Raw genomic sequence first — 121,896 nt, 5'->3', positions numbered from 1 at the left:
CACATGATGCTCCATCTACTATATAATTGTCTAAGGGTCACTTCCGTCTTTCTGTCCTTCTGTCTGTCACGGATATTCATTGGTCGCGGCCTCTGTCTGTCATGGAATCCAAGTCGCTGATTGGTCTCACCAGCTGCCTGTCATGGCTGCCGTGACCAATCAGCGACGGCCACAGTCCGATTAGTCCCTCCCTACTCCCCTGTAGTCAGTCCCCGCAGTCACCGCTCACAAAGGGTTAATGCCAGCAGTAACGGACCGCGTTATGCCGCGGGTAACTCACTCCGTTACCGCCGCTATTAACCCTGTGTGACCAAGTTGTTACTATTGATGCTGCCTATGCAGCGTCAATAGTAAAAAGATCTAATGTTAAAAATAATAAAAAAAATAAAAAATCATTATATACTCACCTTTCGCGACGCTCCGGTGACCGCTCCATGCAAGCGGCAGGTTCCGGTGCTAAGGATGGTATGTGACAAGGACCTGCCATGATGTCACGGTCATGTGACCGCGACGTCATCACACCCTGGGACCAGAAGCTGCTGCGTGCACCGCGCCCAGGCGACAGAAATACAAGGGGCCCTCGGATTGGAAGGTGAGTATATGTTTATTTTTTATTTTTTAACCTGTGACATACGTGGCTGGGCAATATACTACGTAGCTATGTGCTGTATACTACGTCGCTGTGCAATATACTACCTGGCTCTGTGTTGTATAATACGTCGCTGTGCAATATACTACGTCGCTGGGCAATATACTATGTGGCTGGGCTATATACTACGTGGCTGGGCAATATACTACATGTGCTGTGCTATATACTATGTGGCTGTGTTATATACTACGTGGGCTGTGTTATATACTACGTGGGCTGTACTATATACTACGTGGGCTGTGTTATATACTGCGTGGGCTGTGCTATATACTACGTGGCTGTGCAATATACTACGTGGCTGTGTAATATACTACGTGGCTCTGTGCTGTATACTACGTCGCTGTGCAATATACTACGTGGCTCTGTGCTGTATAATATGTCGCTGTGCAATATACTACGTGGCTGGGCAATATACTACGTGGCCGGGCAATATACTACGTGGCTGGGCAATATACTACGTGGGCTGTGCAATATACTACGTGGCTGGGCAATATACTACGTGGCTGGGCAATATACTACGTGGGCTGTGCAATATACTACGTGGACATGCATATTCTAGAATACCCGATGCGTTAAGAGTCTGGCCACCATCTAGTACTGTATAATGGCCACACAGTGCTCCATACTGTATAATGGCCACACATGATGCTCCATACTGTATAATGGCCACACATGATGCTCCATATTGTATAATGCCACGCATGATGCTCAATACTGTATAATGGCCCCACATGTTGCTCCATACTGTATAATGGCCACACATGATGCTCCATACTTTATAATGGCCACACAGTGCTCCATACTGTATAATGGACACACATGATGCTCCATACTGTATAACAGCCTCACATGATGCTTCATACTGTATAATGGCCACACATGTTGCTCCATACTGTATAATAGCCACACATGATGCTCCATACTGTATAATGGCCACACAGTGCTCCATTCTGTATAATGGCCACACATGATGATTCATACTGTATAATGGCCACACATGATGCTCCATACTGTATAATGTCCACACATGATGCTCCATACTGTATAATAGCCCCACATGATGCTCCATACTGTATAATGGCCCCACATGTTGCTCCATACTTTATAATGGCCACACAGTGCTCCATGCTGTATAATGGCCACACATGATGCTCCATACTGTATAATGGCCACACATTATGCTCCATACTTTATAATGGCCACACAGTGCTCCATACTGTATAATGGCCACACATGATGCTCCATACTGTATAATGGCCACACATGATGCTCCATACTTTATAATGGCCACACATGATGCTCCATACTTTATAATGGCCACACAGTGCTCCATACTGTATAATGGACACACATGATGCTCCATACTGTATAACAGCCTCACATGATGCTTCATACTGTATAATGGCCACACATGTTGCTCCATACTGTATAATGGCCACACATGATGCTCCATACTGTATAATGGCCACACAGTGCTCCATTCTGTATAATGGCCACACATGATGATTCATACTGTATAATGGCCACACATGATGCTCCATACTGTATAATGTCCACACATGATGCTCCATACTGTATAATAGCCCCACATGATGCTCCATACTGTATAATGGCCCCACATGTTGCTCCATACTTTATAATGGCCACACAGTGCTCCATGCTGTATAATGGCCACACATGATGCTCCATACTGTATAATGGCCACACATTATGCTCCATACTTTATAATGGCCACACAGTGCTCCATACTGTTTAATGGCCACACATGATGCTCCATACTGTATAATGGCCACACATGATGCTCCATACTTTATAATGGCCACACATGATGCCCCATACTGTATAATAGCTCCACATGATGCTCCATACTGTATAATGGCCACACATGATGCTCCATACTGTATAATGGCCACACATGATGCTTCATACTGTATAATGGCCACACAGTGCTCCATACTGTATAATGGCCACACATGATGCTCCATACTGTATAATGGCCACACAGTGCTCCATACTGTATAATAGCCACACATGATGCTCAATACTGTATAATGACTCCACATGATGCTCAATACTGTATAATGACCACATATGATGCTCCATACTGTATAATGTCCCACCACCCATGTATACATGGCTCATCCCCCCTCCCTGTATGCATGGCTCATCTCCACCCCCCTATATGCATGGCTCATCTCCCCCTCCCTGTATGTATGGCTCATCTCCCCACTCCCTGTATGCATGGCTCATCTCCCCCCTCCCTGTATGCAAGGCTCATCTCGCCCCCTCCCTGTATGCATGGCTCATCTCCACCCCCCTATATGCATGGCTCATCTCCCCCCTCTCTGTATGCATGGCTCATCTCCCCCCTCCCTGTATGCATGGCTCATCGGCTCCCCGCTCCGATGTTACATGGCTCATCTCCCCCCTCCCTGTATGCATGGCTCATCGGCTCCCTGCTCCCATCGTGCATGGCTCGACTCCCCGTCCTCCTTCATCCTCCCCCGTCCTCCCTGGCTGTCATACTCACCTCTTCACACCGCGCCAAACATTCCTCCAGCTCTGTCCCGGCGTGGGCGCAGCACCTTCTTCCTGTGTGAGCGGTCACGTGGTACCGCTCATTAAGGTCATGAATATGCATCCATATTCATCACCTTAATGAGCTGTACCACGTGACCGCTCACACAGGATGCGCTGCCGGCGCTGAGACCAGGCATCGCTGGAGTAGGTGAGTATGGCGTCTTCAAGGAGGCAGGCAGGGAGGCAGGCGGGCGGTCGGGGGGTGACCTTGGACTTTAATTTATAAAAAACAGAAAAAAACTTGCTCGGGTGCCTCCCCCCCGCATCGTCCTGCCCTAGGCACGTGCCCTCAAGTGCCTAGTGACAAATACGGCCCTGGGCATGGAGAGAAGTGAGTATTCATTTCACATAGCGGGTAGTGTTAGCCGCAGGCTGTGGCTAACACTGCCCGCATTTAAATCCGGAAAGGCTGCATTGGGGCCCCGGAGGTGGGCTTCTGCAGGGCAGCTAAGCCCTGCAGCTTGGCAGCGAAGCAGAGTGCAGGGATCCGATGACATCCCGCTTCCTGTCCGCTGTCCGGTGCTTCCTGTCTGACACAGCACGTCTGGATGACATCATCATCCTGCGCATGGCTGTTTCAGAGAGAAAGCTGCTGGCGCCAAAGATGCTGCTTCCTGGATGTGCTGCGGCTGTAGGGAATGTGCGGATAGGTGAGTGTTGCTGTGTCTCTGTTTGTCTGCCTGCGGGAGTGTGTGTGTATGTGTGTGGTGCTGTATGTGTATTGGAGATTGGCAATAATGTGGGTGATGGAGAGAGCAGTGATGGGAATGGTGGGGGAGAAGGCAATGTTGGTGGTGGTGGAAAGGATGATGGGGATGGTGGGGAGGAGGTAATGATGGAGGTGCTGGAATGGGCAGTGATGGGGTGGTGGGGAAGAAGGCAATGATGGTTTTGGTGGAAAGGACAATGATGGTGGTGGTGATGGGGAAGGCAATGATGGAGGTGTTGGAATGGGCAATGATGGGGTGGTGGGGGAGAAAGCAATGATGGGGTGGTGGAAAGGACAATGATGGTAGTGGTGGAAAGGACAATGGTGGTTGGATAGGAGGAGGCAATGATGGAGGTGGTGGAATGGGCAATGATGGGGGTGGTGGGGAAGAAAGCAATGATGGAGGTGGTGGAAAGGAAAATTATGGTAGTGGTGGAAAGGACAATGGTAGTGAGGGAGGAGGCAATTATGGAGGTGGTGGAATGGGCAATGATAGGGGTTGTGGACGAGAAGGCAATGATGGAGGTGATGATGAGGACAATGATGGAGGTGGAGGGGGGCTGCATTATACCCTATGAGGGGAGCTGTGTTATACTTTGAGGGGGCTACATTATATTCTGTGGAGGGGCTGCAATATATTCTGTGTGGGGGCTGTATTATTCTCTCAAGGGGCTACAGTATATTCTGGGGGCCACATAATACTATATGGGGGGTTGCATTATACTCTGAGGGGGCTACATTATCTTATGTGTGGAGGGGCTGCATTATACTGTATGCAGGGGGCTGCATTATACCATATGAGGGTGCTACATTATATTCTATGGGGGGCTGCATTATACCTTATGAGGGGGTTGCATTATATTTTGTGTGGTGCTGCATTATACCCTATGAGGGGGGCTGCACTATATTCTATGAGGGGCTGCATTATATTCCATGAGGGGGGCTGCATTATATTCTATGAGCGGGCTACATTATATTCCATGAGGTGGGCTGCATTATACTCTATGAGCAGGCTACATTATATTCTATGATGGGGCTGCATTATATTCTATGAGGGGGTTACCCCAACCCCTGCTACATAATTAAGACATGTACTACCTTATATTATACCCTGATATTAGCGTGTTTTAACACACAATTGGTGGTCTTGAATTTATTTCCATGTAGCTACATAGTGGGCCCCAAGAATGATTTTCTCTGGTGGGCCCAAGGTGCTCCAGTCCGATGATGCCCCCAGCGATCACCAAGGTATCCTCTAGCCAAAGAATAGGGCATAGCCTGATTTTTTAAAAATAAGTTTTTAATCGTGGTGTCAAATCAGCACTTCACTTTAAAGGGGTTGTCCAGTTAAAACTAGTTGTCACCTATTTACACTGGTGATAACTTTCTGATCTGTGGGGGTTCAATTATGGGGCCTGCACCGATTTGAAGAACGGATTTTTTTTAAGTCGGATACCTGACCGCAGTTCCATTCATTCTCTATGGATCCGATGGGAAAAGCTGAGTGTAGTGCGTGGAAGCCCCATAAGAGATGAACGGAGTTGGTCAAGAATGTGCACTGACGCTCAATTCTAAGGCCTTGTGCATACAACCAATTTTCTCAGACGAGTGCTATCCGTAGTTTTCTGGGATAGAAAGGATAAAACGTATATGACATTCTATAGGGCTGTGCACATGTCCGATTATCTTCTTTTTTTCCATTTCAGGAAATGTAGACTTTAATCCACAAGGGGGAGTCAGAACCTTGCTATTAAGTATATACGAGGACTAGTGTCCAGTTGCATCCAGCGCACTGGAACGTGTATGGGGGGTTGTAGTCTGGGCATGCTAGGAGTAGTATTTTCACAACAGCTGAAGAACTAAAGGTTCCAGATAACACATAGAAAAATGTCTGGGGCTGTGTTTTGTAAATCCATATATAATATATACATGTGTTGAGTACAGCTGAGCAAAAAGATTCATACTGCTCCGGCATGGCATTCAATCCGGTCCTCCTTGACAGCCGGATCAGCGCAGTCTTCACTTCTGCGACCATTATCCTTGGCTCTTCTAGCGCTAACAAGGCTCTGCTACACGATGCACGTAATGAAATAACACGAAGCCTAGAATCTAGGCATCCTGCAATGTCAGGACATCACGGCGCCCAGGAATGAAGGATACCCTGGTCCAGCTACTACAAAGGACTGGACTGGACGCCAGACAGGGACAGAGACAACTTTTTGCTCAACTCTAGCTGTGATTAATTGATAAATTTAAATAACCAATTACAAAATTTGCATAATAATATTGTTTTTTAAATTGCACCTTTGTTGTCCATGATATCATTTTTCTGTAACGCCGGGTATGTGCACATAGCATACACATTTTGCACAAGGGGTAGACTCCTGCTGGGAGACATATTGGTAATTTACCCATTTATCTTACGGATCAAAGCCTACAACTTTCACCCACCATGTTGCTCTACAAACTCTGAGATACTAGGGGCGGTTTAGTGGGTCGTAAATCTACTTTGGATAAGGCGGAAACGCTGCGGCCATCCTAATAATTGCCGTGCAGGGGTCAATGAGTGAAAAATAGATTTTTTTTTTTCCCACCTGCAGCAGATATTTTGGTTTTCCGGCAAAAAAAAATTAAATAGAGTTAAAAAAAAATGATGCTGCAAAAACGATCAAGTAGACACTAGCGATGAGAGAAAGTGCTCGAATAAGGTGTTATCCGCCATGCTCGCGTGCTAACCAAGTGTCTGCTGCGTGCTCTAAAACTATGTTCAAGACCCCACGGCTGCATGTCTCGCGGCTCCTGCGTGTATTGAGGCTGTCGAACAGCGAGACATGCAGCCGCGGGGACTCGGACATAGTTTTCGAGCACGCAAAAGACACTCGGTTAGGACCCGAGCATGGAGGAAAACACCTTTTTCCGAGCACGCTCTCTCATCACTAGTAGACACCAGAAAAGACGCTTGAGGAGAAACATTTTCCTTTGCCTAAGCTAAGCAGATACACCGCCATCTATAAGAATCCGCGTGCACATATCGTAAAGAAATTTTTTCAGGGCAAGGGTCCTACAACACTACCTCGTCTATCTCCAGGACATTCACCATTTAAGGTTTGAGAGGTGTGAAGGACCACCATACACATTAGACCAACATGGGCCAAACCCACCAATATCAATCGGTTCAGCCGACAGTCTTTGTATGGGACCTTGACAGATGATTGTCGAAGGAGATAAGGATCCGGTGCGTCCAATTTCAGACAGCCGATCCTTCTGTTTTTTAAAGACAAGTAGAGATGTCTGGCAGTGGGAGAAAAGATATCAAAATGTATTAAATCATGTCACTAATACACTCAAGGCCCCTGGTAGTGGACACAACTAATTAGTGATAAGAAGAAATAAAAACAAGACTTCTATTGCGGAGGGAATGATATAATAGTGAGGAATAGGGTAATAAATATTGGGTAAAAAAAAATCATGATGGGAAAAAAAAAAACAGAAAGACAAGGTTGTAACATGCGGTCCATAAAAAGGAAATGACAATAAGTTATATTTCTCAATATATATACACAAATATATATTTATAGATATATAAAATTTACAAATAGAATAACCAATTTATAATAGCTTACAATGTCACCCGCCGGGTAGCGGTGGACAAAAACAAAAATAAGTCAACACACATTCACCAGTTCTACAAAATTATTCATCAAATCCAAATACATTTTTTTTGCATCATCTGTGTAATGTCTACTTAGTGTAGGCATCAAGGGAACGCATAGGGTGTCCACTGGTCATCTCCAAAAATTCAGTTTAGTTGTTTACTGTGCAAATTCGGGACGAAAAGGCACTAAATTTAGAAAGCACTAAGAGGTGACGGCTTTTTGTCTCGCCCCACGTGGACTGAGATCCATATGGCGTCTCTTTGCATCCAGTTTTGGGCTCCTTCCCAACATGGTAAAGTTAAACCACTCCTAATGACAGCTGTTGGTTCACGACTCTTCCATCCCCCAAACGTAGAATGTTTGTGGCATGACTCCAGGAATGTGTGATGTCGGCCATTTATGCCATATTGTAAACAGCTTAAGGAAAACAACAGGAGCTCCATTCGCTTTCCCTAACCACAGTGAACCACAGAGAGGAGAACCCTCTGTCCTCTCCAATTTTACGTCCTCCCTCTTCTGCTCAACAGGGTGCAAACACATGCTGTATCAATCCGGATCCAGCGCCAACCCACAAGCTTTTCATCCATGGTCAACGCTCTTACATAAGACTGCTTTTGTTTGCATTCTGATAACCATTGTCTTTTATCCACTCCACGACACCCATTGGTGGTGCCTCCTTCAGCGTTACACTTGGTCTCAAAAAAGTATTGCTTTAGTGGTCCCGTGAGAGTCTGAATTTCCGATAGGATAGTGACCGTCTTGCCATGCATATCGATGGCCGAGAGCTTATTAGTCACCCATTCATGCTTGGAATCACACACAGAAAGTTCTCCTCTCCGAGAAGGACTGATTGCATCTGACCCCTGTGCCCGTTTCACCCGAGAAGTCCTGTTGGCCGGTTCTGAATGTGATACCAACTCTTCTGCCAAAAACAAAAGCGGAGGTCCGGAGGGTTCCTGTCTAGTGAGGGCCACTCTTGGGGAATAATGGTTCCACTCTTTGCCAGCCATGTCAGGATATGTAGTTGTCAAGTCCGGGTAGAAGTCATCGTGGAGTCCTTCAGTGAAATTAAAGAAGTTCTGCAGATGGTCCATGGAGTTGGAGGAATTCTTAGGACCATAATCCCAGTCAGTAGTCTGGTTTCGGAAGGGGGCAGCTTTGATGGCACAAAGGTATGAGATCACCATGACATAAAGGCGGAGGTGCATTACTTAATCCACCTCAAACAACTGTAAAGAGAACAGAGAATACTGTTACATAAATGTCTTCATATACATATAATTATATCAATTTAGAAATCTAAAACCTAGATCATTATTACTAGTACAGTATCACACAACTAACGAAACATCCAATGAATACTTTCCATAAGGCTGGTTTCATACAGTACATTCGACTTGGTTGGAGTATGTACCATGTTGTGTGTCTCAGACGCGAGTCTCCTGACCCGAGTTCAAAAGAAACCTCAACGTATATGAGGCTGTCGAGCTTGGGTCAAGAGACACGTGGCCAGTCTCCGTGAAAGCCTGATGTGCCTAACTTCTTCTTTCATTGGTGGTTAACTGGCCCTGAGATTGGATAGTTTAGCCACCTAAAACGTTTACTACCATAGTAAGTGATGTCAAATTGTTAGGATATGTCAGTGGTCCCCAACTCCAGGCCTCGAGGGCCGCCAACAGTGCAGGTTTTCAGGATTTCCTTAGTATTGCACAGGGGTTGGAATCATCACCTGTGCAGATGATCACATTACCACCGATGCAATACTAAAGAAATCCTGAAAACCTGCACTGTTGGCGGCCCTCGAGGCCTGGAGTTGGGGACCCCTGGGATATGTCATCACGTCCTTAGTGGTGGAAGTTTTACCTCCACTGATCATTGTAGGTATCATAAATGGTGGGAGGGTTCCTTAGTGTGAGACATGGGACCTCACTCTATACAGATGGAGAGCTTCTGAGTACAGGTGGACTCTCTCCTGGACCAGGTGCATCAATTCATTTGAATGGCTGATTGTAAGGTTACTATTCACTGTAACCAAAATCCAAGAATTTATTAAGGCCCTTAGGCAAGAAGAAAAAATTATGGTGGAACCCTATCTAACTCACTACTGCCAAAAGCCAACCTAAGTGGGTCCTCACATCTCTCTAGGTTTACCCTTTGTTGCCAGCTTTAATTTTTAGAATTTATTTTCGGTCTAACTACTCCTACATTTTGAGATGAAGCAAGTACCTGTATATCCACTTCAACCATAGCAATGCCACAAATGTTTTCGTAAAAATTAATTGAAGGTTTCTTTGCAAAAAACATCCGAAGAAAGCAACAAAGAAGTAACACAAGAAAAGTCAATGACTGTGTTTTATGGTATGAATTGGAGCCAAGGTATATCTCAAAGGACATGAAGAACCTCAATACCAGGAGGAAAATAATTATTTATATGATGACCAACTGTACAAGCGTCTCTCTAGACCTGATGTTTAAAGGGGTCCTCCAGTTACTACAAGTTATCACCTATCCACATGCGATAACAAATATATCAGTGAAATTCCTAATACTGAAATCCCACCAATCTCCATAAAGCTGGACTTGAATGGAGCGGCTGTATCACTTGTGTGCAGCCATTCCATTCAGTCTCCATAGGACTACCAGAGATTTACTTGGTGATCTCAAGCAGTTTTATAGAGATTGCAAAGGGTGGTAGTGCACATGCATGACCGCCGCTCTACTTCCAAGAGTGGGATTCAAGTCCTACATTCTGGCAATCGGTGGGGGCTGCAGCGGTCTACTAGCTTGATCTAAGCTGAGCGTTTGGGCATCAACATCTACCAACACAGTATCGCAAACTAATGCTTTCTTTTTCAAAGGTGGCTTTCTTGAACCATGTCTCCTGATATGTTGAGCCAAGAGGAAAAGTAAGAACGGCCATATTTGTAGGTATTCTGACCTAGAAGCCTTGTTTTCAGAGAAAAATATCTAAGCACACATCACCAAAGAAGTAGTGGTTACATGGTTTTCCGCATCCTCATCCAATTTCACAATAATTTAAAGTCTGCTAAAGTGTCGCATAAACTTTTTGATACAAAACAAGAAAAAGTTTGACTTTTCTTACTAAGAGGCACTGAGCTAGTATTTGGGGTCACGTCAAGTGATACAAGCTTAATGGGTCTCGGAAGAGGTAAAATACTTGGCCATCGCTTTTATACTTGGGGGTCACAGTCTCGTTAACAGCACAACAGTTGCATTTTATTCCAAGGTGACTCTTTCCAGAACCCATGTGCTTGGGTCTAAGCTAGATGACTCTGTACCACAACATATTCCATAGAAACAATGGGCAACCTCAGCCACTTTTTCAAGGATGCCCTGGCACCTTCTGGACAGTCATCAGCTATCAGCTGCTATGCCACATGCATTCAGAAAATGTACCTGACCACTAGCGTGCATAATTTTCACAGTTCCAAAATGTACAGAGAGTGGTCCCTTGTTAACGCAGTCCAAGTCCACAATTTGCAACCGGGGATACTGTTATGATCTGGTGGCCTTGGAGCAACATGAGACGTACTCTGGAGAAGGTGACACCTGTACTGACCGCAAATCCTGAACCTAGCAGCGCAACTAGAAGTAGCCGTGGGGGGTACCTAACACTCCCTAGACCCCTCGGCACAGCCTAAGAAACTAACTACCCCTAAAGACAGAAACAGGAAACCTATCTTGCCTCAGAGAAAATCCCCAAAGAATAGACAGCCCCCACAAATATTGACTGTGAGAGGAGAGGGAAAAAACACACGCAGACATGAAATCAGGATTTAGCATAGGAGGCCATACTAACTAAATAGAAAGAATAGAACAGAGTACTATGCGGTCAGTATTAAAACACTAGAAAATATCCACCACAGAAAATACAAAACATCACATCTGACTAAAGACATGGAGGTTATATCTGCATCTCCAGAGACACAGCAAGGCTGCAAAAAATACTTCACAGACAAAGCTGGACAAGACAAAACATGGAAATGCACAGAACTATAAGGTCCACAGCAGGTGGACAGCAAAAACAAAGCCAGGACTTATCTTTGAAGAAAAGCACAGCGAACAGGAGAGACCAGAAGGGATGTGAATCCTCCAAAAACAATGGACAACTGGCAGGGACTAAAGAGTCCTGCAAAGCTATATACCCCAGTCAGTTTTGCAATTAGTAGATACACCTGTCCAATCCTGCAGTCCAGGCACAACTGCATTACCCTCTACAACCACCGGAAGGAGCCCAAAAGCTGAATTCACAACAGGATACCACCCATTTCAGAGTAATAATTTAAGTGTAGCCCAGCGCACACCGCTTAATTTGTCATACATTGGCATTCATGTGCTCTGGGTACCGTTTGAACCCTTTTATTTTGCAGCATCCAACATACGATAACCCATTAACCCTTACTAGAATCTCCCAGATGTAGGGCTTCTTGCACTACAACGTTCTCCATCAGTCACAAGGCACCAACACTGGCTCCTCTGACAACTCTTCTTCCGTCAGGTAGGCATCCAGGTGTCATCAGGAATGGCAACACCATTGGCACAACGATTCAACAGATCCTACTCTACATACAGGAAGTGTCTGGACTTAGTAGTGGAAAACTTATCTTCTAGAATAGAATAGAGTGCAGGGCAGATCTCAGAGCCTCAACAAAGCAGTTAGAGAATGTATCTGTTTACAAACCATTGACTAGCTCCGACAACAGAACTGTCTCCCAAATTGGGAAGATAGGAGAAGAGGGACCCATGCTGAGATGTCCTACGTGAGTCACGGCAATTTTATTTTTCACACTAAGCCACTTCCCTAAACTCTTATAGTTCTTTATATGTGACCTTACAGAAAAATGACTCCGTGTAAAGCCCATGAGTGTTCACACTCAGTATGTTCCCCTTACACAGTATGATGCCCCCACAATATATTCCCCACACACATTATGATGCTCCTACAGTATATTGCCAATACAGTATGATGCCCCCAGTACATTGCCCAACACACAGAATGATGGCCTGACTCCTATCACATAGAGGTCTACAGATCCCCCCCAACATAGTATGATGCCTCCAGGGGTCCGATACACAGTTTTATGTTCACATATGCCCACACAAGGTATGATGCCCCCAAGGTCACTCCTAGTAGTATGATATCCCCGGCTCCCACACATTATAATTCACCCACAGTCCGTCACATATTATGATGCCTCTACACAGTCATTCCCCATAGAGTATAATGCACCCCACAGTTTCCCCAAAGTATCCCACACACAAGCATCCAACTTGCCTGTGTGCCCTGTCACATCCTTGCTCTTCTGCTACTTAGTTGGTTTCTGCTTTTCAGTCAAGTCACCTGAAGGTCCTTCTCCACCCAGATAGAGTGGTGGAGCAAGGATCTGAGAACTCCCTGCTCCACCATTAAATTCAACTGTATGGGAGTCCTGAAGACACAGATATAGTTTATGTTGGGATGTGACGGTGGGGAGGATGGCATTGGACCTCACTGACAACTCCCAATTGTTTTATGTGTCTAAAATGCATTGTATTTTGCTGTTATCCCTTGTAAGCTGCAGTTCCTGTTAGGTATGACAGGGTTAACTGTAAGGCTGGCCCATAGTGAGGAGGAGGATTGAGAATCTGTGGATTAGTTACAAGGTTAGAATAGTTAGTTAAGACAAAGGAAGAGAGAAGAAAAGGACACCCGGAGAAAATAGGTGATCATCATCTGGTGTGTTTGGTGTGGTAAAGATAGGAGAAATCAGTGAAAAGGCGCTTAAGTGAAACCCCATCGGTGACAGCGGAATTCTACCTAGCAGGCAAGTTGGAAAACTGTAGGCTGGAACTTTATTAGTGTCCCTAAGGGTCTCTAGGGACTGGATAAGTGTCGGCCGAACCTTGGAAGCTGCTTGTCTGAGAGAGGCATAGTCAGCAAGGTTTGGGCACACTGAGTAGGGTGACAGCAACATGTGCATCATTGCGTGTTTCCCGAAAAGAGGGCTGAAGGATACTGATCACCAGGGAAAAGCTCAGGTTAAAGTGACACTATTTATGAAAGGATGAATGTCTCCGATCTGTACTGACTGTGCCACTGAATATGTTTACTGAAAACAAAGCAAAGGAAAAGACAATTGCATCTCCTGCTGTCCCTTGTGTTCATGTCGAACTGTAAGTAAAAATGATTTTGTTTTTATGAACTGGTGTGGTTTCCCTTCTGTGAGGTCGATGGGAATTGGAACCGTACAATGAGTGGTGGACCAGAGCTGGGAGGTGTCCATCACGGTAACATATATACCCCAACGCAAGACCCCGTTTTTCTCTAGCATACTGGGGCATGGAAGACGAGAACCTCAACCACACCTACTGCACCGACCAACGTTACAGGGACCTACCCTCCTCCCAGGACTAATCTCCAAATTCGAAACTGTCCTGCTGGACCTTGAAGTGTTTACATAGTAACATAGTTATTAAGGTTGAAGGAAGACTTTAAGTCCATCTAGTTCAACCCATAGCCTAACCTAACATGCCCTAACATGTTGATCCAGAGGAAGGCAAAAAAAAACCCATGTGGCAAAGAGTAAGCTCCACATTGGGGAAAAAAAGTCCTTCCCGACTCCACATACGGCAATCAGACTAATTCTCTGGATCAACACCCTATCATGGAATCTAGTGTATATACCCTGTAACATTATACTTTTCAAGAAAGGTATCCAATCCCCTCTTAAATTTAAGTAATGAATCACTCATTACATCATACGGCAGAGAGTTCCATAGTCTCACTGCTCTTACAGTAAAGAATCCGCGTCTGTTATTATGCTTAAACCTTCTTTCCTCCAGACGTAGAGGATGCCCCCTTGTCCCTGTTTCAGGTCTATGATTAAAAAGATCATCAGAAAGGTCTTTGTACTGTCCCCTCATATATTTATACATTATAATAAGATCACCCCTTAGTCTTCGTTTTTCCAAACTAAATAGCCCCAAGTGTAATAACCTATCTTGGTATTGCAGACCCCCCAGTCCTCTAATAACCTTGGTCGCTCTTCTCTGCACCCACTCTAGTTCAGCTATGTCTTTCTTATACACCGGAGACCAGAACTGTGCACAGTATTCTAAGTGTGGTCGAACTAGTGACTTGTATAGAGGTAAAATTTTGTTCTCCTCATGAGCATCTATGCCTCTTTTAATGCATCCCATTATTTTATTTGCCTTTGTAGCCTGACACTGGTCACTAAATGTGAGTTTGTCATCCACTTATACTCCCAGATCTTTTTCATTGACGGTTTTGCCCAGAGTTTTAGAATTAAGCACATAATTATACATCTTATTACTTCTACCCAAGTGCATGACCTTACATTTATCCCCATTAAAGCTCATTTGCCATTTGTCAGCCCAAGCTTCTAGTTTACATAAATCATCCTGTAATATAAAATTGTCCTCCTCTGTATTGATTACCCTGCAGAGTTTAGTGTCATCTGCAAATATTGAAATTCTACTCTGTATGCCCCCTACAAGGTCATTAATAAATGTAAGAAAGAAGAGGGCCCAATACTGACCCCTGTGGTACCCCACTGCTAACCGTGACCCAGTCACAGTGTGCTCCTTTAATAACCACCCTTTGTTTCCTATCCCTGAGACAGCTCTTAACCCACTTACACATATTTTCTCCTATCCCCATTATTCTCATTTTATGTATCAACCTTTTGTGTGGCACCGTATCAAAAGCTTTTGAAAAGTCCATATACAGTACACTATGTCCACTGGGTCCACGTTCCTTAACTATTTAGGCTAGTTCCATTACAGGAACAGAAAAGTGGACCTTCTGTAAGTAATTTATATGTCTGGAATCTGACTATAATAGGGTCAGTTTGGTTCCTATTAAGGTGTCCACCAGGACGGAAGAATAAATGTTCTCTTCCATTGAATATGAGGGAACTTGCAACCGATGTGTGAACCTTGCCTTCTACATATATCATGAACATGTGGGCAGAAGTTCTTCTGGAATTTTTGGAATACAATTGAAACATTCTAGAATCAGTGATCAGTAGATTATGCTAAACTGGGCCGCAAACAAGACATACAGTCCCGTTTTTAAGATTATTTACTAAAATCTCCTCCCAAAAAATAACATTAGAAGATTATAGGAATTTCCAAACAGTCACATCCCTGCAATCTTCTGTGTTCTGTGGTCTAGTTGTCCACCTGCGTCTCTTCTCGTAAGCAGTAAATTGTAAAACTTTAATAGTTACAATTTTCTAGCATTTTGGATATGAAAGCCGACATTTAGCAAGTTCCGTTGTAAAAATTCACAGGAGTTGAACTTCAGAGACGGAGGAGAAATGCTCCTCAGATTTCTTCTTGACATAGTTGGTTAATTTACAAGACAATTAAGTCAAATCCATACTTGACTGGAATTGCTGGGTCTTGACCTGCTATGTGGCGCTATAGTATATATCAGTAAGCCGGTTAATCCTGAGACACAGATGGAGAAATGTAGAGAAGTGGGAAGAGAGGATTTCTGAAAAACTCCCTTAATGGCCATATGCCAAGTAGTGGTAGTAATATTTTGCCTCCACCATTTTTGATCTTATCCATGCACCTAGTCATGGAGTGACACATCCCGACCACCTTACGGCTGCAATGGTTGGAAACCTCAGAACTTCTCTTTAGTTGTAAACTAACAAGGCAGAGATGCAACTCAAAGCTCCCGAGTTCCAATGCAAAATGTTTGAACACCTTCTAACTCAACAACCATGTGCCATTTATATTATTCATGAAAGAAGGGCTTTTGGTCCCACTCAACCACTGGAGCTTCTGACCTGGCCCTATAGCATCACCCCTGTTTTTAAGTAAGCCATACACATGGGATCAGATTTTGCAATTACTGAAGAGTGAAAAAAGTGAACTGTCAAATTATTTTTCGTCTGTCATTGTCTGAAACCACCATAGCCTCCACAGGTCTCTTATCTGCCTGCTGACTTCTCCCGTAGCTCAACAATGTCCCTGCTGACTCCGTCCTTAGCTCATCTGTATTCCAGAAAATGTGTTCTTCAGCTCACCTATATTCCAGACTGCTTTTTCCCTAACTTGTCTCTATGTCAGGTCAAAACACTGCATCCCAGCATTGCACTGTGGCTACCCGCTCCTTCCTCACTTTCTCTTGTGCAGAATAAACTCTTTTACAAGCTCTCCATTCTTTGACTGCTCTTTCCTCAGTTAATTCCACCTCCAAGCTCATCTGTTTCCCTGCTCACTCCTCCCCTGTTCATCTATGTACTTGCCCACTCCTTCCCCTGTTCATATACTGTATGTGCCTTCCTACTCCTTCTTTTACTCATCTATGTGCCCACTCACTCCTTCCCCTGCTTATCTTTGCGCCTACTTACTCCTTCCCCTGCTCATCTATGTGCTCTCCCACTCCTTCCCCCAATCATCTATATTCCTGCCCGCTTGCTCCTTCCACTGCTCATCTATGTGCCTGCCCACTCGCTCTGTACCCTGCTCATCTCTGTGCTCCCCACTCCTTGTCCTGCTCACCTATGTGCTCACCCACTCCTTGCCCTGCTCATCTATGTGCTCCCGCCTCCTTGTCCTGCTCATCTATGTGCTCACCCACTCCTTGTCCTGCTCATCTATGTGCTCACCCACTCCTTGCCCTGCTCATCTATGTGCTCACCACTCCTTGTCCTGCTCATCTATGTGCTCACCCACTCCTTGTCCTGCTCATCTATGTGCTCACCCACTCCTTGCCCTGCTCATCTATGTGCTCACCACTCCTTGTCCTGCTCATCTATGTGCTCACCCACTCCTTGTCCTGCTTATCTATATGCCTGCTCACTCCTCCTTGTCCTGCTCATCTATGTGCTCACCCACTCCTTGTTCTGCTCATCTATGTGCTCACCCACTCCTTGTTCTGCTCATCTATGTGCTCAACCACTCCTTGTCCTGCTTATCTATGTGCTCACCCACTCCTTGTCCTGCTTATCTATATGCCTGCTCACTCCTTCCCCTGCTCATCTATGTGCTCGCTCACTCTTTCCCCTGCTAACCTATGTGCCTGCTTGCTCCTTCCACTGCTCATCTATGTGCCTGCCCGCTCACTCTGTACCCTGCTCATCTATGTGCTCACCACTCCTTGTTCTGCTTATCTATATGCCCGCTCGCTCTGTACCCTGCTCATCTATGTGCTCACCACTCCTTGTTCTGCTCATCTATGTGCTCACCCACTCCATGTCCTGCTTATCTATGTGCTCACTGTTGTGAATTCTGCTCTTAGGCTCCCTCCGGTGGTTGTTGTTGGTAATGCAGTTATTCCTGAGCTGCAGTCTTGGACAGGTGTTTCTGCTAATTGCAATTCGGACTGGGGTATTTAGCTTTGCAGGACTCATTAGTCCTTGCCAGTAGTCAATGTTCCTTTGGAAGTGTTGGTCCTCTGCCTGGCCCTCCTGCTTGTTGCCAATTCAGCAAAGATAAGTGTTTGGGGGTTTTTTAGACACACTGCTGTGTGTTTATTTTCTGTGCTGTTCTTGCTTCTATTTTGTTCCTGCTAGACTGTGCCTGATGTTTTTCTCAGTCTAGTTGGATTCGCTGGAGTCGCAGATATACTCTCCACATCTTTAGTTAGGTGGTGGAGTTTTTGTATTTTTCTGCTGTGGATATTTTGTAGTGTTTTATGCTGACCGCATAGTATCCTGTACTATCCTTTCCTATCTAGGTAGAAGTGGCCTCCTTTGCTTATCCCTGTTTTCTGTCTGTATGTGTCTTTTCCTCTCCTACTCACAGTCATTATTTGTGGGGGGCTACCTATCCTTTGGGGGTCTACTCTGAGGCAAGAGAGTTTTCCTATTTCCATCTTTAGGGATATTTAGTTCTCCAGCTGTGTCGAGGTGTCTAGGTCTGGTTAGGCACACCCCACGGCTACTTCTAGTTGCAGTGATAGGATCAGGGTTTGCGATCAGTAAAGTTACCACTGCTCCAGCGAAGGTCTTTTCATGCTGCTCCAAGGCCACCTGATCATAACAGCTCACCCACTCCTTGTCCTGCTTATCTATGTGCTCACCACTCCTTGTCCTGCTTATCTATATGCCTGCTCACTCCTTCCCCTGCTCATCTATGTGCTCGCTCACTCTTTCTCCTGCTAATCTATGTGCCTGCTTGCTCCTTCCTCTGCTCATCTATGTGTCCACCCTCTTGCTTCTTTCTCTACTCATCTATGTGCCCGACGCTCGCTCAGTGCCCTGCTCATCTTTGTGCTCACCCACTCCTTGTCCTGCTTATCCCTCACCAGTACTTCCCCTTTTATTTGTTACACCTTTCCTTTTCCTGTTCCTCTATGTATGTGCTCAGTCCTTACCTACATCACCTATACTCCTGCCCACACCATCCTCAGCTCATCTCTGTGCCCCACCACATCTACATTCTCCAGCTTTTCTATGTGCCAGATTATACTTCCTCTAACTTTCCTTTAATAAGAACCTGATGTGTGATAAACAATAGTAAATCGACAGATACAATTATTTAGGCTCAGAAAAGTGCCACCAGAACAGTAAAAGGTTGTTGTAGGGAAATACACAATTTAAAGGCATTTTCCTCTTTTCCATCAAATTTTTGTACCTAAAAACAATAAAATTAGCATAGCCAGTGAGCCGAGATATTGGCTGCACCACACTCACTTGTGCTCTAGTCGTGACGTCAATGCTGCAGACTGTCAACAAAAACCGGAAGCAGCGGTGGAGATAATATTAGATGGGGTTAATAGAAAAATACGCCTCTCTAAAATTACACATTTATGTCCTCAATAAAAATCATGACAAGTGTAAATGTAAAAAATGCTATGTAGGTTCATAATAGGTTTAACGAATTTCTGAGAAATTTAATACCACTGTCAAAGGAAATTATGGAAGGAAAAGCCAAGATAATATATTATTTGGGGGGTTTATTTTTGCCAAAGACAGATGTACAATATGATTATTACCGTAACCCACACATCAACTTATATTAATATTCCAAAACGAGATTGAGCATATAGGAAAAACTGAGGAGCAAAAAGCGCAATAGGGTCTTATTCGATGTTAAAGGGCAATAAGATGCAGGGAATTGCTCAGCCGGTAAGTTTGTGTATCATACAATAAGGATCAAGATTAAATTTGTCAGCTGTTGCAGTCCCATGGGATAAAAAATACTTTAAATTCCAGAAGAAAAACAATAGGTGGACCGTCTGTGCTGCTGATGGAGATCCGAAAGAATGTTCCAGGATACAAATTAGTAATGATGCGGTTCTACTGTCAACATGTTTCAAAGTCTTCAGACTTCTTCATCAGGTATGTGGTTATATCCTGTTGAAAAAGTCTGAAGACTTTGAAACGCGTTTATAATAAAACCGCATCAAGTCTCCTTTGCATCCTGGACCACTCTTTCGGATCTCCATCACCTATTTCTCTTCTGAGATTGAGCATATGCATCACAGCTCCATTCATTGTCTACGGGACTGCCATAGATAACCAAACAAAGCGTCCTACAGAACAGAATCTTAGATTCGAAGTTGGTCCCACCGAACCTCCGTGTTCTTCAGAGCCCTTTTTTCCGGTGGTCACTGTTCATTGGATAGGGGATAACTTAAAATCCTAAAACCCTTTAACTCTACAAAGACTGTGGATGGGTGGTCAGCTCACGCAGCTATCCTCTCTTCCTTGTACATCATAAAATAAAGAAGCACATTGTTCCTTTTGGTGTAACTCAAAAGGAGCAAGTTGAAGCTCCTTGGCCCAATGCAAATTTTGTAACAAGCCCACCAACCTTCTCATAATTTGTTGTACTGATTTGTTTTCATTTGACAGCATAAATTTTCTGAACCAAGTACAACCAGAACTTGGGCACCTCCTATAGGTACACCCTTAGGTCAACCCATCTTCTTTGGATTATAAATTCTTATTTCCAGGGTCCCTTTTTAGTGATTTAATCAACATCTGCCTTGTATTTGTGATATGTAAAATTGGCAGGAGTCATCTTCAAAGCCATGAAGTTGACCAGAACCTACTGGGCAAGGGTCTTCAACAAGCTGAAGGGTTTTGAGCCCGGCATGGTTCTGTCTATAGCCATAACATTTACCTGGTGGAGCACGATCCATGGAGCTTTGCGGGAAGGCAGTGAAATATTTATAGTACATAAAAAAGAAGCACGTGTGGAGATGTAGGAACGTTTCGAATATGCTTTTGATCTGGACATCTCTTGAGTCTAGAAGACTTGGTGAAAACAGTATGTATGTTTCAAATTATCTTCCCTCCAGCGATACGGAGAAACTGATATACACTTGCACATAGACAGAGACTCGGAAGGGATCACATTGCTTTCATCCACACCAGCTTGGTCCCTGGCCAAGAACCTGAGCACGCTCCTCCGGCACAGATCAAATAGACTTCTGTAATTCCACCCCAGGCTCAGGTTAATCCTCACATAGGGACTGAAGAACAGATCGAAACCCGCCCGTCTCTATTCTGGCGCTGATATAACTGATAAGCACCATGCCACCCAGCTGCTGCCTTGTTGGCGTGCTGACATGGAGTGGCTGCCCCTGGGGACAGGTTCTTCTTGTAGCTTGGCCTCCAGCTGTTTTTACTGGCATGGTTGACTTAGTGTAAGTGAGCGGTCGTACCCATCATAGCTCAATCCGTCTAACTATGGCACGTTGTCATTCGTATGGCTCTTCTTGTGAATGTTAACTATTTGCTTACTCCTTACATTTTAACCTACAGCAAGCAGGATCCTGTCGCCTGTGGATATATTGGGTGCCCCTGAAATGCTGAAAGAGTCATCATCACTGATGCTCAAAACATGGGTTAATATGATGCGAGAATTGGTGCAAAATTATTAAAAGCTACCAGACAGAACCTGTATTTTAGGGCATCTTTAGTGGGGAGGGTATTGCCTACACAGAATGATAATGCATACATGTGATGCTTCTCTGAGCTTCATACTGGTTGACAGGGGGCATGTGAGGGCTCCTTGAACTCATTTAGGCCTGAAAAGCTGGTTCCCTTCTTTAGGTGCTCTTCAAATGGAGAATATGGTGCCCACCATAAGTTCCTTTTCTGTAACCGTGGACAAATATTCTGCATCTCTATGTGATTTTAGAGATGATAGGATCAGGAAAATCCAGAAATATTATGATTTCGAGCAATTTGAAGGGGTCGGTAAAGGCACCTCTGCACTTCTGTAGGGGTCTAGTGTCCCTATAGGTTTCTGATTTCTTATGGTATGCTCAATTGCTCAATGCAGGATATCTCCGAAATATAGAGAAGTACAAATCACTATAAGTGTACGCAAGGTCTACAGATCAAAATCCTCAGCAAATTTTAATTTCACTGCAGAAATGTCAGATTTCCCTGTACGGACTTCATATTAAATGCCGGGTGTCCCTGTACAGACTTCAAGCTGCCCCTGTACAGATTTCGTATTTAGCACCGGGTGCCCCTGTACGGACTCCATATTCAGCCCTGGGTGCCCCTGTACAGACTCCATATTCAGCACCGGGTGCCCCTGTACAGACTCCATATTCAGCACCGGGTGCCCCTCTACAGACTTCATATTCAGCACCGGGTGCCCCTATATGGACTCCATATTCATTGCCGGGTGCCCCTGTACAGGCTCCATATTCAGTGCCGGGTGCCCCTGTACAGACTCCATATTCAGTGCCGGGTGCCCCTGTACAGACTCCATATTCAGTGCTGGGTGCCCCTGTATGGACTCCATATTCATTGCCAGGTGCCCTTGTACATACCCCATATTCATTGCTAGGTGCCCATGTACAGACTCCATATTCAGTGCCGGGTGCCCCTGTACAGACTCCATATTCAGCGCCGGGTGCCCCTGTGCAGACTCCATATTCAGTGCCGGGTGCCCCTGTAGAGACTCCATATTCATTGCCAGGTGCCCTTGTACAGACTCCATATTCAGTGCCGGGTGCCCCTGTACAGACTCCATATTCAGCGCTGGGTGCCCCTGTACAGACTCCATATTCAGCGCCGGGTGCCCCTGTACAGACTCCATATTCAGCACCGGGTGCCCCTGTACAGACTCCATATTCAGCGCCGGATGCCCCTGTACAGACTCCATATTCAGTGCCGGGTGCCCCTGTACAGATTTCATATTCAGCACCGGGTGCCTCTGTACAGACTTCATATTCAGCACCGAGTGCCCCTGTACAGATTTCATATTCAGTGCCGGGTGCCCCTGTACGGACTCCATATTCAGCACCGGGTGCCCCTGTTCAGACTCCATATTCAGCGCCGGGTGCCCCTGTACAGACTTCATATTCAGCAACGGGTGCCCCTGTATGGACCCCATATTCAGAACCAGGTGCCCCTGTACGGCTCCATATTCAGTGCCGGGTGCCCCTTTACAGACTCCATATTCAGTGCCGGGTGCCCCTGTATGGACTCCATATTCATTGCCAGGTGCCCTTGTACAGACTCCATATTCATTGCCAGGTGCCCCTGTACAGACTCCATATTCAGCGCCGGGTGCCCCTGTATGGACTCCATGTAAACCACTGTAACATGTACCTACGGCTTAAGTGTTAATAATCCCTCTCCATAGTTAGACCTAATGTCACGGCCCTGACTTTGCGGGCATCTCCATCACTGACCACGGTGACCCACGCTCGCCCGCACATTCATAGGTCCCTTTATAAAGCTGAATGATAACAGTAATGTGCTGTATCTAATAAACAAGGCCCGAGGATACGTGAGGATACGGCACCATAGCAACCCATATTTAGCCCTAGTGATAGCGTACGGCTCCACGCTTCTGGGAATACATCTAAACAAGGCCTGTAGTTTGCAGAGTTGCCATTGTGAGACCCCAACACTTGGCAATGGAGCAGAGATTACAGCGGCAGCGAGATTTTATGTGCGGCAGTAATCATCCGGAGGGACTCGGTAAAGAGAGAAAACACATCAAATTACTGCCTTGATCTCTTATAAACAGCCTAAGCCTTGTAAAGCTCGAGTTGGCAGAAAACAGGTTAACTCGTGGTGGGAAGACGGCAGAAAGCAGGAAGCTGGGGTCTTGATATAATTACGTTCTGTTATGGCTGCAGAGCTGGCGCGTTTCGCTCTTGTTTTTTAGTGTTTAATGTAAGACATCATTAACGTGAACCATGTGTTCTGCAGAAATCCGACAGGTTTATATTGTTTAAACAGTTTACCTTTGTCTGTGCTTGGAAACATCGGATCACCAACGAAAAGGAAGGAGGCATTATTAATCACCTCACCAAAGCCAACTGGATTTTCTCGAGGTTATAGGAAAAGACCATGGAGGGGGCAAAACTGCAAGATCAATGAGGAGCTGGACTCGCAGTTTACCTCCTTTTCATAATTCTATTGTGAGATCACCTCTTTAGGCGTCATTCACACAATTAGTATTTTGAATATAAATTACCTATTTTATTAATTTTTTTTACTATAGAAAAACCTTTTGTAAAATGTATAAAAAATGATGTTACAGGCCTGTCCCAGGTCCGGGCTCCGCTCCTTTCACCCTGGTCCGCTAAAGTCTCTTGTGTTCGACTTCGGGGTTTACAAGTAGCCCGGCGTGTCCCTACGTGATAATCACAATCTTGTGTCTTGGTATTAAGAATCTTAGTTTTTCTGTGCGCCATGACCTGTCTTGGTCTTCCAAGACCTCTGTTCCCTGTTACCGATCTTTCAGGGCCTTTGTTACCTGTTCCTGGTCTTTCAGGACCTCTGCTACCTGTTCCCAGTTTTTCGGGACCTCTGCTACTTGTTTCCAGTCTTTCAGGACCTCTGCTACCTATTCCTAGTGTTTCAGGACTTCTGCTACCTGTCCTGGGATTCCGGGACCTCTGCTACCTGTTCCTGGGATTCCAGGACCTCTGCTACCTGTCTGTGGTCTCCAAGACCTCTGTTCCCAGTCTTTCAGGACCTCTGTTACTTGTTCCTGATGTTTCAGAACCTCTTCTACCTAGTCCTAGTCTTTCAGGACCTCTGTTACCTGTTCCCAGTCTTTCAGGACCTCTGCCAACTGTTCCTGGTCTTTCAGGACCTCTTCTACCTATTCCCAGTCTTTCAAGACATCTGCTACCTGTTCCCAGTCTTTCAGGACCTCTGCCAACTGTTCCTGGTCTTTCAGGACCTCTTCTACCTATTCCCAGTCTTTCAAGACCTCTGCTACCTGTTCCCAGTCTTTCAGGACCGCTGTCACCTGTTCCCGGTCCTTGAGGACCTTTGCCAACTGTTCCTGGTCTTTCAGGACCTCTGCCACCTGTTCCCGATCCTTCAAGAGCTCTGCCAACTGTTCCCAGTCTTTCAAGACCTCTTCTACCTATTCCCAGTCTTCCAGGACCTCTGCCACCTGTTCCCGGTCCTTCAGGACCTCTGCCACCTGTTCCCGGTCCTTCAGGACCTCTGCCAACTGTTCTCGGTCTTTCAGGACCTCTTCTACCTGTTCCCAGTCTTTCAGGACCTCTGCCACCTGTTCCCGATCCTTCAGGACCTCTGCCAACTGTTCCCGGTCTTTCAGGACCTCTTCTGTTGTGAATTCTGTGGCTGAATTCACTCCTGTGGTCACAAGTGGTACTGCAGCTTCTGAGCTTCCTCCCTCAGGTGTTCTGGTGAGCTCGTTAACTGCTTCATTACTTAACTCCGCCTGATGCTGCTATCCTTGCTCCTTGTCAATGTTTCAGTGTTGGATCTGAGCTTCTCCTGATTGTTCCTGTGACCTGCTGCTCTGTATAGCTAAGTGCCTTTTGCTTTTTTGTTGCTTTTTTTCTGTCCAGCTTGTCTTTTGTTTTGCTGGAAGCTCTGAGACGCAAAGGGTGTACCCCCGTGCCGTTAGTTCGGCACGGTGGGTTTTTTTTTTGCCCCCTTTGCGTGGTTTTGCTTTAGGGTTTTTTGTAGACTGCAAAGTTCGCTTTACTGTCCTCGCTCTGTCCTAGAATATCGGGCCCCACTTTGCTGAATCTATTTCATCCCTACGTTTTGTCTTTTCATCTTACTCACAGTCATTATATGTGGGGGGCTGCCTTTTCCTTTGGGGAATTTCTCTGGGGCAAGTCAGGCCTATTTTTCTATCTTCAGGCTAGCTAGTTTCTTAGGCTGTGCCGAGTTGCCTAGGTAGTTGTTAGGCGCAATCCACAGCCGCTTTTAGTTGTGTTTAGGATAGGATCAGGTGTGCAGTCTACAGAGTTTCCACGTCTCAGAGCTCGTTCTTGTATTTTTGGGTATTTGTCAGATCACTGTGTGCGCTCTGATCGCTAAGCACACTGTGTTTCTGGATTGCCTTCATAACACCTGTCATTAGCAAACATAACAGTACAAGGAGCCATACTAATGATTCTCAATAGAGGGAAAGAAAAAGTTCTGACATCATTTTTTTTTTTTTTTTTTTCTGCTCTGTGTTCACTTTTTTTTTTCCCCTAGACATTTGGGTGATTCTGGACACAGGTGTGGACATGGATATTCAGGGTCTGTGCTCTTCAATGGATAATCTCGTTATAAATGTACAAAAAATTCAAGATACTATTGATCAGAAATCTATGTTAGAACCAAGAATTCCTATTCCTGATTTGTTTTTTGGAGATAGAACTAAGTTTCTAAGTTTCAAAAATAATTGTAAGCTATTTCTGGCCTTGAAACCTCATTCTTCTGGTAATCCTATTCAACAGGTTTTGATTATTATTTCTTTTTTGCGCGGCGACCCTCAAGACTGGGCATTTTCTCTTGCGCCAGGAGACCCTGCATTGAGTAGTGTCGATGCGTTTTTCCTGGCGCTCGGATTGCTGTACGATGAGCCTAATTCAGTGGATCAGGCTGAGAAAAATTTGCTGGCTTTGTGCCAGGGTCAGGATGATATAGAAGTATATTGTCAGAAATTTAGGAAATGGTCAGTACTCACTCAGTGGAATGAATCTGCGCTGGCAGCTTTGTTCAGAAAGGGTCTCTCTGAGGCTCTTAAGGATGTCATGGTGGGATTTCCTATGCCTGCTGGTTTGAATGAGTCTTTGTCTTTGGCCATTCAGATCGGTCGACGCTTGCGCGAGCGTAAATCTGTGCACCATTTGGCGGTACTGCCTGAGGTTAAACCTGAGCCTATGCAGTGCGATAGGACTATGACTAGAGTTGAACGGCAGGAATACAGACGTCTGAATGGTCTGTGTTTCTACTGTGGTGATTCCACTCATGCTATTTCTGATTGTCCTAAGCGCACTAAGCGGTCCGCTAGGTCTGCCGTCATTGGTACTGTACAGTCCAAATTCCTTCTGTCCATTACCTTGATATGCTCTTTGTCGTCGTTTTCTGTCATGGCGTTTGTGGATTCGGGCGCTGCCCTGAATCTGATGGATTTGGATTATGCTAAACGTTGTGGGTTTTTCTTGGAGCCTTTGCGGTGTCCTATTCCATTGAGAGGAATTGATGCTACACCTTTGGCCAAGAATAAACCTCAATACTGGGCCCAGCTGACCATGTGCATGGCTCCTGCACATCAGGAAGTTATTCGCTTTCTGGTGTTGCATAATCTGCATGATGTGGTCGTGTTGGGGTTGCCATGGCTACAAACCCATAATCCAGTATTGGATTGGAATTCCATGTCGGTATCCAGCTGGGGTTGTCAGGGGGTACATGGTGATGTTCCATTTTTGTCGATTTCGTCATCCACCCCTTCTGAGGTCCCAGAGTTCTTGTCTGATTATCAGGATGTATTTGAAGAGCCCAAGTCCGATGCTCTACCTCCGCATAGGGATTGTGATTGTGCTATCAATTTGATTCCTGGTAGTAAATTCCCTAAAGGTCGATTATTTAATTTATCCGTGCCCGAACACGCCGCTATGCGCAGTTATGTGAAGGAATCCCTGGAGAAGGGACATATTCGCCCATCGTCATCACCACTGGGAGCAGGGTTCTTCTTTGTAGCCAAGAAGGATGGTTCGCTGAGACCGTGTATTGATTACCGCCTTCTTAATAAGATCACTGTTAAATTTCAGTATCCCTTGCCATTGTTATCTGACTTGTTTGCTCGGATTAAGGGGGCTAGTTGGTTCACTAAGATAGATCTTCGTGGTGCGTATAATCTGGTGAGAATCAGGCAAGGAGATGAATGGAAAACTGCATTTAATACGCCCGAGGGTCATTTTGAGTATCTAGTGATGCCGTTCGGACTTGCCAATGCTCCATCTGTGTTTCAGTCTTTTATGCATGACATCTTCCGTGAGTATCTGGATAAATTCCTGATTGTTTACTTGGATGACATTTTGATCTTCTCAGATGATTGGGAGTCTCATGTGAAGCAGGTCAGAATGGTTTTTCAGGTCCTGCGTGCTAACTCTTTGTTTGTGAAGGGATCAAAGTGTCTCTTCGGTGTGCAGAAAGTTTCATTTTTAGGGTTCATCTTTACCCCTTCTACTATCGAGATGGATCCAGTTAAGGTCCAAGCCATCCAGGATTGGATTCAGCCGACATCTCTGAAAAGTCTGCAAAAGTTCCTGGGCTTTGCTAATTTTTATCGTCGCTTCATCTGTAATTTTTCTAGCATTGCCAAACCATTGACCGATTTGACCAAGAAGGGTGCTGATTTGGTTAATTGGTCTTCTGCTGCTGTGGAAGCTTTTCAGGAGTTGAAGCGTCGTTTTTGTTCTGCCCCTGTGTTGTGTCAGCCAGATGTTTCTCTTCCGTTCCAGGTCGAGGTTGATGCTTCTGAGATTGGAGCAGGGGCGGTTTTGTCACAGAGAGGTTCTAATTGCTCAGTGATGAAACCATGTGCTTTCTTTTCCAGGAAGTTTTCGCCCGCTGAGCGTAATTATGATGTGGGCAATCGAGAGTTGCTGGCCATGAAGTGGGCATTCGAGGAGTGGCGTCATTGGCTTGAAGGAGCTAAGCATCGCGTGGTGGTATTGACTGATCATAAGAACTTGACTTATCTCGAGTCTGCCAAGCGCTTGAATCCTAGACAGGCCCGTTGGTCGTTATTTTTTGCCCGCTTCGACTTTGTGATTTCGTACCTTCCGGGCTCTAAAAATGTGAAGGCGGATGCTCTGTCTAGGAGTTTTGTGCCCGACTCTCCGGGTTTATCTGAGCCAGCGGGTATCCTCAAGGAAGGAGTCATTGTGTCTGCCATCTCCCCTGATTTGCGGCGGGTGCTGCAAAAATTTCAGGCGAATAAACCTGATCGTTGTCCAGCAGAGAAACTGTTCGTCCCTGATAGGTGGACTAATAAACTTATCTCTGAACTTCATTGTTCGGTGTTGGCTGGTCATCCTGGAATCTTTGGTACCAGAGAGTTAGTGGCTAGATCCTTCTGGTGGCCATCTCTGTCACGGGATGTACGTACTTTTGTGCAGTCCTGTGGGATTTGTGCTAGGGCTAAGCCCTGCTGTTCTCGTGCCAGTGGGTTGCTTTTGCCCTTGCCGGTCCCAAAGAGGCCTTGGACACATATTTCGATGGATTTCATTTCTGACCTTCCCGTTTCTCAAAAGATGTCAGTCATTTGGGTGGTCTGTGATCGCTTTTCTAAAATGGTCCATCTGGTGCCCTTGGCTAAATTGCCTTCCTCCTCTGATTTGGTACCTTTGTTCTTTCAGCATGTGGTTCGGTTGCATGGCATTCCTGAGAATATTGTTTCTGACAGAGGCTCCCAGTTTGTTTCAAGGTTTTGGCGAGCCTTTTTTCGGTAGGATGGGCATTGACCTATCCTTTTCCTCGGCTTTCCATCCTCAGACTAATGGCCAGACCGAACGAACCAATCAGACCTTGGAAACATATCTGAGATGTTTTGTTTCTGCAGACCAGGATGATTGGGTGTCCTTTTTGCCGTTGGCTGAGTTCGCCCTTAATAATCGGGCCAGCTCGGCTACCTTGGTTTCTCCATTTTTTTGCAATTCTGGGTTCCATCCTCGTTTCTCTTCAGGACAGGTTGAGTCTTCGGACTGTCCTGGTGTGGATTCTGTGGTGGATAGGTTGCAGCAGATCTGGACTCAGGTAGTGGACAATTTGATCTTGTCCCAAGAGAAAGCTCAACTTTTCGCTAATCGCAGACGCCGTGTGGGTCCCCGACTTCGTGTTGGGGATCTGGTTTGGTTATCTTCTCGTCATATTCCTATGAAGGTTTCCTCTCCTAAATTTAAACCTCGTTTTATTGGTCCGTATAGGATTTCTGAGGTTCTCAATCCTGTGTCTTTTCGTTTGACCCTCCCAGACTCCTTTTCCATACATAATGTATTCCATAGGTCGTTGTTGCGGAGATACGTGGCACCTATGGTTCCATCTGTTGAGCCTCCTGCCCCGGTTTTGGTGGAGGGGGAATTGGAGTATATTCTGGAGATTTTGGATTCTCGTGTTTCTAGACGGAAACTCCAGTATCTGGTTAAATGGAAGGGTTATGCTCAGGAAGATAATTCCTGGGTTTTTGCCTCTGATGTTCATGCTTCCGATCTTGTTCGTGCCTTTCATGCGGCTCATCCTGGTCGGCCTGGGGGCTCTGGTGAGGGTTCGGTGACCCCTCCTCAAGGGGGGGGTACTGTTGTGAATTCTGTGGCTGAATTCACTCCTGTGGTCACAAGTGGTACTGCAGCTTCTGAGCTTCCTCCCTCAGGTGTTCTGGTGAGCTCGTTAACTGCTTCATTACTTAACTCCGCCTGATGCTGCTATCCTTGCTCCTTGTCAATGTTTCAGTGTTGGATCTGAGCTTCTCCTGATTGTTCCTGTGACCTGCTGCTCTGTATAGCTAAGTGCCTTTTGCTTTTTTGTTGCTTTTTTTCTGTCCAGCTTGTCTTTTGTTTTGCTGGAAGCTCTGAGACGCAAAGGGTGTACCGCCGTGCCGTTAGTTCGGCACGGTGGGTTTTTTTTTTGCCCCCTTTGCGTGGTTTTGCTTTAGGGTTTTTTGTAGACTGCAAAGTTCACTTTACTGTCCTCGCTCTGTCCTAGAATATCGGGCCCCACTTTGCTGAATCTATTTCATCCCTACGTTTTGTCTTTTCATCTTACTCACAGTCATTATATGTGGGGGGCTGCCTTTTCCTTTGGGGAATTTCTCTGGGGCAAGTCAGGCCTATTTTTCTATCTTCAGGCTAGCTAGTTTCTTAGGCTGTGCCGAGTTGCCTAGGTAGTTGTTAGGCGCAATCCACAGCCGCTTTTAGTTGTGTTTAGGATAGGATCAGGTGTGCAGTCTACAGAGTTTCCACGTCTCAGAGCTCGTTCTTGTATTTTTGGGTATTTGTCAGATCACTGTGTGCGCTCTGATCGCTAAGCACACTGTGTTTCTGGATTGCCTTCATAACACCTGTCATTAGCAAACATAACACTCTTCTACCTATTCCCAGTCTTTCAAGACCTCTGCTACCTGTTCCCAGTCTTTCAGGACCTCTGCCACCTGTTCCCGTTCCTTCAGGACCTCCGTCAACTATTCCCGGTCTTTCAAGACCTCTTCTACCTATTCCCAGTCTTTCAGGACCTCTGCCACCTGTTCCCGGTCCTTCAGGACCTCTGCCACCTGTTCCCGGTCTTTCAAGACCTCTTCTACCTATTCCCAGTCTTTCAGGACCTCTGCCACCTGTTCCCAGTCCTTCAGGACCTCTGTCAACTGTTCCCTGTCTTTCAGGACCTCTGTCAACTGTTCCCGGTCTTTCAGGACCTCTTCTACCTATTCCCAGTCTTTCAGGACCTCTGCCACCTGTTCTTGGTCCTTCAGGACCTCTGCCAACTGTTCCCAGTCTTTCAGGACCTCTTCTACCTATTCCCAGTCTTTCAGGACCTCTGCTACATGTTCCCAGTCTTTCAGGACCTCTGCCACCTGTTCCCGGTCTTTCAGGATCTCTTCTACCTATTCCCAGTCTTTCAGGACCTCTGCTACCCGTTCCCAGTCTTTCAGGACCTCTGCCACCTGTTCCCGGTCTTTCAGGATCTCTTCTACCTATTCCCAGTCTTTCAGGACCTCTTCTACCTATTCCCAGTCTTTCAGGACCTCTTCTACCTATTCCCAGTCTTTCAGGACCTCTTCTACCTATTCCCAGTCTTTCAGGACCTCTGCCACCTGTTCCCGGTCTTTCAGGACCTCTTCTACCTATTCCCAGTCTTTCAGGACCTCTTCTACCTATTCCCAGTCTTTCAGGACCTCTGCCACCTGTTCCTGGTCTTTCAGGACTTCTTCTACCTATTCCCAGTCTTTCAGGATCTCTTCTACCTATTCCCAGTCTTTCAGGACCTCTGTCACCTGTTCCCGGTCCTTCAGGACCTCTGCCACCTGTTCTCGGTCCTTCAGGACCTCTGCCACCTGTTCCCGATTTTTTTAGGACCTCTTCTACCTATTCCCAGTCTTTCAGGACCTCTGCCACCTGTTCCCAGTCCTTCAGGACCTCTGTCAACTGTTCCCTGTCTTTCAGGACCTCTGTCAACTGTTCCCGGTCTTTTAGGACCTCTTCTACCTATTCCCAGTCTTTCAGGACTTCTGTTATCTGTTCCCAGTCTTTCAGGACCTCTGCCACCTGTTCTCGGTCTTTCAGGACCTCTGCCAACTGTTTCCAGTCTTTCAGGACCTCTTCTACCTATTCCCAGTCTTTCAGGACCTCTGCTACCTGTTCCCAGTCTTTCAGGACCTCTGCCACCTGTTCCCGGTCTTTCAGGATCTCTTCTACCTATTCCCAGTCTTTCAGGACCTCTCCTACCTGTTCCAGTCTTTCAGGACCTCTGCCACCTGTTCTCGGTCCTTCAGGACCTCTGCCAACTGTTCCTGTTTTTTTCAGGATCTCTTCTACCTATTCCCAGTCTTTCAGGACCTCTGCCACCTGTTCCCGATTTTTTAGGACCTCTTCTACCTATTCCCAGTCTTTCAGGACCTCTGCCACCTGTACCCGGTCTTTCAGGACCTCTTCTACCTATTCCCAGTCTTTCAGGACCTCTTCTACCTATTCCCAGTCTTTCAGGACCTCTGTCACCTGTTCCCAGTCCTTCAGGACCTCTGCCAACTGTACCCGGTCTTTCAGGACCTCTTCTACCTATTCCCAGTCTTTCAGGACCTCTGTCACCTATTCCCAGTCTTTCAGGACCTCTGCCACCTGTACTCGGTCTTTCAGGACCTCTTCTACCTATTCCCAGTCTTTCAGGACCTCTTCTACCTATTCCCAGTCTTTCAGGATCTCTTCTACCTATTACCAGTCTTTCAGGACCTCTGCCACCTGTTACTGGTCTTTCAGGACCTCTTCTACCTATTCCCAGTCTTTCAGGACCTCTGCTAACTGTTTCCAGTCTTTCAGGACCTCTGCTACCTGTCTGCAGTCTCTAGGACCTCTGCTACCTGTCTGCGATCTCCAGGACCTCTGCTACCTGTCTGCGGTCTCCAGGACCTCTGCTACCTGTTTGCAGTCTCCAGGACCTCTGCTATCTGTCTGCGGTCTCCAGGACCTCTACTACTTGTTCTAGTTTTCCTGTCTGTCTGCAGTTTCCGTACCTCTGCTATCTGCTGCACCGACGCCCTCGGTTTATGTGCCCACCCAGACCTTGGGCTTTGAGGATTCACAAACGCCAAACTTAGAGCATGCTGCGTTTAAAAAAACAAAAACAAAAGAAAGCCATCAGAAACCCTAAAAAAAGCACCAAAATTATGAAAATACATAAAAAAGCAAAACTTAATTTTGTACGCCAGTTTTGAAGTGAATTTAGTGCAAGCGCCATATTCATCAACACATTCCTGCCTCTTATAGAATTTGATGCAACTTTCAACCGCCACACACCACCGCAAGAAATGTACTCCAGTCATGGACCGGAATAAAACTTTGTGGTAATCTACGCCAGTTCTTTTTGCCATAAATGTTGATGATTTTCTCACCTGTGCTTGGCCACATCCCTTACTAGTTAAGCTGTGCACATTTTAAAAAAAATTGGTATAGCTGACCAAAATTACCGTAAAACGCCAAAGGTTGCAAAATTTTTCACTTTTGAGTTGCGCAAAATGTTTCTGACTTTTCAAACAGTTTTACACCAGAATTATGGTAAAAACTGTTTGATCAATTGGTTCATGTAAAAAATCACCCTTAAAGGGAATCTGTCAGCAAGTCTTTTCTTTCTAATCTGATGTAGGGGCAGAGACCCTGATTCCAGCGATGTGTCACTTGCTGCTCTACTTGCTAATCACAGTTTTCTCTGCTGAAGATCTAGCAGTGCTCCAATACTGAGCTGTGTATAACCCCGCCCACACCACTGATTGGATGCTTTCTGCGTGCACTGTATCAGTGATGGGGGGGCGTGGTTAGACTAGGAAGCAGGAGACACCTAGTCCTGTAGTGATAATCTCCTGCTGATAAAACACTGATTTTATTAAATAGTAGAAATAGCTAGAAGAGCATAACCCAATAGAATAAAACATAACTTTTACTGATAATGTTAAAAAGTGGACAAAACAATACAGAAAGAAATAAACAAGTGCTCACGCCGAAAACTGTGCTCAGATAAAAAAATGGTTTGATCTCACCAATCATGGACAAAGGGTCCCATTGCCAATGCTGAAGGTCCCTATAAGGTTCCAGTAGTTGTGGGCTAGAGAGATGGGGGGGGACGGGGGGCCTGTTCCCTAAACCACTGTCGTGCCCCAGTAATAACTCCTGTCCTCACAAGGACAGGCCCAAATCAGTCCCACTACGGACACCCTCCAAAAAGTGTTAGTTGCAGTAATAAATAGCGTCTCCCAACGCGTTTCTTCTCCGATCACAGAGAGGACTGATTTTATTAAAACAGCAACACACAGCCTAGTTAGTGACACATCGCTGAAATCAGGGTCTCTGCCCATACATCAGATTACAGAACAAAAACCTGCTGATAGATTCTCATTACGACATATAATTGAACTTGGTATATTGGTATTATTTGGACACCCTATGGCGGGTTATGCAAGCTGGAATATTTGGGCACAATAATCAGTATGCTTCCACCCCGTTTGGTAATATTATACACACTCTCATGTAGATTTGACTTGGGTATATTATTTGGGCACAGTATTGGGATATGAATTGAGCACCGTATGGTGCAGTTATATGTGCAGTATATAGAAGTATTATTTAGGTACGGTACTTTTTAGGCATCAAAAAAAAAAATCCAAAACCTTCATTAGTCCACTTATGGAATTCTCAGTTTTCAGACCAGAAGAAAAAAAGAATCGTGCAAAATTAAAAACGGACCCATAACGGAATCCAAATGGACCCCGTAATAAAGAGTGGCGCCCCCTGCTTCCAATCGCATAAGTTATGCAATGTATCCGCTTTGGACATTCTAAAACGGAATGGATAAATGGAATGTCTACAGCCTGGTCTTTATATGTACATTTTATGTATTCATATCGGCTTTAAGTAATAGCCCAAAACCAGATTTTTCTTAATGTAAGAGCTTACTCGTACGTTAGTTTTTCTCGAACAATTTCTCTCCGTGTTTTTTAAATACATAAAATTGGAGTGAGTGCACGGACCGGCCGGCGGCTCTCCCCACCCTATTGGGCCAGCTTCATGTATATCTATGCAGCTGCCACGCTCGGGTGGGGGAGCCGCCGGCCAGTCCGTGCACTGACTTCCGATCTCTCTCCAATTTAGGCTATTTTCACACTGGCGTTTTTTGCCAGACGTCGCAATGCGTCGTTTATGGCAAAAAACGCATCCTGCAAAGTTGTTTGCAGGATGCGTTTTTGCCCCATAGATTAACATTAGCGACGCATTGCGACGCTTTGCCACACGTCGCAATCGTCGTGCGACGGTTGCGCCGTGTTGTGGCGGACCGCCGGGAGCAAAAAACGTTACATGTAACGTTTTTTGCTCCTGACGGACCGCTTTTTCCAACCGCGCATGCGCGGCCGGAACTCCGCCCCCACCTCCCCGCACCTCACAATGGGGCAGCAGATGCGCCGGAGAAATGCATCCGCTGCACCCGTTGTGCAGTGCGTCAAACGCTAGCGTCAGAATCTCTGCCCGACGCACTGCGACGGGGAGATTCCGACGCTAGTGTGAAAGTAGCCTTATATGGCCGTCTGACTGCTCCCAAACTGGTGCCCATTACAGTCGATAGGGCCATTCAAATGTCCATGTTTGGGTTTTTTTGAGGACCGAGAGAATGGTCCGCATCAAAATTAGATTTCGATTCGAGTCATGGATCAAATGTGCAAATGCAAATGTATGGAAAAAAAAAATCGACATCCGTGTGCTGAAAAAAATAAATGCAACTTGACAGTTCATACCGCCCTGTGGATGTAATATTCCCCTAAAAAACCCACAGGGAAAGGATTAAAATAAGAGTTATAATTAGATGTTCCCTTAAGGGCTCATTCACACGTCCAATTTTCACGTACAAGTTCTAGCCGTGTTTTTCACAAATGACACTCGTACCTGTAGCAGTCTATGGGGCCGTTCACACGTCTGCGGAAACGTGTCCGACTTAGCTCAAAATCCACCAAGCAAGTCAATGGGTCCATGAAAATATCGGACGTCATCCGAGGGCGGTCAGGATGGAGAAGATGGAGAAACTTTTTTTTTTTTTTTTACTTCTTCATGTATGAGAAAAATTGATGACGCTTGGACCCCACTCTGGTCAAAGTCTGATCAGACCGTTTGATCCATTTTTCTCCTACGTGGAAAATCGGACGTGTGTATGAGCCATCAGATAACTTAGACCTAATGGGCCACCATCTTTATGACCATATCATGTATATGTCAAGCTTTGTACTCCTCATCAGTGCTCGTTCCCGCGATGGTTGATAGTAGACTAAGACTTTTCCGAGGAGAGGTGTATAACTCTAGGACACAACACTCTTCTGCTTCGGATAAGCTGTAAGCGCAGGCAATTGCCAGTGTCCAATCGCTTCGTTCATTCTCCCCGCTCACTGAACAGTTACCTACTATACAAGGAAGACTCGACCTTTGTAAATCTTTCAAGGGCTAACGTTTTTTCAAATTCTCTCTCTTCGTGTCGGAGAACATTTTCCAAGTACAAATTATTTTGATCGTTTCATGGCAGATTTTTTTTGCATTCTTTCTGATCATGAGATCTTCATTGTGGGAAACTGTAATCCTACAATGTATTGATAGAACGTAATTATAAATCTATTTTTTCCAATTTTCAGATACCAAGTTGTGTCTTGTCAGTCCTAATTAAAGCATGAAAACCACCGCTCGAGGGTTTTCTCGTGTTCTTTATTCGGGACTCGGAGAACATCGCTCCCCAGCTTCTTACTTGTACGTTCTTAGGTTGGACCTTCGGCATGGTGGTCTGACCTCCGCACTTAACCAAAGAGGCAGAGCGTAGGGGGACTGAAACTGTCTAGCAACAGCGATCCTGCCAGCTTCAGAGCAGCACTTACAAGCTCTAAAGCAAGGAGCGTGCAAGTACAGTACATGCCCTTTACCTAGGAAACCGGTCACCACCGACACACCGTAGAGGTGGCCGGTATCGAAGGCAATGAGCAGTAAATTATAGAATTAAAAATTCCTCCATCATTGAGAACAGAGAACATTTTTATTAAATGGGTAAAATTCTAAAGTAAAAACAAGCAATTCACCTCTTGACAAGATGAGACAGCCCCTTTTAATCGTTGTTTTGGGGGGGTTTTACATTGATGGCCTATCCACACATGGATGACATGACATGAACATGAGTGATATGTTCATGGTAAAGTCACATGTGAATGGGTGTCACTATATCAGCAACGTCCATGAAAAGGTTGTAGAATTTACGCACCACTTAGTCTACTGATTGTGGGGACCACAGGGGTCAGACCTCCACTGATCACACACAGATGGTCTACATTAAGGATAAGGTCACACGCCCATAATTTCTCCCATCAGAGAATATTGGGGCAATCATGCTACTAACACTCTGATGCTTTTCCTTGGGCAAACTCGGACATGTGCATCGTCCCATAGAATAACATTGGTCCGAATGTGATCCGATGTTTTGTCGGATTGCACTAGGACCAAAAATACGGTGGTCTTCACAAGCCCTAAGAGATGTCAAGTTCTAATAATTCACCGGTATGATGTTAATATACAAACGGTTTCTTATAGAAATGGAAACGTAAGAATAAAAACCCTACCAAGATTGCCACCATTGGCCTAGCGGACCATCCATAGACCCCGAAAGGCTTCGTGCACATGGGTGTATTAAGACCCCGAAGAAGCTCATAGTTTTCCAAAGTGGCAACATATATTTGAGGATTATTTTCTAATAAGGATGTAACATCAGAAGCTTTCCTTCTAGAGTAGACTATCCATGGATTACAAGTCAAGGTCGCCATCTATTCTTACATTTTGGTCAATCCGTAAAAATATGGAGAAAAAAATATTGCTTCCATGATTTTTTTGGAGACGCTCAAATTGTGATTGTAAGTCATAACATTTTACAGAGTGCTCATATCACTATAATTAACTATTGACGTATTACTTAAAGGGCCATCATGATCCTGAGAACTTTGGGTTCTTCATGTGGTGGACGGTCATGCGCACCTCCATTCATTCATAACGGAAGAGCAGAAGATCAGTCGCACATAGCACTCAATTATCTCCGACGGTCCCATAAAGAATGAACGGGGCTGATCACCACTCCATTCACATAGGGTTCTCCATGATCAGTGGGGGTACCAGCGATCAGGACATTATCACCAAAACAATACACAAGGAATTACTTCCATAATTCATTATGGTTTTCTCAATGCGTCCGTAAAATTGTTGTCTGTCTGTGACTTTTGGATGAGTTGTGGCACAAACAAGAAAAATAACTATTATAGTGCCTTACTGAAGAGCCATATGGCGGTACACAGAATGTTTTCGCACCTAATAAAACATAGCAGGACCCAGTAAGAACCTTAGCAAACTGCTGCACCCTACAGATAACAATACAAAAGTGCAACGTCACCCCACTGTCTATAAAATTAGCCTTATGGTGACCACACACAAGTTTTCACACAATTCACTTATCAAATTACCACATTTATGACTTGCTGCTTCACGCCTGTATTTGGCCAGATGGCAATTAGCTTGTATTAAAAGCTAATGAATGGGGCACATAAGATCCTACAATATGCATCTGGTTTCCGATAATTCTTCGTCGAGTTTGACTTTACAAAACCTCCTGTTGAAACGCATTGACTTATGTCTATAGATGAAGAATATTTCCCAAGACTGAAGAAACGGAATAGTGATGCAATAGCTTATCAACAGCCAATCAAGTCGCTGCTTGCGTTCTTCAAAGGGCCTGATTGGTTGTTATAAGCAACTACTTTTGAAAACTTTCAATATCTTCTTTCTCACTTTTTATCTGGTAGTTTCTTTTTTTTTGCATGTATAACTCCTTATAAGTGGTTGTAACTCTAAGCATACAGTAAAATGTTGCCCAATATATCTAAAATGACAATTGCCGCTGACAGTTTATATTTTTACGCTTTAATTTTTTCCTTCTTTTTCCAACAGTCAACACTTTTTTTTTCTGGGCTGAGATATAGTTAATTTCATCATACAATGTAGTGAAAAATGGAGAAAAAAAATCCAACTGGGGTAAAATATTGGAACTATATTTTTAAAAACATTTTTCTTTATGTGGTACTTCCTATCTAGTCCCATTAGGGGACTTAAACCTATGATTATTTGATTGCTTGCTTTATTCACTGCGATTTGACGTTATGCTTTAAATAAAACAAGTGTTAATATTTTTTATCAATTATCAAAATGCAAAGAGAATGAACAAATGAGAAATCTAAATCACATCAATATATAGAGTGGCCGCCAGTTACCTTCAATACACCATCAATTCTTCTCGGTACACTTACACAGTTTTGGAAGGAACTTGGCAAAGTCGTTGTTCCAAACATCTTGGAGAACAGACCACAGATCTTCTGTGGATTGTTCCAAACATCTTGGAGAACAGACCACAGATCTTCTGTGGATTGTTCCAAACATCTTGGAGAACAGACCACAGATCTTCAGTGGATGTCGCTTGTGGAAATCCTTTTATCTCTTGATGTAATCCGAGACATACTCAATGTTGAGATTGGGGCTCTGTGGGGGCCGGATCATCACTTCCAGGACTCCTCGTTCTTGTTTACACTGAAGATAGTTCTTAATGACATTGGCTGGATGTTTGGGGTCATTGTCCGGCTGAAGAATACATTTGGAGCATTTATTTGCCTGTATTTCTCACCATTTATCCCGACCAAATCACCCATCTCCAATTGTTGAAATGCAGCCCCCAAACTTACAGGTCCCTCCACCATCTTCACTATTCCTGCAGACCCTCATTATTGTGCTGCCCTCCGGGAACAAACTGCCTTCTGTTAGAGCCAAATAGTTCCCATTTTGTTTTCATCAGCCCGAAACACCGGCTGCCATTTTTCTGCACCCCAGTTCCAATGTTTTCTTGCAAAGTTGAGTCAATTGTCCTTGTTTCTATGTAGATGTATGGTTTTTGGCTGCAATTTTTCCATAAAGACCTGTTCTGCCAAGACATCTTCAAAAAGTTGATGGGTGTAGTTAGGTCCCACTAGCTGCTGCTAGTTGTGAGTTGATGGCACTGCTGGACATCTTCTGATTTCAAAGCAAATTAACAATTATGTATCTTTCATCCGCTGCACTAATTTTCCTTGGATGACCATTGCATCTAAGGTCCTAAAGATTGGTGTCTTCAATGATGAGAAATACATGCAACTATTTATCCATCATGCAGTTCTATCAGTGAGGCTTCGAAGCGGCTCCAAATTTATTATATAGTGTGACAAAAACCCCAAACATACAGCCAATGTCATTAAGAACATGAAGAAGAACATGGAATCCTGGAAGTCATGATATGGCCTCTCAGAGCACTGATCTCGATTTCGAGACCGAAGGATTTGCGCAAGGGACATCCACGGAAGATCTGTGGTTAGTTCTTCAAGATGTTTGGAACAACTTCGCTGTCGCATTCCCTCAAAAACTGTGTGTAAGTGAACCGAGAAAAACTCGTGCTGTTTTGAAGACATACGGCGGTCACCAAATGTTGGTTTGATTTACATTTACCATTTTTTTTTCCATTCACTTAGTTTCTTGTTTATCAATTAACAAAGTAAAATTATTAACTATTCCATTTTTAGAGCATTTTTATTTTTTCTACCTGCCTAAAACTTTTGCATAGTATTGTATATGGGGGGTCTTTACAGTTCTGTGTGCAATATTGTAAAGGTAAAATACATTAGGTGTGCCACGGTGTACACACATGCCAGTCCGTTGCGTAAAAGCCATGTGTTGGAGAATGGGGGCAGTCTAGTCCATGAATGATCCTCCTTAACTCTGTTTACACACCTCTTGTTCACTTGTTATCGGGGGCAGCAAATCCCTCTAATAGTAAACTGAGCAAACAGGACTTCGCTTTCATCTCCGTTGCATTAAAAAGTCCCTTACAATCTCAGGACAAAATCTGTTGAAAGATCATAGCCAAGTGCAGACAATAGAAGATTTCTTTATTCTTTTCACTCATCCAGTGGCAGATGCTGTTTAACTAATTCACATAGACAAGAGTCTCCTCGCAGGTGCTTAGGTCTCATGAGTTTAGATTCGTACGGTTGGCCTCCTGGCACCACAAGGAGGAACATTTGGCTTTACTTCGCCTAAAAGCATCGTGAACCTTCATAAAGACCTGAAATGATTCAGCCACCCGGTCACTTTGAATAAAAGTCAGTTGCAAACAGTTGTCTGAATGAGGCTGTATTCACACAACTGTAGAGCCCTATATTTATTTTATCTATATTTTATGCATCTTTCTAATGCTCCACATGTAGGATATAGTGGGTAACTTGAGGGATCCTGAATCTTTTTAGTGATTGACGGATCTTATGTGAGTCCTCCTCCCAAGAAGTGAGCTCACGTGAGTGTTCTTCCCAGGGGGTAAGCTCACGTGAATGCTCCTCCCAGGAAGTGAGCTCATGCGAGTGCTCCGCCAAGGACGTAAGCTCACGAGTGCTGCCACAAGGAAAAGAGCTCACGCGAGTGCTTCTCCAAGGGAGTGAGCTCACGCGAGTGCTTCTCCAAGGGAGTGAGCTCACGCGAGTGCTTCTCCAAGGGAGTGAGCTCACGCGAGTGCTTCTCCAAGGCAGTGAGCTCACGCGAGTGCTTCTCCAAGGGAGTGAGCTCACGCGAGTGCTTCTCCAAGGGAGTGAGCTCACGCGAGTGCTTCTCCAAGGGAGTGAGCTCACGCGAGTGCTTCTCCAAGGGAGTGAGCTCACGCGAGTGCTTCTCCAAGGGAGTGAGCTCACGTGAGTGCACCTCCAAGGGAGTGAGCTCACGCGAGTGCACCTCCAAGGGAGTGAGCTCACGCGAGTGCACCTCCAAGGGAGTTAGCTCACGTGAGTGCTCCTTCAAGAGAGTGAGCTCATGCCAATGCTCCTCCAAGGGAGTGAGCTCACGCGAGTGCTCCTACTAGGGGGTGAGCTCACGTTAGTGCTCCTCCAGGAGAGTGAGCTCACGCAAATGCTCCTCCAAAGACATGAGCTCACGCGAGTGCTCCTCCAAGGATGTGCACTCATGTGAATGCTCCTCCAATGACGTGAGCTCACGTGAGTGTTCCTCCAAGGGAATGAACTCACATGTCTGTACCTCCAAGGGAGTGAGCTCACACAAGTGATCATCCAAGGGAGTGAGCTCATGTGTTTCTCCCAGGGAGTGACCTCATGTAAGTCCTCCTCTAAGGAAGTGAGCTCATGTGAGTGGTCCTCCAAAGAAATGAGCTCACGTGAGTGCTCCTTCAAGGGAGTTAGCTCACACAAGTGCTCATTCAAGCGAGTGAGCTCATGCGAGTGTTCCTCCCACGGGGTGAGCTCATGCGAGTCCTCCTCTAAGGAAGTGAGGTCATGTCAGTGCTCTTCCCAAAGGGTGAGCTCACGTGAATGCTCCTCCAAAGAAGTGAGCTCACGTTAATGCTCCTCCAAGGAAGTGAGCTCACGTGAGTGCCCCTCCAAGGAAATGATCTCACGCGAGTGCTCCTCCAAGCTAGTGAACTCACTTGAGTGCTCCTCCAAAGGAGTGAGCTCACACGAGTGTTCCTCCCAGGGGGAGAGCTCACACAAATGCTCCTCCCAGGAGGTGAGCTCACATATGGTCCCATGGACAGAGCACTTCCTTTCTCTGGTGGCGGTGTGGATATGTTATAAAAGTCAGAATTTTCCCAATTTTCATGTGAATAAAGAATAATTATGGTGTAATGTAAAGTCTGGCAAAATTCTCATCACTTTTTCTGTTGACATACTCATTGTTTTTTTGCAGGTCAAGCTGTATTTACTGATACCATATTGGGACACATACAATCTTTTTATTGCCTTTTGGGGTGGAAAGTGTCGTGACTGAAAAATGGTCATTGTACCTTTTTCCCAAAAATGTTTTTTATTTCACGGATTATTTTAATCACTTATATAGCGCTATCATATTCCACAGAATTTTATAGAAATCATCATTACTCTCCCATTGGGACTCACAATTCACTGACTTTGGGAGGAAACTGAAGGAAACCCACACAGACACGGGGAGAACATACAAATGGGATTTGATCCCATTTGATGAGATTTGAACCCATGACCCCAGCGCTACAAAGCAACAGTGCTAACCACTGAGCCACCGTGCTATTTATAAGATACAATTTATGTATTTTATTAATTTGGGGAATTATGCACCCGGCAATACCAAATACGTTAATTTAGGATTGTTTAAACGTATAATTTTTTTTTATTTCTTTATACCATTTTTTTAGTTTGTTTTTAAACATTTGTAATCATTTTAATTATTAATCTTGTGATTGCCTATATAATACACTGCAATACAGTAGTATTACAGTGTGCTGTGAAATTGATGATCTCTAGGCGGACCTTCATAGGAGGTCTAACATAGAAGATACATGGCAACCCATCAGAACCCCGGGATCACGTTGTGCCGTGGCTGTCAGAATGGTTGGCTGCTATATTAGAAGCCTTTTATATGCCTCTGTCACCAACTCACAGTGCCAGCTATGTAACCCACTTGGAACCCAAATCTTATGGAGCGGGCTCAGCTCCTGAGCCTGCGCTATACAAGCAGTGCGCAAGCTGGTGATACATAAAAAAAAATGGATGGTTGTTGTTATGGGGTTAATACATGCAAATTTGCTCCTGATGAAAACAATCCAAATCTGCATTTTGCTACCAAAGCTTAGCTCTGGTCATAAAACAATACTGTACAGGTACGGAGAGCCGCTCTTTGCCTTCAATCAGTCCAGAGTAACGGTTGGGTTTAGCGAGTAAAATGTGGGTGACAGATTTACGTTCACATCTCATTTCAGAATTCACAGCTGGGTGGAAACATAAACTATGGGTGGAACAGACAAGAAGTACACTGCTCCTGACAAGGAAACATGTTTATACTGCAGGTAAGAAAAACAAACCTATGACAGCTATGATTTAAAGACAATTAAGTGATTTCTATACCATGGAAGTAATTTAACCAGAGGCTTAAAGCTACAAACAGATTGAATGAAACATGATCTCGATAATACGAGGACAGACGACGATCCGGGGAATCTCGGGACAGAAGCTGGATGAAGACAATTACCACAGAGATTTGATGATGATACCTTAGGGGGTATCCCCTGCCAGTTTCTTCCAGTTTCAGCACTTTCTCGAACAGGTGTTTTAGCCTAAATCTTATAGAAGTTGGGTTGACCATGACCCAAGCACTTATTGTAAATGCAGAGCTAAAAATTGCAGGATTTTTGCAGTGGATTACAGTACCGACACTCAACACTATGTCAACACTCCTCAACACTGACATTGGAACACCAAGAAGGAAAAGTCGTGGAGTAGTGGAAATAACAGTGTGGACAGACATGTTGGTGATGACGAAATGGAAATGTCATGAAGAGACCTTTATGAGGCCTACACCTGGGATTATGGAGTTGGGTGGCATAATGTACAGTAGCCGGATCCCTCTAGTCTTCTTTCAAGCTGCACTAGTGATTTGGTGGAACTAGTCGTACACCCATTTCTCCAAAATGTCCCAGGAGCTGTTTTTCAACAAGACAACGCCAGACAGGATGTTGCTCCTACTACTGTGAGTATCCTGTGTGGTCTGAACCTGCTCCCATGTCTTCAACATCTCTTGACTTGTCTCCCATCAAGCAAATCTGGGATGTCATTGGTCAGTGATTACACAGGAGCTGCCAGCAGCAGATCTTGAAGATTTGCCCAAATGCATCCAGCGGCAGAACCTTCCTCAGACGACCATTAATATCCTCACTGATAGCAGCCAAAATGCGGGTGCCGGCATTTCTACTTATACTCCAGACTGAATAAATCAAGAGGTTTTTAGAATTTTGTTTCCATTGTTTCATCATTTGCTTAGCATGAACATGTCTCCATCCTGTGCGGTTCCTTCCACTTCTCAATAATATCACTCACAGGTGATGGAGAAAGGAGGGAATGTTTTTTCGAATGAGAAAAACTGATGAAACCCTCATGGTAGAAGCTGAAACATGGACCAAACTCTGAGGAAACTTGGACTGTTTTTTTCTTGGCATATGAGAAAAATCTAGGCCCTCTAAACGCAGGAAGGTGGCGATAACCAATGGACCACATTTTTATGGACAAAATCAATGGCCTTTTTATCAAATAATAATAATCAGATTTTTTTTCCCATAAAATTTAGGTTACGCCTCGACAAGCCTCATCACCTGCTCTTCATAATATAAAGGTCTGAACATCTTTAAAATATGTATGCCCAATAATCGAATTACATCGAAGTCCAGGGTGTCATTAGTCTGGAAACAAGACATTCTGATTATTTATCTTAGACTAAAGATCTTTGATCTTTAATACTTGACATTTACTTGGTCTTCACCGTACAGATGTATCGCAGACTTCTTGAAGAGTAGTTTCTGAAGTGATCTGCGACTGATCTGTCACCCCAGCTGCAAACATTTTCTACAGTTAATTGGATAATCTCGTTAGAACAACATCCCTTCTATATATAATCAAAGAGAGGTTACCGGCGAGGATCAATAATCTCTTTGCACGTGATCATAATTGAAACATGAAACGCAGATAACTTATGGAAGATGTTGGCTTTGGACTCTACAACGTTGCGGAGGCATGTGTTGCCGACCCGCTGCATCGGCTTACATGTTAATTCACATTGAGCCGCATTATACAGTGGCTTGGACAAATGGCCTATGTCAGAGATCCAAGATCTGGAACGGGATGACATCACCGTGTAGAAACTGTAATCATATTTGTCATAGTTCTTAACTCTGTTCTGGAATATTAGTACCAGCGGAAGGGCAGATGTTTGCCATGGATGCCCGATGACAGGAGAATGATTGATTAGCTATTTATGTTTTCAATCTGCTTAGCTAGATACAAAAACTACCAAAAGAAAAAAAATAAAAAGACATTATTCCTATTTCTATAACCTTTTGAAGCCGGTACTGAAGATTTACTGTAAGTCATCAATGGCTTCATGCCAAGTCCTCTTTTACAGCCAGGCTCCTTGTGGTGCCTTCAGTCATATACAACTTGTCCCTATGCAGCCGTTGACGTTTTGTTGAACTTGTAGTTCTCGTTGCATAATTTCTACATTTATTCAATATTTATTAAGAAAAGACAGAAGAAAAATCAAAATTTGGTGGTAGAGAAGGGTGTTCTCATTAGCATGGATGGCAAGGAGAACAAATAAATCAAGTTTGGAACAAATCAAGCCAGACATGTCACTCGAAGGAAGGCTCACCAAGCTACGAGTTGCCTACCTTGAGCTCATCATACGAAGCGAGCAATCACTTAAGAAGGACATCATGATTGGAAGAATAGAAGGCGAAGAGGAAGATCGGCAACTTCATGGCTTTATACAGTCAAGATAACCGTGGAGAAGACCCTGGTGGACCTATGTAGGCTTGCACAAGATCGATCTTCATCGTTCATTCCATTAAGTCGCCACATCTTGAGATCGAGCCGAAGGCCATTATATCAATAATGCTTATTTAACACCATTATATTCTGTTGTGCTTTACAGACATCATCATCACTGTCCCCATTGGGGCTCACAATCTGAATTCGGTATCAGTAAGTCTTTGCAGTGTGGAAGCTAACCTGAGAACCCAGAGGAAACCCACACAAACAGGGGAAGAACATACAAACTCCTTGCAGATGTTGTCCTTGGTGGGATTTGAACCCAGGACCCCAAGTTACAGTGTTAACCACTATATACACTACTATAAAGACTATTAGCAATCACCAAAGACTACTGTGACCGTATACCGGTACAGGCATGATGTCATGTACATTTTCTGTAGAGGTCTTGGAATGCACCAGATTATTTCTCTACTGCGCCAGCACCAGTGCTCTGGTGGTCCTGCTGGTCTTTGTGAAGGTTCACCACTCCCTATATGTTGATGAAAAAAATAGAATTTGATTGAGGCAAAATTCTTATGCCTTGGATACCTCTATTGAATTTATTGGCAGTTTGGTCAAGAGTCGCTCCAAGCCAACACGGAAGTATTGGAGTGTTGTAGGGAAGTCACATAATCAGCAGCCGCTAATGGGCCGCTTCATTTTCACTCTTTGAACGTAACTGACATCGAAAGGAGGTTGGAGAGCAGCAGCACTCACAGTTCTCACTTCTTCCCGATGTCAGTTTCGTCAGAATAAAGTGAGAGTGAAGCCATTGATTTGGCTGCAGGGCTCACGTGACATAACAATGTCATGAGAGCCCTAGGAAACTCGCTGGAATGGCGCCGGGACTTGAGTTGAGTGCATGTTCTTTTTTTCATGGTGGAATATTATAATTGAGAAGGGGTTGACCGAGTAATAGACAACCCCTTTGATCTTTTAATGTATGAGCAGTCGAGGTCCAACCTCAAAGAGTCCCATTTACTTGAATTGGCAGTGTATGTCATACTTCCAAGCTTTTTAGACTTTCGAGGAGGTACCTGAGTACAACCCCAAAAGCTCGCTACTAAAACAAACCATCCAAACCCTATTCCATGCTGATTATGAACACAAAACCTTCCAGAAGTGCTGCTTTCTGGTAAGTTCAGGGGCTTTGACCTTGGGAGGATTGCCAACTCTTAAAGGAATCTTGGAGGTCTCCAATTTTTCCAGGAGATGCTGGCAAATGTAGTGTATACTGTGTGACGAAATAGTATTCTGTGTAGTCGTTAAGTCACCGCTGCCGCCAGTCAACAAAGCCCGGAGCAACAGAGGAGGGGAGGTTTTGGAGCAGGGGAGGGTGTTATTTTCAATGAGTGCGAGTCAATCAACTTATTAAAAATCCATGGAAACCTCCTTTACAGACCTGTGATAGTCGAAGAGACCTTTTGAGAATACTGAGGCCAATGAGCTTCAAGTTCTGACCAAGGGTAGATTTTCTAAAAAAAAATGAAACTAATTTATATAAAAAAAAGAATTCAGCAAAAAAAGTGGTAAAACTAGCAGAACTCCTGGAGCCCAATAGAAGTCAGAAAAGTGCACAATATTCTGATTGCTCTAACTGATCCCTAAACATGGAATAAATGAATATGTGAATGGTGTAATGAATGGCTGCAATAAAGGAAACCATGTGGATCTTGCTACAAATCTATCTTCTGCTTTTCCTCAACGCGACATATCATTGTATCAAAGAGAGATGAGAGTCTGCAATGCCGAAAAGCTGCATACATTACACTGATATACAGCCATGTGCGCATCTAAAAACGTACAATACTCTGGACAGCTGCCAATATATTTTTCAAGATATTTATTGTCTTTCTTTTTAAAAAAAAATAATTTTCACTATTAAAAACGACTGTCTCACCAGATTTTCCAATGGAAGCTCTTTACACAGCTAAATAGATCTTAGGATGCTGTGATTACTTTAGAAAACAATTTCAGAACGGCTGCACAATCCTTACCGTAATCTCCTCTGATTGAAGGCTCCTCAGTGTCCCTCCTCTCTGCTGCTGAAGCTGAGGTCTCACGCTGCTCAGTACAAGCTGCAGCAGAGATTTCACGCTTCTCAGTACAAGCTGCAGCAGAGATCTCACACTGCCCAGTACAAGCTACAGCAGAGATTTCACGCTTCTCAGTACAAGCTGCAGCAGAGATCTCACACTGCCCAGTACAAGCTACAGCAGAGATTTCACGCTTCTCAGTACAAGCTACAGCAGAGATTTCACGCTTCTCAGTACAAGCTGCAGCAGAGATCTCACACTGCTCAGTACAAGCTACAGCAGAGATTTCACGCTTCTCAGTACAAGCTGCAGCAGAGATCTCACACTGCCCAGCACAAGCTACAGCAGAGATTTCACGCTTCTCAGTAAAAGCTGCAGCAGAGATCTCACACTGCCCAGTACAAGCTACAGCAGAGATTTCACGCTTCTCAGTAAAAGCTGCAGCAGAGATCTCACACTGCCCAGCACAAGCTACAGCAGAGATTTCACGCTTCTCAGTACAAGCTGCAGCAGAGATCTCACACTGCCCAGCACAAGCTACAGCAGAGATTTCACGCTTCTCAGTAAAAGCTGCAGCAGAGATCTCACACTGCTCAGTACAAGCTACAGCAGAGATTTCACGCTTCTCAGTACAAGCTGCAGCAGAGATCTCACACTGCTCAGTACAAGCTACAGCAGAGATTTCACGCTTCTCAGTACAAGCTGCAGCAGAGATCTCACACTGCTCAGTACAAGCTACAGCAGAGATTTCACGCTTCTCAGTACAAGCTGCAGCAGAGATCTCACACTGCTCAGTACAAGCTACAGCAGAGATTTCACGCTTCTCAGTACAAGCTGCAGCAGAGATCTCACACTGCCCAGCACAAGCTACAGCAGAGATTTCACGCTTCTCAGTACAAGCTGCAGCAGAGATCTCACACTGCTCAGTACAAGCTACAGCAGAGATTTCACGCTTCTCAGTACAAGCTGCAGCAGAGATCTCACACTGCCCAGTACAAGCTACAGCAGAGATTTCACGCTTCTCAGTACAAGCTGCAGCAGAGATCTCACACTGCCCAGTACAAGCTACAGCAGAGATTTCACGCTTCTCAGTACAAGCTACAGCAGAGATTTCACGCTTCTCAGTACAAGCTGCAGCAGAGATCTCACACTGCTCAGTACAAGCTACAGCAGAGATTTCACGCTTCTCAGTACAAGCTGCAGCAGAGATCTCACACTGCCCAGCACAAGCTACAGCAGAGATTTCACGCTTCTCAGTACAAGCTGCAGCAGAGATCTCACACTGCTCAGTACAAGCTACAGCAGAGATTTCACGCTACTCAGTACAACCTGCAGCTGAGATCTCACACTGCTTAGTACAAGATGCTGCAGAGATCTCACACTGCTCAGTACCAGCTGTAGCTGAGATCTCACACTGCTCAGTACCAGCTGCACCTGAGATCACTCACTGCTCAGTACAAGTTGCAGCCAAGATGTCACATTGCTCAATACAAGCTGTAACTGAGATCTCACACTGCTCAGTACAAGCTACAGCTGAGATCTCACACTGCTCAGTACAATCTGCAGCTTGCAGTCAGGCTGGGTGGACGGAGACTGAATACACTTGGACTCATGAGCTCTCACTCTAAAGCTGGACTCATAGTATTTTAATATCAAGATGATACAACCTTTCTAGTTTAAATTTTCAATGCAAGTACAGCAGCCTCATCAAGTTCACGAGAGCTATTTAAAGGGAATCTGTCACCATAGTTTTGCTACCTCTTCTGAGAGCAGCATAAAAAAGAGGCAAATACCCTTATACTAGCAATGTGTCACTTACTAGCCTGGGTGTTGTAATTTTGATCAAATCACAGTTTGATCAGCAGGAAATAATCACTAAAGGACTAGTTTGTATAACTCCACCCCTATGATTGGCAGCTTTCTACCGATGCACAGTGTTAACAGCCAATTAGTGATATGGGCGGAGATATACAGAGCTCAGCATTCAAAGAATTGGTAGATCAGAAGTAGTTTCTAATCAAAACTGCAGCAAGCAGCCCAGTAAGGGGTAATCACTGGAATCAGTGAAAAGTGGAATCAATCTCTTTAAGAATCATTTTAAATGAGGCGATAATTGTGCATTTATTGTTCACAATCATTGGCTCGTTAAAAAAAAAAAAAATGGCAGTAATTAGCCAAGATATCAATAGACTAATCCGAGGACTCAAAAGTAGAAGAGACCAAAATTTGATTTATAAACCAAAAATAAGTACAAATAATTACAAATCCATAAACATAGCTTTGTCCTTCACCTACATACAGGTAACCTTTCTCTTTCACCCTCACAGATGGATGTGACCCCATATATATAGGACACTGGTGCGATGACTAGTGATATTAGACCTCCGGAAACTTCACTGGTGGTCCTCAGGTCAAACAATATGTGTGAAGGAGCTGGCCTACTGCTCTGACTCTCGCAGATCAATGCTCCTTCCATGGATTTACCAGGAAGCGGTTAAGTAGATTAACATTTCTGTTTTTCTGTATTGCATCATTAATTCCTAAAAAAAGTGCTGAATTCTGATTTACAGATCTTACTGAGAAGCACTTACAGATCTTAATGAGCTACTGACTTTGTAAGACGCCAAGAAGAGAGTTGTTAAGTAATACAACGAAAGGAATTTAAATCTTCATAACGGAAATCCAACATGGAGTGTGACAAAAGATGTCGCTTATCCACCATCAGCTGTGCGCATTAGTATAAGTAAAATGAGAAGGTTCTAAAGAGAAAATATTTGGGTAGACCAAGGAAAATGCCATGCCATGGATAGAAAAACCTCAAAGCAATGTGTCATGAAAATAAAAAATAAACAAGAAAGCAAAAAAAGCAAAAGGTTGGAAACTTGATTTAAAACATACAGGTGGAAAGCAAGATGGATTCAATGAAGTATCAGGAAATCCTAGAAGATATTATCATGTGAGGATGATGGAGCTTGAGCATCATTGGACCTTCCAACAGGACAATAGCACAGTCTAAAAATCCTGCAAGACTTGGTTTCAAAAGTCCAGGAAGATTCTTAAGTGGCCGTCACCTGACTTGAAACCCATTGAAAAACTTTATAGGGATTTGAAAAAAGCGGTTGCTGCATGTAAATTAAAGAATATTAGTGAAATGAAGGCAATTGATCATGAGGAAGGGGCTAAGATTCCCTGAGAACACTACCAGAAGCTGGTGTCTGGCCTATGTATCAAGTTTACAGCAGGTCATAACAGTCAGAGGTGGTCTACTAAGTACTAAACATGTCTGTCATGAAGAAGTTGAATTCTGAGACTGTGGTAGTCAGTAAAAATGGCATTTGCATTGGATTTGGAGAAACCACTTTAACTATTTAAAGGGTGAGTTCTTGAACCTCTGTCTTTTTCCATCTCTATCTGCCCTTTTGTGCATCTTGCTTCACACAGCCGAAAGGTTTGTAGTATTCATATCTGCTACAACTTTCTCAACATCACTTTGCTTCTCCTCAGTGCTGCAGACCCCTCTCTCCTCTCCTGTGTTCTACTAACTAGTCCCATCTCTCTGTGTGATCATCAAGCTAATCTAAGTGTAGAATTCACCTTATGTTTTGTGCACTCTCTGATTCCGTACAAAACCCTGCCTGGCTGATTTTATCTTCTGCCTTCTACATTAGTATAGCTGAAATATAATTTTCCTTCAGTGCTTGCTGGTTCTAGCAGACCTGAACTCTTTTGCAATCCTCCACAACAGCAGTGCTGAGCTGTGTTTGCTGCATGTTGCTGACAGATCAGTGATGTGAAACTGTAAGTGCTGCTCTGTTGATGTATATGGCAAAAGATAATCCTTTGTCATATGCATCAGGTTTAGATTTTTTACATAATTAGAAAACCATGTATCATCTCCTTTACACTTCACAAATGCTTGCTACTTTGTGTTGGTATATCACTTTAATAATTAATGCGAAAACATTTGGAAGATTTAATGGGGTATGAATACTCCATGAACTCCATTTATTGTGGAGATGGGGGTAACAGAGGAAGTGTGGGAATTCCCAATCAGTGCAGGAAGATTTAACAGGGTTATCCACAGTTACAAAACAGTGGCATCGCTCTTCAGTGTCCACACGGTGTGTGTTACTGCAGACCAGCACCATTCATATCAATACAACCCAACTTATAGAAAGAAATGGAACTTTCCCTGGGAGAAAGCAGTTATGTTTTTTCTAATTTTGGACAACCCCTTGAAATCCCATTTGCTCTGGAAACTCATGGATTGGTCAATTTAAATACCAATTTTATCACATGATGATCCTTTACATGATCCATTGGCCTCTCCTACCCCAATCTAGAAAAATCCATCTTCCAGTCTTATGTCTTAAGAAATAAGTTTGCAGCTCAGTTTGTCTGTACAGCTATAAAGGTATCCAACCCCCCAAAACATTTCAACTTTTAACAAGTTTTTAAAAATTGCTCTTCGACTTGTCAAAAGAGCAACCTAAGCTTTTTTCTTAGCAGGTCCATGGTTGACTTTTAATCATATTACGAGATCCTTCTGAATAATCCTCTTTCACATAGGAGTGAAAATCTATTCCTGCAGGGACCAATACTCCGTGCCAAGAACCCTTGCCAGGCTACTTGACATGGGCCAATAGTCTGTTTGAGACCCAGACAGACAAACAAAGTTAATGGGAAAGTCTATTGTACCCCACGAGGAAATCAGACTATAATATCAAACTGTTTAACGTTTCCTTTTTCCCAAATGATAGTATACTTCAAAAAGGGATAATTACTATTAGAAAGAGTTGATGAAATGTCAGGGAACAATTATCCACAAAGCGCACTCTCTCCGATGGTATTTTGGTTTCGGGATATTTTGCAGGAGGAATCAGACACCCTGCAGTTGATGGGTAATACAATAACAGCTCTTGACAGGTTGTATAATCGTTGACAATACCTCCTGGTGTAAGGGGGCCATAAAGCATCTTGTCACTAACTGCACTGTTTTTAATACCCCGTGAAATTAGAGGGCACCCTTGAAGCAGGTTGGTAGCACAAAGTCCTCTTTCACGTCTAATGGTGACAGCTGGAATTTCGATCAAGTCCTCGAGGGAAAGAAAATGAGAAATATCATGAGCAATACTTAGAAAGGTCACTTTTCAGAATTTCAATTGACATAGTTTAGTGTGAGAACACATAGACAACAAGACACATTAACAGTTTGTACCTTTAAAAGGTTTTCCAGTGTCATATTTTTTCCGACGTGTCACTTAGATATGACAATTATGATACCAGTTTGGTGACTAAACGAGGGGGTGTCAGGTATTAGCACAAAACAGATTCCTTATTCTTTGTCCTAATTGGTTATTTCAAAGTTTAGATTCTTGTGCCTGGTAATTCCAACCGGGAACCATTGCCTAAAGAGTAACTAAACTGAGCTTTCATTTTTTTCATATAGTTTAGTCCAGCATAAAAAGTTATTCAACTTTGCCACTCACTGTATTAGTACAGATTATGGTAGCGAAAGGATGACCTGCCTGCTAATATAGAAGGCTCAGGAGAGTTGATCCCACTGACAGATTCCCTTTAATAAAGTATCTTCCAGCTCCTGGAACCAAAAAATAGTCTAGATAGCCATTTCCGTGTCTTAGAGGCGTTAGAGTGAATTAAGGGCTTTCAGGTAGGACCTCAAGGTTGTGTGTGATGATGATATTGACAAATTAACAACGGTGCTGTACAAAAAGCCACCCATTGGTCGTAAATAAAATTGCTCCCATCAGGGTTGTTCAAAAGATGTTCGATTAGTGATGATTTAGCATTGAAAGCCACTTAACGGGTAGTCACATTGCAACCACTGCAGCAATTAATTGATCGCTATCAATCCAGCTTCTAGCGATCATAGCAAACAGATGATTCTGCCAAGGAAAGTCTTCAGTAGCCAAATATTTCTTCTGTCCTGGCAGAAATGGGAAAAGTATGACATTGAGGACGTTCTATGTAATACCTGCACAGCTCAAATACGTGCTGGGAAGTTTCCAAATGAGGGGCCACCCTCTATGACAACCATATGTCCTTATGTGCCGCACGGTGGTTAGCACTGGTCACAGGTGGTTCAAATCCCACCCAGGACAACATCTGTAAGGAATTTGTTCTCCACATCTTTACGTGGGTTTCCTCCGGGTTCTCCGCTTTCCTCCCACACTCCAAAAACATACTGATAGGGAATTGAGATTGTGAGACCAAAGAGGACAATGATGATGAAGTCTGTAGATATTTGCAGCAGTAAAATAAATAGATATGGTCAAGGGTGGTCTTCATGAGGACCTTCCATCTTGAACCTTAGAAATCTTTTTTAGATAGTCTCTGTAAATAGGTGGTTATAAGATACTATATATTTTATTGTTGATAACATGACCTATATGAAACAGTTCCTAAAGTAATACATTATATTTTTTCCCTTAGAGTAGACCTTCAATATTAGAGCATTGAGGGTCTTATATTCGATACCCTCGAAAATCAGTGTTTGAAGGAGCTACATTCCTTTTCTTGTTTACCTATTACTTTGATGGGATGGAGCTGTAATGAATATATAATAGCACACACAGTTGCTACTAAATGTATGGACCTGTCTACCAAACAAAGAAGAGTACATGGACCTTCAAAGTAGTGATCTGTGGGGATGTATAGAGTCAGATTCTCACTGATCCTAAAAATCAAATAACCATATAATCTCTTTAATTCACATATGTTTATATGCTATGACATTACACTATTTTTGGACATACAAGTCATCAAAATTTAATGTTTCAAGCCTAAAAACTTTGTCTACCCCCCAGTCTCCTTACCTACCAGACCCATGGTAAGAAAAAAAAAAAGGTTTAAAGTCGAAAGGTTCACTTCCCACCCAGGAAAAAAAATTAGAAAAGGTTCTTCAGTAGAGTTTCTGTATTACAAATCCATTTTTTCACACCACCATTGTGCAATAAAGCTTACATAATAAAAGTTTCTGTATCTAATCCTACTTACATAAACAGGAAGACAGGAGTACAATGTGTCCGATTCCCATAGCGTAGCCATATGGTGCATTAGTCAAAAACAATGCTGTCAGCTACAGCAGAAGAGGTGAATAGTGAGCGCTAGGCTACTATACATACCTGTCACTCAGCCAACTTTAAGATAGATTAGTAGTTCAAATGAAACAGTATTCCTAGAAAACCCCGTTTTGGAGAAATGTGATGACATCCTTATTCTGCCATACTCTAGCCCTCATGGTCTCTAACTCTAAAACCTTATGAACTGCACCAATTAAAGGACTTCCCATTTTTAGTATATTTTTGGAAAGTGGTTCCCAAAACAAATGTAGTGATAATGAGATGTTTAGTTCTTCTTACCCAACATGATGATTTGGTGTCCAACCAACCGTCCATATCTGGTAAACACAAGGAACCTTCTGGCCAACTGGGCATCAAAGTATAAAGCTAAATTTACCACGAGCTACAGCTTTTCTTGAAAATCTCCCAATATGTTTCTTTATTTCATTACAGTTTAACCCCTTCATGACCCAGCCTATTTTGACCTTAAAGACCTTGCCGTTTTTTGCAATTCTGACCAGTGTCCCTTTATGAGGTAATAACTCAGGAACGCTTCAACGGATCCTAGCGGTTCTGAGATTGTTTTTTCGTGACATATTGGGCTTCATGTTAGTGGTAAATTTAGGTCAATAAATTCTGCGTTTATTTGTGATAAAAACGGAAATTTGGCGAAAATTTTGAAAATTTTGCAATTTTCACATTTTGAATTTTTATTCTGTTAAACCAGAGAGATATGTGACACAAAATAGTTAATAAATAACATTTCCCACATGTTTACTTTACATCAGCACAATTTTGGAAACAAAATTTTTTTTTGTTAGGAAGTTATAAGGGTTAAAATTTGACCAGCGATTTGTCATTTTTACAACGAAATTTACAAAACCATTTTTTTTAGGGACCACCTCACATTTGAAGTCAGTTTGAGGGGTCTATATGGCTGAAAATACCCAAAAGTGACACCATTCTAAAAACTGCACCCCTCAAGGTACTCAAAACCACATTCAAGAAGTTTATTAACCCTTCAGGTGCTTCACAGCAGCAGAAGCAACATGGAAGGAAAAAATGAACATTTAACTTTTTAGTCACAAAAATTATCTTTTAGCAACAATTTTTTTATTTTCCCAATGGTAAAAGGAGAAACTGAACCACGAAAGTTGTTGTCCAATTTGTCCTGAGTACGCTGATACCTCATATGTGGGGGTAAACCACTGTTTGGGCGCACGGCAGGGCTTGGAAGGGAAGGAGCGCCATTTGACTTTTTGAATCAAAAATTGGCTCCACTCTTTAGCGGACACCATGTCACGTTTGGAAAGCCCCCGTGTGCCTAAAAATTGGAGCTCCCCCACAAGTGACCCCATTTTGGAAACTAGACATCCCAGGGAACTTATCTAGATGCATAGTGAGCACTTTGAACCCCAGGTGCTTCACAAATTGATCCGTAAAAATGAAAAAGTACTTTTTTTTCACAAAAAAATTCTTTTAGCCTCAATTTTTTCATTTTCACATGGGCAACAGGATAAAATGGATCCTAAAATGTGTTGGGCAATTTCTCCTGAGTACACCAATACCTCACATGTGGGGGTAAACCACTGTTTGGGCACATGGTAAGGCTCGGAAGGGAAGGAGCGCCATTTGACTGAAAAATTATTTCCATCGTTAGCGGACACCATGTCGCGTTTGGATAGCTCCTGTGTGCCTAAACATTGGCGCTCCCCCACAAGTGACCCCATTTTGGAAACTAGACCCCCCAAGGAACTTATTTAGATGCCTAGTGAGCACTTTAAACCCTCAGGTGCTTCACAAATTGATCTGTAAAAATGAAAAAGTACTTTTTTTTCACAAAAAAATTATTTTCGCCTCAATTTTTTCATTTTCACATGGGCAGTAGGATAAAATGGATCATAAAATTTGTTGGGCAATTTCTCCCGAGTACGCCGATACCTCATATGTGGGGGTAAACCACTGTTTGGGCACTCGGCAGGGCTCGGAAGGGAAGGCGCGCCATTTGACTTTTTGAATGGAAAATTAGCTCCAATTGTTAGCGGACACCATGTCGCGTTTGGAGAGCCCCTGTGTGCCTAAACATTGGAGCTCCCCCACAAGTGACCCCATTTTGGAAACTAGACCCCCCAAGGAACTTATCTAGATGCATATTGAGCACTTTAAACCCCCAGGTGCGTCACAGAAGTTTATAACGCAGAGCCATGAAAATAAAAAATAATTTTTCTTTCCTCAAAAATGATTTTTTAGCCTGGAATTTCCTATTTTGCCAAGGATAATAGGAGAAATTGGACCCCAAATATTGTTGTCCAGTTTGTCCTGAGTATGCTGATACCCCATATGTGGGGGTAAACCACTGTTTGGGCGCACGGCAGGGCTCGGAAGGGATGGCACGCCATTTGGCTTTTTAAATGGAAAATTAGCTCCAATCATTAGCGGACACCATATCACGTTTGGAGAGCCCCTGTGTGCCTAAACATTGGAGATCCCCCAGAAATGACACCATTTTGGAAACTAGACCCCCAAAGGAACTAATCTAGATGTGTGGTGAGGACTTTGAACCCCCAAGTGCTTCACAGAAGTTTATAACGCAGAGCCATGAAAATAAAAAATAAAAATTCTTTTCTCAAAAATGATCTTTTAGCCTGCAATTTTTTATTTTCCCAAGGGTAACAGGAGAAATTTGACCCCAAAAGTTGTTGTCCAGTTTCTCCTGAGTATGCTGATACCCCATATGTGGGGGTAAATCACTGTTTGGGCACATGCCGGGGCTCGGAAGTGAAGTAGTGACGTTTTGAAATGCAGACTTTGATGGAATGCTCTGTGGGCGTCACGTTGCGTTTGCAGAGCCCCTGATGTGGCTTAACAGTAGAAACCCCCCACAAGTGACCCCATTTTGGAAACTAGACCCCCAAAGGAACTTATCTAGATGTGTGGTGAGCACTTTGAACCCCCAAGTGCTTCATAGAAGTTTATAATGCAGAGCCGTGAAAATAATAAATACGTTTTCTTTCCTCAAAAATAATTATTTAGCCCAGAATTTTTTATTTTCCCAAGGGTTACAGAAGAAATTGGACGCCAAAAGTTGTTGTCCAGTTTCTCCTGAGTACGCTGATACCCCATATGAGGGGGTAAACCACTGTTTGGGCACATGCCGAGGCTCAGAAGTGAAGTAGTGACGTTTTGAAATGCAGACTTTGATGGAATGCTCTGTGGGCGTCACGTTGCGTTTGCAGAGCCCCTGATGTGGCTTAACAGTAGAAACCCCCCACAAGTGACCCCATTTTGGAAACTAGACTCCGAAAGGAACTTATCTAGATATGTGGTGAGCACTTTGAACCCCCAAGTGCTTCACAGATGTTTACAACGCAGAGCCGTGAAAATAAAAAATCATTTTTCTTTCCTCAAAAATTATGTTTTAGCAAGCATTTTTTTAGATTCACAAGGGTAACAGGAGAAATTGGACCCCAGTAATTGTTGCGCAGTTTGTCCTGAGTATGCTGGTACCCCATATGTGGGGGTAAACTACTGTTTGGGCACACTTCAGGGCTCGGAAGTGAGGGAGCACCATTTGACTTTTTGAATACGAGATTGGCTGGAATCAATGGTGGCGCCATGTTGCGTTTGGAGACCCCTGATGTGCCTAAACAGTGGTAACCCCTCAATTCTACCTCCAACACTAACCCCAACACACCCCTAACTCTAATCCCAACTGTAGCCATAACCCTAATCACAACCCTAACCGCAACACACCCCTAACCACAACCCTAACCCCAACACACCCCTAACCCTAACCACAACCCTAATTCCAACCCTAACCCTAAGGCTATGTGCCCACGTTGCGGATTCGTGTGAGATATTTCCACACCATTTTTGAAAAATCCGCAGGTAAAAGGCACTGCGTTTTACCTGCGGATTTTCCGCGGATTTCCAGTGTTTTTTGTGCGGATTTCACCTGCGGATTCCTATTGAGGAACAGGTGTAAAACGCTGCGGAATCCGCACAAAGAATTGACATGCTGCGGAAAATACAACGCAGCGTTTCCGCGCGGTATTTTCCGCACCATGGGCACAGCGGATTTGGTTTTTCATATGTTTACATGGTACTGTAAACCTGATGGAACACTGCTGCGAATCCGCAGCCAAATCCGCACCGTGTGCACATAGCCTAATTCTAAAGGTATGTGCACACGCTGCGGAAAACGCTGCGGATCTGCAGCAGTTTCCCATGAGTTTACAGTTCAATGTAAACCTATGGGAAACAAAAATCACTGTACACATGCTGCGGAAAAACTGCACGGAAACGCAGCGGTTTACATTCCGCAGCATGTCACTTCTTTTGTGCAGATTCCGCAGCGGTTTTACAACTGCTCCAATAGAAAATCGCAGTTGTAAAACCGCAGTGAAATGCGCAGAAAAAAACGCGGTAAATCCGCCATAAATCCGCAGCGGTTTAGCACTGCGGATTTATCAAATCCGCAGCGGAAAAATCCGCAGAGGACCAGAATACGTGTGCACATACCGAAACCCTAACCCTAGCCCTAACCCTAACCCTAGCCCTAACCCTACCCCTAACCCTACCCCTAACCCTACCCCTACCCCTAGCCCTAACCCTACCCCTAACCCTAACCCTATTCTAACATTAGTGGAAAAAAAAAATTTCTTTATTTTTTTATTGTCCCTACCTATGGGGGTGACAAAGGGGGGGGGGGGTCATTTATTATTTTTTTTATTTTGATCACTGAGATAGATTATATCTCAGTGATCAAAATGCACTTTGGAACGAATCTGCCGGTCGGCAGATTCGGCGGGCGCACTACACATGCGCCCGCCATTTTGGAAGATGGCGGCGCCCAGGGAGAAGACGGACGGGACCCCGGCTGGATCGGTAAGTATGATGGGGTGGGGGGGGACCACGGGGGGGGATCGGAGCACGGGGGAAGGATCGGAGCACGGGGGGGAATCGGAGCGCGGGAGGAGTGGAACGGAGCACGGGGCTGGAATGGAGCACGGGGGGGCTGGAATGGAGCACGGGGGGGTGGAACGGAGCACCGGGGGGGGGGTGGATCGGAGTGCAGGGGGGGTGATTGGAGCACGTGGGGGTGATTGGAGCACGGGGGGGTGATTGGAGCATGGGGGGAGCGGACAAGAGCACGGGGGGGAGCGGAGCACTGGACGGAGGGGAGCCGGAGCAGTGTACCGGCCAGATCGGGGGGCTGCGGGGGCGATCGGTGGGGTGGGGTGGGGTGGGGGCACATTAGTATTTCCAGCCATGGCCGATGATATTGCAGCATCGGCCATGGCTGGATTGTAATATTTCACCCGTTATAATAGGTGAAATATTACAAATCGCTCTGATTGGCAGTTTCACTTTCAACAGCCAATCAGAGCGATCGTAGCCACGAGGGGGTGAAGCCACCCCCCCTGGGCTAAACTACCACTCCCCCTGTCCCTGCAGATCGGGTGAAATGGGAGTTAACCCTTTCACCCGGCCTGCAGGGACGCGATCTTTCCATGACGCCGCATAGGCGTCATGGGTCGGATTGGCACCGACTTTCATGACGCCTACGTGGCGTCATGGGTCGGGAAGGGGTTAAAAAAATTCAATATAAAGACAAACATATTGGGAAGTAGGGATCAAAAAGCTACGCGATTCAAACTAAAGGTTCTTACTTGTGGCATGACCAAGACCATGACCAAGAAACGTCTTTGGATTTTAAAGAGCATGGTGAAGATCAAACTTTATGTTCCAAAAACATAGTTGGTATTAGCAGTGCCAAATCTATAATATCCTTAAAACATGGGTCAAGTTGAATCTTAAGGCATATAAAAATGATCTACAATCTCAGCTATTCCTAGTGGAATTCATTACATTTAGCCTTTCTGCATTTTTTAATGAACTGGTTGTGGGTTCTACACCAACAATTACTGGAGGCCAGCTCTTGAGATGCTCACAACTGTCCACCATATCTAGTGTCCACCATACCTTGTGCCTTCAAACCTTCAGCAGAATTGTACCTGGTGTTCCATACTTGGCCAATTGAGCCTATCGAGGCTTTGAAACAATACATAATTATGGAGAGCTATTTAGATTTTTTTTTCAGCATATATGTTGAAAATATAGATGTATATGGGTCACCATTCGTGGTGCATACAAATTTTGTAACCAGTACCTATGCGCACTATAACGGTGGCCATTACTGGTCATCAACTTTGCACATCCATCAACTAGATAAGAGAGCAACTTAACTATTACATTAAAGGGATTAGCCAATACTTTTTTTCATGGATGGCCTATGTTTAGGATAGGCCATCAATGCCTGATCAATTGGGGTGCAATCCCGCCGATCAACTGTTACCGGCACTGGCCAGAAGTTCTCAGATGCTGCCGAAACATAGCAGATCCATCATCCCTCTAGTGACCGCGGTCAGGTACCGCAGATTTTCTCAGAACTGAAATGAATAGGGGGTGGATTTATAGCGTCCACTCACAGCCACTATTATTTTGATGGAGCTTTCGTGTTCTGACAGCATTCGAGAACTTCCATCTGGAGAGGAAGAGAGGAACGCTGGATCCAAGGTGCTGCCGAACGTATTCCGAACCATGAGGATGAAAAATGATAACGGTTACTTTACTACCATTTCATTGTTTTTAATGTTAGCTCGGTGATAATTGATAGCATGTTGGGAATACATCACCTCCAACCCCTTTAAAGTAGATGAGGAACTTTCTTTGTATTATGCCTAAAAAATTTAAGTAAATCTACTCCAAAATGCATTAGATAAATAAACCTGTTATTTATCCTTACGGCTTGGAATACTTTTGGCAACACCTGGGATCCACAGCTCCTATCCTCCTTTCCATATACCTTGTTCTCCACCCATCAGTTATGACTTATGAGTCCAACGGGTGGAGCAGCAGCCCCGTATTGGATCTAACTCCACTTTTACCAGAGTTGTACCATACTCAACCCTCATGGTGGCCTATCCATCAATAAAAATGTAGTGGCCAATCTCTTTAAACTATGTGACTTTTTCTGATTCTAGAATTTTTTGGTTATTTTTCAATTTTTTTTTCTAAGAAATGCTCTATCACGAGTCCATGTACGGAATGACAAACGTGTGAATATTCTAATTTCCTTTCTTTCATATATCTCATTAGTGTCTGTGAAAGGAAACATGCTCAGGGTGCTTAGCAAATAGATTTCCTCACTAATAGTTTCTTGCAAACAAGTTAAGTATATTCTACTGTCTGCAAAACCACCACAGGGGGTAACGACACCATACTCCAGAGAAAACTATGTACCTGGAAGGGATTTAAGTCTCGGGTTCATGACCTCTAAATTAGGACGATAGAGTTACAGAAACTACGACCTCTACAATGAACCTAATACCGTATATACTCGAGTATAAGCCGAGATTTTCAGCCCAAATTTTTGGGCTGAAAGTGCCCCTCTCGGCTTATACTCGAGTCACGGTGGGCGGCTGGGTAGGGGAGAGGGTGCTGAGGCATACTCACCTAGTCCCGGCGATCCTGGCGCTCCCCCTGCCGTCCCACGGTCTTCGGGTGCTGCAGCTCTTCCCCTCTTCAGCGGTCACGTGGGACCGCTCATTAGAAAAATGAATATGGACTCCACTCCCATAGGGGTGGAGCCGCATATTCATTTCTCTAATCAGCGGTAATGGTGACCGCTGATAGAGGAAGAGGCAGCGGCACCGAAGACCAGCTGTCCGGGGGAAGGAGCGGGACGCCGGGAGCAGGTAAGTATGTCATATTTACCTATCCCCGTTCCACACGCCGGGCGTCGCTCCATCGTCCCGCCGCCGCTCCATCTTCCCGGCGTCTCTCCGCTCTGACTGTGCAGGTCAGAGGGCGCGATGACGCATATAGTGTGCGCGCCGTCCTCTGCCTGATCAGTCAGTGCGGAGAGACGCCGGGACCGGACGCCGGGAGCTGCAAGCAAGAGAGGTGAGTATGGCATTTTTTTTTTATTGCAGCAGCAGCAGCAATGGCACGGCTTTATATGGTACATCACTGGGGCAATAATGAACGGTGCAGAGCACTATATGGCAGAGCTATGGGCCAATAATGAATGGTGCAGAGCACTATATAGCACAGCTATGGGACAATAATGAATGGTACAGAGCACTATATGGCACAGCTATGGGGCAATAATGAACGGTGCAGAGTACTATATGGCACAGCTATGGGGCAATAATGAACGGTGCAGAGCACTATATGGCAGAGCTATGGGACAATAATGAACGGTGCAGAGCACTATATGGCACAGCTATGGGGCAATAATGAGCGGTGCAGAGCACTATATGGCACAGCTATGGGGCAATAATGAACGGTGCAGAGCACTATATGGCACAGCTATGGGGCAATAATGAATGGTGCAGAGCACTATATGGCACAGCTATGGGGCAATAATGAGCGGTGCAGAGCACTATATGGCACAGCTATGGGGCAATAATGAACGGTGCAGAGCACTATATGGCACAGCTATGGGGCAATAATGAACGGTGCAGAGCATTGTATATGGGGCACAGCTTTATATGGAGCATCTATGGGCCCATCATGAACTGTATGGAGCATTATATGGGGCTCCTGATTCAATATGGATATTCAAAAACACTTAACCTACTGATGTCTCAATTAATTTTACTTTTATTGTTATCTATTTTTATTTTTGACATTAACCGGTAGCTGCTGCATTTTCCACCCTAGGCTTATACTCGAGTCAATAAGTGTTCCCAGTTTTTTGTGGCAAAATTAGGGGGGTCGGCTTATACTCGGGTCGGCTTATACTCGAGTATATACGGTTAAATGTCATTGATTTCAAACAAGATTCTCATGAAATTGTCCTCCCTCTTGTTAAGAGGTCACTGTGGACATTATTTTTCATTCTTTCATTTCTACTTTTCATGTATTTTGCATGTTAAATAAGAAAACTATTAGTTTTTACAGGTTTTATAACTCCATATGTTTGTGGGATATACAGTGCCTTGTGAAAGTATTCGCCCCCCTGGAACTTTTCGACCTTTTCCCACATATCATGCTTCAAACATAAAGATACCAAATGTAAATTTTTGGTGAAGAATCAACAACAAGTGGAACACAATTGTGAAGTTGAACGAAATTTATTGGTTATTTTAAATTTTTGTGGAAATTCAAAAACTGATAAGTGGGGCGTGCAATATTATTCGGCCTCTTAACTTAATACTTTGTTGCGCCACCTTTTGCTGCGATTACAGCTGCAAGTCGCTTGGGGTATGTCTCTATCAGTTTTGTACACCGAGAGACTGAAATTCTTTCCCATTCTTCCTTGGCAAACAGCTCGAGCTCAGTGAGGTCTGATGGAGATTGTTTGTGAACAGCAGTTTTCAGCTCTTTCCACAGATTCTCGATTGGCTTGAGGTCTGGACTTTGACTTGGCCATTCTAACACCTGGATACGTTTATTTGTGAACCATTCCATTGTAGATTTTGCTATATGTTTGGGATCATTGTCTTGTTGGAAGACACATCTCCGTCCCAGTCTCAGGTCTTTTGCAGACTCCAACAGGTTTTCTTCAAGAATGGTCCTGTATTTGGCTACATCCATCTTCCCATCAATTTTAACCATCTTCCCTGTCCCTGCTGAAGAAAAGCAGGCCCAAATCATGATGCTGCCACCACCATGTTTGATAGTGGGGATGGTGTGCTCAGGGTGATGAGCTGTTTTGCCTTTATGCCAAACATATCATTCGGCATTGTTGCCATAAAGTTCGATTTTGGATTCATCTGACCAGAGCACCTTCTTCCACATGTTTGGTGTCTCCCAGGTGGCTTGTTGTTAAAACTTGAAATGACATTTTTATGGATATCTTTGAGAAATGGCTTTCTTCTTGCCACTCTTCCATAAAGGCCAGGTTTGTGCAGTGTACGACTGATTGTTGTCCTGTGGACAGACTATCCCACCTCAGCTGTAGATCTCTGCAGTTCATCCAGAGTGATCATGGGCCTCTTGGCTGCATCTCTGATCAGTCTTCTCCTTGTTTGAGATGAAAGTTTAGAGGGACGGCCGGGTCTTGGTAGATTTGCAGTGGTATGATGCTCCTTCCATTTCAATATGATCGCTTGCACAGTGCTCCTTGGGATGTTTAAAGTTTTGGAAATCATTTTGTATCCAAATCCGGCTTTAAACTTCTCCACAACAGTATCACGGACCTGCCTGTTGTGTTCCTTGGTCTTCATGATGCTCTCTGTGCTTCACACAGAACCCTGAGACTATCACAGAGCAGGTGCATTTATACGGAGACTATATTACACACAGGTGGATTATATTTATCATCATTAGTCATTTAGGACAACATTGGATCATTCAGAGATCCACAATGAACTTCTGGAGTGAATTTGCTGCACTGAAAGTAAAGGGGCCGAATAATATTGCACGCCCCACTTTTCAGTTTTTGAATTTCCACAGAAATTTAAAATAACCAATAAATTTAATTCAACTTCACAATTGTGTTCCACTTGTTGTTGATTCTTCACCAAAAATTTACATTTGGTATCTTCATGTTTGAAGCATGATATGTGGGAAAAGGTTGAAAAGTTCCAGGGGGCCAAATAATTTCGCAAAGCACTGTAGTTGTGCCACTGCTTTGCATTTATCAAGGATCTGGGAAGGCTGATTTAAAGCCTCCATTGGAGGAGTAATGGCAGCCACCTTCAACTAGCCTTCCCAGAAACTACTTACAACTGATTTTGGTGTAAATGCTAGTCTAATATGTCCAGGACCTGTAACAATTCTCCTGCCCTGAAACTTTCTATTCAATTTTTCTCAGTTTCTCTCTTCAGAATTCTACCTGCACTGTATGCACTGGAACTTCCTTTCCCTCACTTTACGTATTAGATTTTCCTGAGATGGCAGCCATGCACAAAGTGGACAGGTGAGCTGAAAAAGACTTTCTCATACTTTCCCTCACTTCGTAGCATCGATTGCCACTGCCACTATCCAATAACTTGCCTGCCTTGAACTGAAAGCCCACCTCTCTGTTATGCCATTACGCACTTTAACAGACTGGAGAGCAAGAGCAGAGAGACAAATATCTTCTCCTAATCCCTGCAATTAATCTCAGCATCTCTGCTAGAGGAGGATAGCACTTGACAACAGGCAGCACACTGCAAGTTTGACAGAAGGAAGACACCAAGTGGCTTTCACTTTCGAGTGATTTGATCAGATGACCTTTTTTGTGTTGAAATGACAGAGACCATTGAATACCTTGAACTATTTAAGAAAAAATATGTCGCCTTTTGAACGTCTCTTTTTGTGTGTGGTATACACATAATGGTATTTTCAGCAAGTTTTAAAACAGAGGCTATTTAAGCCGGGATCATATAGGAAGACATATTTTTATGTGTTACTGTAATATAACACTGCAAGGTGAGGGTAACCTAACTCCACGTGTCCTATCTGGCAGGCAAACAATTTTCATCTGGTCAGGTGTACAAAGATTTCTACTCAACACCTTCGATTCACATTTCTGTTGCATAAAATAAACTTTACTAAGTAAAAACAGGGCTCCCCAACAAGGAACAAAGCAAAAGAACGAGTTTGGGAATGTGTCATAAACCACACAAGGTGATGAAATGGCAAAGAAAAAAATCCTTCTGGATAAACTCAAACTACAGAAGACGGGTCATTGTGTAAGAGGAGCTGTGCTTTACCAAATCACTGACCTAACATGTGAAAGCAAAACATGAATTTATTTTAGGTTGCCTTATATGCTTTATTATATCTGTGTTGTTTTACATGATAAAACTATGGCTGATGTAAAAAATCTATTACTGATTAATATTGTATTAACAGATCTTCATTTTATTATTCATTTCAGATATTAGATTAAGTTAATGCCGTTTTACAGACAGGAGAGCAGGAGTGGAGACACAAATACCTGCCCGATCTCTCTGTAATCTGTCTCAGCAGCTCTGCCACTAGAGATGGATTACACTTAACAACAGGCAGTGGACTATTACATTCATTAAAGGAAATCTGTCAGCAAGTTCTTGCTACCCCGCCAGAGAGCAGGGTAATGAAGGCAAAGAGAAGCTGAATCCAACGATGTATCACTTAGTTTACCGAGTACAGCAGTTCTAACACAATCAGAGATTGTAGATTTAGAATGAAGCAGAGCTGAGAAAGCTAACCCCGCCCACACCAAGCTATCCATATACAAAGTCCGTAGACAGTAAGGTGCTTATCACAGGGGATGCTGCCGGACTAATGTAGTCCAGAAATGTTACAAGTGACACATCCCTGAATTCTGTGTTCCAGCCTCTATCTCCTGCTATCTTTAGGTTACATAGCAAAAACCTGCTGACAGATTCCCTTTAGCTAATGTAACACATGTATGCCTGCCAGTATGTATTTTTACAAGAGGAGAGCAGAAAGACAAACACCTGCCCCATCTCCCTGTACTATGTCTCAGCATCTCTGCTGCCAGAGATGAATTACACTTAACAACAGGCAGTGGACTATTAAATTCATTAAATTATGTCACACCTATATGCCTGCGAGTATGCAGTTTTACAGACAGGAGAGCAGGAGCAGAGAGACAAACACCTGTTCCATCTCCCTGTAATATGTCTCAGCATCTCTGCAGATAGTAATGAATTACACTTATCAACAGGCAGTGGACTATTAATTTCATTAAATTATGTCACACCTATATGCCTGCGAGTATGCAGTTTTACAGACAGGAGAGCAGGAGCAGAGAGACAAACACCTGTTCCATCTCCCTGTAATATGTCTCAGCATCTCTGCAGATAGTGATGAATTACACTTAACAACAGGCAGTGGACTATTAATTTCATTAAACTCACACCTATATGCCTGGCAGTATGCAGTTTTTCCAGACATGAGGGCAGGAGCAAAGAGACAAATACCTGCCCCATCTATCTGTCTCAACATATCTACCACTAAATTCATTAAGTTATGTAACACACTACAATTGCTTTTTTAATGTATGTCGCACATAGGTAAAGAGTTATTTTCTGTACAGGTTCACATGCTGCTCCTGGTAACTGCTAATTGGGATCTGAAGATGCAGCCATGTTGGTGGAAGCTGAAGGCCCCCATGAAATACTCTGGAGTCTATAGCTCTGGAGTTGGGTGAATACTTTCACTCTAGCAGTAGCATGCACTTTTTCCCATTGTGTCACTAAAATAAAAATGGTAACTTAACTACAGGATGTAACAGTTTCTTATATGTCAACGTGCCAATCACATGCCTTTGTTCCTGTCTTAAAAAAAGTAACAAGGAATAAAATCCAGATAATTCAAAGGAAGTAAAGTTACCTCTGATGAGAATTGATTATCCCATCAGATCAGAATGAGAAACTTCTGGAAAAGGTCAAGGGATGTTAAACTTGACCTCACAGAGTCAAGGTTGGGTACAAGGATAACTGAGGGGGAAGTATCAAGTATCAGCCTTTGGATGCTTTCCACTTGCCTACAAGTCAACATAGATCCTACTCGTATCTGTCTAATATGAACATGAAACACAAGAAGAAAGTGAATTCATCCCACATGAAAAACTTATGAGATTGTGTCATCAGAAAATTAACTTTTTTTAAATCAGTTTTTTTCAAGTTACAGGCTGATTCAATTTCAGTGGAAATGCCTCAAGACAAGGAAATGATGCTCAGTAGTGTGTGTGGCCTCCACGAGCCTGTATGACCTCCCTACAACACCTGGGCTTGCTCCTGATGAGAAAGCGGTTTCTCTCCTGACGGATCTCCTCCCAGACCTGGACTAAAGCATCTCCCAACTCCTGGACAGTCTGTGGTGCAACTTGACGTTGGTGGATGGTGCGAGACATGATGCCCCAGATGTGCTCAATCGGATTCAGGTTTGGGGAACGGGCGGGCCAGTCCATAGCTTCAATGCCTTCATCTTGCAGGAACTGCTGACACACTCCAGCCACATGAGGTCTGGCATTGTCTTGCATTAGGAGGAACCCAGGGCCAACCGCACCAGCATATGTTCTCACAAGGGGTCTAAGGATCTCATCTCGGTACCTAATGGCAGTCAGGCTACCTCTGGCGAGCACATGGAGGGCTGTGCGGCCCTCCAAAGAAATGCCACCCCACACCATTTCTGACCCACTGCCAAACCGGTCATGCTGAAGGATGTTGCAGGTAGCAGATCGCTTTCCACAGTGTCTCCAGACTCTGTCACGTCTGTCACATGTGCTCAGTGTGAACCTGCTTTCATCTGAAGAGCACAGGGCACTAGTGTCAAATTTGCCAATCCTGGTGTTCTGTGGCAAATGCCAAGCGTCCTGCATGGTGTTGGGCTGTGAGCACAACCCCAATCTGTGGACATCGGGCACTCAGACCGTCCTCATGGAGTTGGTTTCTAACTGTTTGTGCAGACACATGCACATTTGTGGCCTGCTGGAGGTCATTTTGCAGGGCTCTGGCAATGCTCCTCCTGTTCCTCCTTGCACAAAGGCTGAGGTAGTGGTCCTGCTGCTGGGTGGTTGCCCTCCTACAGCCCCCTCCACCTCTCCTGGTGTACTGGCCTGTCTCCTGGTAGCGCCTCTAGCCTCTGGACACTACGCTGACAGACACAGCAAACCTTCTTGCCACAGCTTACATTGATGTGCCATCCTGGATGAGCTGCACTACCTGAGCCACTTGTGTGGGTTGTAGAGTCCGTCTCATGCTACCACGAGTGTGAAAGCACGACCAACATTCAAAAGTGAACAAAACATCAGCCAGAAAGCATTGGTACTGAGATGTGGTCTGTGGTCCCCACCTGCAGAACCACTCCTTTATTGAGGGTGTCTGGATAATTGCCAATAATTTCCATCTGTTGTCTATTCCATTTGCACAACAGCATGCGAAATTGATTATCAATCAGTGCTGGATTCCTAAGTGGACAGTTGGATTTCACAGAAGTTTGATTTACTTGGAGTTATATTCTGTTGTTTAATGTTCCCTTTACTTTTTTGAGCAGTATATATATATATATATATATATATATATATATATATATATATATATATATATATATACTGCTTCCAGCCCTGTGCTGATGAGGGCCTAAAGCCCGAAACACGTGTCCACAGGTAGGAATTGGTTGGCTGTGTAAATTTAAAAACTAATCCGCAGCATTGCACGCTTGGCGGTTCCAAGCGCTGTGGATTAGACAGGGGTGGAAAGAGATGATTTGCATAGCTCCGCCTACTGCAAAGGATTCTGGGTAAACCTGCTATTCTTTGTATTATGCTGCTTGCAAGTACTTTCCGTTTCAGGAAAGCATCCACTATATATATAGGTAATTTTTCCCCATATCAAAATCTTTATTAAAAATAAAAATCCTGCAATTTTTACACCGCCCACTAAGGCTTTTTTAGACTTTACCTTCCTATTTTTCCAGGAAATACACATGTACATTAGCCACAATGAACCTGTCTTTTATACTGAAGCAGCTAATGAGTGTATGCAACCTTAATTTGGAAATTAGGGGCAGCTGGGACATCGCCTAATGTGATTATTGGATAAAGTTATGTAGAGATGTTACCCGTCTTGTATTCCTGCCTCTGATGATAAGAAACCTGCTGAAAACTCTTAATCAAATGACAGTAAGTTAGATTTTTAAAATGCCCTGGGGGCAATTGGGAAAATTGCAAGATTTCTAATTAATGTTTTTTTTTTTTAATAAAGATTGTGATATGAAAAAAATGCCTTTTTTATAGAAACAACTAAAATATAATTTTAAAAAATAGGTCATTTGATGATATTTCTTTTAAGATGATTTACGAAATTAAAGTGCTCATTCCATACTACTTGATGAGAACGGTTGAACCTTTAGACCTCTAGAATATCTAGACCTGTGTTAATCACCCAAGTGTTAAAAAAGTTTTGATAGGAGAGAATATTCTATGGTCCCAATAATGAACACTTGTTTAGGTTATGTACGGCACTTTTAGATGGGCACTGCATGGTAGTATTATATGTATCATATATGATAGATTTTGTTTGTGATACTGTTGATAATCTATCTTCTCTCTTTCGTAAAAGAAGACTTGTAGACCTTGGCTCGGCTTTGACACCTTAGAACATTTTTGTTTTATATCTGGTTGTATACATTTCGATATTGAAATGCAATATTTTCCACGTGACATACATATGTTGACATATGAACTTGGAACAAACAAAATTTGACCCTTGTTCTGATCTTATAAAATTGGGGAATTACCAGGCAGTGTTAAGTCAACATGGATTTCCTCACCGGGAAGATTAATGGAAATGTAGAAAATATTCTTCCCCCCTGATCTTGTGGAATGTGTTTTAATCAAACAGAGAGGAAGTTCTCTGTCCATCGTGTATGATTATACTGCCAGAAGGTGTTTAGATCAATCAGACCTCCCTACCGGAGGACGTCAAGACCTCATCAGATGGACCACATGGAAAGGTTACACGCGTATGTGTCTACGCAAGACTTTCACTCAAACTGTAGGGCGGCTGCGGATGCGGTGGCACCTTTTTCTCTGCTCAAATAATGTAGGACTCGTAGGGAAAATTAATGTCTATATTTTTTAAAAATAATATTTTCGGAATGTTCTGAATCATAGTAGGAGATTTAAGACATTCAGATGTAGGCTTGTATTTTTTACTCTCTTGGGGCTCGTTGATCACGACCAATTTTCACGGGCGAGGGCTTCCTGGGGTTTTCACAGATTTGAAATCTCTTCTTTAGATTAGCCTGCAGTCAGGGATTGACATTTCTTGAAAGGCAACAACCCCCTTAAGAAAAAAAGACAAATCACAGCCCTGATCCATGGAGGCTGGTGTCTTGTACACAAGTCTTAAACAGTGCGCGAGATACAGAAAACTCCAACTTTTCAAAAAGTTGTCAGGCCTGATGAAAAGTCACAATGAGTTGCACAAATTTCAAGCAACTTTATGGCAAAGCACTGGGATAAACAGGCAAATCGACCCCTTTGCTGTTGTTTTTTTCTGGGTCTATTAATCTCGGTAATTAAAAAAATAATTAAAAAATTAGATACATTGTCTCAACTTGTCATATTACACATTTAAAGGCATTACGCAAGATGATAAATATTCCAATGATATGGATGTAATCGAGTACAGAATGCAGGTGTTTGACATGGATTAAGCGCCTAATACAACACGGCGGCATTATTTGCCAGCAGAATCCCTAATAACTAGCTTCTATAATGATCAACTGCCAAGCTACAGTCAGATGTGTCTGCACTTGATCATCAGGCGTCCTCGCTTTCTCTCTGTAATCACTTTTTATTCTACTATTTTACTCTATTACAAAATCCTTATAAAAGGAGCAATATGGTTAACCAATCTTTTTAAAGAGGACTTGTCACTTCCTCAAAAGATGGAGTTAAATACTGTGTAAAAATCCCTGTGCTCCCCTGATTCTGCAGCTCTTTTCCATTTTGCTCTGCCTCGCTCCATTGCAGAGATATTCACATTTGTTGCTTTTGCAGCGTAGTCTGTGAAATCTCTGCCTGTAGTGCAACTGGGGGTTTCTTCAGAGATTTCTCCGGGAGGGTGCACTTTTCACCGCCCTCCTAAACACTGCTATTTGCAGCACTATCAGTCTCAGATGTTCCGAGTTGTGATTGGCAGCATCTAGGAGGGAAGGGTGAAGTCGCACGCCCCCAGAGAAGACTCTGAAGAAACCACCAGTTGCTCTACAAGCAGAGATTTCATATACTGCACTCCAAAAGTAGAAAATGCAGATATCTCTGCAATGGAGCAATGTAGCGCAAAACGGAAAAAAGAGTCAGAATCAGAAGAGCTCAGGGATTTTTACAAGGTATTTAACTCAATTTTTTTGAGCAACTGACAGATCCTCTTTAATGGATGTTTCCACAATGCAATTCACTAATATTTTATTGTTTCCTAGATGAGGTATCACGTTAGTTTCATTATAATGTTCCCGGAGTAAAGGAATTCATTATGAAGTCATCATCACAGTACTCATCGTCAGTAAAGCTTTAAGATCTGTTCATTCATTATGTTACTACTTACAAGACAGTACATTGTTGCCTACCTCAGTTTTATAAAGAAAAAAAAGGGGTTTCTGACATAATGACCCCATTGTTTGTCATAATTTATTTGTAATTTAGCCAAAATTGTAATGCCAACAAAATTATCCAATTAACATTTAGTATCACAATTGTAATGTCTGAAAGAGTTTTTCAGGAGTTTACCAAAGTTTCTCAAGATAAGAGAATGTTCTAAAATAAAGAAATGCCCATTACTTAACTATTGAATATCCCTTTTGCTCCAGCTTGGGGATACTACTTTAAAGAACCAATGTAATACTGCCACATAGTACCCATATAATACTGCCGTACAACCACACACCTATAAATAATACTGCATGTCTTTAGATTGGAGCTAGTGTTAGCATTTTTGGTGTCCCACAAGATGCTTTCTTTGCTAGAACAATAGTATAAGAGGTTTTTTTCAGACATGTTGGGTACATACTGTTTTATATGCACCTTAAAAAACAGATGGCACCATTTTATTACCCGCCGTATATCAAGATCAGCAAACCTCCCGTACACACCATACTAGGGGCGATGAGAATACTGCACACACAACAGGGTTTTTTTTTTTAAATGCTTCTGTTCTGCTCAACATTTGGCATATCAATTCCGACAAAACCTCGGCTCCTTTATTGTTCCAGGTTACAGAGCTCAAACTGACTGATGAATTATGCTATAATTATGGCTATTTATCATTAGCTCTCTAAGCTATCATTTCAGCGCAGACCTCCCCCTGGATCAGTCAGCTCAAATTACTTTTACAGAAACAAGTATTTTACACTAACTTACTAAGACAACTTCTGCAAGAAATTTCCACTGAATATCTAGTAGCCATAAAAGTTACCAAAAATGTTCATAAATGGACCCAATGCTACTATTATTAAGCAATATTTGGGAAAGACTACTATGAAAGCCAACGTCTTGTCCAAATGATGACTTATCTTTGTTATTTTCTTTAAGATGGATTTACCGTTAGGGCAAAACAGGTAAAATATTTGTTGTGAAGCTGAGGATATCTAGTAGCCATAAAAGTTACCAAAAATGTTCATAAATTGACGCAATGCTACTATTATTAAGCAATATTTGGGAAAGACTACCAAGAAAGCCAACATCTTGTCCGAAAAATGAGTTATCATTGCTATTTTCTTTAAGATACATTTACCGTTACGGCAACAGAGGGAGAAAATCTGTTGTAAAGCTTAGGTTAGTTACCTAAAAAAACTAAAGTGTAAGACGTTTATGCTGTGGCAGAGACTAACCAAGCTCTTGTGCTGCCCAAAATGCATCATAGCTACAATCATTCAATCAAAAGTAATAGTTAATGGATACACCCAGTAACATGCATTGCATAGCTGTATGTGAAACATTGGTTCGTGTAGCACCCATATATTGTGGCCCTCATCCCAATGGTCCTTTAGGTTACCCTATCTACCCCATGTCTCCACATTTAGGTGATCCAGTTCTCAAAAATGTACTCTATTTGTGTTCAGTTGGACCTGTTGCCATTGCGCAATGATGGGGCAAATGGCGGTCAAGGGAACATTAAGTGTAAGCAACTATCGGAGATGGTTCCTTGATCAGAGATGGTTCCTTCAAGTGTTTTCGGCTTTTTTCTTGGTCAACTCTCAAGGATAATATGTTGAACTTAACTGGCTTGTATCTTTTTGTCTGTAGTTTTACTTTTACTAAACAGGAAAACTTTTCAATATTGGAGCCAATGTTTAGATCAAAATTATACTAAGCAACTACGACTTGTCTACTTTGGACACATCACACAAACAGAGCAATCATTAGAGAAGGACATGATGGTCAGAAGAATAAAAGGATCTACGTATCTGGACCCGACCTCACTTCCTTACTGACCAAAATCCCACAATGTCTGTCTGCTATTTCATCCTTCTTTTCTGCTCATTTTCTAAAACTGAACATGGACAAAACAGAATTCACCATCTTTCCTCACCTCATTCTACCCCTCCACCCGACCTATCCATCAATGTCAATGGCTGCTCACTTTCCCCGCTCAGTGGCTCGGGGTGATCTTTGACTCTACCCTCTCTTTCAAGGCACATATCCAAGCCCTTGCCTCCTCTTGCCGATTCCAACTCAAAAACATTTCCCGGATCCGTTCATTCCTTGACCATGAAACCACAAAAACACTAGTACATGCCCTTATCTCCCGCCGCGACTACTGCAACCTCCTACTCTCTGGCCTCCCTTCTAGGGCCCTGGCACCACTCCAATCCATTCTAAACTCTGCTGTGTGACTAATCCACCTGTCTCCCCATTACTCCCCAGCCTTTCCTCTCTGCCAGGCCCTTCACAGGCTTCCTATTGCCCAGAGGCTACAGTTCAAAACACTAACAATGACATACAAAGCCATCCACAACCTGACTCCTCCATACATCTGTGACATGGTCTCCCGGTACCTACCTATGCGCAACCTTCGATCGTCTCATGATCTCCTTCTCTACTCCTCTCTCATCTCTTCCTCCCACAACCGCATCCAAGACTTCTCCCGTACTTCCCCTATACTCTGGAACTCTCTACTCCAACACATCAAGCTCTCGCCTACCAAGGAAACCTTCAAAAGGAACCTTAAGACCCACCTCTTCCGACAAGCCTATAACCTGCAGTGATCCCCAGTCTACTGAACCGCCGCATGACCAGCTCTACCTTCTCCTAGTGTATCCTCACCCATCCCCTGTAGACTGTGAGCCCTCGCAGGCAGGGTCCTCTCTCCTCCTGTACTTGTGTGTGCCTTGTTTTACTCATGTTTATTGTACTTGTCTATATTTGCCCCGCTCACATGTAAAGCGCCATGGAATAAATGGTACTATAAAAATGTATAATAATAATAACAAGGCGAAGAGGAAGAACATTAACCCAATGGCTTGATACAATCAAGATAATAGCAAAGAAGATCCTGGTGGAACTATCTAGGCTTCCACAAGATCGATCTTCCTATGGATGGTTCATCCATCAAGTCTCCAAGGCTCAAGATTGAGCCAAGGGCTCTGTTGAATAAAAACTAAAGAAAACAAACCCAAACAACAAGCCAAATACAACACTTTCAAAACAATCGGCATCCATTGGCTAGATGTCAAGCCCTGTCATTAGACCACCAAAATTCTCAAAATATATTAGAGAACCTATAGTCTACCTTGGCAAAAAAAAATGAGTGTGTACTAGATCAAAACCAATCAACGTCAAGCCAAAATGACCAACAGAAGTATATTGGGGGGGGGGAGGGTTGAGGGTCATTAATGTACATAGATGTTAAATCTGGCTAGATTACATTTGTGTAAATCCATTGAAAAACTGTTTCATTTTAACGAGTCCTGTTTGAAGGCCTATTAGAGGCCGACACATGTGGATCATTGTTTACAGGGAGGGTCTTTTTCATGGAGGTGGCCTACTAACCTCAGATCTAAATTACAGTGATCATGTGAGGTTCTTTACACTCACCGGGGTGTGTCCTACAGATTCACACGTTGCTTTTACATTACACAATGACATGTCTTTGGCTTTGAGGAGAAACCTTACAAATGTCTCCAGTGAAGAATAGATGCCCATATTGTGCAATATTCGCAATGTTGAACATTTTCCTTTCTTTGTAGTAGACAGCTTAATTGTAATAAAACCAGAAAAATGTCATTTTCTTTTAATTTTGGAAAACAAACAAACCCCTAATGATGGGCATACTTTTAGTTTTTAATGTGCCCCTCGGGGTGAAGCTGTACACAAGATGTAATTGTAGACACTGCCTCAATCTCTGGCCACAGAACCAAAGCACATAAGAAGTAATTAGACATTCCAAGAGCTTTGCTGTGAAAAACATTATTATAAATTCCAGACATGTCCTCCAATGAAGAGACCCACCTCCCAAAAAAAGAGAATCGCCAGAATGTGCAAAGCAGAAGATGACCCTAAATGAAGGTGGAGAAGTTTTTTGGCCGACTTCAGTGGTATTGCTTACTAATACCTGTGCTACCAAGGTGGGGAAGAAGCTCGTAAATACCTGGTGACGTTATCACTTTATAATGATGTCACTACTACTTGGTTGCCTATTTGTGGAATCTCAACTTTCTTGAGTAGCAGGCAAGTAATTACCATATTCCTTACATCATACCTGCCCACTGCAAATCTGCTCACTAAAATATTGGAGTCATGTAGCCACACTGGAGAAGAATACCAATACTAGGGGTTGTCTACTTTTTTATTTGGAAACAAGTGAACCTTCAACGTTAGACCTCAGAATGTCTACTAATACACCATCCCATCTCTCAGGTGTGATTTGCACAGATATCCCTCTTCAAGAGGTTGTCCACCTTTCACGACAATTTATTTACTTAACCCCCTTATGACATGCGCCGTACATGTGAGGCGCATGTCGGGTCTCCCCCTTTGATGTGGGTTGCGGCGATGACCCCGCATCTTTTCTGGCACATGTTAGGTGATTTCATCAGCTGACATGTGCCCATAACAGCCACGGGTGGAATCGCGATCCACCTGCGGCTGTTAACCTGCTAATCTCTGACATCGGCGTTTAACATGCACGCGCCCGAAACACATCACAAATTATGCCCATCGGCGCCTCTGTCACATGACTGCGGGTCGCTGATGGAGTGTCGTGACAACCAGGGGTCTGCAGGAGACCCCTGTGGTTGTCATAGCCGAATAGCAATGATCGCCACCCAGCGGTCGGCACTCATAGCAGGTGATCGATTACCCAAAACAGGGATGAAGCCCTGCTCTGTATAGCAGAGGCAATTTGTGGACTGAAGCTTCTAGTCTCCGATGAAGACTATTGAAGCTAGGAAAAAAAAAAAAAAATCTTTGTAAAAATATTACAAAAATAAAGAAAAGTTTAAATCACCCCCATTTGCCCCATTCAAAATAAAACTATTTTTTTTATATACACATATTTAGTATTGTCACGTTCAGAATCGCCCGATTTATCAAAAGACAAAAAGAATTAATCCGATCAGTAAACGCCGTAACGAGAAAAAAAGTCAAAATGCTAGAATTACTTTTTTTGTTGCCGCAACATTGCATTAAAATGCAATAACAAGCGATCAAAACATCTCATGTGCAACAAAATGGTATCAATAAAAACATCAGCTCGACGTACAAACAATAGGCCCTCACCCAGTCCCGAATCCCAAAACATGGATACGCCACGGGTCTCAGAAAATGGCACATTTTTTTTAACAAGCTTGGGATTTTTTGTTTACCATTTAAATAAAAAGGCCTATACAAGTTTGGTATCTACGAACTCGTAATGACCTGGAGAATCATAATGGCAGGGCAGTTTTAGCATGTAGTGAACATGGTAAAAAAAAAACAACTATTGTGGAATTGCACTTTTTTTGCAATTTCACTGCACTTGGAATTATTTTTTACCATTTTCCAGTACATTATATGGTAAAATCAATGGTGTCGTTCAAAAATACAACTCATCCCACAAAGAACAAGCCCTCACACGGCCATTTTGACGGAAAAAGTTATGACTGTGGGAAAAGGGGGAGCAAAAAAAACAGAAACACAAAAACAGAAAATGGCCCTGGCGTGAAAGGGTTAAATGTATGTATTTTGGGCTAAAAACCACATTATTAAAATTAGATTTCATTAAAAAGTTTTCACCGATTGTCTTCTGTAGCCGCTGTGTTGCACTTTCTGTTACTGGCAGCAGAATGACTTAAGTGAGGATCTGTGAATAAAAAATAAATAAAAATGTTTTCAACCCCATTCAGTTCCGCCACGGGAAATTAAGCATTGCACCTTTAGCCATTAAAACCAAAGCACTGTATAATGTATGGCTGTGCTGGATCCTCCTTCGTCTTTACTGTCTCTGCACATGCATCTAATCCTCTCCTTTGCGCATGCGCATGATTATCTGATTTGTGCATGCGCATATTTGTCTTCTCGGCGTATGTGCATAACTGTCCTGTTAAGATTCCACTAGTAAAAGTGCAACATGACCCTATGGCATTGTTGTGCATATGCACAGTTCAAAGGTCCGTCTTACAGTGTGCGAACACATTGACTTTATTTCAGGATGGGAACATCCATGGGGTCCAGTCTTGCAAAGGTACGAGTTCTGGATAAAGAACAGATTTTTACTATAACACTATAGAAGGTAGATGCAGTTTTCAGACCAGTCATTATTGTTTCCTCTCTTCCTCCCTTTCCCATAATTGAAGACTTAATATCCTGATAAAGTCATATCATTTGTTCCAGAAAATGAAGCATTTCTCCCTTAAAATTGCTGTAAAGGAGTTATACACATGTTTATTTCCTTTGGGTGTATTCGAACCACACAAAAAAACAGAGAAAATAGACAAATTGGATATAATTTCATATAAAACCCCCCAAATAGACCGGACAAAATTGTTGGCACCTTTCCAAAATTGTGGGTAAACAACTTTGTTTCAAGTGTGTGATGCTTGTTCAAACTCACCTGTGGCAAGTAACAGGTGTGGGCAATATGAAAATCACACTTAAAGCCAGATTAAAAAGAGAAGATGACCCAATCTTTGCGTTGTGTGTCTGTGTGTGCCACACTAAGCATGGTGAACAGAAAGAGGAGAAGAGAACTGTCTGAGGACTTGAGAACCAAAATTGTTTAAAAATATAAACAATACTGTAGATAACCTCCCTGGACATGGATGACAGAAAAATTCCTGGGAGGTTGCAACGCAGGATAGTTCGGATGGAGGATAAGCAGCCCCAATCAAGTTCCAAAGAAATTCAAGCTGTGCTGTAGGCTCAGGGTGCATCAGTGTCAGCATGAACTATCCATCGATATCTGAATGAAATTAAACACTATTGGAGCAGACCCAGGAGGACCCCACTGCTGACACAGAGACATAAGAAAACTAGATTGCAGTTTGCCAAAATATGTATGAGTAAGCCAACATCCTTCTGGGAAGGCGTTTTGTGGACAGAAGAGACCAAGATAGAGCTTTTTGGTAAAGCACATCATTCTACTGTTTACTGAAAACAAATGGAGGTCTGCAAAGAAAAGAACACAGTACCTACAGTCAAATATGGTGGAGGTTCAAAGATGTTTTGGGGTTGTTTTGCTGCCTCTGGAACTGGGTGCCTTGACTGTGTGCAAGGCATCATGAAATCTGAAGATTACCAAAGGATTTTGAATCGCAATATAAAGGGTGCGCAACCAAATATTACGTTGGGGATACTGGCCTATTTTTGGACTTGTGTGAAATTATGTCCAATTTTCCTTTTTATCACAGATTGTTTGTGTTGTTCCAATACACACATAGGGAATAAACACGTGTATAACAAAACATTTGAAGCTCCAATAATTTCCTGGGAGAAATACTTCATTTTCTGGAACAATTTCAACAGTGCTAACACTTTCGGCTATAACTGTATACACTACGTTTTTTTTATTTCCACAGCTCAAATATATTCATATATTCTTTGATACTGCATTGTTCTGCTTAAATTTTGTAAATTTGCGTCTGTCTACTATTTATGCAGTTTTTTATATAGTATTTTATTTGGTTCTTACATTTGGGCACGAGCTGTTAGGTTGCATTACTAAATTTAGCACAAAACCATTTGGTGAGTTCTTTTTGACTTTATTACATCGAGGACCACGAATTCTACATTTTGGTTTAAATTCACCATTTGCATTTTTTTAAAGTTACGTTACTTTTTTTGTCTTTAACCTTTTTTGGGACTTTTAGAACAAAAAGTTTCGCAAAAATTGTGCAGGAATAATTGGTCTATGTAAAATCACTCCGGGGGGTACAGCAATACATTTACGACAAATTTTGCAACTTTTCGAAAAGTTGAAAACAATGAATCAGCCGGAAGCATGTCGAAAATATACTCAAAATGGTGAACCAAGAAAAAACAAAACAAAAAACAGGTGAACTCATCTAATTTGCATTTTATTTCATATTTATTGTATATGTGTTCTCCTGGGGTTTTTTTTTCGAGTTTTTGATGTTTTTTTGCCAATTTTTCATTTGCGCCTTTTTTTAATCATTTGCAACCTACCTAAAGTTTATTTTGTAAAGAAAAATGAGGGCTCAACGAAAAAATGGGCACCAAAAACCAGACAAAAAATGGAACAGGCAAAAAATGCGATAGTGAATCAGGTCGTTTTATTGTGTGGTTTCAATTGTTTTTAGGTGTCTTGTTTTATACGTGGTTTAATGATGTAATAAAACATGAACATGTTTTTTAATATTTCCATAGGTGCCATCTGATTACTCGTATGTTCCATGTTTCTCATCGTACAGGGTTTTCGAGAGCGAAAGATGTTCTTTGCAGTTGCTTTTTTTTTCTTGCAACACTTAATAAAAAAACCATTGACTGAACCTCATAAGTCGCTAATATTTGATTCAATGCACTGGAAAATCCAATAAAACCCTATAACCTGTTCCTTGCCGGTGATGTCACCAGTGCCATTGTTCTGAAATGCAATTGTGGTGTTAAATCTATTTAATGTGAATAGTGTTCATCTTAGCAAGACCCTTTAATAGCTCTAAGGCACCAAGGAGAAGGGTGGGAGTCCTGGTGTTATAATATGGTATGTGCAGCTTAACTCCGGGACAGGCTCTGACCTGCATCCTCCACTGCAGGGCAGGTATCACCGCTTACAGGAAATTCCATGGACACCAGAACCTCCTATGTTCCCATTTATTAAGGGTATTACATATCTGCAGAACTTCTTGGGTATTGCGGATACAAAAAATGCATCACAACACATAAAAGAATAAAATGCAATACTAATCGATAAAAAAACAACAATAAACAAAATGAATACATTATCAATTCATAAAAGAACAAACAAAGTCACGTAATATCAATTAATAAAAAGGCAAAAAACAAAAGCATGTAATACCAATTGATGACAAAAACAAAATCAAACCAAAAAATAAAATACTAATCGGTAAAAAAAAGAGAAAGAATGCAATACCAATCGATATAAAAAAAAAACAAAAAAAAAAAACGGGTAATACCAATTGCTAAACAAAAAATCTAAAGAAAAAAATGCAATACCAATTAATATAAAAAAAACAAACAAAAATGGGTAATACCAATTGATAAACAAACAAAATATGTAATACCAATTGCTAAAAAAGAATCAAAGAAAAAAATGCAATACCAATTGATAATAAAGCAAACAAACAAAAACATATACTACCAATTGATAACAAAAACAAAATCAATAAAAGCAATGCCAACTAATAAAAAACCCCAAAAGAATGAAATACCAATTGAAAAAGAATCTAAGAAAAAATGCAATACTAATTGATAAGAAGCAAACATACAAAATATGTACTACTAACTGATAAAAACAAACAAAATTAAAGAAAAAAACGCAAGACCAATTGATAAAAAAAAACAAAAAACGTAATACTAATTGATAAACAAACAAAAGATGTAATACTAATTGATAAAAAAACAAAATCAAATAAAAAATAAAAAAATACCCCCAATTGATAAAAAAACAAATAAAAACATTCTACCAATTGACGAACAAAGAAAACAAAATCAAACAAAGAAAAAAATGCAATACCAATTGATGAAAAACACAAGCAAACAAAATCATATAATACCAGTTCCTAAAAAAAACTAAATCAAGCAAACAAAAAAATGCAACAACAATTGATACAAAAAAAACCATAAAAAAAGAAATTATACAGAATGCACAAAAGCAGAAAACATATCATAATATTAATAATAAGGCTGATGAAAATAGTCGGGCAATGGCAGCCAGATACAAATGGACAAATGGAAAGTATGATAAGGAACCATTTTTTGGCGCAGAACATCAGCGGTATGTGGGAAGTAGACAAGCCAAAGAGGTGAATAAGAGGAATCTAGACAAAAAGCAGAAGAAAAATGAAGTAAGAAAGACGACAATTCAAGCAGATGGCGAGTGATGGGATCGAGCCTGTGTTCAGCGCTTATGGCAAAGGATAACGGAGATGTATGAAATGTTCCCTACAGATAGTAAGGAAAATATGGCAGTTCCAGCACCCTTATCTAAGAAAGGTCCAATTTTTACCCCAAGAAGGTCTAATCGGGGAGTACATTCCAGAAGGACGTGCACATATTTCCGCTCCTTGTCTCCGTAATCAGAAAAGAATCAGTGAAGGTTGTATCCATAATCATGACAGCACGTCCACCGTCCGAGCCAAGTGACTGCAGCCGATAGGAACGCAGCAAGGCTTCCTCCTCTACAGCACACTTGTCTGACATTATCCGGAGTTGTCTTGTACGAATTAATATCAAGTAGGGTCACTGATAACAGAGACTCCATGCCATCATCATAATGAGCATGCGATGACCGCGGCTTCTAGGCAACTTCACACGATGGCGATGATGCAACGATTTCGGAAAACCACGCCATAAAAATGCAGTGCAATTGTATAAAGGGCATGTAGACTTTTGCAAAAAAAAATTTTGGTTATTGCTCTATTTTTTTGAAAATGCTTTTATTTGGGGCTAAAAAGCATTTTCAGAAGTGGGTTTTCAATAAAAATGTTGCAGATTTTGTCTGTTACAGGCTCTTTGTCTACCTGCACATTCAACTGTGGTCATAAGTCAGCTGGAGGAGATCAGTAAAAGACAGAGATCCAATCTCCCCTACAGATTTTAACAGCAGACTGGCTGAAGGATTCTCAGCTAACTCATTCTGCAGCCAGCAAAAGCTCGTGCAACACAAAGGCTATAGAAGGGAAATAATGCAATTTTTTTCATGAAATCCAATGATGAAAATGATTTTTAGCCCTAATTACATGCTTTTAAGCAATAAAAACACATATTTCACCCAAAAGGTGAACATCCTCTTTATGCAAATTTGTATTGTATATACTGCTCTTATGCGGATTAATGACTCTCCTTGATTGCAGGTTAACAATCAGTGCTTCCATATAAACAGAGAAAGCCATTAACCTACAGAAATGAATGGAAGACGCTAAACATGGCGGGCTACCTCTCCCTTCCTGAGAGTTGATATTTGGACTCCATTCTGGAGATAGATACAGAGGTGGGATCGAAATATTTTAGGCACTAATTGCATATCCTATCAATATGACATAAATGAGAACATACTTATAATCCTTTTCAATCACACATAGCTGTAAACCAGACTGCATCCGTGCTCTTAAAGGGAATCTTTCAGTAGGATCAACCCTCCTAAACCGTCTTTACAGACATGTAGGTCATAGAAAGCTGAAAAAAAAACGACACCTTGATATCTGCGATCCGATGTCTTATTCCAGAGTAATCCGCATTTTTCTTAATATGCAAATGAACTGGGCCGGATATAAATCTCCCCGAAAATCTGCCTTTATTGTACGTGAAAGGCGGCATTAAAGGTGTGAGACATGCAAGTCTGCGCTCCTGAACTGCAGATCTCACATCTTACCATGATGTAATAATCTCTGGAGCCAGATTCTCAGTCCGTCCCATAGATCTTAACAGCTCATTTACATAATAATAGAAATGCGAATATCTCTGGAATAAGACATCGGATCGCAGATATTAAGGTATCATTTTTTTCAGCTTCTTATGACCTACATGACTGTATAGATGGCTTAGGAGGGTTGATCCTACTGAAAGACTCCCTTTAAATGTACTCACATTGGTCAGTATAGGAACTGTATTCACAAGACGGTAGGCTATTTGCACTCTTACCGTATTATTTGTGTAATTCCCATAGATTCCCACTGGTGGATTTCCAACACTTATCACTTTATTCTTGAGATAGGTAATAGAAAGATATTCCCTTAAGGAGTTACTACTAGGTGTGCTACGCCTCGGGGGAAACGGAGCTTCCATCAGTAGCGCTTATCCAGCTCAGAAAGCAGGTAGCGTCGTAGAAAGCAGGTGTCAATCTTGTCAGCAATGACAGCCGTGACTCACAGTGATGGCTCCAAGCCGTAGTCCTATAGCAATGTCCATGCAAAAATTCCAAAATCTGACGACTGTACACTAAGCACAAAAATGTCAGCTTTAAACATTTCTTTTAATTTTTTTTTTAAATGGGTGACATAAAAGGAGACCGTTGGGTCCCGGAAGGCATTTGTTGCTTGATTAAAGGGACATGCAACATTTTTCTGTCACTGCATTTAATTTATGACTTGTCTCATATAAATTTTGATATTCCTGATTCTGAGAAAAATGTAAATTACTTTTTTTTGTAAACTATTTTTGCTACTTTTTACTGTTTCCTTCTTTCAGATATTAATCTCAAATGATGTCCCTGTAGCTTTAAATCCTCAAGCTAGATAGCAACTATTCAATCTCTCTGCAGCGCCCCTACAGGAGAAATTCAGTATTACATTTGATCAAAGCAAAAAATTTGGTCTGTACGTGTAATACACAGATGTGTGGGGGGTTCTCCAGAGTGAGAGGTGTTCATGTGGCCACTCTTTACTTCGTTAGTGGGTTAAAGTCCTGAACAGGACACCTCTGCTAATTAAAGGGAATCTGTCAGTAGCTTTTTGCTATGTAAACTGACAGCAGCATGATGTAGGGGCAGAGACCCTGATTCCAACGATATATCACTTTGTTTACTATGTGCAGCAGCTGTGATAGAATCACTGTTTTCTTTACTGTGCGACCCCACCCACATCACTGATTGGCTACTTTCTGTGTACACTGTTAAACTGCCAATCAGTGCTAGGGGCGTGGATAGACCAGGATTCACGAGACACCTAGTCCTGTAGTGATAATCTCCTGCTGATAAAACCCTGATTTTACTGAAACAGCAAATCACAGCCAAGTAAGTGATACATCCCTGGAATCAGGGTCTCTGCCCCTACATTATACTGCTCTCAGATTACAAAGCTAAAACTTGCTGACATATTCCCTTGAAGAGTTCTCTCATAAGGTTTTCCAACAAATTCAATCCTCCTCCGTTTTTTGCTGATCTTAAGCACTGATCCTCGGTGAACTTTTGCCAGACCGGCTCCTGAGTCACCTAAGTAATTTCTAAAGTCTACACGTAACATTTATTACAAAACATAATTATTCCCCTTTAGCTGTCTTTACTTCTGTGTCATGAGAAAAGCATTCTAATTTTACCAGGAAACCATCAGCAAGCTGGCGAATGTCTGCTGACAGATTTAATCATTGTTGTGTTTCTTTTCATTCTTACCGTTTCTGTTGTGAATACAAATATTTACACGTAACGATATAAATAAATTGATTAACACATGAATGGCGGTTACCTTCAGTATTAAAGGGATTGTGCAGTATGTAACAGAAAAATAATAATAATAATAAAAAAAAAAGGCTACAGGTACAAAACATGCAAATGTCACTGCACAGATTTGCTGTGAATGATGGACGTGATATCATAGTTGCTGTGCTAGAGGATGGCCGCAGGGGATCAAATACACGAGTAATGGTTAGTCTATTATGTTAACACCTTCCTGCCCTCAGCTCTTTTTTATAAACATCCATTTAAAGGGGTTTTCCACTTTCCCAAAAAAATGGTCTGCAAATAATTGGACACTTGTAAAAAAACAAAAAAACAAAACACACACACACAAAGTACTCTCCCGATTTCCAGTACCAGCTCCTCCAGTTTCTTTGTTTTGTCTGCAGCGATGACATCATGATCAAAGCACAAATCACCGCTGCAGCCAATCGGTGAGCTCAGCAGCTACATCTGCCTCTAAGCTCAGTGATTGGCTGCAGCGGTGATGTGCGCTGTAGTAGTGATGACACTGATGTAGTAAAAAAGAGAGACGGGAGCAGACGCAGGAACCGGCGCTAGATTGGGAGGGGAGGGGTTACATGGGGAACATTTTTTTTGACAGTGTATAAGCCCTTTAATGCTTTTGTAGACAATTTGTCACTATAAAACACCACTGAAAAATGGATTGATGCCCTATTAGACTTTCACAAAATGTCTGGGAGGCTTAAAAAAAAATGGAGTAACTTCCTGGACTCCCAAAAAAAGTTCACAAATCTGGGTGCGCACCAAACCCTCCTGAAACTTCTCGGAAGACATCACTTCCTGAAGGTTTCTCGTGGATAATGGTTGGTTCCTCGATCATCAGAAAGGAGACCCCACATGCAACTGTCAGAGGGTGGGACATAGATTGTGGAGGAGGCGAGAGGACTGGCATTGTGGCGTGCAAAAATATTGTCATAAGGGAACAGAAATTTCTTGGAGAGCCAACTTTCAAAGTTAGCAAGTATGAGTTACAGGGCGGGCAACAATATGTGTAGAGTTTAAGCAAGGAATGCAGATTTTTTTTGGACCCCTTCAGAGAGCGGTCACAGCCCTGGTTTTCCCCCATTTTAAGTCTATTCATACAAGTTATGACTAGGATGGTGGCTTTGGGACTTTCTGTTAAAGCGGTTCATTGGGTTAGTCGTATATTTGTGTCAAGAAGCTCCTTTAAGGGCAGTGATGTGGCATGGGGGGCAACGCCGGTAGTTGCCCTGTGCTCAAACTTCTTTTGGCTTGCAATATGTCAAAAGAAAAGCCATGTTTCTAGCACCAAAGATGAGAGGCAGTGCAGATGCCCCAGACTCCCGGCTTGGTGCCCTGAATCTAGAAGTGAGGTCTACTCTGAGGGATATTAGTGATTCAAGACAACACAATTGGGTCCTGTGGTGGAGCATGCACATCTTCCATAAGTAATGATGCCACCGTTGAGTGCCGAGTTTTTATATACACATCTTCCATAAGTAATGATGCCACCGTTGAATGCCGAGATTTCATATACACATCTTCCATAAGTAATGATGCCACCGTTGAACGCCGAGTTTTCATATACACATCTTCCATAAGTAATGATGCCACCGTTGAACGCCGAGTTTCCATATACACATCTTCCATAAGTAATGATGCCACCGTTGAACGCCGAGTTTTCATATACACATCTTCCATAAGTAATGATGCCACCGTGGAGTGCCGAGTTGTCATATACAAATCTTCCATAAGTAATGATGTCACCATTGAATGCCGAGTTTCCATATACACATCTTCCATAAGTAATGATGCCACCGTTGAGTGCCGAGTTTTCATATACAAATCTTCCATAAGTAATGATGCCACCGTTGAGTGCCGAGTTTCCATATACACATCTTCCATAAGTAATGATGCCACCGTTGAGTGCCGAGATTTCATATACACATCTTCCATAAGTAATGATGCCACCGTTGAGTGCCGAGTTTTCATATACACATCTTCCATAAGTAATGATGCCACCGTTGAGTGCCGAGATTTCATATACACATCTTCCATAAGTAATGATGCCACCGTTGAGTGCCGAGTTTCCATATACACATCTTCCATAAGTAATGATGCCACTGTTGAATGCCGAGTTTTCATATACACATCTTCCATAAGTAATGATGCCATGCCACCGTTGAGTGCCGAGTTTTCATATACACATCTTCCATAAGTAATGATGCCACCGTTGAGTGCCGAGTTTTCGTATAACATCTTCCATAAGTAATGATGCCACCGTTGAGGGCCGTGTTTTCATATACCCATCTTCCATAAGTAATGATGCCACTGTTGAGTGCCGAGTTTTCATATACACATCTTCCATAAGTAATGATGCCACCGTTGAATGCCGAGTTTTCATATACACATCTTCCATAAGTAATGATGCCACTGTTGAGTGCCGAGTTTTCGTATAATATCTTCCATAAGTAATGATGCCACCGTTGAGTGCCGAGTTTTCATATACACATCTTCCATAAGTAATGATGCCACTGTTGAGTGCCGAGTTCTCATATACAAATCTTCCATAAGTAATGATGCCACCGTTGAGTGCCGAGTTTTAATATACAAATCTTCCATAAGTAATTATGCCACCGTTGAATGCCGAGTTTTCATATACACATCTTCCATAAGTAATGAGGCCACCGTTGAATGCCGTGTTTTCATATACATATCTTCCATAAGTAATGATGCCACCGTTGAATGCCGAGTTTTAATATACACATCTTCCATAAGTAATGATGCCACCGTTGAGTGCCGAGTTTTCATATACACATCTTCCATAAGTAATGATGCCACCATTGAATGCCGAGTTTCCATATACACATCTTCCATAAGTAATGATGCCACTGTTGAGTGTCGAGTTTTAATATACACATCTTCCATAAGTAATGATGCCACCGTTGAGTGCCGAGTTTTCATATACACATCTTCCATAAGTAATGATGCCACCATTGAATGCCGAGTTTTCATATACACATCTTCCATAAGTAATGATGCCACCGTTGAATGCCAAGTTTTCACACACATATCTTCCATAAGTAATGATGCCACTGTTGAATGCCGAGTTTTAATATACACATCTTCCATAAGTAATGATGCCACCGTTGAGTGCCGAGTTTTCATATACACATCTTCCATAAGTAATGATGCCACTGTTGAGTGTCGAGTTTTAATATACACATCTTCCATAAGTAATGATGCCACCGTTGAGTGCCGAGTTTTCGTTTAAAATCTTCCATAAGTAATGATGCCACCGTTGAATGCTGAGTTTCCATATACACATCTTCCATAAGTAATGATGCCACTGTTGAGTGTCGAGTTTTAATATACACATCTTCCATAAGTAATGATGCCACCGTTGAGTGCCGAGTTTTCGTTTAAAATCTTCCATAAGTAATGATGCCACCGTTGAGTGCCAAGTTTTCATATACACATCTTCCATAAGTAATGATGCCACTGTTGAATGCCGTGTTTTCATATACCCATCTTCCATAAGTAATGATGCCACCGTTGAGTGCCGAATTTTCATATACAAATCTTCCATAAGTAATGATGCCACCGTTGCGTGCTGAGTTTTCATGTAACATCTTCCATAAGTAATGATGCCACCATTGAGTGCCGAGTTTTCATATACACATCTTCCATAAGTATTGATGCCACTGTTGAGTGCCGAGTTTTCACGTACACATCTTCCATAAGTAATGATGCCACCGTTGAGTGCCGAGTTTTCATATACACATCTTCCATAAGTAATGATGCCACCGTTGATTGCGGAGGTTTCATATACATATCTTCGGTAAGTACTGATGCCACCGTTAAGTGCCGAGTTTTCATATACACATCTTCCATAAGTAATGATGCCACTGTTGAGTGCCAAGTTTTCATATACACATCTTCCATAAGTAATGATGCCACTGTTGAGTGCCAAGTTTTCATATACACATCTTCCATAAGTAATGATGCCACTGTTGAGTGCCGAGTTTTCATATACACATCTTCCATAAGTAATGATGCCACCATCGTGTGCCGAGTTTTCATATACACATCTTTCATAAGTAATGATGCCACTGTTGAGTGGCGAGTTTTCATATACACATCTTCCATAAGAAATGATGCCACTGTTGATTGCCGAGTTTTCATATACACATCTTCCATAAGTAATGATGCCACCGTTGAGTGCCGAGTTTTCATATACACATCTTCCATAAGTAATGATGCCACCGTTGAATGCCGAGTTTTCACGTACACATCTTCCATAAGTAATGATGCCACCGTTGAGTGCAGAGTTTTCATATACACATCTTCCATAAGTAATGATGCCACCGTTGAGTGCCGAGTTTTCACGTACACATCTTCCATAAGTAATGATGCCACCGTTGAGTGCCGAGTTTTCATATACACATCTTCCATAAGTAATGATGCCACCGTTGAGTGCCGAGTTTTCACGTACACATCTTCCATAAGTAATGATGCCACCGTTGAGTGCAGAGTTTTCATATACACATCTTCCATAAGTAATTATGCCACCGTTGAGTGCCGAGTTTTCACGTACACATCTTTCATAAGTAATGATGCCACCATTGAGTTCCGAGTTTTTGTATAACATCTTCCATAAGTAATGATGCCACCGTTGAATGTCGAGTTTTCATATGCACATCTTCCATAAGTAATGATGCCACCGTTGCGTTACTCCCCACAAAACAACGAAAACCTAATTTAAGCAACTTCATTCTTCTTCCAAACTTTTGCACCCAGGGTGCAGAAGACGTCATTATGCTACCTGGCCGGGTCTTCTGAGGTCTTGTAGGCTATAGTCCTACAGGATGGAGAATGGTGGTGCACCTCCTATGCATCCAGAGTTACTTATTACTTATGGAACAGACAATTAATGGACTTCATTACTCTTTAAGGGCACATAAATACTTTCTCTAACCTTACGATGCAACTGAAATCCCTTAGTGGCGGGCAGATTAGGAAGGGTATAAAAATCATAGTTTAATCTTCTCAGAAAACAAAACTTTGTCTCACCAGTGTCACCTTCTAGGTTCCCGCTCTGTCAATCGGGTTTTTGCATAGCATCAAAGAACAACCTGCCCCTGTCCGTCCATGGCGGTAGACACCAGCTGCTGACCAGATGTTTTCTTCAGTGCTCTGAAAATGCAGCTGCCCAGCTTTGCTAGCAATCAGACATGGGGAATTATATGGGAAATCCCAGCTACAAAACTCGTAATAAATGCCTCCAAGGACTGTGCCGCCCCCTACTGGGATGGAGATTGATGCTTTGTTCTGGAGGAACATGGAAGGTGAGGCAACCAAAGGAGTCTTAAAGTGTTTCCACTTTTACACCTCATTAGGCAAAGCAAATAGACATGACATATTATGGTTTTAGAGACAGGATCTCGCTGGTACAGATATACAGGGATGCTGAAAAAAAAAGAAAAGAAAAAAAAGGATCTCACCTCAGCAGATGGCTAACATAAACCCTCGTCATACACATGATGGAAAATCCTTTGGAAACCTGGACATGAAAATTGAATGGACTAATGTCTGTCCTTGTAGCGTTGTCCTGTTTACACCATGTACAGATAGCGGCTTAACTTCTCCATTTCACATCCTATATCATAACACGACAAGGGTGGCGTCATCCCAGAATCCCTGCCCCACCGGCACATAACCTCGACCTTTTCAAGTAAAAATAACGCGAGCGTCAACTAAGGTGAAAAAACAGCTCCAGCACTTACTAAAAGAAAAAGCTGAACAGTCGCGAGACATGCAGCCGCGGGGACTCAAACCTAGTTTTCGAGCACGCCGAATTCACTCGGTTAGCACCTGAGCCTTATCCAAGCTCGTTCGCTCACCACTGATAACTATGTTGGAACTGTAGGACACCGTTTTTTGCGGAGCAAAAATACTCACCGTGGGAACTTAGCCACAATGTAGGGTCTCATTCAGACGCCCGTATTTCACGTACATGTGTATTTTTCACGGATAGAACGAGAATTCATTAAAGCTAAGGGGTCGTATTTTTTCACAGACTGAGCGGAGTGTTGGCAAAATAAAAATGCAGAAAAATCCAACTCATGCATCAAACTCGCCAATGGGCAGCAGAAAAAAAAATAAAAATGGATAGCACAAAGATGCCACCCACTTTTCATCCACATGCTGTCTGGTTTTTTTTTTACAGGGTGGGAGAAGACTGGACATTTTTGCTGCATACGAGAAAAAACGGATACGATATTGATGGCAATAATGGACGCACGAACCAAAAATGATTGAAAAATTGGATACTAGACAACGATGAAAAATGCAAAAAATAAAAATCAGTGTTCTGAATAAGTCCTAAGTCTACATGGTAAGTCATTTTGAATGGAATAAAATCAGGAGTTTTGATTCAAAATCCATTGTAAATCTCAGTGTAAAACATGCAAATTTTGTAGCAGTTTTTGCTGTGGTTTTCACCCCTTTCACATAACCACGTAAAACATGATGCAATTAGAGTGTTATTCCTTGGCCAAACAACCCTAGAATACAGCTGCCTCAATAACAATGCTATATAGTGCCGCCACCACCTTACACCGCAAAAATAATTGTCTGTTCACTGCAAAATATTACATGTAATTTTTGAAGAATTTTTTTTGCTTTAGTTTCATTAAAAGGGATGAAAATCCATAACAGAAATTGACATCAGCAGATTTAAAATTCCACATAGATTTGGCACTGATTTGAAAAAAAAAAATTGGCACTAATAGCTGATGTTATGATACGATCGAGTATTAAGCCCAACCTTGTGGTTAACTCTTTAAGCGCATCGCTCGAGCATTAAGCCCAACCTCGCGGTTGACCTCTGGAGCTCCAGTATGCGAGCATTAAGCCTAGCCTCGCGGCTAACCCTTTAAGCTCCAGTGCTCGAGCATTAGGCCTAAACTTGCAGTTAACCCCTACAGCGCCAGTACTTGAACATTAAGTCCAACCTCGCGGTTAACCCTTTGAGCGCCAGCACTCGAGCATTAAGGGTTAGGGTTAATGTGTCCGTTCCGTGCAATATCTACGTAGCATCGTGTCGCAGAACAACTATGCAAAACAAATAATATTGTACGGTGTTCAAATAATAGACACATGTAGTAATAAAATATTAAGTATAAACCTACAGTGATCAAAAATAATGAATCAAAACAGCTATACAAACGTTGTAACCAAGCAATTAATAGCACGTAAGCATTACCCAAAAGTTGAAGCCCACAAGTGAATATCTACTTTAACCACTTTACCACCTTGGGATTTTCTGTTTTTGCTTTTTCGCTTGCTCCACTTCTTCCCGGAGTCATAACTTTTCAATTTTTCCGTTAATATGGCCACGTGAGGGCTTGTTTTTTGGGGGACGTGGAACTTTTGAAAGACACCATTGCTTTTACCAGTTAGTGTACTGGAAAACAGGAAAAAAAGTGGTTTAAATTGCAAAAAAAAGTGCAATTCAACAATTTTTTTTTTACCATGTTCGCTAAATGCTAAAACTGATCTGCCATTATGATTCTCCAGGTCACTGCGAGTTCGTAGATATCAAACATGTCTAGGTTCCCATTTATTTAAGTGGTGAAACAAATCCAAAAGTTTACATTTTTTTTTTTTAAAATTTAAATATCTTTAGAAACTTTTTTCTCTACTTTTTACTTGCTTCAATAGTCTTCAATAGCATCAGCCCTGATCTGTGTAGCAGAAATGCTCATCTGCTATGAACGCCGGCCACAGGGCGGCACTCATAGTAGACAGGCAATGACAACCAGAGGGGTCTCTTGCAGACCCTGGGTTGTCATGACAACCCAAAGGCACCCCAGAATCATTTGACATGGGTGGGTCTTATAACGTGCTTCCGGCGTGGCCATGTTAAATGCTGCTGTTCACATGATTCCACCTGCGGCTGTTAAGTGCATATCAGCTAATCAAATCAACTGTCATGTGCAGGAAAAGACGCAGGCACAGCGCCAGAGCCCGCATCAAACAGGGGGAGGTGACCTATGACGTACGTGTACATCATAGGTCGTAAAGGGGTTAAAGGAAATTTGTCACCAGATTTTTGCCAACTATTTTCAGAGCAGCAAACTATAGGGGCAGAGACCTTAATTCCAATAATGTGTCACTTACTGAGCAGATTGCTGTAGTTTTGATCAAATCACAGTTTTATTAGCAGGAGATTATCACTAGAGGACTAACAAACCTGCTGTTATATTCAAGAGCTCTGTATAACCCCCAGACCCTACCACTGGCAGATTTCTGCCTATGCACAGGGTACACAGAAAGTCGCCAATCAGTGTTGTGGATGGGGTTATACAGAGCTCAGTACTCAGATAACCAGTAGATCTTGAGCAGATGAAAGTGTGATTTTTATCAAAACTGCAGGAAGCAGCCCAGAAAGTGAGACATCGTTAAAAGCAGGGTCTCTGATTCTACATCAGATGGGACAGCAAAAACCTGGTGACAGATTCCTGCAAAAGGTGGCAAAAATATGTCAATACATTTTAGATGTGTTTCTAGAAGCTAAAATATACAGTTATCTAGCACAGGGGTCCCCAACTCCAGTCCTCAAGGCCCACCAACATGTCATGTTTTCAGGATTTCCTTAGTCTTGCCCAGGTAATAATTGCATCACCTGTGCAATGCAAAGGAAATCCTGAAAACATGACCTGTTGGTGGGCCTTGAGGACTGGAGTTGGGGACCTCTGATCTAGCACACTTGGCCATTGTGTCAAAAACGGACATACCAAGAAGCCTAACCATGGAAGAAGGTACTAAACATTCTTGTAAGATACAATCCAGGGTGACGGGTTGATCGCCTAATCTCAATACCCTAGAAGAAGCCAGACTGGTTTATCATGTTGCCTAAACCAAGGGTAGCATGAAACAGGGATAGGCTAAAAAAACAAACAAACTAGTTTTTGGAGAAAACAGCCTAAACAAATGAGATATGTGCGAGAAGATGAGTTCGCTGGGCATCTTCCTCCAGCTTCTTCCCGCCCTGCTCAGCTGATTGACAGGTCTCTCCTGCTTAACGTGGCACAAGACCTTTCTCCATATAGTGTAGGCAATGTATAGAAGTCTGCACGCTGAGACTAAGGCTAGGTTCACACCACATCTGGGCCTTTGTGCTAAGTGAATACTTCTAGCGTGCCAATAGGCTATCACTGGCCAATAATAGGTGCCCGTTCACTATTTGATAGAGGTTGTCTAACGTGGCCTTGTTGTCATCTACAGAGAACTAATTTAAAGGGGTTGTCCAGGCTTGGGGCACAAGTCTGCAGTCACTCTATGTGACTGCAGACTTGTGAATCCTCAGTGTGCACGCATTCGGGATTCTCCGATGGGGACGAGCGCATGACCACAAGTATGTGATTTGCATACTTGCGATCACATGCCGACTAGACGTGAGCAGCATTGCTCAATACAAGTGAACAGAGTGAGACCGGACACGTCTAGTCGGAATGTGGCCAAAAGTATACAAACGTCATAGTTGTGGTCACGCTTCTGGTGCCGGCAACGTAGAATCCTGATAGCGTGCACGGTGTCTACAGACTTGTATCCCAAGCCTTGCATAGTGACTTCAGACTTGTACCCCCAGCCTGGACTACCCCTTTAAGATTGTAACTTCTGTAAATACTGCATTATCACCTTGTAACCTTAAATCTGTCACATATTAGGGTTTATTCTCTTTATGTCAAATGATAGTGGAAAAATACGCTGAAAAACGCGACGTGGCGGATTCTTCGCGTTTATGTGTAAGCGAGAGGATTAGCATGTTTTAATCATGAGGATGTATTTGTTATGCCTTTTGTCTCAGATAAAATTCCTTACAGTTCAATTTGCACAGGGATCAAGCGTTCCTAAACGAAAAGACACGCTGATGAATTAATTGCTGTAACCCGGCCGCAATCAGTTAAAGGGAGAAGATAACGAGGGCTTTGGACTGAACAAACTTGGCACCTGCAGCAAAGTTCCCCAGTGAATCAGGCGCCTGTGCTCAGAAGGCATCTCTGAGGCTTGGGAAAATGGGGACACCTAGTCCCAGAAATGCAATCCCCCCTTTGAGGAAGACTTTAGTGCTGTTCTTCTCTCATCTTCTTGCAGCTGCTTTTAATTTCACAAAAAAACGGAATGTTACCATCTGAGGAGGGGGGAATAAAACAAAGCGGAAGGTTTAGAAATGGGACAGAACGAAAAAAAAGGGCCATTATCAATTTAGAATTTTGGGAAATGGGCACAAACATGTCTAAGGATTGGCACAAATTTTTCACAATTTTTCACAATGGATTAGAGATGTTTGTTACCATCTGAGGGAGGGAATAAAACAAAGTGGAAGGTTTAGAAATGGGGCAGAGAACGAAAAAAAGGGCCATTATCAATTTTGAATTTTGGGAAATGGGCACAAACATGTCTAAGGATTGGCACAAATTTTTCACAATTTTTCACAATGGATTAGAGATGTTTGTTACCATCTGAGGGAGGGAATAAAACAAAGCGGAAGGTTTAGAAATGGGACAGAGAACGAAAACAAAAAGGGCCATCATCAATTTTGAATTTTGGGAAATGGGCACAAACATGTCTAAGGATTGGCACACATTTTTCACAATTTTTCACAATGGATTAGAGATGCTAAAATCAGACAGCATGCGGATCAACGTTTAATACTGAAGGTTTAATACTGGCACTCGGCAAAAACATTTTCTCCATATACTTGAATTGTGCTCAGCCAATATACGTAGACAGTCAAAAGATATATGCAGAAAAAAAAGAATGAAAATGCACCCACCGGTGCATAAAAAATAATCAAATTTTATTCCAAAAATCGAAAAGTACTTCAATGTATGAGCAACAATCGTTTCGCTCCGGGCAAGCTTCTTCCTGGTCCCAAAAACGAGACCAATGTTATTGAATAGGGCGGTTCAGAAAAGAGCTTTTTTTAAGCTGGACTAAGGGTCCTTGCATACACTAGTCTCCTGTGTGTTTCGGATGAGACTTGCCTATTTAAGTCTTCGGGTGCGAAAAGAAAAAAAATCCTATATGCATTGCACCCCATTTTTAAAGAAACATTTCAATTATTAACATAAGAAACTGGATCTAATTTTTTAAATAATGTTGACGTATAAAAACAGATTCCAAACGAATGTAAAGACAGAATTTACGGATGACACAAAGATGGAATACAGATGACAATACGGATGAAAATTCTGGATGAAAATTGGACAATTTTTCATACGCTTGCCGAGGCCTCCAAAAAAGGGGCACCAAGTTCTAAGAGGATCCTGAGCCGGAAATCCCAATATGTCATCCATATCCTTAAATATGGTCTTTGGTTATAGGTTTCACCTATGGCATAATTCATTTACAGCACATCATAGACTTTGGTTAAGGCTGAATATTGGGCAACTTTGTGAGCATCACCATCCTAGAACAGATCGCCAGTGTAGCCGAGATACAAGAGGGCAATGACAATTCTTTACATATTTGTTCTATCTGTTAGCAGTGACAAACTTGTTGCAAAATAAAAAATTCAAGTTGAAAATAAAGTAAATTTGAGGAAAAATGGCGAATCAGAATTTTAAGAAAAATTTTAGAATTTTTTTTATAGCAAAATGTTCATTTATAAACACAAGTTAATCGAGTTCAACCTACAACCTAACATGTTGCTCCTAGCAGAAACCCTGTGAGGCAGATGCTAGGTTGCTCCCCAAGGTTTTTGAGGAGGACTTGAAGAGTTTCCTCTTAGCTTCTGCTCGAAAAACTCCTTGTGCACCTCGCCAGTTTGTGCTCCAAAAACTCCTTCCCAACTGTACATTTGGCAATCAGACTAGTTCCCTGGATCAACATCCCATCACTTTTACTTCCAAAAAATGTACCTACATTTTTGTTCAATGAAAAAGCGGGTCTGTTACTAACATGCGTGGTGTTCCACACAACCTTATGGATATACACTATGAAAATACCACCAAAATTCTAGTAACGGTGCCTCACTTTAATAAATATGTCACTATCTTTGTACCTTCCTATCGACACAGGGCAAATAGCCGGTGGCATTTTCCACAAAAGTGGCATAATCTGTTCATAAATTGTATACATGTGTGTACCTAAATTAATTTTTGGTGCAAGTGATGGATAATTGCAGAAGGTCTGAATCTGTCTAAAACACCATGACTGAAAATGAATTGTAAAATAAACCTTAAAACCACACTCTATAGTCTACACTAACCCACTATTTAAATGTAAATGAGGCTTTTTGAACAAGGGAACAAGCAGATTTATGATCTGAACCTCAATGCACAGTCTCCATTGTGCCTAATGAAAAGAACAGGTGCACACCTAGAATAATCATGGACGTAGAACAAGACGAGTTAACATTTATAACCCCGTATGAATGTGCACCCTAATGTTTGCAGTATATTAATGTCACCGTTACGCACAAAAGAAGCACACGTTACACACCGGACAACTGCAAACACGCTATATGCAATGTCGGGGCTTTCACTCGCGATGACAATACCTTGAATCTCAACTATCTTGGAGTTTACGAGGGCTCTCTCGTCTCCCTGGTTCGAAGTTCTCCTTGTGGATGCATCCCACCAGATGTAGCGAGACAAGTGGGGTGGTTGTCTCCTCTTTCTTTGTTAATGTAATCTTTTAGGTTGGAGAAGACTTCAAAACATTTTGCAATGGCATCAACGCATGTAGACTAGGTAACTTCAACCTATGATCTTGAGGCTTAGGGAGGACAGCAGAGGTCTCGTATAGCTTTGGAACCCAAGCCCTTCGAGCGCTATACCTGTAGGCTGCTTCACCGACATCAAACTAAGGTGTAGGATGAATAGAGATTTTTTTTTCCTCCTCTATCTCTTTCTCTCTCTCCTATTCTGCTATCACCAAAGAGTAAAATAGAGGACGTTTCATCTTTCACATGAAAACTTAATAACGTTTTAACAGGAGGGAGATCGCCTTTCCTACTGCTATTCAAACACGAGGGGGGCGCGAGGGGAATAAAGACAGAAGTAAAATAGTTTACTATGTAGCAAGGCAGAAGGAGAAGGCACTCTACGCACTTTTTGTCCTTTGATGTCAAAGATTGTGAGATCTGCATTTGTGAAAAATCAGAGAAAAGCCGACAAAAAGAAGAAAAAAGTAAAAAAGAAAAAAATGATTGTAAGCCAGATCGGGTAACATAGCACCTCATCACAAGTCTTTCAGTAATACAATCTATAGATAAAGAACCTCTAGAGTTACTTGTGCATATAGACTTTAGCTCTGTTCTTTCTCGACAAGCCCGGGCTGTTTGTTTTATATAATCTAATAGCTTGGTTTACACTGTTTGAAGATGTAAAAAGATGGGAACGTCTTGATCATCTCTTGTAGGGGGGTGAGACGTATACAAAAGTGGCATATATTAGCTGGAAGTTTGGGTTACGGCATTCCAAATTGGTGTCTTCACTAAACTGACGCTTATGAAAGAACTACAAATTAAAGGACTCCTCCATACACATTAGATGAAGATGGGAGACGAACAATTGTTCATCCATGGCCTTCATAACATCAAAGACAACATAGGCCACTTTTTGATCTTTTCGAGTGATGATTCAGGCAGTGCTGATCATCGGCCCAAAAAATCCAACGCGCCCAATCGGTGTTTTGAGCAACCACATTTGTTAATCACCAATTATTTGTCATCCATAAAATCAACCATTTTATTCAAGTTTTCTCTAATGAGCAGGTTCTCCCCAAAGACAAAGTCCAAGACAATTTTGCATGAAATAGTCAATTTTTGAAGAACTCCTTTATAAAACAAGCTCCTATAGTTTTTTCCTATATTATTTTTTGAACTTAACATCAGAACATTACAATCTTTTTGTTTATGGTCATCGTCATTTGACTCTTTTGTGCTGAAGATCTTCTAATCCTTAAGACACAAGATTTTCCTGCACCACTTCTGAGACTCGTCTTGGGGCGTCTCTCCACCCAATATCCAGTAGTATCCAAAATAAGGAAAATCCAGGGCATCAGTATTATTCCCAGCGTTCAAAAACATTTCTTATCTGTTTAAAATGACGTTTCGCCCACAAATGGCCTTCATCAAGGCATATTGTCTGTTTTTCAGATTTTGACGACAATAGACATTTGTGGCCGAAACATCTCTTTACACACTGTTTGCATGTGTCTGATTACAAAAGATTTTCGTGTGTTTGGGATTAACCATTTTATGTCTTGGATTTTCCTCATTCTAAATATTTTCTAGGGTTAAAATTTCAGTACTCTATTTAATGATGGGTTGTATGATGAATGTCCATTTATGGTAATTTTAATCAAGTATGAAAATGAATAGAAAATATGAAGGAAAGTTAGGACATCCAGATGTGCATTTAGTATTAGGTCTGGTTTATAGCACTTTTAGTCCAATTTTTGTAATACATATTTCTATTCATTTCATATGTGCCCTCCACCCTGGATTATGTCATTTCATGGGGTGAGGAAATACTTATGTATTTGTGGAAAGGAATCGATATGGACAAAAGGAAGAAACATATCCCAAACACGCTGACATTTGTATTTCTCATGTGCTGGGATGAATTTTTTCATTGAATCCATTATGGATATCACATTGCAAGTTACACAAACTCATTTAGAGTTATACGCTTAAGGCAGTGTCTTTGGTGGCCATGGATGACTACTAAAGACTGGTCACTAGACTGTCAATACTGGCATCTAAACCACTACATCATCCTAAGCAATCACTAGAGATGGTTAAGAAGATTTACCACCAGCCATAACAACATGATAATTAGATCATCGCGAAAAGGTACCAAAGGCACTTTAAGGAGACAATTACAGAAACCACATTTCACTGAACACTACATTTACCAAAACAACTGCTGTACGGAGAACTGTGCCAAGGAAAGCGAGCAGTTGGGGGGCAGAAGAAGCGCTATAAAGACTGCCTTAAGGTGTCTCAAAAACCTGGGAGTCAACACCAATGAATGGGAAGAGCTTGCCCTGGATCGTCCAGGTTGGCGGGGCAGGATCACCTCAGGAGCACGTGCAGCTGAAGATAGGAAAATCTTTGACGCAAAAAGAAAGCGCGCTGTACGCAAGGCACAAGTAGAATCTGGTGTACTGACCACATCTGCTTCCTTATGTCAAGTATGTGGGCGAACCTTCAGGGCCCGGATTGGACTCATCAGCCACCTCCGGACCCATAACTACTAATTCTCTTCTAACCTTGAAGTCATGGTCATCTTCGAAAACAAAGGACGAACATCACATCGATGGCCAGAAATAGCCACATGTCACCACTGACTATACAAGAAGACATTCCACTTGGTTACCTCGAACTGGTCACAGTATAGGCCTCTAGATCGTGAGTCGTGACTACTCCTAAGGCAGGGGTCCCAAACCTTTCTTATCACAAAAGTCACATTTTATTCTGAGAGATGGTCACAAGTAGAGATCAGTGAACATCGTTGGCTCCCTACTTATTCGGCAAGCTATAGCGCATACCGAAGAAGCTGCATCGGCAACCTGGATACCTGGAGCTCTCCAGATAATCAGGTGTCCGACGTCAAAGCTGCATGTGTGACAGTCAGTACACACAGGCTCTCTATGTTCCACAGTAAAAGCTCCATGGGTACAATTTTATAGTGTTCACCAAACCTAAAGTTAGTGTTGATTAATATGACTAAACTGGAGTTTAAAAAAATAAGGTTCTGTTCATGCTACATGCCTCCATTGATGGGAAAAGTTGGCACCAAGTAGTTGGACGAATAGAAGGAACAAGGCAAAGAGGAAGACTAGCAACTTGATGGCTTGATGCTATCAAGATATTGGCAGAGAAGACCCTGGTGGACCTATCTAGGCTTGGGCAAGATTGTTCTTCCTACAGAGCGTTCATCCATCAAGCCGCCATGGCTCAAGATTGAGGTGAAAGCTAATAATAATAATAATAATATTGCTATTTGGAATCAAAGTGATACATTCTTAAAGAAATATATTATAAGTCATTGGTCTCCGTTGGTCACCGATTCAATTACTTGTATCCGGCACTGAATCATGGCTTCCATTACAAAAAAGAAGCCATAATGCTAATGTGAAAAGACTGTAATTAATTTATTTTAAGGTCATATGGAAATTAAACCGTAAGATATAATAAAATAATATTAGTGATACGTCAAGCCTTCTACATCGATAAATCAGCTCAGCCCATGTTTATCCTTGGAAAGACTAAGATCAATGGAAAGGAATGAGATTACGTGACGTCTCCATATTTCATTTGATAAACACATGGCTCAGGCGCAGCAAAAGGTCATTCACATCTTCAGCTTTTCACATTTTTCTTGCTTCCCTTTTCTTATGGGCACTGTTCATAAGTTACGAAACGGGTGTAAAGCCCCAAGTCAAAATATGAAGACCAAAGTTTTTACCTAAACAATGGAAACTGGAATGCAATGGAAAAAATTTCATGTGTCGGAAACATAAAATGACTTTAAGCGTACGTCCACATGGAGGAGTTATCCACTGAGGAATTTCCACAGCAAAACTCCATAACAAAATCGTTTTAAAGGGGTTGTTCGGCCTAGGGGTACAAATCTGCAGCCACTCTGAGCACTGCATATTCACCTCGAGCGGGTGGTAATGCGATTTGCATACTCCCCGTTACATTACGACTAGACGTATGCGACCTTGCTAAATTCACTTGTATTGAGTGAGGCCATGCACTTCTAGTCGGCATGTGACCGCATGTATGCAGATCGCATGCTTGCGGTCATTTGCCCGTCAGCAATCCTTCAGTGAGCACTGTGGGTGCTGTGAGGACTCGCAAGTCTGCAGTCACATAGAGTGACTGCAGACTTGTTCCCCAAGGCCAGACAACGCCTTTAAGATATACAACATGGCCAATCCCTTTAATAAAATGGCATGTACACTTTCGATAATTCCTCCCCATATGCCATATTCAACTCTGAAGCCAATTGAGGGGTTCCTTGCATCAGGACAACAGCTTTATCTGTTTAAATTTTGTGCCTGGACTACACTTGAGTTGCCATAAAAGTCACAAAAAATCAAAGATTTTGCAGTATTTTGCCGGTGACCACAGGTCAGCGCATAGTCCTAGCCTAACAGTAAGAATCGGTTTGGTTGCCATAGGCAATAAGGCTCCGATTTGCCATGTAGGCCGCATGTGTCACACTCTGCTTAACCATGTTGCCCATAGCAACCAATTAGAGTCTGGCTTTCATTTCTAAACTTCACAGGGAAAATGAAAGCTGAACTCTTATTGGTTGCTATGGGAATCAAGGCCGTGTACATTTTTTTTATATATAACTCTCAAAATTGCCGATAGCGGCTCCTGGCAGGCTCCCAGCTATAAAAGCCTTTGTCATTCCACTAGTAATGAGCCCTTAAAACTCCAAGTGCTAGACAAATGTATGAGTGACCTAAGGAATCGAGGGAGGGCAAAAAACAAAAACAGATGGCTGGTTATAAAGGAGACACATAGCAAATTCCCTCTTGTCTTGGCTTCTAAATGAAGCCTTATAAACCTACTCTGAAAAAAAAAGCAACTTTTATATAAAGTTAAGCAGCGTCTTATCCCCAAAGTAAAAATATGTCCCACATAATGTTTTTTTTACAGACTGAATAACAACGCAAATCCAAAATCATCTGGAAAAAATGTATTACCGAAAGAGGAAAACTAAAATAGAAGCTGAGAAATGACATCGGACTGGCCCAATGGAGGACCAGAGGATCCTCCGGTGGGACGAGGGCACCGTCACTTTCACCAACTGCTGCAGTTAGGGGTAAATTGTAATGAGGGCAATATGGGCTACTGCCTAGGGCCAGAAGCTTCATGGGGGGCATGGCCATGTTGCCCTGATTATAGCCTTTTCTGAGAAACCACTTTACAATATAGGACCCAATTCTCGTGTACACTCAAGGTCATAAAATTTGCTCAAGAATTTCATGCAAAAAAATAAAAATCAGAGTAAAGTGCCTTTTTGAAACAATGTGATGACTGACGGAATCATTCGAAATCCTCTGGAAACACCAAACCCGGCCCACAATGGCAAACATAGAAAACCACACATATAAAAATAGACTCTAAAAAAGCGCAAATTCAAAGATGATTAAGACGTTAATGAAAATTAGTAAAAAAAAAAACACCAACTAGACTTAAAAAAAGGCGCAATTTAAAAGAAGATCTTGGCCCAAGTCAAAACCAGGTGAAAGATAACAGACACTGGACAAAAAAAGGCCCATAGGTGGAAAAAGAAACTCGTAAAACTTGTCATGTAAACAACAAACTAGATTTTCCATTGAGTAGAACAGCGTTTTTTAAAGCGTTTTTGGATTGGATCGGCTTGCTTATGGAATGGAAGGCACAGAAATTAACAGCAGAGACCCTACCCACTTGGGCAATGTTACTGATTTGCATTGGTGCTAAAGATCTTTGATTCATTCCTCTTTTCCATAGCATACTGTGGCATGTAAAAGTTTGGGCACCCCTGGTCAAAATTTCTGTTATTGTGGACAGTTAACCATATATTTTATCAAGACTTGCCGCACTGGGAGCTGGATCATTCTGCCTTCCTGTCTCAGAAAACTTTGACCAAGGTTTCAAACAGTAATTAGCCGGTTAGAGATATGGCTTGTTCACTATTAACCTTAGGAAAGGCCAAGTGATGCAAATTTCCCAGCTTGATAAAAACCCAGCCTCCTCTAACCTTGTGCCAAAACACAGCAGCCATGGGGTCTTCTAAGCAGCTGTCTAGCACTCTGAAAATGAAAATGGCGGAGGCCCACAAAAGCAGGAGAAGGCTGTAAGAAGATAGCAAAGCATTTTCAAGTTACCCTTTCCTCAGTTCGAAATATAATTAAGTAATGGCAGTTAACAGGAACACTGGAGGTCAAGATAAGGACCGGAAGACCAAGCAAAATTTCAATGAGAGCTGCTTGTAGGAATCCTAGAGAGGCAAATAAGAAACCCCACTTGACTGCAAAAGACCTTCAGAAAAATTTAGCAGACTCTGGAGTTGTGGTACATTGTTCTACTGTTCAGAGACACCTGCACAAATATTGTCGTCATGGAAGAGTCATCAGAAAAAAAAACTTTCCTGTGTCCTCACCATAAAATTCTGTGTCAGAAGTATGGAAAATAACATCTAAAGAATCCTGATGCATTTTGGAAACAAGTCACAATGATCAAAGGTATGTGTGGAGGAAAAAAATAGAATTTCAGGAAAAGAACATCTAGCCTACCACTAAGCATGGGGGTGGATTAATCATGTTTGGGGTTATGCTGTAGCCAATAGCATGGGGAACATTTCATGGGTAGAGGGAAGAACGGATTCAATGAAATCTCAATAAGTTATTGATGCAAACATAACACCATCTGTAAAAAAGCTGAAGTTGAAAAGAGGATGGCTTCTACAAATGGATAATGATCCTAAACACACGTCAAAATCCCCAATAGGCGACCTCAAAAGGCACAAGCAGAAGGTTTTACAATGGCCCTCACAGTCCTCTGACCTGAAGATCATTGAAAATCTGTGGCTAAACCTCAAAAGTAGTCGAGGATGCAAGACGACCCAGGAATCTCACAGAACTGGAAGAATTTTCCAAGGAAGAATGGATGAAAAATCAATTAAACAAGAATTGAAAGACTCTTGTCTGGCTGCAAAAAGCGATTACGAGCTGTAATACTTGCAAAAGGGGGCACTACTAGGTACTAACCATGCAGGGTGGACATTTTACTTTTTGCAATTTTCAAAATGTAAAAGATGAAAACATATATACAGTTACATGAAAAAGTTTGGGCACCCCTATTAATCTTAAGCTTAATGTTTTATAAAAATTGTTTTTTTTTGCAACAGCTGTTTCAGTTTCATATATCTAATAACTGTAGGGCACAGTAATGTTTCTGCCCTGAAATGAGGTTTATTGTACTAACAGAAAATGTGCAATCTGCATTCAAACAAAATTTGACAGGTGCATAAGTATGGGCACCCCACCAGAAAAGGGACATTAATATTTAGTAGATCCTCCTTTTGCAAAAATAACAGCCTCTAGTCGCTTCCTGTAGCTTTTAATGAGTTCCTGGATCCTGGATGAAGGTATTTTTGACCATTCCTCTTTACAAAACAATTCCAGTTCAGTTCAGTTTGATGGTCGCTGAGCATGGACAGCCCTCTTCAAATGATCCCACAGATGTTCAATGACATTCAGGTCTGGGGACTGGGATGGCCATTCCAGAACAGTGTAATTGTTCCTCTGCATGAATGCCTGAGTAGATTTGGAGCGGTGTTTTGGATCATTGTCTTGCTGAAAGATCCATCCCCTGCGTAACTTCAACTTTGTCACTGATTCATGAACATTATTGTCAAGAATCTGCTGATACTGAAAGGAATCCATGCGTCCCTCAACTTTAACAAGATTCCCGGTGCCGGCATTGGCCACACAGCCCCAAAGCATGATGGAACCTCTACCAAATTTTACTGTGGGTAGCAAGTGTTTTTCTTGGAATGCTGTGTTTTTTGGCCGTCATGCATAACGCCTTTTTGTATGACCAAACAACTCAATCTTGGTTTCATCAGTCCACAGGACCTTCTTCCAAAAATAAATTGGCTTCTCCAAATGTGCTTTTGCATACTCAGCTGACTATTTGTGGCGTGCTTGCAGAAACGGCTTCTTTTGCATCACTCTCCCATACAGCTTCTCCTTGTGCAACGTGCGTTGTATAGTTGACCGATGCACAGTGACACCATCTGCAGCAAATTGATGCTGCAGCTCTCTGGAGGTGGTCTGAGGATTGTCCTTGACTGATCTCACCATTCTTCTTCTCTGCCTTTCTGATGTTTTTCTTGGCCTGCCACTTCTGGCCTTAACAAGAACTGTACCTGTGTTCTTCCATTTCCTTACTATGTTCCTCACAGTGGAAATTGACAGGTTAAATCTCTGAGACAGCTTTTTGTATCCTTCCCCTGAACAACTATGTTGAATAATCTTTGTTTTCAGATCATTAGACAGTTGTTTTGAGGAGCCCATGATGCCACTCTTCAAAGGAGATTCAAACAGGAGAACAACTTGCAAGTGGCTTTTCTCATGATTCCCTATACCTGGCTATGAAGTTCAAAGCTCAATGAGGATAGAAAACCAAAAAAAGTGCTTTAGTAAGTCAGTAAAAAGTAGGTGGGAGTATTTAAAACAAGAAAATGATAAGGGTGCCCATACTTATGCACCTGTCAAATTTTGTTTAAATGCAGATTGCACATTTTCTGTTAGTACAATAAACCTCATTTCAAGGCAGAAACATTACTGTGCCCAACAGTTATTAGATATATGAAACTGAAATAGCTGTTGCCAAAAAAACAATTTTTTAGAAAACATTAAGCTTAAGATTAATAGGGGTGCCCAAACTTTTTCATATAACTGTATATATTGCCTAAAATACAAAGAAATATGTCATCTTTAACTTTAGGCCTTTTAGAGATCATTTCATTTTCAACTTGCTTAACTGTTCACAGTAACAGTAATCTTGAACAGGGGTGCCCAAACTTGTACATGCCACTGTATGTTTTAGGCCAAATATGAAGAGGGGCATGCAACCTTAACTTTTCAATCGACCATCGGTCTATAAGGGTACAAAACCCTTCGAATTGCATCCAGTTTGTTCTTCATCCTGTGGTTACAGGTCAGAGCCTCCGCACACCAGCCAACCTAATAAGTTGCAGCTTCGCTCAGAACTATGCAAAATACAAAACAGCTGGCACGTAAAGTAGAAAGAAAGGGTTCGCTGCAGACTAATCACACGACCTTCTTGTCTGATTGTCGAGATGATTTTATGAATGAAATAAAAAGCAAAGGGACAAAGCTGAAAGCATTTTCGGGTGACATTACACTACTCGTTATTCAGAGAACACCCAACTTTGTAATTTAATCCATGAATGGCGAACTCCATGTCCATCTGGTATGCTAATGTATACCATCGCATTGTATCTGTGCACAGTCAATAGCTGCCTACAATGGCGTGGTCTTATTATATACCATCTACAAATGACTTCTATAAAAAGGGAGTGAAAGATAAAACCTATTAGTAGTAGTAGAGGTGACCAAATCGATTCCAAAGACCCTGATCCAGCAGCCACATTGGTGCTCCGTTCCAGCTGCACTAGAGCCCTACAAACTATTGGGACCGAACATTACGCATCAATGGAAAACATCTTTAAATAGAATATTAAAAAAATGCATAAATAGCAATTTCCTCCAGTTGTAAATGATTCTATAATGTTCTCATATCAATCACACCCTGCAGGAATTTGTCAGCAAAACACCAGTGACATTTATTTTCCACTATTAAAGTCCGAAATACAATTTATTCCTCATCCTAAAAGCCTAGTTAATGCTCTAAACTATTCTATTGGTTAGTATACTTTAATTAAAAATTCACTATCCTTCTCTCACTAAATTAACGGTGATGTGCACAATGACAGTGCACATTTTCGCCAGCTCAAATCAGTAGTAATGAGCCAGCAACAGAGCGCACTATCAATATATATGCTAAGATGAGCACTCGGCTTGCAGAGACCTGTGATGCCCCCGCAAGTGTTGTCACATCTTGTATTCTTACAATTTGCAATGACAGTGCTCTCTGTGGCTGATTTGTAACTACTCATCTGAGCCAGTAAGAGAGCGCACTGTCATTGTGCACATCGCACAGTGACAGAGCAGGGACTAGCCGAGCCCCCGAAAAGAAGGTCACCCATGAAGCTTCATTTCGGGGAGGGGGCAGGGGCTGCAGCCTCTGTCCCTGATTGCACTTCATTTGCATATCATATCATTAAAAAGGAAGCTATAAAAAAAAAAGAAATGCAGGTATTGTAGTTAGGGAAGAAAAAGGCATAAAAGAAAATAGATTAGACTATAGCATTAGGGATGAAAATTAGTTTGTATTTAAGATGATGATTACAGAATTCTTAAAGGGGTATATTTATTTTTTTATTTAATCATGTGACTAATCTAATAAAATGATGTCTTACATTTTAACTATTAACTTTGTTCCTCTATTATACCTCCTTGAAATATCTGAACAAATTGACAACTGGGAGTTTTCATCCGCAGTCTGGTATGATCGAACACTGATTGGACAGTGTCAGACTGTGTAGAAAAGAAAAAGAGAGACAAGCACACGTAGGGTAATAATGTATATTAAAAGTGAAATCGGGGGGCGAGAGGCTTGTTCACCTGAGTGGGATGTGCATGTCACAACTCCAAAAATGCCTCAACTGGTAGCACTCAGTTTTTCGAGTGGTTATTTTATGAAGGCTTAGAACTGCCCAGTTATGGAGATGTACAGAATAGCTACATCGACAAAATGGTGACCGCGGCTGGGTACCGCACCGCACATCCACCCCTTATTGATATGATAGGGGGTATATGTGCTGTATCTAGCCGCGGTACCATACTGTCAGCGGAGCTGTGCTCTGCAGCAAGTTCCGGCAGCTGCCAACACCTGGAATGATTGATCGGTGGAGGTTCCGGGTGTTGCACCCTCACAGAACAAAAACGAATGACCTATCCTAGGCCATCGATGCTAAAATCCCGGACAACCCCCTTAATGGCCATTCTTGAGTAGTGTTGCTCAGGAATGGCCACTACACAGTGTATAGAGCCATGCTGGTCTTGTACAACTCCGATACTCGGCACCCCCATGATTCCATATTGATGACCCATTGCCACTATCGGCATGGACAACCCCATTAATTCTTCTTATTACAAGGTGCCGTTACGGGTGAAGTAAACACCTATTGCCAAGTTTTACACTATATTTCGTGGGGGGGGGGGCAAAGCAGAACGATACCCTAATATCATATTTTTCAGGGCCCTTTTAACTAAAAAGGATTATCCAAAGCTTAGAACCCTTGGATACATCTTCTTATCGGGGACAAATTTTTAGAACCAAACTGTTTCAGCTCTCATCACTAGAAACATTAATAATAATAATAGTTTAGTGTTTTTAGTGGATTTACAAAATCAAGGTCCAGTGTTCTAAACGGAGAACAAGGCGGGCACCAAATGGGCGACACCGGTGACCCAATATCGCAACCCGCCGGTGACATTGTAGAAATCACGATCCGTCATGTGCAACTCCTGCCGCCATTCATTGTCAGCGTGTTGCCTTCCCGGGCTGCATCGCCTCACGTAACCTTTCTTACAACTGTATTTACATAACACAGTAACATCAAGTCATATAGGCAACAGTGCGGATTCGATCCGACACCAAGAGCCATTTGTCAAGGATTTCCAAGGAAAAAAAGAAGTATAACACCAGCCAACTCAAAACCAATAAGTCTTTCATTTCTCCGCATTCTATTCCTTGATATAAAACAGGTTCCGAAACTAGAACCGATGTTGAACGTATTCGTTCCAAATACTTCTTTTTTTTTATGGTCCCATCCAAGTTTCAAAATTTCTTCTGATCTCACTAAAATTAATCGATTCCTTACCTTATGGTAATCTAATTTCCAGATATTTTACCATATTTCTTGACCTATAGAGTACACCTGCTATCATACCGTTAAGTAGCGGTAAACGATAAAGTTTAGGATTCTAATATGATACATTATCAATCGGCAAAGGATTACGTTAAGGAGGTGACGGTAACATTCCAAATTATTTCATAAGTGCGCAAAAGTCATCACATCCGATTGCCAATGTGTCAGATCATTAAAAATGCAAAGTGTTCTAAAAGATTTGTAAAGTTTTGAAAGTGTATCGCAAAAGTTTACTACTGGTCATCTAACAGTTCTTCCCAGGGCATTGTATCCTTTGGGGTGTGCTGTATTTTGCACCCATGACTGTAGCTGGCCAGTGACTGACCTACAGAGACACATGGAGATGAATTCAGCAGGCAGGAATTCATCTGATAAACACATTACATTAGATTCCATCCACCCTGGACAAGTCCTAGAGAAGATATATACACAGAATACAAGCTTACCTTCCTCCAGCAGTAAGTTCTTCAGTCTCCCAGGCACACATGTGATCAGGGACATACAAGCTGCAGCACTCTTATCTGTGTCTTCTGCCACTCCAAAAAAAATGAGACTGCAGAAGAAAAAAAAAAAAAGGGAGATGAAAGGGCACCCACTGCCCTGGTCCTGTGTGCACCCTGTTCCCTTTCAGGATACTTTAGTGCCAAAACTTTCAGAAAGAACTTGTATCCAAAGCAGGAAGAGAACAGTCATTCTTGCAGGCTGGAGGGGAGTGTTTCTTAGGTTCCTTGCACTGAAGTATATAAGGCTGGAAAGTAACAAGCACAGGCTGGATTACACCACCTCCCCAGCTCCCTGTGCAAGTCCAGTGTGCCCTATGCCTAGCTCTTTGCAGATGTCCACAAAGAACTCTCTGACTTCCACTATGCACCCTTCACAACTCCTTGTAGTCTTCTATGCCCCCTTTCCAGATCCTTGTATTCCACTTTGCACCTTCTTTTGGCCTTATTCAGTCTTCAGATAAAGTCCTCTGAACACCTTTGTCAGTCTCAAGATAAGGTCCTCTGAACACCTTCTTCAGTCTTCAGAAAAAGCCCTCTGAACACCTTCTTTAGTCTCCTTATAAAGTCCTTTGAACACCTTCTTCGGTCTCCAGATAAAGTCCTCTGAACACCTTCAGTCTCCAGATAAAGTCCTCTGAACACCTTCAGTCTCCAGAAAAAGTCCTCTGAACACCTTCTTCCAACTCTTGAATAAGTTCACTGAGGACCCCTCCCCAAGTCTTGTAGAAGTCTTCTAAGTACTATCCCATAGTTCACCGAGTTCCCTCCTTAGTTCATTGCACAGACCTCCTTGAGAAGTTTCTTTAGCTCCCTGCACAAGTCCTCTGAGCACCTTTCTTGCTCCCATATATCACTTCTATGATCAGTCCCCGTGAGCTCCTCCTGCCCAGTTCTGGTCCTGTTTCTTATTTATATATAACTTGATCCCTGCGGCTTCCCTTCTGCCACATGTGAGTTGAAATTCCCAGCAGGAGGCGAGATATACTTTACTCATACTCAAATTCTCATTTTTTCATTCTTGACTAGTGATGACGTGTCTTTCCACTCCCCTTTTCTAGATAATTTCACCCTGATAATAACACCCAGGCCACTGGGCAAAATACCTGGGTGGATCTGCCTTACATTTACACTGCAGTAATGCCTTACACTCTACGCAGTATGTTCTTATAGTGCTGCCTGTTGTCAAGTATTGCCAAAATGATTATTCATATGACTATTAAAGTACTGCGTATTGTAACCTATAGAAATATAGTTTTCACTGTAATTTACATAGACGTAACTATATAATCATATTATAATAATGATTGACCTCATGCTGTAAGGTTTATGGGATCAATTTACTCTCCTAGTCCCGTATCTGGCCAAAGCTGATTGACTTGGTGGCACCAACTTGTAACTAGGCTCATGTTTTTTCATAACCACCTTCCCTATGCTACTATGCACCAAGGATATGATGAGCATTTTAATGGGTACCATAATGGGAACTAAACAGACCCCATTTTTAAGGGATCCTTACGGTGCTTTTTGTATCCACCATAGAACGGATCTGGCCTTGGCATCAATTCCAATTTTCCATTCCTAGAGAGGAACAAAGAAACGAGATTGCCAAACACTAGTGTGAATGGAGCCTTAAAGACGTGCTCCAGTTGGAAGGCGTTTTGACCCATCTACAGTATGTGTAATACCTTCTAGATGGGTGGTAGTCTGGCCACTGAAACACCCAAGAATTGCCAGAATGAGGCATTTTTATCCCCATTAGAAATGGAGTAGCCGCTGCTCCATTAATTTTTTATGAGACTGTTGAATGCTGTACTCTGCTTTCTCCAGCAGCCCCATAAGGAACGAATAGAGCAACGGTACTCCATTCTAATGGGGATTAAAAAAAGTGCTCCTAGCAATCCTTGTGAGTTTCAGTGATTTGACTACTACCCATTTAGAAGGTACCACAAAGACAGTAGATAGGTGATAACATCATCCAAATGGAGATCACTTTTAGGATCCATTCACACTTGTGTTAGGCAATCCTGTTCCTTGTTCCTTTCCAGGAAAACAAAATTGGAATCAATGCAAAGAGCAAAACCACAACATGATGGAAATAAGCAACACCTAAAGGACCCCATTAGGGGTCTGTATGGTTCCCGTTGCGGTGCCCATCATTTTACAGAAAAAATAGTAAAAGTCTGTGTTTGAGCATGAGCACTGCCTCTACTTTTCAACAGAGATAAAAGTGCCCAGTTCTGGTGATTGGTGAAGATCACAGCAGTCAGGTCACAAACTTATTTAGAAGTGTTAACTATCCAGAAGAGAGGTCATAAATGCTACAAACCGGAATACCCCTTTTGATAAAATAGGTTTTCCATTTTGTTAATTGCACAAGGAAATGTTCAACTATGTTTCAATTACTGCTCATTTTTAAGTTTGCTTTCAGTGAATGACAATGACAAGTCATCCTTGATTTTCCTGCAGCTCACTTGCACTGTTACTAGATCAGTACCTGCTCATAAGGTGAATATTTCTATCATAATAATATATCAGGAAATTGCAGGATATTTCCATTATATTCTATACAATTAGCTGCTAATATATAAATGTAGGTTCACTCCTGACCTTTAAATGCAATTCTATCGAAATGTATTCTGCAAAATTGCCTACGGCTTTCAATGCCGTGTGGTATTCTGGGAAATGACATAGAAATGACCTATATACAGTATATACATAGTAAATTGTTTCATAATCCCTTTGTTTTTTCTAAAAAATAACATCTCCGAAATAGGTCACATTGATAAAGACAGATGATGATGGGGCAGGCTTGAATGGCGTTGCTAATAGTGTTGAATTTGAAAAATCAGTGTTCATAGAGTTTGTATATGTGACAAAGCATGCTCAAAAGAGTATGGAAATATTTAAATGAAGCTCCGATTTTGTTCCAAAGCCGTACAGAACTCCCTAAAGGGGTTTTCCTGCCTCTCAAAGGTGGGGATTGAGGAAAAAAGGAATTTCTTGATTTCCATTCTGCCAAGCAAAATAGCACTCCAGTCTATGGCAGATACTAGATCTCAAGCTTGTTTGTGCCGCCTCTCTATTCAGTCTTTGGAGGAATACAGGCACTTTGTTGGGTGGAACAGTGGTTAAGCAATTTCTATTTAAGATAGTGAGTTGTCAATCAAACAAAAGAAGGAGTGCGCTAAGCAGGGAATAGAGCCGGGAAGGCGGAAGCTCGGGACGTGCTCTCATCATGCCCAGAGCACTTTAGCCTCATTTGCATATTAATTAAAATATAGACTTTTTTGGGTCATAGAGCAGCAATCATCTCCCCTATTTATGACATGATCGTGGGGAACCAATGGACGCCAAGTTGTGCTGCACTCAAGTGATCGCAGGCTCAAATCCTTTAGGGTGACTAAAATATATATATATTATATATATATATATATATATATATATACACTGCTCAAAAAAATTAAGGGAACACTTAAACAACAGAATATAACTCCAAGTGAATCAAACTTCTGTGAAATCGAACTGTCCACTTAGGAAGCAACACTGTTTGACAATCAATTTCACATGCTGTTGTGCAAATGGATTAGTCAACAGATGGAAATTATTGGCAATTATCGAGACACCCTCAATAAAGGAGTGGTTCTGCAGGTGGGGACCTGTTATGATGCGGTGGTTTAGGAGCAACATGGAACGAGCTCTGAAGGAAGTGGTAACTGTACTGACTGCAGTCCCTAAGCTCAACACAACACTAGAAGTAGCCGTGGGGTGCTCCTAACTCTCCCTAGGCACCTCGTCACCGCCTAAGAGCTAACTACCCCTAAAGATAGAAGCAGGAAAACTATCTTGCCTCAGAGAAAATCCCCAAAGGATAGATTAGCCCCTCACAAATAATGACTGTGAGTGGAGAGGGAAAAGACATACACAGAATGAAACCAGGATGAGCACAGGAGGCCAGTCTAACTTGATAGATAGGACAGGATGGAAAACTGTGCGGTCAGTATAAAACACTACAAAAATCCACGCAGAGTTTACTAAAAATCTCCACACCTGACTAAAGGTGTGGAGGGTAAATTTGCTTCCCAGAGCTTCCAGCAAGACAGAATTAATTCATACTGATAACGCTGGACAAATATAGAAGCACAGAACGGATAAGTCCACAAACTGTGAACAGAAAAAGAGCAAGCAAAAACTTAGCTTTGCTGAACTGGTCAGGATAACAGGGAACTCCAAAGAGATGTGAATCCAACCAGGAACCATTTACAAGTGGCACTGGCTGAAGGACAGAGCCAGGCATAAATAGCCGAGCAGCAAAGACGATCAGTGGAAGCAGCTGAAGACAGCTAACTCCAAGGAGCAGCCATACCACTAGAAACCACAAGAGGGAGCCCAAAAGCAGAACTCACAAAAGTGCCACTTACAACCACCGGAGGGAGCCCAAGAGCGGAATTCACAACAGGGACCACAGACCACATCTCAGTACCAATGCTTTCTGGCATGCTTTCTGATGTTTTGGTCACTTTTGAATGTTGGTTGTGCTTTCACTCACAAGTGGCTCAGGTAGTGCAGCTCATCCAGGATGGCACATTAATGTGAGCTGTGGCAAGGTTCGCTATGTCTGTTAGCGTAGTGTCCAGAGGCTGGAGGCGCTACCAGGAGACAGACCAGTACACCAGGAGATGTGGATTGGGCCGTAGGAGGGCAACCACCCAGCAGCAGGACTGCTACCTCAGCCTTTGTGCAAGGAGGAACAGGAGGAGCACTGCCAGAGCCCTGCAAAATGTCCTCCAGCAGGCCACAAATGTGCATGTGTCCGCACAAACAGTTAGAAACCAACTCCATGAGGATGGTCTGAGTGCCCGACGTACACAGATGGGGGTTGTGCTCACAGCCCAACACCATGCAGGATGCTTGGCATTTGCCACAGAACACCAGGATTGGCAAATTCGCCACTGGCGCCCTGTGCTCTTCACAGATGAAAGCAGGTTCACACTGAGCACATGTGACAGAGTCTGGAGACACCGTGGAGAGCGATCTGCTGCCTGCAACATCCTTCAGCATGACTGGTTTGGCAGTGGATCAGTAATGGTGTGGGTGGCAATTCTTTGGAGGGCTGCACAGCCCTCCATGTGCTCGCCAGAGGTAGCCTGACTGCCATTAGGTACCGAGATGAGATCCTCAGACCCCTTGTGAGGCCATATGCTGGTGCGGTTGGCCCTGGGTTCCTCCTACTGCAGGACAATGCCAGACCTCATGTGGCTGAAGTGTGTCAGCAGTTCCTGCAAGATGAAGGCATTGAAGCCATGGACAGGCCCGCCTGTTCCCAAGACCTGAATCCGATTGAACACATCTAGGACATCATGTCTCGCACCATCCACCAACATCGCGTTGCTCCACAGACTGTCCAGAAGTTGGCAGATGCTTTAGTCTAGGTCTGGGAGGAGATCCCTCAGGAGACCATCCACCGCCTCATCAGGGGCATGCTCAAGCGTTGTAGGGAGATCTTACAGGCATGTGAAGGCCACACACACTACTGAGCATCATTTCCTTGTCTTGAGGCATTTCCACTGAAGTTGGATCAGCCTGTAACTTCATTTTCCACTTTGATTTTGAGCATCATTCCAACTCCAGACTTCCATGGGATATTAGCTGTGATTTACATTGATCATTTTTTAGGTTTTATTGTTCTCAACACATTCCACTATGTATTGAATAAAGATTTACAACTGGAATTTGTCATTCAGTGATATCTAGGACGTGGGATTTTAGTGTTCGCCTTATTTTTTTGAGCAGTGTACATACATATATATATATATATATATACATATACATATATATATATATATATATTTTTTTTCTGTTTATTTATATATTTAAAAAGTAATGTATATATATATATACATATATATAATTTTTTTTGCTTATTTTTTAAATATATAAATAAACAGAAAATGTAAATAAGTTTAAAAGAAATTTAAGAATTTAACATACTTGGTATTGCTGTGTCCAAGAAAGTCTGATCTATGAAAATATTCAATTACTTAATTTAAACCATATGTTAAACCCAAAAAGGAAAAAAAAAATCGTAATGTCAGAATTGTAGTTTTTTCAATTGCCGCTCTTCAACCCAAAAAATTCTACAAGAAGCGATCAAAATGTCATATGTGTCCTGAATGTTATCGTTAACAATGTCAGTTCAGGGCGCTCTCACACAGCTCCATTGACAAAAAAATAAAAAAGTTATAAGTCTCAAAAATTAAATAGTTACTCGCAACACAAAGAATTTTTTCACAATTAAAATAATAATTAAAAAAAGAGACAAATTTGGTGATGCCGTAATCGCACTGACCTGGAGGATCATGTTACCAGGTCTTTTTCCTGCACAATGAACAATATAAAAAAAGCTAAAAGGACAGAATTGTGTTATTTTTTGGTAATTTCACCGCATTTGGAAATTCAAATCTTTACATTGTACGGTAATTATGCAAATTGTCTCTTTAGAGAGGAAGAGAACTAGAACTCTAGTGCCACCTATTGGAAGGTAGCAATCCTACAAGTCAATGTTGACCCTTTAACGAGCCTTGTTACATGACTTCGGATAATAGCCAAACCAGAATCTCAATTTGCAGACACTGTTTTGGGGTACTGCCCCTCGTCAGTGCAAAGTGGAGATCTGGTTTGGCTGTGTGAGAGGCGTCCGGCCGATACCCAAGAAGTATTGTTTCTCCTTGCAGACATTGACATGCTAAGCATGCTGAGATGAGGAGACTTAAAGAACCTTCACACTGAACGATATCGCTAGCGATCAGTGACGTTGCAGCGTCCTGGATAGCGATATCGTTGAGTTTGACAGGCAGCAGCGATCAGGATCCTGCTGTGCCATCGTTGATCGGCGCAGAAAGTCCAGAACTTTATTTCGTAGCTGGATCTCCCGCAGACATCGCTGAATCGGCGTGTGTGACGCCGATTCAGCGATGTCTTCACTGGTAACCAGGGTAAACATCGGGTTACCGTCACATTTAGCGATGCTGCAGCGATCTAGACAACGATCCCGATCCCGATCCCGATCGCTGCAGTAAAAAAAAAAAAAACACTACATACTTACATTCCGGTGTCTGTCCCCGGCGCTGTGCTTCTCTGCACTGTGTAAGCGCCAGCCGTAAAGCAGAGCACAGTGGTGACGTCATCGCTGTGCTTTCCGGCTGGCGCTCACAGTCAGTGCAGAGAAGCAGAGCGCCGGGGGACAGACACCGGAATGTAAGTATGTAGTGTTTGTTTTTTTTTACGTTTACGCTGGTAACCAGGGTAAACATTGGGTTACTAAGCGCGGCCCTGCACTTAGTAACCCGCTGTTTACCCTGGTTACCAGGGGATTTCGCATAGTTGGTCGCTGGAGAGCTGTCTGTGTGACAGCTCTCCAGCGACCACACAGCGACGCTGCAGCGATCGGGATCGTTGTCTAGATCGCTGCAGCATCGCTAAATGTGACGGTACCTTTAAAGCCGCAATGCTCTTCTGGGAAATATGCTAATTATGCAAATTATCTCTTCAGAGAGGAAGAGAACTAGAACTCTAGTGCCACCTATTGGAAGGTAGCAATACTGTTATGATCTGGTGGTTTAGGAACAACATGAGACAAGCTCTGAAGGAGGTGGTATCTGTACTGACCGCAACCCCTGAACCTAGCAGTGCAACTAAAAATAGCCGTGGGGGGTACCTGACGCTCCCTAGACCCCTCGGCGCAGCCTAAGATCTAACTTCCCCTAAAGATGGAAACAGGAAACCTATCTTGCCTCAGAGAAAATCCCCAAAGGAAAGATAGCCCCCCACAAATATTGACGGAGAGAGGAGGGGAAAATAACGTACGCAGAAATGAAATCAGATTTTAGCATAGGAGGCCAGTCTAGCTTGATAGATAGGACAGGAAAGGATACTGTGCGGTCAGTATAAAAACTACAAAACAATCCACACAGAGTTTACAAAATCTCCACACCTGACTAAAGGTGTGGAGGGTAAATCTGCTTCCCAGAGCTTCCAGCTAACAGAAATAATCCATACTGACAAGCTGGACAAATATAGAATGCACAGAACAATAAGTCCACAACATGTGGACTGAAATGAGCAAAGCCAGAACTTATCTTTGCAGAACTGGTCAGGAAACCAGGAGAATCCAAGCAGAGATGTGAATCCAGCCAGGAAACATTGACAAGTGGCACAGGCTGAAGAAAAAGCCAGACTTAAATAGTGAAGCAGAAGAGACGATAAGTGGAGGCAGCTGAAGACAGCTAACTCCAAGGAGCAGCCATACCACTAGAAACCACAAGAGGGAGCCCAAGAGCAGAACTCACAAAAGTGCCACTTACAACCACCGGAGGGAGCACAAGAGCGGAATTCACAACAGTACCCCCCCCCTTGAGGAGGGGTCACCGATCCCTCACCAGAGCCCCCAGGCCGATCAGGACGAGCCAAGTGAAAAGCACGAACCAAATCGGCAGCATGGACATCGGAAGCAACAACCCAAGAATTATCCTCCTGGCCATAACCCTTCCACTTGACAAGATACTGAAGCCTCCGCCTCGAAAAACGAGAATCCAAAATCTTCTCAACCTCATATTCCAACTCTCCCTCAACCAACACCGGGGCAGGAGGGTCAACCAAGGGAACAACGGGCACCACATATCTCCGCAAAAAAGATCTATGGAAAACATCATGAATGGCAAAAGAGGCAGGAAGAGCCAAACGAAAAGACACCGGATTAATAATTTCAGAAATTTTATAAGGACCAATAAACCGAGGCTTAAACTTAGGAGAAGAAACCTTCATAGGAACATGACGAGAAGACAACCAAACCAAATCCCCCACACGAAGCCGGGGACCAACACGCCGACGGCGGTTAGCAAAACGTTGAGCCCTTTCCTGAGACAACGTCAAATTGTCCACCACAGAATCAACACCAAATCTGCTGCAGCCTGTCCACCACAGAATCAACACCAGGACAATCAGAAGGCTCAACCTGCCCAGAAGAAAAACGAGGATGAAAACCAAAATTACAAAAGAAAGGTGAAACCAAAGTAGCCGAACTAGCCCGATTATTAGGGCAAACTCGGCCAATGGCAAGAAAGACACCCAATCATCCTGATCAGCAGACACAAAGCATCTCAAATAGGTATCCAAGGTCTGATTAGTTTGCTCAGTTTGGCCATTAGTCTGAGGATGAAACGCCAAAGAAAAAGATAAATCAATGCCCATCCTGGCACAAAAGGCCCGCCAAAATCTAGAGACAAACTTAGAACCTCTGTCAGACACAATATTCTCCAGAATGCCATGCAAACGAACCACATGCTGAAAAAACAATGGAACCAGATCTGAGGAGGAAGGCAACTTAGGCAAAGGTACCAGATGGACCATTTTAGAGAACCGGTCACAAACAACCCAGATAACAGACATCTTCTGGGAAACAGGAAGATCCAAAATAAAATCCATGGAAATATGCGTCCAGGGCCTCTCAGGGCCCATCAAAGGCAAAAGCAACCCACTAGCGCGGGAACAGCAAGGCTTGGCCCGGGCGCAAGTCCCACAGGACTGCACAAAAGCACGCACATCGCGAGACAAGGAAGGCCACCAAAAGGACCTAGCAACCAAATCTCTGGTACCAAAAATCCCAGGATGACCAGCCAACACTGAACAATGAACCTCATAAATTACCTTACTTGTCCATCTATCAGGAACAAACAGCTTCCCCACTGGACAGCGGTCAGGCCTATCAGCCTGAAATTCCTGAAGCACCCGCCACAAATCAGGGGAGATAGCAGAAAGAATCACCCCCTCCTTAAGAATGCCAACCGGCTCCAGGACTCCAGGAGAATCAGTCGAAAAACTC

General features: G+C 42.6%; 1 protein-coding gene across 1 annotated transcript; it reads right to left on the bottom strand.

Annotated features, from left to right (window-relative positions):
- Positions 1–6,805: 6,805 nt before the first annotated feature.
- Positions 6,806–113,009, bottom strand: LOC138651027 (neurotrophin-4-like). Its single transcript, XM_069740957.1, has 2 exons — positions 111,963–113,009; positions 6,806–8,823 (listed from the first exon to the last, which is right to left on the bottom strand). The coding sequence occupies exon 2, from the start codon at positions 8,800–8,802 to the stop codon at positions 8,095–8,097; it is 708 nt and encodes a 235-aa protein (XP_069597058.1). The 5' UTR covers positions 8,803–8,823; positions 111,963–113,009; the 3' UTR covers positions 6,806–8,094.
- Between the last annotated feature and the right edge of the window lie 8,887 nt (positions 113,010–121,896).

Source organism: Ranitomeya imitator, chromosome 10, assembly GCF_032444005.1.
Source record: "Ranitomeya imitator isolate aRanImi1 chromosome 10, aRanImi1.pri, whole genome shotgun sequence".
In the NCBI taxonomy this organism is placed as follows: domain Eukaryota; kingdom Metazoa; phylum Chordata; class Amphibia; order Anura; family Dendrobatidae; genus Ranitomeya; species Ranitomeya imitator.
This window is presented reverse-complemented; position numbering and strand designations above follow the sequence as displayed.

What these genes read in the sequence shown, in the direction of transcription:
- LOC138651027 (XM_069740957.1), bottom strand. Translation starts at nt 8,802, where the DNA reads ATGCACCTCCGCCTTTATGTCATGGTGATCTCATACCTTTGTGCCATC.